Below are 144,179 nucleotides of genomic sequence, written 5' to 3' on the forward strand. Positions count from 1 at the left end.
ATGATAATGATTCATTTTTGCAACCATGAATTTGATATAATAATGAGTCATTTCATAGGGGCACAGCCTCAACAGCGGTCAACCAATAATGGTTATGCAGTGCTGATACTGATATCAGTTATTTGTAATTAAAGACACCAATGACTGATATTAGGAACCACTTTGTATTACTTATGGTGTACAAAATGTACCTAATGTGGCAAAATCACACTGCATGATAAAAAAATGAAGAATAATAAACGACTTAGCCGTAGTTCTGTCAGCATGAGAAACTGCACAGAACAACACAGTAGCAGCAAGAAAACAGGAAGTGCTTCTATGCACTCACTGTGTCAGTGGCACTCCAGCATAAGTGCTGATTGGTAGGTACACATGTGACATGATCTCTTTTCTTGTGTTGGTTGCAAAGTTCAATAATGTGTGGTTAATTTAATGCCAGAAGTGACACACTGTTTTCAACAACTCAGGGAAATAAATCACTAGAATGACACAAGTGACGGAATGTAACACCAGTCCAATTTTCCTTATTCTTTACCTGTTTACCACAAAAGTCTAAATCTCACAAATGAAAAAAATCAAACATCTGAACTGACACCAAGTGAAAGCACCAGCTAAAAGTTCATTCAGACAGATTAAAAACACATTCTAACTACATTAAAAATAACTACATTCCACATTACACTCTGTTTGTACAGGTGCTGCTTCTCAGCTGCACTCAGTTTTGCAAAACTTGAAGTTTGTTGGTGATATCACATGTGCTGGTGGCACATTCACTTCATTTACCCTGGGCTTTTTCGCCCTCTAGTGGTCAAAGTAAGTACTGCGCTTTAAATTAGCAGCTATATTAATATAATGTACAAGGTAACGCTGTCCTGCTTGGTTAGTTTTGGGCAAGGAAAACATATTTGATTCAGTTGAAATAATTAGCCTAAAGTCTACCTTTTTCATTCTAGACTAAACCCTATAAGTCTGGTTTTTAGTTGAAGGGGTACAGTCTGGACTTTTGATGGCCTTATTCCTGCATAAAATAAGAGAGAGGTACACCAGTTTTCTCATATTAGCATCTCTTACTGGTATTATTCTGACCTAAAAACATTACAGTACTGGAATGAGGTCCATCATCTTCTTCACCAACAAACAAAGAGAAGAATTGATTGAAACTTTTACTTTTTTTTTTTTTTTTTTGAAACATTCAGGACTTTTTCCCAAAGAGTATATTAATATGTTTAGACCTTAAAGAAGGGAGGTTTTAGTCATTTGAAGGCCCCAAGACCAATAAGTGGACCTTTCCCATTGGTCTGAAGACAATCACAGCAGGTCAGGCAAATATTTTGAAGCATCATGTTTCAGGTGACAAAGTTCATTCCCAAATGTGATAGCAAATAGCCAACAGTACTTCATTAGGTCTTATAAGAGCACTGTAACTCGAATTCAGCACATTTTAATATTTTAACAAGTCTCTTGGCAAGGTGGATCTCATAAAATTAAATATACATATACTCTCTATTGGTTTAATATCTGCCCTTTCATAATCATGCATTTGTTGTAATCATTGTTTCAAAAAATGTCTAAAGCCGTATTTCACACATCAAATTTCCAACTCAGGCTCTCTGAGAGTGTAATTTTCCTTGCTTGAGTATGAAAGCAAAAGACCTGTTTACTGCAAGTTTTCCATTGACAGCTCCGCATACAAGCGTCAAACTCATCAGTGGACAACATCACAACCCTAGAAATATGTCGCCCCCTTGTGGCTGACTGCGGTATAAGTGAGTGGGACTGTTCTCTGTGTTAAGGGCTAAAACAGTGGGTTGAAACTGTTTTTTTGCCCAAGGCACACCTAAGGTTAAGCCAAAATCTCAAGGCCCACCATATTTAAATCGATACAAAATAGACGTTTTAAGTAGTTACAGTCAAGGTGGACTATAAGGGGAGATAAAGAGGAGAGCTTTCTAGGGCCTACCATACTGGGGGATGATGGAGATGGCAAAAGTGGGCAAAAGGTGGCAAAACAAAGCCAGAAATGGGAAAAAATTGGTACAAAAAAAAAAAAGTCTCCAAACAATGGGTTGAATTTGGCAACAACTTTTTGAAAGTGTCAAAATAGTAGCAAAATTGGGTTACAAGTGGTCTGAAAGGGTTAAATGTTGTTAAAAGGTGGTAAAATTGGTTAAAAATAATTTTAAAAAAGGCAATACTGGGCAAATAAGTGGTCAAACAAAGGAAAAAGTGGATAATAATTGGCAATAAAAATGGCTTGAAAGTGTCATAAAGGTGGCAAAATAGATCACAAGTGGCAGAAAAGTGGCAAAAAAAAAGGTAGTAAAATGGGGTTTAAAAGCATTGGGGAAAATGGCCAGTGACACTTTATTTGAAGTGTTATTCACTGGACTGACATTATGCTGTCATAATCATAACATGACACTTGTCATTAACATGATTAGGGCTTCATGAATGTTGCCATCAAGTGTCAGTAAGTGTCGCTAAATTATGACAGCTTTACCGCGCAAATGTCATGTTATCATGGTTATGCCTTCCAAAAAATGTATGGTAAAGGTGTCATAATTTAACGAATGGCACTTAATGACACTTAATGGCAACATTCATGAAGCCCTATTCATGTTAGTGACAGGTGCCGTATCATGATTATGACAGCACAATGTCATTCTTATGAATAAAACTTCAAATAAAGTGTTACCAAATGGCCAAACAATAAAAAAACACAAAAGATGGACAATGCCATGAATACTAAAAAACATGCAATTTTGACCTCGTGCTCATACTTCTGGATATCTCAGCAGCCTTTGACATAGTGGACCACATAATTTTAGTTAACAGCTGAGAACACAAAATCACTGCTCATTTTAGTTTCATAAAGAATTTTGCTGTTATGAATAGCAGTTTAACTCAAATAACACCAACTGTGTTACTTTGTGTATGAAATGTGCTACATGAATAAGGTTTGACTTGACTTCTCACACTGCATTAAAAGAGGGGAAAAACTTGTGATAAATATTTTAATTTGACATGATCTGACAAAAAAACGGCATACAACTTTGTAAAAAAAATCTTTGAATATTTACATCTTCTTGCAATGTGTACAAATAAATATAACCAAAAACAAGTACAAATAAATTCAGAGCACCTCACACACACTTTTTTAAAGATTTATATTTTCTTATTAAAACATTTTGACATGTATTCACTCTCACACTAGATGGAGTCATTTCACATTTATGAAAAAGCAGCTCAGTTTGATATCGTTGTCCTGAGTAAGATGACTAATTAAATGCACATGTTGCAGGATTAATTCTGCGATGCTTTCATCCATAAGGAAATTGTTTTGTAGACAGTCACCCTAATGGGGTTGTTTTTGCATGACTTCTTGTCAGGTGGAGTAGAAGGAACAGATATGTTTCCTGTAGAGATAAGAAGCAGTTTATTGCAGTGCAGAGTCATTACAGGCTGACTTTTGCCACACCATGCAGAAAGCACGTGGACAAAACTTAATAGATGCAATGCAGAGATATTGTTGCATGCAAGTCTGTGCAAAATACCAAATGGCATATCATTCTTAATTAATTGCATGAAATTTAAGCTTGAGTATTGTGTTTTCACATTAATTCCATTATATTTTTAGTTATAGAAATTAGGGATTAAAGTAGTTTATTGTGAAGACGTCTCCATACCTGCAGTATTTTGTGCCACACTCTGAATGGTCCTTACAGCTGGAGCCCACAGGCTTCATGCTGTTCCATCTCCACAGAAGAGAGCGTTTGGTGCGCTGGATCAAACCTCTCCAGTCTTCAGTTACAGGCCTTGCACTGATCTACAGAGGCAAATTTAACATCCTGTAGTAATTCTCTCAAACCTCATGTTGCATGGTAATAAAATAATATCAAAGCTGCATAATCAAAGATGTTTTACTCACCTGAACCGCACAGATCAGAGAAAGAACAACACAAAAGACTATAATTTTTTCCTGAAGAGTCTTCATACTGTTCAGCTCAAAAGGGGAGCAGCTCTGCGTCAAGGCTGCTCCGTCGTCCCATGCCGCTTATATTAAACGCTACAATTGGGTTGGGGAGGAGCTACCTTTCCACAGATATGAAAGATTAATTCCCTAATTTTCTATGTTAATGACAGAGGCAGAGGCTTGGCAGAGAGGCTGATTTCCAGTTAAAGATCTGAGTCTCTTTTAACAGCGTTACTTATCAGCTTTATAAGGACAACAGGAGCAAAGGTCAACTGCAGGGAGCCAAGGTACACTTTAACCTGCAAATCCAGGACAAGACCATGTCAGAGGCAGAACCTTTATATGTCATACTGAAAGAAAATCATTCACCATATTTAAGAGACTCAAATTCATCTGCAAATTCAGAAACTAACTTTGATTTCTCTGAGGAGCCTTCTTGGATCTCTAATAACCGAGTAGAGGCTGTGATGATAGCCTCAAACTAGAGAGAATCCAATGGAAGGGCCAGAGCTCAGTTCTCTGTAGCAGGTGGATGAAAGCTATTACTCACAATTTTTTTGTTGCTGCTGTTATTCATAGACGAGGACAGTGGATAGAGTCAGAAACAGGGATAAGAGAGACTGGGGGAGATATGTGCAGGAAAGGAGCTGTAAGATGGGCTTAAACCCAGGGCCGTCCACTGAGACACAACCATAACTGCTAGTCCATCAGCACCCCAGAATACTATTTCTTACAATTCTGACTCTTTTTTGTCAGAATCTGACTTTTCCCACAGAATTCTGAGTTTTTGTCCAAAATTTTTTCTCAGAATCTAAATAAAATTTGTGTCAAAAAAATGGTCAGAATTTCTGACTTTTATCTCAGAATTGTGACTTTATTCCCCTCAGGATTCTGTCGTTTACCTTAGCTTTTTGACTTGTTCTCAGATTTCTTAAGGTTTTCTTTTTTTTCTTGGTATCTGTAAAAAAAAAAAAGTTGTGCTTTTTTAATGGACTTTTTTCCTCATAATTCTGACTGTTCTACTAATTTTAAAAAAATGTCCCAAGAGCATTAGTCAGTGGATGAGTTCTGACTTTGGTAACTGAATTACCACCCTGAGTTTTTCTTAGAATTATACCTTTTAATTCAGAATTTTTAGAAAAGTTGTCTGAAAAATGAGCACAAGAAAAAAGAAAGAAAGAAAAAAATCACTGCCTCCTCTACTCTTCCGTACATATCAGCCAGCCCTGGCTAAATGTTAAAACCAGAAAAGACTGTGGGGCAGATCCACTAAAGAATAGCAAAGATGACAGCATCTGATCCTTACATTTCTATGGGTGTCTTTTGACAGAAATCTGAAATTTTGATCCAAATTCTGAAGAGTTTCACATTAATCTCAGGATTATGATCCCACTCCCAGAATTTCTCAGAATTCTGACATTAATCAGACACTTTTGACCTTTTCCTCACAATTCTGATGTTATTTTGGTCAGAAATCAAACACATGACAAAGCCTACATGTTGTATCATTTTTCTCCTTTATTGGAGAGGGAGGAGTCAACTTACACACAGAGAAAATAAAAATGCACACAACAGAACGCCAGCTACATTTTTGTCAGAATATTCAGTTTTTCTCAGAAACTGGACTTTTGTTTCCACCGAGTTCTGATTTTTTTTTTCAGAATTTTTTAAAAGTTTGAGTTTGGTAACTAAATTATGAGTAAGAATTTTGACTTCCAGAATCTGAAATAAAGTCCAAAAAAATATTTTAGTTTGAATTATGACTTTAGTAACTGAATAATGAAAGAATTTTTCCTCAGGACTCCTCAGAAAAATGTTGACTCATGAAACATTTATGGTCTGAATTCTGAGTTTAAAAAACTGAATTCTGGGATTTTTTTCTTTGAATCAATCTAAGAATTCAGACTTTTTTCAGATTTATAGTAACGATAATAATAATAATAATAATAATAATAAAAATAATAATAATAATAATAATAATAAAATGAAAAAAAAAACTACTACTACTACTACTTATAATAATAATATTTAATTCTAATGTATTAATTTACCTTACTCATTGCAATTAAATAGCATCGTGGCTAATCAGTTGAAGCTTCTTACAATCACAGGGAAAGCACTAAATCTAAAAATATACTGGTTTGATGGCTTAAATTGTCATTATTTTAAAGAAAAAAAAACAGTCAGAGATTGTATTTTGAAAATTTGAGGGAAATATTCTAAAATGCAGCTTCCTTTCTAACTGGCTGCATAGTTTGGGTGCTTTATCATACTGCAAAACTGTGTATGACTCATCCATTGAAATCAAGATGGGTGTGTGTTTAGGGAGGCTAAAATAAGAAAAGTTCAGAGCACCAGCTCTAAAAAATTGCCACAAGTGAGTCATCAATATGTGGTTAAAAACAGCTGATACCTGTACAGTACAAACCGAAAGAGTGATGTATGGCATGATTTATGATGCTCTTGATGATATAACTTTGCAATCCACAAAGAAGGAAACTGACACAGATGTGAAGCAGGTTTATTGGAGTTGTAGTAAATGACACGGGTATGTGGAAAAGGTTAACTATGGGACCTGTTTAGTGCTAACACTTATTTTACCTTATAGGTAAAACAGAAATGTAAACAGTGTTTTCTTTGTAGTAAAAAACGGACCATGACAAAATGATCACTAGTAAAGCTGTCAAGTGGTTTTCAAAAAAACGAACACATTTGAGCAGACGCTGTGTAATGCTGAACACGGCTATTGGCTTAAAAACATTAGAAGTTGATGAAATGTGTTAAACTTGGCGACTTGAACCATCTAAGTCAGAGAGAACCACTAGTAGTTTACAGGAAAAACACAAGTTTCTATTGGTTACATGGATTTGTCAGTAGTTTCACAAGCATGAAGCGGTTTACATGATTTAAGCAGAGTATTGACAGAAATTCAAGATCGCAAACCCATGGTATTATTCTGAAATAGTTCCATACCATCATGAGATGAGACCAACGTTTCCTCTTTATACTGCTTTGGTTGAAGTAATACTACAAGGATGTTAGTCCATATTATTATAACTATAAACATGATTCCTGTGAATTCCACTGAATGAAACAATAGATGCATTCGAAATGAACCAGGAAGAACAACCCCAGCCAGCAGTTCTTTTACACAACTTGACTTTGTTTTGTCTGTTTCCTCTTTACTCACACGGTTAGAAAATAAAAAAACTTTAAAGTTAAGGTTATAAAAATGAAACCAGAAGGATAATTTTCTTTCTTTGAATCAGCAGTTAAACTTTCCTCCTATAATCTTTGAAAAACATACATCAACAGGGTACCTTTTAGATAATTCATTCATTAATTTCATTCACACTCTCACACTGCTATGCATACACACTGAAAGGCAGCAACTTTGCACAAAAATATGGGTTTTGTCTAAATAATTATACTTTTAGTGAAATTCCTGTAGGATTCAATCCTCTCTCCTGATGATTTTTATGAAAATTTGTAGGTTAAAAAAAAATCAGAAGTATTTAAATTCACATGGCTTTTGTTTCCAATTTAAAAAGGAAAATACACTCAATTTTACATAAAAAAAGGACTTCATCATAATAACAAATATGGTGAAAGAAGCCCAGCCCAGTAACAAACAACACAGAGAACAACCTTCCTTCACCTTTTTTCTAAAAACCAGTCAATTAAAAATAAACAGTGGTATTAAAAGCGGTATTATGAAAACGGTCATTTGAAGGTTAAAGTACAAATTATGGAGTCACCGATCTCTCGAAATGCAGAATGATTTTGAATCCGTGGTTTTCCTCGTCCTTTTATGTTGTGTTTGGTGCTACGATGACAGGAGGGGCTGACGTTCGGCTTCAGTGCTCTGAAATATTCAATCACAAATGCAAATGTTACTTGTGAAAATATGGGTTTATCTGAGCAGACAATTTCTCTTTTTATCAATTTGAGTAACCTGTATTTTAGAATTTATCTGTCAATTAACCAGAAGTTAACCAAGTTAACCAGTTAAGAACAACACTGTTGAGAGAAGCTTGTTTCTTTATGGTGACTTATCAAACCCTTTTCCCACCTTCTAACACAGTCCTCTGAGGTCTAAATGAAACAACTGTCATGCTTTGGCCAAATTCTAAAACAGATCCGTCATCAGAGGAGGCTTGTGACCCTGTATAAACCTGCTCTTTAAGACCTTTCTCACAGCCGTTGGTTTTGGTGTGTGTTTCTTTAAATGAAGCCCCTCTTACCTTGCCCTTCTCTTCCACGGGGCAGATTCATAACAAACCATTAGATTTTGTGTTTTCAGACATCAGAGGAACTCAAACAAAGGAATGCTTATTCCTGTTTATTTCACATTTTGTGGGTTGGTGGACACTCTAGGTACCAAAAATACAAAATATGTGTTTCCTTACACGTGGAAAAAATACAAAGAGTGCTTTTTATATGTTCCCTTGAATTGAAAAAAAAATCTTTCCTATTTTTAATTGGTTTAAAAGTTAATATCTATTTGAATTTGCAAGGTTAGTCAGACCAAATGAGCTGCTAGAAGGCATTTTGACATCATTAACTTTGTAGAATTGCATAGATTAAACCATTATAGCTTTAAGAATAAAATATAACCTATAGATTACTGCAACGATGACATACTGTAGAGGCCAAGCTAGCAATGTGAGGTTTCCATCAACGAAATGCCCACGTTTTTGTCCGATGGCTTTTTAGATTATTAATTAAAATAAGCTCCTGTGGAAACTTGCAAGTTGTCTTGAACAAGATAATCTTCAGAAATAAATAAGGCTGCTAGCCTCAATGCTTAAGATACATGAACTTCAGATCCAATTAGTTCACTAAAGTTAAGTGCTAATAAATAGTTGGTGATATCTAATGACCAAATTCTGAAGCCACTAGTTAGTAACCAACTTTGTAAGATGTGGAAAACCTTTAAATTCAGAAGTGGGACACTTCCAGGTGTATTTTATGTTGAACATAAAATGTTAAAATTTCTAAAACGTGTTCACCACAGTGTATTTCGGGCATTCAAAAATCCCATCAACTTTGACACGATAGAACCAAAGGTGCCATAATGCAAACATGCTTCCATGCTTTAAGATTCATTACTGCAACACAATTAACAGTTTAAAGATCATCCTTGAACACTCACCTCAGGGATTTTCTGCCGACACATCAAGAACATGAAGATCACACCCAAAATGATTCCTACGGCAATCAGCATGAACGGAATGTTGTCAACGACGTTCTCTTTAGTAACAACCAGCTTCAGCGTCACAGCAGACTGGTCATCGATGAGTACGCTCTGAAACACATGTGGGAGAGACTGTTACAGACTTGTTACCGACCATAACATTTCATATTTCACGAGAAACTCAAGAGCAGAACCCCTGCAAAGTCCTTCTAGGGCCCTCCCACTGGAATGACAACATTTCCACTTTCTGCATTAAACCACGCCCACTTCAAATTCTGACTAACCACATAGTAGATGTTGGACACCACACAAGAAGAAAGTAAAAAGAAAAAAAAGTTCTGCGCAATGAATGAATAGAAACAATTCTGCAAAGACGAGTGGGCCAAAATTCCTCCACAGCTATGTGAAAGACTCATTGCCTGATGGGATATTCTTTTTATTTGAGTTGGAACAAGTGTTCAGTATATGCACAATAATATAACAGAGTGTGTATGTGTATTTTTACCTCATTAAGATAGAGCACTGGGAAAACCACCGTCCTCACATTTCTCGTTTGAGCACTGGGAAAAAATGAGAAGAAAAAACCATTAAATAAAAAAAAAAAATTAGAGAAAGAAAAAATAAGAAAAATAATGGGAATCTTGAAACCATGACACATCACTACTCAATGGTCACTAACAAACAAGTAACCCACAAAGTTTATTGGTTAAATAGTATATTGCTGTTTCCTTTAAAAGCATGATAGTGACAAAATTAAGGAGAGTAGAAGTTAATGAGGCACTTTTATTCTCTTAGCTTGTGGCTAAATCACCCGATTTACTTGTATCACCAGTGGTTTCACCACACATAGCATGCAGCAATAACAAGCCATGAGCTAGAGGGACATAAATCAATAAGCTTTGGAGTCATGGAAATGATGTGTGGTTGACTGACAGAGAGACAGATACTTTTATTATTTTATTTTATTAATCCCAGAGGAACTTCAAGCATCCAGTAGCAGCTTTCAAAACATACGACATGAAACATCTTATGCATGTAGAGACAACCCTATGCCAGGCTTTTTCAAGGGCAACTTTTAAACCAGTGTAGTTTGTCTTTGCGTTCATGCTCTGTCTGGACTCAAGATTATATTGCGGTTTGCTCCTTTAGATGCCAAGTACACTCATAACAAGCAAGGCAGCTCTGTTCAAAAGTCCATTTATACTGATGATGGTGGCACAGGTGTGGTGCAGTATCTTACAGGCAGCGCTTCCTGGATTAAGGTAGTCATACAGTCATTACAACCTCAACAGAGCCAACATGGCTAAAGTGGAGTCAATGACAACACCTGCAGCCTCTGAAATGCAAGGAGTAAGAGTACCTGAAGGTGGACAGCTTCTCTATGTGGACATTGATCTGGATACGCTTTGCCGCTTGCAGGATCATTCCTGTTAGCTGGATAAAACATATTAAAACTCTAGTCAACACTAGAAAACTTTTCAAGAAAATATTTACAGAGCTTATGTTACGGACAATTGAACCTAACATTTTTTTCTGAAGGCAACACAAAATCCAATTTTTTCCACCTGTTAGAGTTGGAATTTTCTAACTAGTATGCACAGGATCAAACATGCAGTTGTTGAAATTTCCTATGAACAACTCAGCTCCTGGAAGTGTTTTTTTTTAAGTCTCCTTATCATTGATTTGTAACACTGTCTGCCATGTAATGACAGCAAACACATGATAAGAGCTGGTGGAGCCTATCTTTAGTGACAGCTCCATTGCATATACTTCTGATTTAATTTTTAACTTCTTTCAAAAATAAGAGCCTCTAGAGTGCCAGCTGCTTTGTGGTTATGTCTGCTTCATGTACAAAGGCTAACGTCCTAACAGCTTGCAGCCTGAGTACAAATCTGGCCTGTGGCTCCTTTCCCCCTCTCCCTCTCTCCCCAGTTTCCAGCTCTATCCACTGCCCAAAGCCCAAAAATAAATTAAAAAGTGAGAGCCTTTGCTTCCTGTCTACTTGAAGCAGAGACTCATTGCCATCTAGTGGCAAACATGAATCAGTATCTTTGTGTTGACATTTGTTTCGAAAGTTTTTAAGTGAGCTTCCTAAGGGTTTTAATTGGAAAATAAATAATAAATTACAAACTTTATCGTAAAGTTTATTAAAGCATACACAAATGCTCACATTTTGAGTGCAGAAGTAGATTTCTGAAGGCATCTCCTGTCTAGAAGTTACCCTTCAGATGTCAAATACGCGGTGTTTCAGAGGGATAATATGATTTAAGAAAATGGAGCAACTTATCTAATCTAATTTACAAGAATAAACACATGTCTGAGGATCTAAAGGTGAAGATTTTACCGGATTGACGTCAATTAATGTCTCATGCAGCTCCTTCTTAGGATTCATGCCAAAAACATCCTCCACAAATTTCTCATCTGCCTGATAGAAGTGTGGTGATGACATGATGATCGGCGCTCCTAAAAACACAGTATCAGAATAGCAAAATTAAATAAACTCAGCAGCACAGATAAACAAAAAAGACAAGCCTTGTGAAATACTGTAACTGCATTCAACATAAAACTGCTTTTAAAAACAACATCATGCAAAACTTTTCACCTTGTTTACACACGCTGACATTCAGCACCCCAGAGCCGAGGCAGTTCCCAGCAGGGACGCAGAAGCCTGCGTTTGCCGGGTTCACGGTGAGATTGGCAAACACTTCATAAGGAGGACTGAAGCGATATCCAGGGATCCCCTTCACTGACACATCCTCCTCAAATGTCGCGTACAGAGACCTTCACAACAGAATCAAAGCTGGTTAAACTTTGCATGCACAAAAAATGCAAAACCATCATGTTCATCATTGTCAGTAAAATATATAGAAAGGAAGATAAACAATTATACAATATAAACATGTGTCAGCACAAAGCTTTAGTCAGTGTTACACAGACAAATGTGACTCCTTGTATCTTCAGTCCAGCTACTGTATACCGATAAATGTGATAGGGAAATCTTGTTTTGGACGGCTTTAAATGACAATAAATACTTGATAAAAGTAGAGTTTTCCTTGGATAAAACCATACTTGACTTTTGGAAATGATCACATCCACCTTTTTTTAAAATCAGCTTTTCACATGAAAACATCAGCCTGATAAACATCTGTCCCTTCCATCAACTGTGCATTTAGGCAGGACACACAACACAATACTAACATGACAAATTCAAACCTGTAGTAGTAGATTTCTTAGTTATAATATCAATGAGCTAGCAAAGCATTTTGGTGTCAATATGTGCGGTGAATTTACACTGCCACGCTACAATGGTGATGACAAGAAACATGCAAGATCTTTATATTGTCAGTAAATGTGCAATATTGTCCCGTCTTGTAAAGACAGATTTATTGCACAGTAAGCAGATTTAAATTGAGTGACTGTGAGACTCACTGCTATGTAAAAAATGCATCATCTCCCCTAGTTGCAGTGGTGTGATCTGGCAGACTTTGGAATGTTGCAGAGCGACCCTTTACAAGCAGCTACACATTTCTTCATGTCTCTCGTAAATCTGGACTGGCCTTTCTTGTAGTTGTGCTCTTTTCCTGTTAATTATTTTCATCGGGCCTGAACGATTTGCAAAAATAATCAAATTGTGATTTTTTTTCCCCAATACTGCGATTGTGATTTAATATGGGATTAATATTAGGTTCCTCATCTTATGTATTTTTCAACAAAATCAGCAATAAATTATTCTATATTATAACCTACATTCAGTCAGGAACACTCTTATCATACATTTAACCATTTCATTGCAAAATGCATACACTCTTTTACTTGCTGGAGAAGGCTCTCTTCAAAAGAAGCCTCCTGGGTTGATCAAGCAGATACATTTATGACAATGGAAAGTGAAAACAATTAAATTATTTTTGAAGCATTTAATCCACAGTAGCACGAATCTGAATATCAGGGTGCAACAAGCTTTAAGCAATAAAGGACGCAGCTGGGGTGGAGGAGGTGAAGCTTTGCCAGCAGCAGCGGGATGCATCAGCATCAATGCAAGCAGGGATTAGCGAGAAGTATGTCATATTTAGATACACCACTGTGTTGAGAGAAAGAGCTTTGATTGGCTGTGGGTGCTGGGAAGCTATAATTGGGATCCACTGGCCATCAGCTGATTGTGGCGGGAGTTATGATTTCTGTGAACTAATGCTAAGCTTCATCAATACTAGATAGAATTAACTAGGCCAGAATGATTGAAAAATATCTGATTGCAGTTATTTTTGCTCACCTTGCAAATTTGTTATCAATTGCTTATTGAATGGGATAATAATTTTTATGTCTTTTATGTATACATAAAACACAAAAAGGAGGAGTTTTGTAAACCATTCTAAAACACTGACATTTAAATATTTTCATAATGTGCATAAAATCTCTGCTGCTACAAAAAATGAATATTAAACTGCATAAACTTGGCAGCTTCTCACAAAACTTAAAATACCTATTCATTTTTTTAAAATAATATTCCATAAATGTGTTAACTTTCATGTCCTATTGGAGGTCTAAACAGCAGGAGTGCTGTTTTTTGTCAGTTGCTTGATTATTTCTGGTCCATTTCTTTCTTTGTCATGCAAACATTACTAAAGAGACATAGATGGTGCAGAGTAGGGCTGGGCAATTAATCGCAAATTAGATTAAATCACGATATGGCCTGCTGCAATTTTGAAATGACAGAAGGTGCAATATTTCTTTAACCTGGGATCTGTGTCAAAATACCAGTTTAGAACATTTTTTTGCAGCAGAGATGTTATGCATTACATATCATGCAATCATTCCACTGCCATATTATTTTTTAGCATATTTTACAAAAAAAAATCCTATCTTCTTCATTTTTGTATGATTTTCTTATTACATATGATAATAATATAAAAATATAATTCCTTTTAATACAACAGCTCATATCCATTTTGCAAAATGAGTCAAAATCATCACAATGACATTTTTTTAATTGTTCAGGCCTAGTCAAACTAATATTGTGTTGGTCATAGAATTAATTATTGCTTGTTTTTGTAAGAAAATGCATGAGATGAGGAACTTAGTAAATAATTGTATATTAAAACACAACTGCAATATTAGGTAAAAAAAAAATTGCACTTCAGCCCTTGTGCAGAGCAAGTTAAACAGCAGGAGTTAATCAATTTTAAGGTGTTCTAAGAAATTGTGTACATAAATCATTTGCCAACGTGATGTCAAAAGACATGAAATCATCTTGGTCCTAACTGACATTGGATACCAGACTGTTTGATACACGCTGATAATATGGAGGCTATGGTATAGATGAAGTCTAAACTTAGTTGAGTTTTCCATATGGTGGACTTCAATTATGAATTTTTATTGTGTTTTTGGGTATATATATTGTGCACTCTTTCTTTTTGTTATGTTGTTTTTTTATCTGGACCTTGAGTCTGTGATAAAGTTGATACTGCATTGAACTGAATTAAATTGTTTTACGTACCAAAAATAAACTCAATGTATTTGATAAATTGCTTGGCCTACTTGTTTCTGTCTGCAGCAAAAGAGTCAGGTTTTTCATACATTTGCACATGAAGAGTTTTAAAGCTTCTTAAACTGCTGTTCTGGTCTTTCACATGTTACTGCCTCATAAACCCTTGTCTGCCTTTTTCATGACCTCAGTCTGCACTGACTGACACACTGTAAATATGTAGCTCTGAGTTATGAACATTTAAAGGGAGCAGAAACTTGCTGTTTTTAACAGCTTGACATGGGTGATAAACTTACTGTGACGTATCAAAGGCCCAGACTCAGACTGAAAAACCAGGATTATGGTAATCTCTATTTACTGATTCTATACAGAGATGCCGAGTCTGTACACATGGCTTGTGAACTTAAGCGCCCTAGAATTCATTTACACTCAGCAGTGTTTGGTGTGTTGGGTAAAATGTTCAGTGTTGACAACAAACAAACAGAATCTTGTCTGTGCTGATGACAAACCAGCTCTCATCAGCTGTATTCTTATGATTTATTCCTCTTCAGAAATAGATATCTGCATTAAAGTACAGCTAATGATTAACTGTGGATCAAATATTCAAACTTTAGCTACCAATCTGCTTGACACTGTATATAAAACCAAACCTGAATACCTGATTTCCTGAATACCTAAAACATATCAGAAAGGATTGAGCCAAACTCCACACAAAAACACAACACATTCAAAATTTGTTTTCTTCTCCTTATAAGGACTGACCTGACAAAGCTTGACTTTCAGAATCAGACTACTCAGAATCAGCTTCATTAACCAAATATGCAGGCATTTTACCGCAGTGATTTAAGTTACACTTAATAGATCAAGTGTTACAAATGCGCATATGAGGTGAGGCTTTTAGCACAGTAAGCTTTGTTACATTATTGTAGTACAGCACAGCAATAAGAGAACGTGCAGGATATTTTACATTAAGCAGGGCTACCTGTTCGCTGAAGTTCTATTCCCTTACACTCTGTGACTTTTAAGTGTCCATCAGACTTTTTACTCTTTATAAATTTGCATCAGGGTAGTGTTATTTTATCAAACTTGATAACTGTTATTTTAAAATACAACAAACAAATGTGTTTCTTTTTCTGGTTATACCACAGAAGTGAGTGAGAGTAAAGCTGAGGTATCTTACATACAGTCTACTGTGAAAATAAGACTTATAAATGTCCAGTGCTACTCAATTAATAAGAGAATAAACAGCATTTAAATGATGGATAAACACCATATGTAAAAGAAAATCTTGCCTGGAAGTCATTTCACACTAATCACAGGCATTGCTGAAACTGGAGAAAATGTACCTTTGTTCCTAGGCATCTATAAGGCGAGATAATTGCAGATAGGTTCTGAGATGGCTTATAAGGTGTCCATATTGTCACTTACAAAACATCAGCAGAAACGGAGATCTTGAGATTTGGGAATAAAACTCAATATAGGAACTTTGGTAACTTTGGCTGGAAATTTACATAAACATAGATGCATGTTTTGATGCATGTCCAGTAATGTGCAGATATATTAAGTCTTCCAGCAGCATTGCCAAAGTTGTATATACATCACTTTCCAGATCACTCACCTGCAGAGGTCAGAGGAGAACATGTAGAGAGTCTCATCTTTGGTGATGACAGGATGGAAAGAAGCTCCGTTGGTTCCATTGATCATGTTGCATTCATCAGATGTCCACCAACTCAGTGTGCTGCACAAACAAAACATTAATATTACTGTTTGCTCTGGGAAAAAGATGGGAGTTTTTAACAGGTTATAAAAGCTTAATTTTCTACTGGTGCCTCTTCGGGAGCTACAAAAGCAAATCAGACCATCAGCAAGAGGCTTGGCTGTTTACTTAATATTAATAAATGGGTCCATGTTTACAATTTTTCTGTAAGTATCTAATTGAAAATGTGTGCCATATATTAATCAGATATTAAGGGGACACTTTGGGTGTGTAACTCAGTTGATTGAGGGTTGTCATAATACTAAAATGTAAACTTTTCTAGGCTCGCCATTTCTTCTATTTATCAAAAACATCTCTAGATGTGGCTGTGTTCCGTCAATTTAAAAATCTAAGTTTTTCAAAGCAGCTTTAACTAACAACCAATTATTAATAATAATATAGTAATTCACCATAACATAGAGAAGCACCGGGATAGAGCTAACTGTGTTAACTGCGATTTAACAACTGATTTGGTAATGAAAAGTTAGAGTACTCAACAGTTTTACTGTGGGATATGGGATTCCTTGAAGTTATCAAACAAGACCAAACAAGTCTTGTTTACTTTCCTGTCTGGTACTGATAGAAACATATGACCAATCAACAATTTACATATGATCAATAACTACCATTGTCCATGTCTTTCATTATTATTTCGTGTCAAAGGTGATTACCTTTCACCATTCCATGTATCCACTCTGGCAAAGTCCTTGTAGTTTTCCTCACCAGTGAAGAACACATAGTCACCATCATTGGTAGCATTGGCCTGAGAGGAAAAAAGACATTTTCAACAAACAGCTCTCAACATTAAAAAGACTTAAAAGTAACATCATATGTTTCATTATTACCTTATAAAAAAGTCCAAAAAAGTCATCCAGATCAGGCTCGAATGCTTTGAGGGCTTTAAGCAGACTGTCTTCATATCCCCACAGCAGCTGTCCCACTGTGCGGGTAGTGAACAGGCCCGTGTCTGTAGCTCTCATGTAGGAGGCGATCAGATTGGATACGATAGTGTCATCTTTAAATCTGTCCATTACCGTCTACAAAAAGACACCAGAGAGAGAACTATGTTAAAAAACAATATGTGACATTATGCACTGAACTGCAGAATTAAGGAAAGACATACAAGTCTGCAGAGTTGATACTTCTTCATTTGTTACATGTAGGACATACTGATCCATTTTCTCTTAAATTTTCAAAACTACTGTCTTTTTTCTTTTAATTTTAATTTGTATGTAAAGCATTTTGTGCTTCATTGTTTTGTATGAAAACTGCTAAGCAAATTAAATTTGATTGATTGATAAAATAAATTCCCCATAATGCGTTGCCAATCATTATCAGTAATAAATGCTATTCTGTGACTTACCACTGCAGGGATGTTGATGGTCCTAAAGACGTCACTCTCTGGACCTCGGGACATGTTTCGCTGGAAAACGTACGTCTTAGTGTTGACTGCTGCAACTTTAGAGCCGTTACTTTGGAAGTTCACCTGCTCCATGGGCCGATACTCTCTGTGTGGGAATATAATTTCATAGTTACTATGCATGTAGTACATGAACATGAGACTGCATAGAAAATGCTATCATTGAATAATTTTAAAGATGTGAGACATATAACGTCAATCTATTCAGATTAACTACCTAATTCATTCAAGCCTATATCTACTCTCAAAGGCTACGTTCACACTGCAGTTAAAAGAGACCTGAATCTGATTTTTTTACCGACATGTGACTCTTGTCTGATTTTTCTCTGACAGTTCAAATCACATTGAATCTGACCTTTTCGAATCAGAATCAGGCCACATTCGAATGTTGTTCTAAATCAGATACGTATCTGATCTTTTGGAAGTTGACTGCAGTGTGAACAGGCAAACAAAAAAATCAGATCTGTGAAAAGATCAGAATTGAGCATTAAGGCCTGCAGTGTGAACGTAGCCAAAAGGACATTGAGATTTCCCTTATTTCCAAAGCCGTTGAAGTAATAAGGAAAGAGGAAAAGGTATCCTATTAGGATTTAAATTCATCTGAGGTGTTGGTAGCCTTTTGAAATGTCTAGATGGCCCATGTTCAGAGGGTGCTGTTCTCAAAGCGGATGGCTCTGGTTCAAATCCAACCTGTCCTGTCTCTCAAATAAAGGCACAACTGTTACAAAAAAACAACCTTAAAAGGATTTATATTCACGTGACTATGATTCACAAGCATCCACATCTTTTTAGTAGTAGCGCAATGGTTGCAGCTGCTGTGATATATTCAGTGACGATTAGGGAGTGTGAAACTCTTCATCAAAGCCTGCACTTGGTGCCTGAAACTGCTCCAACTATACAGAGCAGGGATTTAGAACAGATCTTGGAGTGCTTTAAGTATGACCATACATGCACCAGAAATAAAAGGAAACACCAATCTAAGGTGTGAGCAATTTAACCAACCCAAACTAGGTTTATAGGCCCATGAAACTTCAACATCCTTGTCAGTAAGATCACAGCAATATAATCAAAGTGAATTAAACTTTACAGTCTTGTGAAATAGATGTCTTTTGGCACAGAAAATTGTTTTTGGGAAAGAAGGAAGGACAAATATACATACCCAGGGGATGCAATTCTTATTTCTAAATGTGACAAATATTGTGCAAAGCTAGTATGTCATAAGTTGTGAATTGGGGAAGCAAACTGCTTCAAACTAGCTCAACAAAGGACCACAGCATCCATTTATGGATAGAGCTTTTTACAAAGTAAGCAAAATCAAATCTTTAAGACTGCTTTGAAGAATCTGTGAGGCAGTTTTGGAGTGTTTGATCCGGAGGATGCTTCCCCAAAAGGGTGAACTATGTTCATACATTTACCCAACTAATGACGTCATTTTGGCAGTTATTCTTCACAGTCGAAATATGATTCATCACGTACAACAATCTGCTTTAAGAGTCCTTAATAGATAGCTGACAGATTCAAGGAAGTTTTAAGTCTCTTTGATGTTAACATTGAGTACTATAGTACTATAGTACTGTAATCATTCACTTTCCCTGTTATCTTTGTATCTTTCTACCCTCTTTGTGTTTCAGTTGATCAAGTCATCATCTTTCAGGAACCCCTCCACCTTGAGGAATGACAGCTTTTGTTTCCAACATCAAAGTGTTAAAGGTTCTTATCTTATTATAGATTAGAAAACACTTGAATGTTGTTTCTGTATGGACCTGTTCCAGAACTGTGGTCCTGTTTTCTGCTTCATTTACCATATTTTCATGGTGTTTCAGTTCTGCTCTCACCTGTACGTATACGGTCCAACCTCCACCACAGCAGGCCTGTCCCCATCCAGCACTTCCATGGGATTGGTCACATTAAAGAAGTAAAACTGCATGTAAATAGGGGCTGGTGGATTCTCCCAGGCCTTGTAAGCCTCTGTGCCATTCTTCAACACTACTTCCTGCATGGGGACAAAGAGCAGTGGGTTACCTTATTCTGCACAGTAAAGAAAAAAAGGCATGACTTTAGACGAATAATCTGCTGCTGACTTGGCTTTCCTCCCATCATATGACAAAAGCCACTGCTGCATGGGGAAATCTCCATGTGGGTTAGCTGTCTTTATGGCCATTTACGTTACCTAAAGCCAACCAAATAATATGTGAACGGAGTATATTGCAATGCAGGGAAAGTCTAAAAAAACTGTAATAACAGTTTATGGTATTTAGATAGTAATACAATCACTAAGTATTTACATATCATGATAATGCTAGAAAAACAGCATCAGGTGGTCAATTTAGCATTACAATACCTGAAATTTACAGCTTAAATGTTGTGTACAAGGAAATATTTGTACTCGATGGAGGTAGCAGAGGCTGTCACAACATGTTTAACTTATGAAGCCATTTCGTTTTACTATTATTCTCTTGTAAATGAGGTATAAATACAGCATTGTCCTCATTAGCGGACGGGAGTGGCGCATTCATGAAAGAGCTGTCTTTGATCTTTTCGTCTTAAAAAAGCTAACATTGTCTCTATCTAAGACGTCAAGAGAAGTGTTATTTGTACTAAACATTCATCTGATTGTGTTATCAAACGTTAGCATGATGCAGGGCTTACCTTTTCAACCACCGACTGTAGAAAGTGAGGAAACACGTTAGACAATACCAAAGAAATACCCAGGATCAAAAATAAAATAGAAAAAATTCCGGTGCTGTAAATGCAGCATGATTTCAGTGGCATGATGATACAGCAGAGTGCTATTCAAGGTGAAATGGGTGTTTCTTTCACGGATATAAGCTAAAGTGCGTGTTTGTTTTGATGGCAAGGGAACTTACTCGGCATTGCAAAGATACGCATCCGGTACCAAGCACTTAACTGTTACCACTTCCGGTTTCGTTGACTGTTCAACGGCTAGTCAAAGCAGATGCCTCTCAGTCAAAGTACTGAGCCGTGACAAGTATCTTACATTGATTTTATTAGTATACTTAATTAAATATATGGTCCTATGTATATTTACTAAATTTATTTATTATTTAAAAGAGGACAAAATAATGTTGTCCACTTTAGCAAACCGTTGAAAGCAAAATGTAGGGCAAGGAAAACTATCTTGACCACTGTCACTCTTTGGACCCTATCACATGTTTGTAACGTCATCCAGGAACCGCAGTCGTTTTTTTTCAGATGCTTTTAAATGTAGGTTATCTAAAATGTTGACTAATACTGTCTTGTAAGATAAACAAGCTTTGAAATTCCCTAAAATGCGCACAAAAACATCAAAAAGGGGTTTCAAATGAGCAAAAATGAACCATATTTTTTGCTGGTTTTGAATAAATCAAAGACTCCCTCTGTATGGGCCTAGCTAAACCACAACAGCGCAGTGCTTAAACAAGGCTGGTCACTTAACATGTATCCGCAAACATTTGACAGTTATGATATAACAGAATTACATAAAACCAGATTGTTTATCAGTGACAATTCAGTCCAGTTGAACTGATGAATGATAGAATAACCATGTCGAAACTCAGCTTAAACTTGCGTTATCTGAGTGCAAACAAAACCAGGGATTTCATTGCAACAATGTTTTTGCAGGTGAAAATAGAACAGCTCCCTCTTCTTTTGCACTATGACACTGGTTCAATGCTGCATTATGATCCCAAAGGCCCCCTCTCATTTTTGACAGCTACTTTCCGGTCATTTATTAATCTGCATTGATTTATTATTTCCCCAACATGTTATTAAGCTTAACATAATAAAATATTTAGGATATTTGCTCTAAAAGTAAAACAGTAAGGTGTGTCTTCATACAATGTAAACAAGCATACAAATGTTGGTCATTTATAATCAGTTAATTTGCACAAAAACATATTTTGCCTTTATTTCTACAGTGTCATGACATATTGACGTGGAGGCTAATTTTAGCTTTTAAAAAATAAGAGTATTTTCAATATTCTAATATTCATTTTGCAGAACTCTTTAGTAAACAGTTTGTCCACAAGATGTCCCTGTGTTCACTGTTTGAAGACTTTATATCTGGCCTACATTCTTTGTTTGCCCATAAAGTGGAGTCATAACACTTGTTGAGTCAATATTTCTCTTAAAACGGGCCCCACCTTGGTGATGCAGACATACCAATGAGCCGGAGTCTGCCTTTTCACTCTCCCACTTCTTCTTTTAAATGTTTACATAGAGACTCTCATGTTACATAATGCAAGTCTCATTTATGTGGGGTTATTTTTGAACAGCAGAAGTCCTGAAGACTTCAGGTCTTCAGGACTTCATTTTTGAGACTGATCTGAAATTGACTGTATAACAAATAGAAGCTAAAAAAAGTTTACATTTTTGTTTTTGGTTTATGACAAAGAAACAAGCAATGAGGTAGCCTAACATGATCTCGTCTTACCAAATAGTATCGACATGACAGACTGACAATTCAGACATGTTCTTACCTGCATTAATGGGTTTTATTGTGGAGCAGTTGCATCATAGATTCATCACCAACATGACACGTCTGACTGGTGGAGTTTCTTTATCTTAGAGATAAAATACACTGACTTTTAACACATTAAAATCATGTTATTAACAATTTTGAGAAAATTTGAATGTAATTTGTTAATTTTATTGTTTCAACATGTTTACAATTATAGACGTGTATCTATTTTGGTTTATTTACCTTTTACTTGTTTAGTGCTAAATCATATATTTACCAGGCAATAAGCCCTATGATTATCATTTTGAGTCAGAGAAGTCTTAAAAATCATCTAAATTGCTGTCTTAGATTTCAAAATGTTTGATAATTTTTGAGGTGAATCAAGAAAATAAATGATATTGCTCTAAGTAGCCTCATTAGGACCTAATTGAATATATCTTTTGATTTAAATCTTTTGATCAGAGCATATTTAACTCAATTGCCATGGTGTTATATTTAATACTTTCTGAGTTTATAATTCTCACAGATTCTGAGTTAAATTTACACTTCTGAAAGTGCTATAATTTAAACTATCCTATATTGCTAGTTTTTAACACTTACAGTGTTGTTTTTTATGCACTAAAGTGTACTTTTAACCCAATATTGTGCTATTTCCTTTGGTGATGGCGAGCAGGTATAAAGAGCCAGTTTTTTTATGTGAATGATAAGTTCGGGACCCTGTTTGAGAGCAGTTTTCATCATCTTCTTCTTCTTCCTCTTCTTCCTTTGCTCCTTCTCATTATTATTATTATTATTATTATTATTATTATTACATATTTTGAGTATGCCTGTGTGTATTTGATCGATTAGTGGGGACCATCTTTTTCCAACATTGCTCTACAGGAAAACCGTGCAATGGGGCAGGAGCTTGATGGTGTAACATTGTTTTATCAGGTGTGCCTTACAGCCCACAGTACACAATACAGCCCCCAGATTTCATCTGACCCACAACGTATTTATAGGAGACAGTATATTTTGAAAAATTAGCATAACTGGAGTTAAATATCTTTTCAAATATCAATCATATGTCATGAAAATATTCAATTTGACAGGCCAAATAAGCCAAACTAGTACCCAAATGAATAGCTGTTTCTGTCCTTTTGGTGGGCTGAGCCAGTTGACCATAATCACTAAAAATAGCAAGAATTCCTATCATTATTTCCTTGCACTTTGAGTGTAAATCTGAATTGTTCACAATGTTAAACTTTGACAGGTATCAAAGATTGTCACCTTGTACTGAACACCTTTGGCAAGATCATGCTTTCTGGCAAGGATAGAGGAAGAATCAAATGCAGAGCCAGAAACCACCCTTTGCAGTAAATCAACACATCACCCCCTACCAAATACCATCCCATGCCACAGATGGAACGTGACTAACTGAGTGGAAAACTTCACTCAGGGTGCAAGAGTGTCTTACATCAAAAACAACAACAATCCACCAGAAACACAAGCAAAGGAATCACAGCAGGGACCACTGTACAACTTGCAACATCTATATATTTTGAAAATATAAATACATCTTGAAATGGCAGTGGATGGAGCTTAAATCAGGGCTTTTTACAGAATTGAATCAATTACACTTTGGGAGTTAAAATCAACTCTAAAATGTTTAACACTGAGATATCAACACTCTAGTGTTTGTTGTGCACACAAAAACCCACACAAATTACAGGAATTTGAGTAAATGTATTAAGTGACTTTCCACCCCTGCTGTTTACTGACACCACGTTTGAACTGTTTGTCTTTAATGTCACTGCATGAAAAGCAAGTGAAAAACAAGTTCTAAAAACCTCCGTGTTGTAATTCCCCCTATTTATGGGGGTGCAATTGGCTACTAATTTTTTTATTGTCATAGAAACGCCTACTAGTCGGTATATTTGAAAATAAAGACAGATTTCAATATGTGATAGTTAATATTGGAGCTCTACATGGAAGTAGGGCAGCCCAGCCATGTTTTGGGGAGGGGGTCGTGAGTTCAAAGGACCGATTAAAAACATAAACATAGCAGTAAAATCAGAAGATGAAATATTCATAAAAGAGAAAGTATGATTTTGTTCTACAATAATTTCTCGTAATCGGGACGTGTAAGCGTGGTTTTGTGCGAAATGCCCCTTTAATCAGTGCATGAATGGGGCACAAAGGAGAACAGAAGAGGGCTCGCTCACCGCGGTCACGAGAGCACTTGGGGAGTGACGTCACTTTCCTAAACCGGGCAACAGCCGCTGAGTTGAGTTGAGTCGCGAGCGAGGAACAGGCAGGAGTCCGTGAACGGCTCAACTTTTAATGTATGCTGGCCGAGGTGGGACAGTGTTTGTAGGAGCTCCGCTTCTTTTACTCTGCTTTATGCATCCTCTTGCTAGGCTCAGCCAAACAACAGCGCGCTGTTTCCTCACCGGGTCGGTAGCTAATCTGGTTTTGGCACAAAAAGCGGTTGTGTGTCTTTTATGTGTCCAGCTCTCCTGCGACTCCAGCACATTACAGGGTAAGTGTGTCCACTTAGTTCATATCATGTAAGTAATTGTTGGTCGACACACTGCTTCGCAATTTGTACACAAAGCCTGTTAAAGTAAATGTTAGCGATAATTCAAAGAACTCGCGTGCATGTACCAAGCGTCCAATTGATATTTAAATGATTAGTGTGCATGGTACGTCGCGCGCATTTGATACTTTTGGTGCTAAGGCAATGCTACCCGTGTTTGTGCATGAATTCATGCATGACTTCTATTGTTAGGTATGCAGATATTCACAGGTAGCTGCCTGATAAGCTGATCTGTTAATTTTTAGTATTGCATACAGTTATTAAGGCAAAGTTTGCCCCCTGACTATTAGACAGCAGACTGCTGTCTGCTGCTGTCAGAATGTTATAAATATCAAATCAGTTTTCTAATATAAACGATGTTCAAAATACACTACCTCCGTTTTCCGTTTTTAAATCCTCTGCCATAGAAATAGGGGTATTATAAACAGCAGTAGCTACACTGACAACTGCTACACATATTGAATTTGTTATTCAAATATGGACTAATGTGAAAGGCTTGAATGCTGCCAGAGGAGCTCAGACATGGCTGTCCTTGATGCACCCACATACAATACACCCCCTCTGGCACATCACTATCTGCCCACACAGAGGCTCTTAGAAATATGAATTATTCGTTGTAACTTTTGCTTTGTGCCTGCAAATATTTATGAATGCATAAATTGTAGGATATTTTTCCTCCAGGACATAATCATTGCAAGAAGGCTCAAATTGCTAAAGTGGAGTGCTCAGTTTAAATACTAACAGACACAGAGGAAGCTGGAAATCATATTAATGAAGGAAGTTGACTGGAATGCTCACAAGAGAGTTTTGGGAGTAAATCATTCACAGGGTCATTTCAGGCATGAAATTTTGGAAATTGCTCAAGGCTGTTTAGGCACACAAGTACAGTCACCAGACATCCTCCAGGGGTTTCTGGTAAATTTAAAACATCCTTAAAGGAAACAATAGAAAGCTGGATGCCAGCGACAGGTTTAAATTAGAATAACTTGGGTGTTCAAACTCATTGTGAAAACTTTTACACTTAAAGCTTTCTCTTTCACCCACTCGGACTGAATATTAAGGCTTAAAAAAACTTTTTTAAAACACAAACACATTTACAGACTGCTGCTCTGGACACGTACATCCGTACACATAATGCACTTTCATGCATTTGGCAGCATGAAGTGATTTGTATGTATAGTAGTTTAGTCTTCAATAGAAGTTACAGAAGTCGTAATAGTGAGTTTAAACGTCTGTGTTTGCTACTCCACAGCCCTGACGGAGTGATTGAGTGAGCGACTGCATGGACCGGATTGAACATGAAGAGCCTTAAAGCCAAGTTCAGAAAAACTGATGTAAGTGCTGTAACACGTGTTCAGTGATGTTAAGTGTGTGCACATGTGTGCGTTTGAATGGCTGAGTCAGTGTCTGTGTATGTATGGCTATAGCAGATGATTTACGCCATTTATTTCCTCCATGGGGTCGACTCAACAGCACCCGATGATTGCTAATTTTTTTCTACTAAACTAAGAGTAAATAGATTTGAATCATGATGTTGCAGTAACCGGCCCTATAAGCTTCCCTTTTGCGCATTTAAACAAACAAAGTGTGCTATTTTTCTAAATTTTTCACACCAGCTGTGAATGATTGTGTCATGAGAACTTGAAAAAATAAAAACTGGGTCATTGGGTTTCAGAACTCTGAATTATGTTTCAACTTAACACAGACATGCTGAGTCACCTTTTAAGGAGACTGTTTAGTGTGATGTGGATTCTTCTGAACAATTACAAAGACCACAAATACCTCCAGATATTCTCTCTGGATTGCTCCATGTGAGATTTTAAACCTTCTGGCAGTGACTCAGTCTTCAGGGAAGATTTTTTTTCATTTGGTTCAGTCATACGTTTGGTCTATGATACTTTAAACTCACAGGAAGTGAGGCGTCTCCACAGCGCCTGACTCAACAGTTGTCACAGTGACAGGAATGACACAGAGCCAAAAGTCAGACAGTTAAAGTCTGCTGGGTTTCTGGATGAATGGGAGAAGTTTTAGAGGATAGAGGGAGTAGAGAAGTGGGTGTTTGGAGAGATGAATGCCAAATATATTAGACGCTTGGTTCATGTAGACAGTTTTCATGTGCGTAGTAGGGCAGGATGGTGATCTACGGTTAAATGTCAGCCTCTGCTGAGAAAGAGACAGTCCTACAAAGGAAGAATTAGGTGGAGTACATCCCTGCTTTAACTTAATTACAGCCACAATATACTGTGAGGCATGAATGCATAGGTTGTAGAGAGTACAAATAAATCCTTAGAGATCTAATAGATCATCTTGAAGTGCACATAAATGTACTAAAACAGATTAGAAGAAGAGCTACTCTTACTTGGGAAAATTGGGGAAAAACCTAAGTGGTACCCTCTGGTGTTGATGTATAAGCTAAATAGGAAGTGCTCAACTGCAGTCCCTCCATTGTCCTATAGAGGTTGGCTGTTAAAGCCTAAGAACACTAAAGAAGTAGTGAACCCTTTAACAGTTTTTCTCAGCTGTGGGGTTCACTTACACTTTAATTAAAGCAGAAATAAACAGGATTATAGCTCAATTCAAAAATACATTTTTGCTCTTCATAGTTAATTTCCTTAATTATTAAAATTGTTTTGGATGATTTTTTTAAACCTGTTGGAGATAATTTTATTAAGGCTATGAGTTATGAGTACAATAATAAAGTTCCTGATTGGCTGACGGGCAGGTACATTGTAGCTGTTTTTCAGGACGCTGGTCTTCACTTAAACTTAATCCAGTTACTGACCGTCATCAGTTGGCTTTGCTTAGATGGTTTTCAGCATTTTGGATGTTAGTCAGATGACAAACTGGACAAGATAGATGGGCGTTTCTCAGTAACTAAGGTATTCCTTTGCCTACATCAACTCTGTTAAACCCATTTTTAGACGAGGCATGTGAGACTTGTGTCCTTACTGCAACATGGCTTGTTTTGTATTTGGTTTGAATGTTATCAAGTCTGAGCTTTCAAACTGCCTTGTGAGTCCCCGTCCCCCCCGCTCGATGTGCACGTCTCTTGTGCAGAAAATCTAGAGAATAGAGGGCCTGCTTACTTTTTTCCCTTGGCCACACACATCTCTGAGCCAAAATAGATAATGAAAGGATAAACTGAGAATCACATTTAACATGTTTAGGCAGGTATGTATGCATATGTTTGTAGAATATGTTTTTAGTGTGTTTCTTGGTGACCCTGTTGAAGCCGATATGTGCAAACAGTCTAATCAACTAATCAGCTGTTTCTCTGAAATTCAACTACTGATGAAGCTTTCTGTTTCCACATCTGTAGAATTTGCCACAGCAAGATAAACTCAGTATCAGTACACCTCCAGTTTGTGATTTTTCAAGTGAAAGCCTGCCTTAGCTTCTCCTCAGATAAAATCCTCTCATTTGTATAGAATATTTGTATTCATATATTTATTCATATATTTTTTCACTTAATTTGACCCATCAGTAGGTTTTTTTTTAATGTTTGTTAGAGTGCTGCTTCTTGTGTGTATTTGACTCTAAACAAATGGCTGAAAATAACTTCTGCTGACTGCCACTGACCCTCAAACACTGCCAAAAATGTAAGAAACAAGTAACAGGTGTTTACCAAAAATGCAGTTTTGTTTGCATTTTTTTAAAGCTTTGGTACTTTTCAGTACTATCAATCATCAAAATATATAGTTTTGACTGTTTTGTTTTAAAACACATGATACTGTAAAGTTTCAAGGTTTTTATTTTTTTTAAACCTGACAACCTTTGGGTGGTTTCACATGAGGGTCCCAGGCCTTAATCAGAGAACACAGGCATCAAGCCACAGTCTACTAGAAGAGGTTGCCTCAAGCTTGGTTCATGTATGCTCAGGCATGACATGCAAATTTTGTGAACACAACTGTGCTTAAGCACAGCTTACTCGTTGGCAAGCATTCGTCTGCTGAGCTGCACGATGGATGTGAAGGTAGCTAGAGGGTAGTTGGTGGCATCTTAAAAATACGAACATCCATAGTTGCCTGCAGGATGGGCTTCATTGTCTGCACAGAACATAACCAAATGTTGACACGAGTGGTTGCGATGGCTGCCTCTGCTTGATTCTTCTTGGTGAATTTAGAAGCCTATATTGCCACCTACTATAGCAGACAGAACAGATAAGGAAGTGTGCTCAGGCCTGGAATGACGCCACTAATGTGAAAGCAGACCAGCGGGGGAGGGGGTGGAGCATGTTTGTATATTGATCAGCCTTTAAAACCAGGCACTGCCATCATAGGGCTTTATAACACCTCTCTCCAAACTGCTGACTGACATCACTGTGTCTACATCCGTGTAAAAGTCTATGGGGGAAAAAAGCATTCATCCAGGTGTTTGATTTCATCTTTAATAGCCTGCAATTTTGCATGCTCTACAGCCTAATATAAGTGAATTATTGCTAACTCAGTTAGCTACGTGGGGGAGCACAATAGTGTCCATTGTTCTAAGAAACGTGGAGCATAGCGTTAAACCAAAGATCCCAAAAAGTTCCTCCTTAAATGGATGGTGGCTGTTTTACCTTTACTGTGTGTTTTCCAGTTGAACCTTCAGCATTATGGGGAGAGTTGTAAATAGTTTGAGACTGATGCTTTTGGAGAGATGCCTGTCCTTGCTGAAATAGCCAGTCGTAGGCGGTGGGAGAGAAGAAAGGAAAAAAAGCAGTGTGTGGATGTGAATGTTGCTTAGAAACACCACTGAAGCCATTTGCAGTCATGCATGCCTTTGCAGACCTCACACCCACGTACACTGTCACTTTTGATCGCTTGGATGTCTAATAAATATCCAGTTTGTCTCTTTAACTGTAATGAATGCTTTTTTTTTGTATGAAACCGGAAATGACTGAGGGATAGTGCTGCAAAAGTCAGAGACAGACATTTAAAACTGGGCAGCAGTTTTGATTGATGTTCAGATCCTCGTGTAGCCGAAGTGCAAACACACTCATTACATAATAAAGTGTCATTAGTGAGTCATTACTGCTGTTTGATAACTGATCTAACAGCAAAAGCAGGTTTATCTCCATGCATGTTCTGTTCGATGAAAACTTCAGCCAAAAGTCAATATTACTCCCCATGTGCATTTATGTCAGAATGTGTTTATTGATCCTGTGCTGTGTGAATGGATCGGCTGCAAACTAAAGCATATTTAACTATATTTTAGATTACATATGTAACTTAATTGGGAAATACAGATAAATACTTCTCTGAATGTGAGATGACAGGCATACACACTTAGAGAAACTTTTAGCAAAGTTCTCTTCCATCTCTTCACGCAGAGGCATTCTGGGTAAAACATGCCAGCCCTCTTGTGCACACACAGTGATTAAAATTAATGACCACCATTAAGATATGCAGAAAAAATGTTTCACAGACCAGCATGTTTATCCCTTCAGCCAAAAGTCATTCCATTGCTTTTTATAGAAAACCCTGAACAACCTCAGTAGAAAGAAAATATCTCCTGGTTCTATTTTTGGCTCTCTGTGTGGTGACAGATTACACAGGAATGTTTCTCCCCAAAACAGCCTTTCATTAAAAAAAAACAAAAAAATACAACGATGTCTTCATAAATAACTTTCATATGAAGTCAAGATATTCCTAGATAATGGCGTCTGTCCTGGTGTTGAATCTTTCCTGATTTTTTTGCCTGTAGGATCCTCCTCTAGCCAAGTGAGCTGAGCCAAAGCTTTACTCAAACACCTCGACAATGAGAGGACTAAATAAGGTAGAAATGTAAGAAATTGAACTGGAGATGACAACAAGATGTAATCATTGTTATATGACACAGGATGTAAAATAGCTAAATGTTGAACTAAGTTATGTGGCCTGATGCTAACACTTGTAGTGTACATTCTTAGACTGTCTGTATGGACCATTGTTTTAAGATTGTTATACATTATTTTGTTTTTCTCTCCTATAGCTATATGGACCACAACATAATTTGTATCAGGGCTGGATTTTATTGTAAATAACATGACTGTTTAACTATGTTACTGAAAGCAGCAAAAGTACTAAATGAAATAGTTTCATGTAAAAGTGCATGTCTTTTCAGGAGGGATGCACAAATGCATCGGTTTAATGTTAGTATTGGCCAAAAATGACCAACCGAATGGAAGCTGTTGGCCCTTTTTTTGTTTCATTTCAGTGACATTCAGCACATCTAACAGCTGATTTAAAGAAGAGAGTTATTATTAGGCATAAGTGCTGACCTGTTTGACAAACTGATCTTTTTTGTGGTCACAGATAAGAAGAAAATGCTTGCATTTTGGGAGTGTCACATCAAAAGAAGTAATGAAAAATAACTTCGGCACCAGTATCAGCAGTAAGCTAGATTTTTATTTTAAACATTGGTATTGGCATTTGCTCTTATTTTACAATCTACTTTTTAAGTGACTGTCCTATTGGCTTTCAGGAGATGTTGGCTGCATGCAGGTAAATGTCCTGTGTGGATAGGAAAAAAAGAAAATACATATCAATCCAGTGTAATACAGGAACCCATTGGCAGTTATCTAACAGTAATCTAGCTTTAATTTATGGAGTTAAATATCTTAATGCAGGCAGAGCCAATATTTTACTCCAAAGGGCCACGGTTTTGCTCTTACCAAATTTGAACGACCTTGCATATTGAAAGTGTGTGTCTATGGTGCTATGCAACAAAGCGCACCCCTGATCAGCTTGAGTCAAGAGGGCAGAGATCACGGGAGAACTGCGACTTCACGCTGGAATAGCATGTCTGCAGCAGTTTATTCAGCCTTTTTTGGGGTTGATTTGTCATTCGTTCCATCATGATTCCATGATTTTATCGCTTCAGCCATGAGTGAGTTCATTAAGAAGTTAAAAGGTTAATGTTTACTCAAAAGGATGTGCCATTTCATGCAAAATTCTGTTTTTTTTTTTTTTTTTACCTCAGAAGAAAACTTTTCCTCATGAATGCTGCCGTTGTAGCTCTGTAACACCACTGACCTCCCGTTGACCTATTGCTTTTGCTGCAAGATGAGACGTAACCTTTATAAAGTGATGATTTTTTGTTTAGGAGTCTGTGCAATGTGTTACATTTTGAAGTTGCAGGATACTTTGCATGCTTTTTTTTGGCTCTCATTCCTGTTTCTGATGCTATCCACTATCCTCCGCTATCAATCAAGGCATAAAAAAGCCCAAAAGACTTTAGGCACTAAGACTTTAACTTCCCTTCATTTAAATTAAGTATTCCATTAATCCCCTATAGTCAGAGCCATTATTGTTTAACTTGCTGTGACCAGTAAAGGTCTTTATTATGTGGAAATATGTTAAGAAGTGAATTTATCACATAAGCAGCCTTGCAACAGTACAGCTGGGCAGACTCAGCAGAATGTGTCACCAGGTTAAGAAGATCAGCGTCTCTGAAATGCTGCACTGTGAATTCACTGCAAGGCCAAGTGGTGTGAAAATGCTGCCTACACTTAAGGTGTTCATGCATTTCAAATCTCAAGAAAAATCAGCTTTACTGAGATTTTCTCACAGATAATACAACACTATACAACATCAGCATTCCTTTCTGCTGGGCTCATTGTAGCTGTTCTGCTGCGACTTTATTCACATTAAATTTGTCCACTTAAGTCCTGTGCAGCCTGTACCCGAAGGGGGAGGACAGCAGCAATGTGCTGCTTTATCAGACTCTGTGGGCAGGTGCGCAGTTATGCAAGGTCAGAGTGAATCAGAGGAATTTTTCCTCTGTGTGTTATGAAATGTTTGCATGTCTGTCTGTTGGATTTCTGGGCTTCGTTTGAGCTTTGTTTCTGTTTGTTGAAGTCTGCCAGAATTATGTATTTGGTATATGTCATTGACCTTTGGTGATCCCTCTGTGGATCATTTTGAGTAAGCTCATACAGCTGATCAGTATTATGATGGCGGTTTCATTTCTGTTTATATGAGCAGTGTTTAAGACGAGCAGACTTTGTAAGCTGGTTTCTGAGAATGGGTTTGGCAAACAGCCACAGACAGACTTAAAGGCATTCTTCTGCAGTTTGGAGGAACAATCAGCTGTCAGAAATGGTTTTTCAGTGATCTGCACTGATTTTATGTGTAAGAATGGCTGGTCCAATTAAAAGTTGGTTGTGTTTTTAGTCCAGTCAGTCAGGCTCACTTTATTTACATTCATATAGAGAAGAAAATGTGTTTTTGCAAGGATGTTGTTAGATTTTGTGACTGACAAGACTTTTTATGGCTATCAATTGATAAACTACTGTTTTTACTTTGTTTTTGTTTATTGCTCTTTATACAATGGCACAAGAGTTTTGGTATTGACCAGAGCTGGACTCGATTTCGCTCTGGCTTTTTTGTCAAACAAAGCTGAGAACTAAATGCCACTGACAAATTAAGTTATGTTTATTCTCGCTGTTTTCACTGACTCTTGTTGTCAGAGGTGAACCAAGTGCTTACTTACTCCTTACTCTGGTAGAAGTACATTGAAAAAAAGCAAGTCTTAATAAAAAGATAAAATCATACCAGCCCCAAAGTTTAGGGAAAAATGCCCCAAAGCCAGTTCAGCCCTGGTATTGTCATTTCTACAAATTTTGATACTTAAAGAGAGATCAAGCTCTAAAATGATAAGCTTAAGGTTTTCTGTAAAAATTTGCCTTTAGCTAAACTTTATATGAAGAATACAGTCTATTCTTGCAGTGATTAAGGTTATAAAGAAGTATTAAAGCACTGAAAACATCCGTCCATCCATGATTACAACTTAATGCTTCATTGAGGCTACTAACTCAAAGAAAGCATGTTGAACTTGCTTCATGGTACAACCGAGAGATGCTCCATAATTGACTTTTAATTGCGATCACATAATTGGCCTTCCCACAATCACTGACTTCTGACAATTATTTCAGTTTATAATACATGCTCTGCCTATTGAAATCTCCATGCAGTCCTCTAGACTTGAGATCACAAAAAAACTATGATTTCATGCAGTGAGAGTATGTAAACAGCAGATTATGTTGCTTTTCTTGGGTTGATTTTTCATTTATTTCAACATCTTATGCTTCCACCGAGGTGGTTACATTGGGAAGTTAAAGGTTTATTTTTTCATCAAAAGATGTATAGTTTCATGTAAAATTCTGTGATTGTGTATGATTTTCCTGTAGCTTTCCTTTCCTTTCCTCTAGCTTTGTTGATAAAGTGATGATCTGCCACAAGGGACCCGTGCATTGTGTTGTATTTTAAAGCTGACCAGATGCTTTCTATGTTTTTTAATGGCTGTTTAGGTTGATCTGCTCTATGTGGGGCCTCTTAGTTTGCTGAGTGAAGTGAAGTAATGGGAATGCACATCTCAGGGACTAAAATAAAGATCCAGGCATTTGGGGATGACTTGGTTGCTGCCTTTGAATCTGTGTCTGTGAATGGTCAGAGCAGGGAAGTTGTAGAGCCGTTCATCTACCTTGACAGTGTAATACATCGATCTGCTGACTGTGAGGCTGAGATCAACCACAGATTTGGACTCGCACATGAGCAATGGGTTTGCGGAGCAAGACAGTGTGGTGTTCCCAGTATCTGAGCATGTGGACAAAAGTTAGAGTCTTTTGGTCTTGGGTCCTTCTGGTCTTACTATACTGCTGTGAGGCCTGGACATTGACTGATGGCCAGAGGCACTAGCCTGACTCCTTCGTGACAGCTTCTCTTCAGTGCAACTTTGACTGTTATTGGCAAGATCACGTGTCTAATGCTGACGTGCTCAGGAGAGTGGGGATGGGAATAGTCAGCCTGATATAGGAGCTGTGCTTTTATGGGCTCCTGGTGCACTTTGCTGGGCCTGATCCAGCTCACCACATACTAGGTGTACCAGACCCGGTGTGCGCTGTGTAGGGGGCAGCTTGAGGATACCTGAAGAGATGGGGCATGGGCCTGGAGCAAGCCTGTAGAATGGACATCAGGAGGCCAGAGAAGTACAAGACCAAGGTTGGCTCAGTGACGTGACGACTTGGATTGCTGCAGTTTGGCCGTGGCCAGCACTGGGAAAAGACCTGGCAGGTATCTTGAGCAGAGCAGAGGGGTGGTTCAGAGACTTGCCATAGATGGACTGGAGCACAGGCAGTGGAACTGCAAAGTCTGGCTATAGAGGGAGTGATCTGCTGTGCTGTGCACCTTAAAAGCAGATAGCATACACACAGAGTATGTGGAATTTGGGGGTTAGGCAGGATCAATGAACCCACATTAGCTGATTTTTATTTCTTTGTCCATCCTTATTCCATAAATTTTAGAGTGTTTTAAGGACTGAAGATTTAGGTCTGATTTTTCTCAGACTTCTATAATTTACTCAAAGTGATTATGGTAAAAAAAAAATGTATGTGATTGTGATATTGACAATAAAATCCTCATTGCAGTTTAGCTTAAGCTGTGCAGCTGAAGCTCCAGATCAGCTAAATGAAAACTTTTCCTATCTATCTAAAGGTTGCAAAAAGAAATAAATATATAAATCAACACCTGATCATTGACCGTGTAAACAAACAGCAAATATAAACATACATGCAGTATAATTTACTAAGTTTGTTGAAGAACAGAAGTCATACAGGTAGGATTCCCAGTAGTAAATAGTTTCTAAATACCTTAATCACAGTCAAACAATGTTTACAACATCCAGAAAGTTCAACACTTTTTTCCTCTCGGTTTTTCAAACATTAATGTCAGAAAAACAGTGAGATGGTGTAATTACTCTTAGAAATGTTAATTAAAAGTTGTGTTGTGTGTTGACCCTGTGAGAGCACATTTACGACTCTGTCCCTGCTGTTAGAGCCGAGCTGCTCTAAATTGGTTAATTTGCCTGGACTATTACCTGGCTCTCAGCTCTTTACCACCTAAAGCAGTTAACTCACTGACTGTGCTGCTGTGCACAAACATACACAATCTCAGCTCATTCTTCAGCGTGTATTTGCTAGTTTACAGTGGTTTTAGCACTAAAACCCTTAGCCAGACTACATACTGTAACACTACTCAAAACTGCTCCCCCAGCTGCTAGACTAAGCTGGATTACTCAAGGCTGTTTTCCATCCATATCCATAGACTAAGTATCCCACAGCATACACACAGACCCCCCCCGCCCCCCTTATCATCCAGACTGTGTGTCTAATTGATGTGTGGATTATGCTGTCTCCTCTCACTCCTCACAGCTGTCTCATGGCTTCTATTCATGCGAGGTTACATGACCCTGGAGACTAAAAACATTTAATGTTAATGCCTGGTTAAAATGAAACAATCTAAATTTAGAAAAGTGTAAAATGTATAAACAAGGCTGATTTTATCAGAAAGTGTTTCTACTTTGCTAAGTGGAGCAGCCCTGCAGAGAAACACCACAAGCTGATCACTTGAAAACATTTCTAAATAATGCAACGTGCACTGGTGGTTTAAAACATTAAACTGTGATATTTCTCCACATCAAAGAGACTTTAGCCATTAGAGAGAAATGTAACGTTCTACTTGTTTCACAACAGCTGCAGTAGCAAAATCATCTTATTGTAACAATAATGAAGCACTGCTGGATTTTATATGGAAGGTTTTTTCTTGAAGCCCGAAGTATTTCCACTTGGCTCTATTTGATTTGGCCCAGTCCGACTCGGTTTGGCATGGCATGGTTTATTCTGGCGTGGTCTAGTGAAAGGGTATTAGCACTGTGGGAGACAGTAAAACCTCAGGGATGGCCCTACATTAATCTGGCAGAGGAGGAGGAAGGGTGTGTGTTGGTGTGTGCGCTGTCTTCATTGTCAGCAGTAGAAAGTGTTAAAAATGATGATGCGGAGCTGTTCACAGTAACAATAGTGGGGTTTTCCTAGTTAATAAATTTAAAAAGCATAGCAGACACAAAGCAGCAAATCATTTTTCATCATTACAGTGATATGGAAATGTGCAATAATCATGTTGCAAAAACTGCTAGTCACTGTGAATATGAAAACAAATGATATGAACATTTGATTTGATGTTGATTTTCAAATGTTTTGCGTGCAAACATTTTACCAACTATTTGCACAATTGTGTTCAGCAGTCAGCTTTATTAAAATTAAAAGGTGAGATGTTGAAGCAGTCCCATTCAGCAGCATTATAAATTCATTATAATGATGATGAATAATAATTATAACAGAAATGCTGCTAATGTGCAATTGACATTGTGTACAGAAGTTTGCCTGCAATTTTGGTGATTAAGAATAAGAATTGACCCAGTATTGGGTATCTAGGTCTTACGTTTTTGTTGCTGTGGTATCGACAAAGGTACCAATATCATTGATATTTACTTTCCTTATCTTTATTACATTTCAGTTGTCCAGTTTAAAAAAGTTTGGCATCTTACTTTGAAAGAAAAAAAATCTGGCAAACAGTAAAGTAGCTTTGTGTCACAGATTTATTTTAAATGTAAATTAACCTGAAAAGTGCTGCATAGTGGTTCATCCTTTCAACCTGTTGTTATCTTTGCTATGCATTATTTCATTATTACTGGTTAAAAATATGGTCTTGATTTATGTGTACAATAAGTCGGTCTTGACAGAGGGTGTGAGCACAAAGTAGTTAGTCAGATTTAGTTTTTCTGTCCATTGTGAAAGTGTTGCAATAGTCTCATGATGAAGAGTCTCTGTGTTTGTCATCCAGATAGAGAAGTTTAAAGATATCCAGTAAAACTTTATAACAGCCATTTTTAGCTGCTGATTGCACAAACAGCTGTGCCCTTATCCTAAAGTTTCCCCCTTAAAACCAGAGCTTCTGAAAGAAAGGTTTTAAAATCTGGGAAAAAACGAAATCCCGACTTGAACTAGTTTAAAATAATCCAAGGAAAGCCTGAGGAGAAAGGCTTAGAGCCTGTTTAAACAGGGATCCAATTAAAGCAGGAAATGCCCGTGGGATCTCTTTATTTCTTATCGTATGTGTACATAAACTAGAGAAATTCAGCCAGGAAACCTGCTTGTCAGCAGATACATGAGGTGGCAAGCGTGGTGAAGGCAGGCGGATATGATCCTTGTGTCTGTGCATGTGTTTGCATGCTCATTTATGTGTGGGTGCATGTTTGTGTATAGGCTTGTTTCTAGTCTGGTGTGGGTGTGAGGGCATCAGTGATGATGCAAGCTGCTGTCTGCTGCTGTATGGTAATGATTATGTATTTATCCTTAAGAGGATGTTTGAGTGAGGAGATATGTCAGTAATAATTTAGAAAACTGCGGCCATGGATCCAGTTTAGTATGACTCACATTGCTAATGTATTTGATAAAATGAGAGATGCTAGATGTAACTTATCACCGATAAAGACAAAGGCATCAGAAAGATAGGTGAAGAAGACAATGAGAGGAGTTCAGTTGAAGGGTTTAGGCCAAAGCTGCAAAGACTGAGGAAAAAAGGAGACTTACATAAAGGAATAATGAGGAGAGAGTCTGAATGATGAGAGCAACCATGAGGAGGAGAGACTCCCTGTGCAGTGAGCTCCCCACCCTCAGCCGGGTTGTTTGGTTTGGCCCTCTCTGAACAACTGGAACAATATTCATCTAAGAAGATGGATGGTGGAGGGTTAGAAACAGTTCACCTGAAAAAATCTGTGAGAACTTTCCTTCATGAGACACTTTTGGCATTACGTGGCTTTTTTCAGTGCACTTCCGAGAACTGTTTTTGCACACAAAAAACAAATGTGATTAAGTACGTAGATAAAAGTACAAAGAACAGTTCCATGGATTAAACTTGCAAGTAGGAAACTACATCCTGTACTGAGATTTTGCTCCAAACTTAAAATGATCCATTAAAAGTGTTACTTTTTATTGCTTCCTTTTTGACCTATGGGACCCTATCTGTGTGCACTAGTATCCTAGCATGTGTAAACTGCCCTATCCTTACTAAATAAAAGGATACCGCAGAGTATTTTTGCCCTACTCAGCTGCCTTTATGAGCACTTCTTGGTGTAATGAGCGTGCTTGCTTTCCAAGTCCAGCAGTATTTATTTATAGTTCAGGAAGGCTATTTGTGTCAGAAGGAAATGTTGCACGAGTGCTATTTTTTGCCAGAGGTCCGTTTGCACCCATAAATGTCCAGGGCTAGACCTTAGCATCAGTCCTCAAGGTTTAAAATAAGGGCATTGAATAAAAGAGTTGTGCTTTAAGAAGAGGTTTCGAGTTGTAGTTATGAGATCATGTTGATGTAGTAGGGTAGTTTTCCTTTGTGTGATAATGGTGATATTTATGCTCTAGAGTCAGTAGCAGTACTACTGCATTTATAGACTCTTTTTAGTTATCTCCTCCTATTTTGTGCATTATGCACCAAATAAAACAATATTTTGTGTTGTTTCTGTATGACTGTACATGCTGGTACATCTAGATGTTTAAAGAAGCGTATAAAATGATTCGATATTGTATGTAAGGGGCAGGATTAGACAAGCTTTGCTTCATTCTGCTCCTTTTCAAACACATCATGTAGCTTATGTTTTCTAGATGTCACCTGTTTGATGCATCATCTATGTAGAGTCTTTTGGACTTTTTTTTTTTAATGTATGAACTATTCTTTTCTCTTTTTTTTTGGTCATGTTCAAGATAAATAAAGATCAAATAAAAAAATGTAAGCCAGACTTTCATATTTGCATGCAAAATTTGGCCGACCACGTTACAAAGTAAAAAGAACAGTTTGGCAAACGGAAATGTAATCTTATAACTAACAATTACAAATCAGTATTTGTTTATTTAATGCATTATTAGGAGAAAATGTTGCACCAGTGGCACTTTTTATGTACCATAGGTCTATTTGCAGCCATAAATGTCCAGTGCTGAAGCCTGGAGATATACTGAAAGTTTACTACATGCACTCATAGCTATTATGGCAGCTATGCATCCCCCCCTGCATATGTGATGTGTCACCTGTGCAAGTCCTTGAAAATTAATGTCACACGAATAGGAGATGCAGAATACACATGTCTGGTAGAGGCAGTGTGGAGGTGGAGGTGTGAGTCAACTAGAGCTGGGCAGTATGGCCTAAAATTGATATCCCGATATATTTTTGCTATACCCCGATACATGATATAAATTGAGATACTTTGAAATGTCCTCTAAGTGGCTGTATAATGTTTAATCCAGCTCCAAATGACACTAGTTTGGTGATTAAAATAGACTGTTCTACTGGATTTTAAATTAAAAAATCTCGGCTCGTTTGAAGGCTTAAACATTTTAACTCTGTGTTGTTGGTGTTTTGAGCTGTTGCGCTGAGATAAGGCTCCATGTTGTGGAGAAGTGGATCACATTTGTCCACTGCTGGGCCGTCTTCTCTCTGACATGTTCGACTCTGGCAGGGAGTTTTTAGCACAATGCTCATGCTCAGGCAAATCACGTATTCTGGGTGGAGTGTCTTTATGAGGTTTTTAAATCCTGGCTTTTCAACAACACTGGGCTCATGTCTGATGTTGCTATAAAGTGAGTTCTGATCTCAGAATTGACCTGATAATAACATCCGTGAGTGCCTCCGCTTTAGTTTACATCCCACACAGTGGGTAGTTGCTCTCATATACCCTCTTGGTGTCTTCCAGTAATCAAGGTCACATATAGGCAAGTAGTTTTACAAGAATCCTCAAGATGCAAGTGAACTGCAAGTATATATCCAGCCTTAAAATGTATATTGAAGAGATAATGCTTATGTAATGTGGCTGTTTCTTATTGTGTCTTGTATAAAGATTGCAGTCCACAATGAAGTTTGAACAAGACAAAAATGTATCAGTGCCTTAAATCACATTTTAACCTTGGCCTTATTTTGACAAGTTTAAGTGATGATGTCACAACAGCTGTGAATGAACACATGGATAAAAGGGCTCTTGAAGTCATGGTGGTCTGAAACTACTCAGGTTGTTTATGACAGGAGTGCTAAAGCAGTAAAATAAGAAGCAATTAGGGAGGTCAAAGGGATACGTTGACTTATGTAAGTTTTTAGAGAATAGAAGAAAAGAGAAAATGTTGAAATGGCAGCATGAAGCTCCATTTTAATGAGAGACTGTTGGTGCATTTACTGGAGGGATTTGCTAGTGGATTTCTCTTGCATGCGCAGATGCTGACTAATTAAAAAATGAAACAAAAAACCCTGTAAACTGGGTGGTCCATTTAACTATTGTTGATGAGAAAGAAACATTGCAATAGATAAATACCTAAACAATATAACATTCATGACTTCACGCAGCATTTTTGTGTGGTTTTGGTCTAATATGGTTCTGTTACACTCTGCCACTGATTAAAATAAGTGTCAGGAGGAACCATCATCATGATCATGGGTTGTGAGTGCCAGATCTACTCAGCCCTTCTTTGGGTCCTGCACCTGCTGGTGATGCTACATGTTGGGATGATGTGTATGATTACCTGATTGGCTGTCTGTAAGACTTTAAGGAAGTAGGCTGCAGAACCTTAAATTAGAAAAGTTTGATTAAAAAAAAAAGCCAGTAACATTTATACACTCAACGGCCACTTTATTAGATACACCTTGCTAGAACCGGGTTGGACCCTCTTTTGTCTTAAGAGCTGCCTTAATTCTTTGTGGCATAGTTTCAACGAGGTGTTGGAAACATTCCTCAGGGATTTTGGTCTATATTAGCTGCAGATTTGTCGGCTGGTCATCCATGATGTGAATCTCCTGTTCCACCACATCCCAAAGGTGCTCTGTTGGGTTGAGATCTGGTGACTGTGGAGGCCACTGGAGTACAGTGAGCTCATTGTCATGTTCAAGAAACCAGTTTGAGATGATTTGAGCTTTGTGACACAGTGCGTTATCCTGCTGGAAGTAACCATCAAAAAATGGGTACACTGTGGTCATAGAGGGATGGACATGGTCAGCAACAGAACTCAAGTAGGCTGTGGTGTTTAAAAAATGCTCAAATGGTACAAAGGGGCCCAGAGTGTGCCAAGAAAAGATCTCCCACATGATGATACCATCAGCAGCCTGAAACGTTGATTCGAGGCAGGGTGGATCCGTGTTTTCATGTTTAATTCTGACCCATCTATCTTAAGGTCGCAGCTGTGAGCTGCTGCTCACTGGATATTTTCTCTTTTTGTACCATTCTCTGTAAAACCAAGAGATGGTGGTGCAAGAAATCCCGGTAGATCAGCAATTTCTAAAATACCCAGCCCAGCCTGTCACCAACTGGCACCAACCATGCCAATTTTTAAAGTCACCTAAATCCCTTTTCTTCTCCATTCTGATGCTCATTTTGAACTTCAGCAAGACATCTGAACCACGTCTACAAGCCTAAATGCATTGAGTTGCTACCATGTGATTGGCTGATTAGCTGTTTTTGTTAACAAGCATTTGAACAGGTGTACCTAAAAGAGTGGCCAGTGAGCTTATATTTCTGTGGTGTCTCTGTGTTTTTTAAACTAGAGTTAGCATTATTGGCCAGCTGCTTAAAAATACAAAGAATCTGTCTTTGAGAAACATTGTTTGTTGTACTAACTATTCACATTACATACTGAATAATTAACAAACCTCAGATGCACAAGCTTAGATAAGACTGTCCGAACAAATTGGACTTTGGGGCTCAGGTGCACTAAGGCATGGTGCAGATTGCCTAAAGTGTGTGATTCATATGTACTGCCTCTGATCTTTGTAAATTTGCTGCAAAGGCACAGACTTTGAGTCTTATAGTAGAGCCACTCAGCTTGCTTTTCTTCATTGTTTGTAAAAGTGAACTGCATTGATTTTACACATTAAAGTCTGTTTACAGTGCCTGAATACTCATGCTGTACATGAAACCAGTTAACAAGTTATTTACATTAAAGTCTTTTGTGGCTCCAGAGCTACATAAAGTCTTATAAATTACTGCAAGTGATGTGCCTTAAGTGCTGTTTGGGGTAAAAAAGTCAGCAAATGGGTTTTTTCTTTACATTGTCCAATGATGTTATGAATGTGTCGTGCTGCACAGAGAGTCCTTGTGTGCTCCAGGTTGTGCGTTATGTTAAACCACACGGCAGCATCTTTCATTATGAGAGTAACCATCTGGCCTTTGTTTAACAGTTCTGTCTACTAACTCTCTTATTCTGGGTTTGAGTTTCAGAGTCTAGTAAACTATTGTGTGAGAGCTCATGTTGATGTGTTTGTGCTACAGCGGAGCAGTAAGTGGTTTCAGCTGTGGCCCAGGAGAAAGGAAGTATTGTTTGAGGACATCTGAGCATCTGCTTTGTTGCCGATAAGGAGTTTGAAGTTAACAGCCACTGCTGATCAAAGGGCAGAGATATTGTAAATGTGCCAATCTCTGTCCTTCACTGTGTCTTTTCCTTTTTTGTTCACTGCATTGTTCCCTCTTCCATCCTCTCATTCAGTTCCTGGCTGTCGTGTCTTCCTCTGTCTCTCGAACAAAGAAGAGTTTAACATGTAATGAGGTTATTCCCCTCTGGAGTTCAGTCTGTGTTGCTTGTGTGTTGAACCACCCAACTAACCTACTTTTTTTTCTTTATTTATTCAGTTTTATCTTTGATCTGTGTGTTAAATCCCTGGAAACATTCTCTCTTTAAAACAAAAGTGGGAGAATGTTACAGTGGATATGTTGATCTTATCTTTTCAGAGGCATAAATAGTCTCCAGGAAAGTGCTTGATAATTTCAGGTGGATTGCCCCTTATCTCTTCCTTAGTTGATTGCACCCACGTGCACCCCTTAGCCAGAGACTTTCCCTGATGGCTGAAACATAATGGTGTGTCAGACAGCAAGACATGACGCTAACAAAACTACACAGAAGTCATGAACCAAGCAACAGAGTCTGCAGTACAATGATATAATGCGAATATTTGTGTTCATATCAATGCTGTGTGTTGCTCAATGCAACAGATATTAGGGGTGGGAGACAAAAATCGATACAGCATAGTATCGCGATATTTTGTCTGGTGATGTATCATATCATCTCATCCACCAAGTATCGATTTTTTCAAAGTAATTGTTAATATGAACTGAAGTCTAAGATAATGGATAAATAAAATCAATTGTTTGGACAATTGTTTTTCCAGTGAGGTCAGCAGAGGTGACGGTCTTACAGCAGGAGAACGTTAGTACAACCAATATGGCAGCGCAGGGGAAGGACATTAGGAATGCAAGCAGGGCATGAATGAGATGGGCATGACACATGAGGTTTGCAAGAAGTGCTACATGAAAATAAAATACTGCAAAAATACGACAAACATGAGGGCAAGACGAATGCTAAATCAGATAAACAGTGTAAAAAAAAATGGTGTAGATCGCAATATATCGCAATATATAGTATTGCAATACTCACTGTATTGCAAAATGTTTAAAATCACAATAATATCAAATCTTGACCCAGAGCAGACAGGAACATACTGAACAAAGGACATGCACCATTCACTTTCATACAGTCTATGGTCCTGCACTGTTTGCTGGATATAAACACCAACAACCCCTTCTGCTTGCATCAGCTCACCCTGACTTGGGCAGTAAAGGCTGTGATTAAGTTTGAGTGAAAATTCAACTGTTACAAAGCAAGCACCTCAAAAACTTTAGGCAGTTTTTTGGCATTTTAACCTTGCAAAGCCGATGGATAGCCTGATTCCATGTCTGTCAGATCAGTGATGAGAAATGATGAAGCTGATGGCCAGCTGATCCTAAATATTAACTCCCAGCTCCCACAGCCAATCACAGCTCTTTCTGTCAACACAGTGGTTTATTTAAATATGCTGCTGCTGGCAAAGCTTAACCTCCTCCACCCCAGCCTCCTCCTTTATCAGATAAAGCTTGTTGCACCCTCGTAGTCAGAATCATGCAACTATGGATTAATTGCTCTGGAACAAATTTTTTTAGTTATTTATGGTATTCAGTATGAATTGTCATATATGTATCTATACATATAAGGGTTTCTAGCCATGCACTCCCTAGAAAGTCAAAGCATGCTGCTTGACTAACCCAGGGAGCATCTTTTTAGCAGAATCTTCTCCACCAAATAAAACTGTATATCCATTTAGCAAAAAAAAAAAAAAAAAAAAAAAATGGTGAAATGTATGATAAGTGTGCCCCTGACTGAAGTGTTTATATTAATAAATCTCATCTGGAGAGGGTCAAGTAAATACATTCTGTAAAACGACTTCACACTGTAACAATGAGAAGTTAGTTTACAGAATGCCCCTAACGTTAGCAGTGCTAGCACTGCTCGCCTCTGATCCTCTTTGCTGGTTAAAGTCCACATTCCTGTGCTGAATATCTTCACTCATTGCTTTGGTTATATGTGAGTATAACCTGACACAGATCGTAGACAACTTTAACTGTTCAGCTGGCTACTGATAGTGAAGAATCGTGGATTGACTCAATGCTTTGTCACTCTGATTTCCTGTAATAGTGGCAGACAGAACATTCATCCAGTCACCATCCAAGTTTTTTTTTTCTTTTTTTTTTTCTTTGGAAAGTTTTTGGCTTTTTCAAACACCGAATATGGGCTGTGGCCTAGAAGGTTTCGAAATATATCCCATACCATTGATATTTGATTCAGTTACAGGAGTATGAAAGCAATAACCAGTCTTTTCCCTTTTTAGTCATGCTTTCTGGACCAAATCTGATTTTTTTCTTTTGGCTTTTTCATGTGCTTAGTCTATCTTTCCCTGTATTTTTCCTACCTGTCTCTACTTTATTCATGTTTTTTTAGGTAGCAGAAAATCATACTAATCAGCACACAATAATGTTTATAATTCTTTATAATCTGAGCAGACATGCTGCTGCTATGCCCAGATGAAAAGGCACTGAAGGACTTTTTGTGCGCTGACTGATCCGTCCTCCTTCAAGTATTTTAGTAGTTGTGCACCTGAAGAATTTTTTTCCTACCATTTTTAAGTAGTACAGTCTGGTTAGTTGCTCTGTTTGTCTAAGATAGTGTTTCCCAACCATTTTTCTTTGCCCCATGTACTTAAGAAAAGCTGAGCCCCCCTAGGACCCTAGAAAGAAGAAAAAGTGACATATGTCATCCACAATCAACATAGATTTTGATTGTTTCACTGATAAAATCCTAAAACAGGCCTGTGCATGCTTTTCTTGTCAAAAGACCTTTAAACAACTTAATAGCTGCTTTATAATGGTTTTAATCAATATTTGGTAATCTATTTTTAGCAGCCTCAGAACAGACAAAGTCACCCCTGGGGGGTCCGGGACCCCAGGCTGGGAACCAGTGGTCTAACATGTCATTCCAGAGTAAGGTTTCCAGAAGATTTTTGCAGAGCACCATGAAATTTGTTAAGGATACTTTCATCCCCTGAGCATGAGCACCAATAATTTTGGAGGCGCCAGCAGCAGGTCCGGTTTCCCTTAAACAAAGCTTAATTTCATTACATAGCATATGGAAAAGCAATACTTGGAGTATCGATAGACCTAGTGTTGCTTTTCACAATGTATTTTAATCTCTTTGATTTCCTGGGAAAGGTTTTCTTGACAAATGTTCCTTTTTTAGCACTACCTGAGTTTAAGAAGTGCACAGATGCTCATTAAAAGAGAAATTAGCCTAAAGGTGTCCTGTGCTCTTTGCTTATCAGGTTAAGATTATTTTAAAATATTATATAAGAGCCTGCACAGCTGCTTCAGAGAGTCACAGTCACCCCTGCTTTAGCTAAAAGCACATAGTCAAAGCTCCACTAAACACCTTTTATCAACAGTTAAACAAAGATGTGATTTGTCTGTTTTGGACAGAGATATGAAAGGCTTTCTAAAGTAAATGTTTTTCACTTCAATCCTGACACTCTTAGTGGTTAAACCCTACAAACATATGAGTGTGATGCAGGAATTACTGTTTCCCTATCAGAGTTTATTTTTCCTTCAGAGAACTGAGGAAGTTCAGAGTAGCAGAGAAAACACGGTGAGCGGGCCTGTTTATGCAGAAACTGTTAGGCTAACAAACAGTCACTCAAACTTGATGAGAGGCTGTTTACTTTGTGTATAACTGTGAAACTGTAGTAATTACTGCATGTTTGAAGTTGTGATTTCATGATCCGTATACGACTTCAGAAATAGAGCAACACCTGTGAGACATCCCAGTAGAGGAGGGAGGATTAATGGAAAGAAACTCACAGAACAGAAAGAGAAAAGTTAAACAATGTAACATTGTCTCTCCAGCATGTCTCTGCAAAGTGATTTATTCACTTCTCTTTTCCCTGCCTCTTTTACCTCTCTTGCTCCTTGTCCTCAGGCCTGGACAAACAGGAAACACTTAACATTATCAGCTCACTCTTTGTGTGTCTTAATGAGTGTCGGGCCAAAGCAGAGGGGGAATAAACACTACTGTCCACACCCTGATCCCACGGTAAACACACTTATCAAAGAACGAGACTCGAAGAGAGGGAAACCTGAAGAAGAGAGGCATGGGGAAGGCCGAGCAGGAGGGGAATTACTACTGAACGTAAGACAGGAAGTGTGCTCCGTCTCACTTCCTGGTGGCACACACAAACAAGGGTCTTTCCTCAACAGACCTCTGCACTCTTTCCTAACACATTTGAATTTCTCTGGATAGTTTGCCACAAACCATTTTTGAGTAGAGGAAGTTATTACTTGGAAAATGGGCTGTACAAGTAGTTTGTTATCACAATACAAGCTTTGCAAATCTCATAAACCCACATTTTATTCACAACGTATCCAAAACATAAATGGCATATCAGATGCTAAACCTGGGAAATTTTACTAATTTGTGAAAAATTAGCTCATTTTGACCTCATTCATCCAGGCCATGGTTATCCAAATCTTCATGAAGAGATCAACTGGACCTGATTTAGGTTCTTAAAGATGTTTTAGCTCTTCCCCAAAAAGGCTTTTTCAGTTCTGAACTAGAGATTTGGATTAGCTGATTTTGAATTTGATGGCAGCAACAGATCTCATAAAAGTAGAGACAGGGAAACAAAAGGCTGGAAAAGTAAATGGTACTAATGAAGAGCTCGAAGAGCATTTGCAACTAATTAGGTAAATTGGCAAGAGGTCAGTCACATGACTGGGTATTAAAGGGGCATTTCAGATAGGCAGAGTTTTGGAAATAAAGATGAGCAAAGGTTCCCTAATCTGCAAAAAGGCCAAGAGACAAGGTCGGAGGTCAATACTGGATGCTTGTGATGTTCAGGCTCTCAGGCAGTACTGCATTAAAAACAGGCATGATGCTGTTCTGGAAATCACTGTATGAACTCAGGAACACTTCCAGAAATTATTGTCTATCAACACAGCTTGCTGTGCCATCCACAAATGCAAGTCAAAGGTTAAAAATGTCTGTTTCAACATTCGGTATTCGGTACATTATTGATTTTATATTGTGAATGAAATTTATTTACAATTTACACAGCGCCCCAACTGTTTTTGTAACATGGGTTGTATTTAACTAAATTTTTAGAGTGTCCTGGTTAAGATAGGCAGCAGCATAGTTAACAAGGGTTACAGACATAAAATATAAACTACTACAAAGACAGATTAAGCAGTCCTGGTCACAGAACACAGAGTCATTGGTTATCACTTAATATGTTTACAACCTGATGCATCTTCCTCCAACACCTTTAATCTTCTTCTTAAACAATTTAAAGAGACCAGTTTTCATAGACACAGATTTTACATCCGCAGATTCCAGGCTGCAGGAGCAGCATACTAGAAGTTTTGGGTCAAAGATGGTAGTATGAAATGAAACAAAGACGGTCATAATAACCGGAATATGATGTTTAATTTTTCATCAAATTCACCCCTAACTGTACTAGCCTTGACCTTTAAAATCCATGATTACTTGGGCAACAAAAACATTTGTTTTTAAATCATCAAAAATATTTTTCAAACACTTTGAAAACAGAATTAAAAGAAATCCTCCTAAGAAGCTGGGGAACTTGTGGTTTGCAATGCCACATCCCCGATGTAACCTTTATAGCCCATAAATAATGCTGTGACAATGAAACTTAAAAGCATTTATAATATTTCCTGTTTTGGCCAGGGAGACAGCAATAATGCTTCAAGTTTGCAGCTGTCTTTGTAAATCTCTATCACGGATGCTCTATTGTGCTACAAAAGTTGCTGCTCTCTCTGGGACAGTGAGAGTGGGGAGTTTAAGAAAACTTCAGCTGGGGTTCTGCTGGTTCAGTATCTCAGGGTTAGTGACCTGTGCAGCTAATGTGGGCTAAACCCATGTTGTCCAGTGCAGGCCAATGTAGGCTAAGCCCTCAGAAATTTAAATACAAGCAGAATCAGATATTGTCTGGAGTCAGAGTGCACGTGTAGAGCTGTTTTTGAGGAGCAGTGGTTGGGGAGTATGTCCGCCTGCCTGACTCCACTGTTTGAATGCCAGAGCGAAACATGTTGAAGACCATGGGACTCAATCAGAGCTGCTGCCGTCACACATCAGTTAAACACTTCTGTGACTTACCCACAACTGTTGCTGGTTGATTGAACCATTAAGGTGGCCTTGTGTACGCACCACAGCTAACTGTGTATGTTTGAACAAGTAATGATGTTATTGCAAAAAGCCACTCCTTGGCTGATAAATACTGGTTTACTGCTATTCTGTTTGTGACCTGTCTCCTTACCTGGTATCCAATCACCAAAAACAAAATAACCAAACACATTCAGGTCCCTGAAGATTTTTGACAGTCTACCTTTAACTACTATTATCTATCCTGCTGAACTAATAAACTTTTGTTGCACTGTTTGCTTTTTCTCAGAACTACTTCTTCATTATGCCTCTTCCATGCTTGGCAAACTTTCAAACACACTTTGCTCAGAAACTTCTATCAGAATTAGGGTCTTTGCTGATTCTACAGCACGATTACTTCATCAGCCTCCTGCGTTGACACTATGTGGGTGTGCGTCTGAAAGTGGAGCAGTGCATTCCGCTCCACTTAAACCTGTCCATTACAATGTCATCTGATGCTATCGGTGTCATGCTGCTCGATTGTGACGGCCCTTCACTTTTTGTTGAGCCTATTAAAATCACAGAGGCCATCAGGCATGACCGCCCTCAACACTACTTCAGCGCTTCCTCTCTTAACCTGGTGCTGGTTTTGGTTTTTAATTGGCAGGTTTTTTGGTAATCCATTAACATTACTGTAAATTTTAAGGCAAAATTGCCAAAATATAAAGGATATATCCTTTCAAATGTAAACCCTTTTTGCCTCTTTTAGTGTATTTTTAATCTGCCAAGGTTTTGGAAGTTTTTTTCATCTTTGGTGTATTTGTCTTTAGTCCAGATAATTAAACTCAATTAAACTATTCGTCACATGCAACTGCAGTCAAATATGAACAGCATGACGTTTTAGTGCACAAAGAGAAGCTCCTGCTCAATATAAAGAATGTGTTATTATTCAGGACATAATGCAGCTCATACAGACTTTCTCTTGCCTATAAACCCCTCTTAGGTCATAAAAATGGGCTGTAACAAATAGAATTGCTACATATTCATGTTTTGTAGTAGGAAAGTAGGAGTCGGCTTTACTCTGTGCTCACGGTGGAAGGTTAGACAGTAACTCGGCTAAATCTTTTGTAGAGCTGCAGAGTATTAGAGTGAAACGTCTCTGTTAAACAAACACAAGTCGGGGGCATTTATGTGTCATAAATGCTCTGCAGTTTCTTGATCGAACATAACTGACAAGCAGCACAGCATGAATGAATCTTTACTGGAGCGAGTATGCAGACAACTGGTTCATTTGTTTGACCCGAAGTGTTTTAATTCAAGTTAAAACTTTGAACCAAGGAAAAAGAACAGGGTTAATATTCTTGGATCTTAGCTTTAAATGCTGCAAAAGCTGAAACTTTGTTTTTGGTTTTCAGTCTCCAGAACCACACTCTCTCTTTCTCTCTAATTGCCAGGTTTCTCCTCTCAGTGCCCTCTTAGGTCGGACAGAGTGGTTGGTTCGTGTGGTTAACCATCCTTCGTGGTAACTCTGCTGTCTCCTCTGCTGTCTCTCCTGAAGTCTACTTCTCTCTGTGAAACATTTTCACTGCTCAGATTTGAAGCTTTTATAAACTGATTTTTATTGTCTTTTTGTCTTTACTTTATTTCTTTTTATTCCTAGCGCACTCCTATAATTTAAGCACATCTCAAGATCTTCTCATACCAGGAGTCAAATATTTGCTACTTGAGTGAAATCTCTGAGCCTGGGTGTCCAGTATCATTAGAGGAGATTATTCCTCTCCTGATGCTTCTGGTGCCTGAGAAGACTACCCTAGGAAATGCTCATTCAGTGACTTGAACATGCCTTTAAAGTGTAGTGCATGTATTTATCATATAATATAGTTTACTAACATTCAGCCAGGGATAAGACAGATTACATTTTATTATAATACATTAATACATTACACTGTTAAAAAGTACCTCTGATTTTAGCTAAAAACCAACATACTTCAATTAAACTGCTCTATTTTAAGATTAAGGCATCCCTGAACAAGCAGTTTCATCAAAATCATCTTTCTGTTTTATATATTTTAAATCCACAACTTACACTACTAACCATAAAAAATGAAATCACAGATTCCTAAACCATGCGAAGGACACCCCCCCCCCCCCAAAAAAAAAAAATATCTTTAATACCTTAGACATTACAGTGGCAAATATGGAAAATTTAACATACTTCTTATGTCCTTATGCTCGGCCATAGACTTCTAATATTGGCTTGAACCGATGTCAGGAGCAGATGTTTATTTGGGTGTCATATTGGTTTACTTTTGGATTTTCACTTTGCTGTTTTCTTTCCTCTTTTTAATCAGTCCTATTGTCCTTCAAAGTTTTTTTCTCAAAGGGATGTTATTAAAAAAATACAGCACAAGCTTCAAACTTTTGAGAGCATAGCTGTTATTAAATGAAGAACACAGATGTGAAGAACCTGAAGAATTAATGAAGAACCTGTAGAAGAGTTTTAAGGTTCTTTAAGGAAATGAGAAGAGCAAAGCCTGGTGCAAGCCCAAGGTTTTCCAAATCTCAGTCGACTCAGAAAATGTGAGTGACTCAGTAAAAACCATAAAGGCAAATTTAACAGTTTTGTTCTTATAGTTTTTGTGTGCAACAAGATGACTAACACAACTCAGCTTTTCAGTGTCCCCCCTCACGCAACAAGATTTCTGGTTGTAAATACTGACCATGTTTAAATGTCTATGATTTCAAACTGGAGTGATCCTGATGGCCTTCAGAGCAGATCATGAAGGTTAAATTGCTCTTAGCACACCTCACACAACAGGAAAATGTGGCACAATCTTTACAACCATCACATCATCGGGCCTTTGCTGACTTTGAGCCAAAATCATCAAAAACATCGTTTGTCCGTTATGTTTACTGTAAAGCCTTCAGGAGACCTTCAGGTGCTGACTATAAAACTTTGGTTTAATTTAAAATGCTGTGGCTTGATCTAAGTAAACTTAAGGTACACCTCAGGTTCTGCATGATGTGATTGTTCCTTTATTAAATCTGACCCGGCAATCTGTAGCCGGCAGTAGCTCTGGTGTTGGGCAGATGTTTCCGGATCACAAAGGCCCTCAATTACAGCAGTGAGGTCCACCCTTCCTGATGTCCACAAAACATGATAAGAGGATTACTGAATACCACGTTTCATCATGTAAACAAACCACTCTCCATTCTCTTTGAAGATTTTACTTAAACTTTCAAGAGGATAGCCATAGATACATATTTGATTTTGCATTCAGTAATGCCTCAGTTGTGTATGTCCATCCCTTCCTTTTCAGTTCCTTCAGCGTCTCTCAAGTGAGCCTATTTTTAGTGTTTGACTGCCTCAGTGCCCTGCTCGCTGGCTGAACACATGACTGCCTGGTTGTATAAAACATCATGAGACTTTTCATTCCAGCACACTGGGAGGGAAACTCAGCCATGCTTGGTGAAAACAAGCCAAACTAACCTCCACACCATATGGATATGTAGGTGTCATTAATAGCTCCAGCTCTCTGCTGCTGTGTCGTGTTTCGCTGCACACCGATCATAGTGACGAACAGATGCACGTTCTCTGACTGATCTACTTTCACCTCCACAGCCCCCCACTTCACCTTTATGGATGCTGATCGTGCTGTGAAGTATGTCATCTTACACTTACCCTGCAGCAGCAGAGGGAGAACTTTACACAAATGATCAAATTTCTTGTTAGTTGTCTTGCTTTCTTCATTAGACCATAAAGAGGCATCAGTGTTGAGTTCATAGCATTTCATAACCTGCTAAAAAACTGTTTACTGTTATTTTAAGAGACAGAATCAAAGGGGCTGAGAACTCTTAACATGCCACATTTGTAGCAGACACAAGATACTTGGATCCCTAAGCCCAGTCAAAGCCTAACATTGCCTCCATTGAGTCAAACTGGCAGACTGATAGACAAGAAGAAGGCAGTTCTTCAACAGGGTTGTCAAGTGGGAACCCCCTTTTGCCGGTATTTGTTCAGTTTTTTCTCACAACATCACCATAGCGCTGAGCAATGATCTCAGGTGTCCCAGAACTGGCCTCCCTGCCACATGGACATCATACATGCAAGCTCCAGGTCGTGACGATGTTGATACTATTACCAACCCTAGCACCTGACTCTAGCCATCACAAAAAGACACCCATTCCTGGTACCGACATGGACATGAAAAAGAAACGTAAAGATGAAACTTAAGAAGAGAAATTCAGAAGATGGAGCTTAGCAAGAGGCAAGGGGAAGCAGAGACAGGATGAGGTGCCCTGGGGTCTACCTCCCTGTACTCCCTTATTTTCATCAGGGAAGGGAGACAGACTGCAGGAATGGTTGTCATCTGCCTTTATTTTTGCCCCAAACTAGCATTACTCATCCTCATTCAGATCCACTATACAAGGAAATGAAAATCAAGTACTGTCTTCTAAGTGAGCAGAAAGTAGTCAGGCATTCAACCGTCATTTAATCATGAGAAGTCGTCATACCTATCAGTCTTTACCTCGATAATACACTGCATGTATCATATGCTTTTATAAGATTGCAATTCTGCAACAGAACTGAAACGAAGCTCTGCTGTTGCAATCAACAAAGAAATGTGCACATTGGACACAGTCCTCCCAGACCTTTCCTTTTATTTGCTTAAACACAAGTCTGACTTAAAAGCCACTTTGTCTTCACTTTCCTTATCAGACTTCATTTCTGCTGCTCTTTCCTCATACATCTTTTCCACTCATGTAGCTGTTGTTTGCTGTAAAAGTGGCTTGTACCAAGGCTTGACAAATGCCATTGGATTGTTGAGGCCTTCTCCCCCCACAAGACTTAATGGGAGCATATCTCTAGATGCAGACATAACTTTCCCTGGTCACGTTTCTTAAATAATGAAGTTAATGACAAACATTGACATCCATCCCTGGCTGCCAGTATCTTCAGTAATCTAAGAGTTTTGCAGATAAAAAGGTAAAACTCAAACTGATTTTTTAAGTAAAGTAGTTGGATTATTATATCCCAGTGTGTTATTCAGTTCTCATGATAAATACATTGAAATTCTTTTTGTTGTTTGTGCATTGCAAAGAAAGGTTTTTTTCCTTATTCACATTCTACTCTGTAGTCCTTCTGCACTTGTCTTGTGTCTTTGCGGAAGTACTCGCTGAAGTGTGATCATTAGTGCTCATAATAGACCTAAAAGAGCACCTGGTGGATTCATATATCTCTATTTCATGTGTCCATGTCAGTGCTCAGCTCAGAGTTTTTATATCCAATCTGTTATTTCCAGCCTGTTAGAAAACGTTCTCATCTTACGCTTCCTAAATAGTATCTCACCTCCTGCTTCAGTGCTTTGAAGCCTGGATCACAAGGAGTATGCATGGGCTGTTTCTTTTACAACTCTTTCCCAGAACTTTTTGCCAGAAAACCAAGAATATTAGACTCCATTTTTCAGTTTCAAAACCCTAACAATTTAGTACTTCTCATTTCCCCACAGCTCCACATTAATGCCTCTGTGTCTTTTAGGCTGCAGAGCTCAGTGGTCATCCAAGCTGTCCCAGTGACAGAGGAGATTTTTATAGCTCTGCGTTTTTCCACCAGCTGTGCAAAATGTACGGGAGTGATTGCATGTGGATGTTTGCCCTGTATCGCTATGTTGACTTATTGCCTTCTTAAAATAGGCTACAGTATGCCTCCACATGAGTCTGGGAGTTCCCCCGTTATCATGTGTAGGTCAGTAGGCTATCAGGTCAAATCTAATACTGCGCTACATTTGAACATGCACAGGTGGCTGCTGGGAGAGCTGACGAAGGAGTCGTACTGATGATATGTTTGGGTGTATGAGTTCAAGTCTTCAAAGTAAGAAAATTAATTTACAAAGTCAAGTCAGGTCAGGTATGGGAGCATATGCCGATTTGGCACTTTGTTGTGTCAGCTTTGGTCCTGTACTGCTCTGGCCTCCTGATGGCCATCTTCCAGGCCCATGCCCCATCTCCCCAGGTATCCTCCCAGCTGAAACCTCCATGATGCACACGGTCGCCCCCATAGTCTGGACCAACCTGTCGGGTCCTGGGCATCCAGTATGCAGTGAGTTGGAGCAGGCCTGGGAAAGCAAGCCAGGTGCCTGTAAAAGTGCAGCTGCTGTTCCTGTATCAAGCAGCTGACCCTTCCCATCTTTGCTCTCCTGAGCAGGTCTGCATTAGACACGGTCTTGCCAACGATACCCAACGATGCACTGAAAAGAAGTTGCGTAGACGCTTCTGGCCATCAGTCAATGTCCAGGCCTCACAAGAGCATAGTAAGGCTGGAAGGACCAAGGACTGCATTTACAAAGTGCTTCTTTAAAACTATTTTTGAGTATAATCTAAACTGCATGTAAGCAGGCTGCTTTCATAGTTTTTAATCCTATTTTTGCTTTAATTATAGAGAGTTATGCCTTTTAGGGTTGTCACATTACCAAAAACTAGAACTTCCATATGATGCTAGTAAACACCTGACTAACACCTGTTTTTGTACCTTGGTAACAGATATATAAGTCTTAAGCACCCATTGTTATGTAGTATCTAGGATTCAACAGGCTCTAGTTTTTCACATGGATTCTGATGCATCAGTTTAACAGCAGTTTTAGCTAATATCACCCCTTTTCATAGACGTACGTCTACCATTGGCAAAAAATTTGGGCATGAACAGATGTCAGTAGCAGATGTTTATCTGTTTTTGATTTCTTTGATGCCCACATTCAGCACACCTAACAGCTGATTCAGAGGAGAGTCATTCTTGTGCAGGAAAAGTTGCATGTATGACAAAATTTTGATTTGTTTTTGTAGTCAAGTGCAAAAAAAAAAATTGCAGGCATTGTTGGAGCATTCCATTGCCATCTGTGGCGATATTACCAAGTGGCTAACTAGTTATTTTAAACATCTTCATCCGCATTGGTCCTGATTTTTACAAGCAGTGCATCTTTACTTTTTCAGGGCAGATTTTAATACCAGTTATTTGTTATTACGCTACTGATAACAATATCTGGAAGTGATATGCATTTATTATGACAAACAAATGTATTTATGTTTTTAACTGCAGAAAAAGGTAGAAAAACTCCTTAACTCTGTCTGTATTGCACAAAACAGATATAAACAGAGATAAACTCTTACTTTGCTGGACTGGTAAACAGGACTAAGCAGCTGAAGTTTTATCAGACTGTAGGCTGTAGCAGACTCTCTATATGAGATCATGTATTAGCTTTCCAATTGCTGACTGCTCTTTATCTGAGCAGCCTGTCACTGATATAAATGTGGGGCCATTTGGGTTGTGTATGTGTGTTGGATGTTGCCTCAGTGTGTGTGTGTTATGTTCCCACATAGACACTTGTGTTTTGTGGCCCACAGCAGAGCCAGAAAATCCTTCTCTCCTGCTGAGCACCATTACTCACATTAAGAGCATCTCAGCCGCTTTGGCTGTGCAGTAAGATTTGCTAATGTGTCAATGTCTAATATGCAAGTCATTGTTCAGAAAGTTTACACTATTAGATAAGCTTAATGGTTGATGTAACATACTTTCCTATGCATACGTGACGAAGATGACAAAAGTAATACCTTTAGAAGATTAGATTTCACATTGTATTGTCCTCCATTTCCTGTATCCTCATTCCCCACTGATGATACTTCATATCAGTTTGTTCTAAACTCATCTTCCTATATTTTTTCCCTCTTTTCCTTCTTAATCTTATAGACCAATGAGTGGAACAAAAATGACGAGCGCCTTCTTGCTGCGGTGGAGCATGGCGAAGTGGAGAAGGTGGCGTCACTCCTTGCCAAGAAAGGGGCCAGTGCTGTAAAACTAGACAGTGAGGGGAAATCAGCGTAAGTATCACATCTATTATAAACATGAATATAATAATAAAAAACAGCTCTCATAAGGAATTGGCAACCAGAGGTGTTGCCTTTATTGTGCTGTATATATTGATCTCTCTATTGTTAGTGCATGACTCCCAAAGGAGCCAATTATCTTTAAAGAACAGTAAAGAACATCTGAAGCAAACCATGCCTTCTGCAGAAAGGCTCCTGCAGAGGTATTAATTGGTGGAGATGGAGACAAAAGTCTCCTGTGGCTTCTATAGGATGTGTACCGTATGAGCCCCAGGAAGCATCAGAAAAATTGAGCTCCAGATCTGATTCAAACCTCAAACCAGAGGAGAAAAAAATGTGATAGTCTAGAGTTTGCTTCCTTGTATCTATTAACAGATACATGTGAAGCTATAAATCTGGGATTTGGCTCATATTTGGCCCATTTATTGGAAATCGGATGTTTCAGAATTTTAAATCATTATCTTGTCTTTGTGTTTTAGGGTTGTCTTTGTCAGTTAAATGTACAATGTAGAACTAATGTCTATACTACTTAACGATGGGTACTCCTATGTTATATATTTCAACTGAGGTCTTACATTATCTCAAATATTTCCAACAAAGCCTCAGAAATTCTTTATATTTATAGCTCTAATGGGATGTGTCTTATCATGGCATCTGCTACAACAGAGCTGCTGGAACAAACAGGAACTCTGGGTGTTACATGAAAGACTATAATGTAACGGCGTGTATGGAAGCTGCGTCTTGGCAGCGTAACAGCTTGATTTTTATTTCTGCATGCTTGTTAACAAGTCAGGGCTTTGAAACTGCCTGCATGAGCACTGTGTCTCATGAGTGAGGAATCTAACAAAAACAGAGATGCACAATATTGAAATTTTTGCAGATATCCTATATGCTGATGTTTACAGATTCATTTTAGCTAATACCGATATCAATAGAATATGTATTTCAGACCTTAAGCTTCAGTCCTTTGTACACACTTTAATGTATACAGATGGACACAGAAACAAGCTTGAGTACTTAAAATACACTTTTAGGTTTAAAGAATGAGAAAGGACAAAGAAAAAGACCTCAACTGGCGTAGGTCTGTTGCTTCAGCCTAAAACTACACAAACCAATTAGTACATATTACACAACTTTACAGTTGATAAATGCCTAACCCTTACCCAAATATTAGTTGTAAATATCTGCAGAAAGTTTGACATCTATACTTATAGCTGCCTTTTTTTCAGCTAAAGTCACTGTCAATATGGATGTCAGGCTGATAGAATTGTGCATCCCTAAGTGAATAGAAGGCTTCCCTTTTTTTCCCCATGAACAGTGAGCTTTTCTCAGCCAAAACAGACAGGAAAATGATGAATAGAATTTCTTGGTATGTAGGTTTCAAAGTAAAAGCCTGTTTTTCTCTGGGAGAAAACTCGCCTTGTTTGCACAGAAGGCATTCATTCTGTTATCTTTCCAGCTCTGGATGTTTGGGGAATCAAGTCACTTGTAGGGAGATTTATTGAGTTAAAAGAAAGACACAGCTGTGACAGAAGGAAGATGCAGCCTATAGCAGTTTACATGTGCCTGGAATGAAAACGATGACACTGCAAGCCAAAACAGGCATGTGCTACAGCCCCACTTAGCAAACACGCACCCTGTCTGAAATTGGTGTCGAAAGTTTAAATTGCAACTGGAATCTGTCATTGTTTTATCTCACTATGTTTTGTCCTGCTTACTCACGACAGACGAAGATTATTCACTGCCATTGGCTACAAGTTCACATGCCAAGCTTACTCCTGTATTGCAGAACTCCCTGAATCCCCTGTAACACAGTGGCCCCACTTTGCATTTCCAGTTCAAGTTGAAACAAGACACACTGCTCATCTCCACCCACGATGAAATCAAAACCACTGTTTCTGTTTCAAGGATGAATTTCACATGATGAGGGAGAAAAGCTGTTGAAAGTGGCCTTCTTGATTTGCACTGCAAGTTGCTTGCAAAGCATTCTGGGATTTCTTGCAATGCAAACTAGGAAGGCCACTTCTAACACTTCATTATGTAACTTACATCACTTATTGTTGGGCAGTTTTTATGATGTAGACTCCTCGATTTAACATGAGAAAGATGCAGCAGAGGTAAGCAGAGCTGAGCAGAGCATCCTCTGTTATTGTTTTGATTTAGAGCCCCCTGGCAGTGTAATTTAAATACTGTGCATTTAAGGCTTATTCACAGATTGTCTTGAGGTTATAAAACTACTGTCATGCTCCACAGCACAATGTTAAAAATGAATGGCTGGTCTAAAAATACAGCTGTTTTTCTTGGTTCCTGAAAGGCTGACTGTCCCTACCATTCTTGAGTCCTCCTTACTCTTAGTGTTTTAGAGCCTGTTTGTGTCTGCAGAGCCAGTGGAGCTTGCAGTCTCACCGGTTGAGATTGTTGATAACACAGAGGCTCAGTGTTAATATTTGACCTCTTTCTTTCTCTGAAACACAACACCCGCTGACCTCAATGTGCTAAGCAGCTCACGCAGCGCCAGGAACATCAAAACATAAGAACAAAATGCAGGGAGAGAAGAAATGTGCAGATTCGCACATGCCGACACAAAGACACTGGCTTTTTGTTCCCCTGCGAGTTCACATCCTTGACCTTCTCTCAGTGTGCAACTGGAACACAGACTCACTCACATGCAGATGCATACTTGCAGGCTTTTTTAAATTGCCATGAATGTGAATGTGGTTTGGGATCTCAATGCTCCAATCTTTTCACTATGCACAAAGGAGGAGTCTACAGTATCGCTATGGTGATAAAACCTGATTGAAAGGCATGTAGGGATAGTTGTGTGTAAGAATGTGTGAGTGTGGATCCTGCTCACACACCAGGAGAAAACTGGGCATGTGCAGTGTTTTTTTTTTCTCTGCTTGCTGAACTCGAAAAGGGTCGTATTGATTGGCTGCACATACACATGCATGCCTGTACACATATGCACTAACAGATAATTAGCTGTAAAAAGTACGAATTGTTTTTTCACAAAGTCATGCACTTTACTATTTCACAGCCAGGAGCAGTGATTTCCTTTAGTCATGGCCAAAATGATTTACAAAATTAAGATACAGCTTGTTAATGACAGGTTTTGGAAGGTATGTTTTGTTAAGCTTGCTGTTTCCAGTGTTGATACTGAGGCTAAAGGAGAACTGAATGAAATGTTAAAAGTGTTCCTTATAATGTAAAGCTCCTGTGAGTAGTTTTCAGTTTGTCTTGATTTTGGAGCCCCCTGTGGACAAAGTAGAACCTGTTTTATCTTTTCTGATTCTATCCTGGAGTGCTCTACAGTACAAGAGACATGCCTGTACTCCTGTAGACATCACTCAGAGACTTGCAGGTGCTAACCAGAGCTTGCAGTGTTTGTTGTTTTGATCAATAGTTGCATTTTGAGGAGGTGCACGTCCGGCTACATATACAGCTTTCTGTGTAGGTTCCTGCTAATTTTTTAAAAGAAAAGATTTAATACTTTCTAAGACCCATTTTACTAGGATAAAGTAATACAATTTTTGCACACTCTTGGTTATTATCATGTTTCTGACAGGATTGTAAATAGATCTGACTCCCATTTTTCCAATTTTACCTTTATTTAAGACTTTGCATATCTTATGAGTCTTTTAAATATCTTTGTTTTTCCTCCCCTCTTCTTCCTTTAGGTAGTCTTAGCTGCTAATCATATGTCACAGTCAAGGAGCCATGTTAGATTTGAAACCACTCACAAGTAAAAAAAAAAAAAAAAAAAAGATTTCCTATGACAGTGCAAGGGTGTGTGATCTTTGTTTGTTGATACTTAATGCACAGCCGCATTTTAGTGTACAAGGCCACAGCTGGGGGTTTCCAAAGCATCACTTTTCAAGGTTAAAGTTTTCATATCATATGATCTTAAAACTCACAAAATAAGGACATAGCTATCATGTGACTGAACAACAGCTGATTTTTATATAACTTCTAATGTATTATTTTCATTTTGTGCTCAGTCTTCATGTGGCGGCTGCTCGCGGTCTGACAGACTGCCTGTCTGTCATCCTGGCTCATGGAGTTGACCTGTCTATCACTGATGGTTCAGGTACGTGCTGTTGCTATAGATACAAGGGACAGAATATAGGGGCTGTGATTATAACTGTCATTTTTCCTCTGTTTAAATGTAAATTTGAGTTTGATTGAGTGTTGGAAGTTGATATGTCATTGTGACGCAGATATGAAATGCTAATGGGCAGATTATATATTTTTACATTACACATTGTTTCTGAGATACTTTTCATTTTGGCTTGATTTTTATTTAATACAATTTGTCAAAGAATGTTTTTTTTAGCCTATGAGGATTTTAACCCCAACCTTTCTTGATTTATGTTCAGGTTTGAATCCATTACACCTGGCTGCCAAAAACAATCACATCGAGTGCTGCAAAAAGCTCATTCAGGTGAGGTGAAGGGAGACTCTTTAAATGTAATGAATAAAACATTTTTGTACTCTACGTAAATGACCCACAGTGTCACTTTTATTTACCATCAGTGCTGGACAGTATTAACAGTAAAGCAAAATGTTTTAAGGATATTTTGAGCATCAAAGTATTGACGTCAGAAGGTGTCAGTGGCAGAGCATCTCGTCACCCAGCAGGACTTCTTATCGGACACATTGGCAGAGGAAAACTGTGAAAGCAGAAGCATAAACAGTATGAAACTGGTTCTTAAATAGTCCTATATTATAAATAGTTGTTCTGTTGAGTAAAGCAGGCAGCTTTTTTGCTTCATTTCTTCTCTCCGCTGAGTGTATGTGTACGTTAGTGCAGATCAGCAGTGAAACCTACTTCTTCTCATGGTTCTTCTTGCCCTGACCTGCTGACTTCACTGTCCCGTGATAGTCTGCAGCATCAAAATAAACACCTGGCCAGTAAACATCCATGCAAGTCTCGTCAAAGTGCCTGCAGCGACATTTGTACCACAACCACTCTGGTTTTCTGCTAGAATGCGCTGGCAAACCTATGTGTTGTTAAAAGACATTAAATTGCCTCATATAATTCTCTTACCAATACTGGAAAAAAACATAACTATCAACATTCCTGATACTTAGAATTAAAAAAAACTGCTGAAAGAAAAAGAAAACTTGGTTTTTGAAATAATCTAATAAGATCTTTGGAAAAAATTATGAAAATGTAAGATTTCACCATGTTAGCAGTGGATATGGACTTTGAATGTACAGTGGTAGCTAAATGTAGTGCCTTCAGTTCATGTCATTTCAAGCACTGTAGTTAATTAGATGCTTCTGACTAGAGTGTTTAACAAATTGATTTTCTGTTCATAATCCATGTGTGAAATAGATTTGAACATTTAATACATCCTTGTTTATCCTCCAGAGTAAAAGTCCTGTAGACGCTGTCGACAGCTCCGGGAAATCTGCTCTGCATCACGCTGGTAAGTGTCTCCTTGTCCTCAGAGCTAATTAAACTGTGGCGCTTTTATTGAAGATTAAGACGAAGACGTGGGAAAATATCTTGTGAGATTATGTTTGAGCTCTTCTTGTATTTGTTTAAAATCATCCACCATGTTGGGAATTAAGGGATTAAATGTTATTTCAGCTGGTTTTGTTTCAGTCAAAAGTTCACATAAAGTTTTTCACTAAACAATTGTCTATCTCTGAGTTTTGAGGAAGTTCTCACAGACTAATTTTCTGTTATTTTCTCATGAAAAGTCTTCTTGGGGCTCAGAACTGCTTTTCAAGTTCTTCCTTCTGTGCCCTGAACAGTTTCTTTTGACTTCCTTTAATTTATTTTCACAGTGAAGTCAGGACAGACGTTTTAGTTATTTAAAAAGCTCTTTTTCAGTGTTGCATTTATAAACCGAGTTCCTGCAGAGCCTTGAAAGACTTGAAAAGTCTAGAGCAATTTTTAAAAATTCAAGGCCATAAAATTTCTCAATGTTGTATTATTGTTATAAACTAAATGTTTTTAGTTTGCCTCAGATGTGTGGATACTTTATAAAACTTACACTGTCTCCATGGCCTTGTAATTATTTAATCATTCTTATAGGTAGATTTGCTTGTTTATTTGACAGTACACAGAGTTTATGGCAGGGTAGTACACTGGAAAAAAGGAAGTTTAGGAAACAAAAGTTCAGTGAAATTTGGCTTCAAGAAGAAAAATACAGGAAATGGAAGAAAGGGGGCAAACTAGACATAATAAGCAACTTGAAAGATGCAAAAACAATATTTAGGTAAGAACAATGGGAATGAAAACCCGAGTCCCACATGACATTTATGAAGAACCATACTATACAAGAATTTTGATAAATTTGCCTTAAATTGGTAATCACAAGTCTAATTTCAAAATAGTGTGCAGCAACCCCGTTTAGGGACAAATGTTCTGAACTATACTGTGACACAAAGCTGCAGCTATGGCTGTCAAATCATACAAAATTTTAATCATTATTGATCATTATTATTGATGAGAATTTCTAGAGTTCATCAGCACTAATCTTCTTTGTTTTCCTTTCTCAAACTAAGAGTAACTGACCTCCTGTTTGGATACAGAAATGCTTTTATTTAGAGAAAATAAAAAATAAGAAACTAAGGTAGATTGTAGATTATGGCATGAACCGAAACACAGAAATAAGAGCTGAGGGAACAGCAAAAAGGTAAATGTTTGATATTGCAGAGTGCAGATGAGTTTTGACTTGTCCACTGAGCTGTCTGTGTGTTTTTAAAGTGAAGCACGATATTAAGGATCAGTGGTGGATTTATATCAAATCACTGTGGCTGCAGGGAGATGCTGAAGTGGCTCGACCAAAATGTACTGAAAGGAATAACAAAGCATCTGATTAATAATGCACTTATTTTGGACTGTAATTGCATTGTGCTCTATGTATTAATGCAGACAGCCCTACTTATATTTAATAAAATATAAACTAGTAACTACATAAATTCAAAAACTAATAGCTGTTAAACACATTTTAAAGAAGGCTTGGTAATTATTCTTATTTATGTCTGACTTTAAAAGGTTATTATTTTTTCATGTTTTCTTTCTCTCCATATGTATCATATTTATAGAACATGCACTCACCAACTACTTCATTAGGTATACCTGTTCATTACATGGTGGCAAGCATTGCATTTAGGTGCTTAAACATGTCCAAGATGATGTGTTGAAGTTCAAATCGAGCATCAAAATGGGGAAGGAAGGTCATTGAAGAGACTTTAAACATGCAGTGGTTGTTTGTGCCGTATATATCAACTGGCTTCAACCAAGGTATGTAGAAGAGCATCTCTGAAGGCAGAACGTGTCAAACCTTGAAGCAGAGTGACTGCAGAAGCATAAGAACATACTTGGTGCCACTCATGTCAGCTAAGAACAGAGAACTGAGGTACAGTTCACACCGGCACACCAAAATAGGGAAATAGAAGAATGAAAAACATTGCCTGGTCTGATAAGTTTTCATTTCTGCTACAACATTCAAATAGAAGGGTCAGAATTTGAAAGCCTTCCAACAACCACGGTTCATTCAGAGTCACTTAAATCCCCTTTCTCATTCTGATGCTCTGTTTGAACTTCAGCATATTGTCTTGACCATGTCTACACACCTAAATGCATCCACTGCTGCCATGTGATGTTCGCTTATACGGTAGAAGGAACTCCAAAGACTGCACAATAGACCTAAGGATACATCTCTTTCAGACTTTAATCCTGGTCCAAACAAGCTTACAAAGTTTCTTACTGTTGTTTTATTCTATTTTCCAGCTGCCAGCGGGAACATTCAAGCCGTCCAGCTGCTTTGTGAACTCAAAAGTCCCGTCAACCTCAAAGATGCAGTGAGTACTTTTCTTTTTTCCAACACTTTTCTCTCTGACTTATTTTTCTTGGCAGGATAGCAGGGGGCCTTTGGATCCGACCAAAAACCAAAGAAACACGCTCTTCAGTCGCGCTCCTATCTGCCTTCTGCTGTGGGTGTTATTTGAGGAATTTGTTCAAGTACGGTTTACCACGGTTTGTTTGCTGTGGATTTCCTTTAAGACTTACCTGTCTGCTGCCTCCTGTGTTTGCAAGAGGATAATTGTTGTATTTAAAAGCAGTCAAATATCTCATTTTGTAATAATAGTTTTCCCTGTATCCTAGCTGTGTTATGAGAGCAGAGGTAAATTACCTGCTGTCTCTCACAGCTGTAGCGCTACGATATCACTGACTCCCTTTGGCGCTCTGTTTAAACTGTAATTAATATTGTACAGTGACTGTGAGTCTGCTTTATTATGTGTGAGAGGGTCAGTTTACTGTGGGAACTCTGCTCCCAAGCCGCAGACATGTGGTCTCCACTGCAGCGGCGCTCCGTGCCTGTGGTTTTTTACCCAACTGTGGGTGAGCATGATATTCTGTGTGTGTGAGTGTGAAACAGAGAAATACAGGGCAAGTGACAGGAAAAGAAATGGCGAAGGGAAAGTGGGCCAATTTATTTCCCTTTAATTGTCACATGACATCTGGCCTGTTAGAGATAAACACTGACACATCCAGGGGTCTTATTGCTTGAATATAAAGAATATTTGCTATTTCTTGTTTGGATTGACCCCCTCTTTGTGCTTGAAGAAGACTGCAAAACTGAGAAATTATCTGGTCCTATCAGACGATAATAGACTGAGCAAACTGTAACCATCATAGACAGATGTTCAACTTACTGTCAGATGCGTAAAAACTTTGATTTGCCAGCATCTTTTTTCAATTTGGGTTTTCAATGTTAGAAGAAAAGCCATGTTTCTGTATTAGAGTGACATTTCTTTAGTGCTGTTTTCTGGTAACATGAACAGAAAACTTCACTGAACATTATTTTCTCTCCCAGTCTTAATCATCTGCAAATGTCTGTGAGAGCCTTGAGCAGCTCTGTTAGCTGTTAGTGGACATGTAGACGGAGAACCACTCAGAGATCTGGAACGTATTTGTGAGCAGAGCATGCCAGCTTGTTAGCCTCGGGCACACACACTGTCATGGCTGGTACAAATATCTAAACATGATCTATATTTGACTAAAATAAACACACAGATATGGAAAGAATCAGCCAAACATCTGCCAGATCTTACATGTGACAAAGAATCAAGGGAATGTAAACTGAAACTCTGCTTAGAGACACGGACACTATGCAGCATTAAATAATCACAAAATCTTTTCTCAAGAACTTTAAATAGAACTCAAACACATCCATACATTTGGTTTAAGTGAGGCAAAGAGTCTAGGAAGACTTCAGTAAAGGGCAATTTGGGATAAAGATAATCTGACTTTCTTTACTGGAGAGCTAAGTCTTAAACTGATAAAAATATTAAAGATGGCATGAAGCCTTTCTGAGGCTGGATCTTTCAAGTGGAAACTGCTATAAATCAAGTTTTTGGCACTGAAGAAAAACCATTATATTCATTTGTTAAGTGTGGGCACCATTGAAATATGCCAGAGATAAATAAAAATGAGCAGTGAAAGCTGCTGGAAAAATTATCCAGTATTATTTAAGCTCATTTTTCAAATAATTTTTCAAATCAAAATATAGGCAGTAACTTTAGCTGATCAAATATTGCACTCAGATCAAAATCCAAGAGAAACTTTTGCTTTCTGGGATTTTTGATCAGAGCGCCTACACTGTGTAAATACAAATAATCTTCCTAGTGTTTTTTTTTTTTGGTCATTTCTTCATCTATATAGGAGCTGACTGGTTTCCTCTTTAGCAGTGAGGTTTTTGTTTGAAAAAACAAAACAAAACATTTTTTATCTTCAGGGGATTTTACTCTTATGAAATCTACCTTTGAATCTATCATGCTATTAGAACACCTAAATCTTACTGACTGCCTCTTTCAGTAGTTATCTGTGGCTTACTGTTAAGTGCAGTTTGATCTCTGGCTTTTGTCACCTGCATGTTAAGAAATGAGTTATATTTGACTGGAAATGTGCCAGCTGCCACAAAGAATCATTAGACTTTAAGGTCTAGTCAAACTTTATTTCTAAAGCACATTTCATACACAAGGCAACACAATGTGCTTCACAATCACAGGCAAATTAAGAAAATTAAGCAAAGTACAGAGAAGAAAGAGTTTTTAAAGTTGTAACGGTTTATCACGGCAGCCAGGCAGACATGACATGTTTAATGTTGTTGGGAAAATACTAGATGCTTTCTATAATTCTCTGGCATCAGCTGTGCGTTCTGCTGCTCAGGATCCCCCGTAACGTGACATCATGAACCCTTATCACCCCTACCTTCAACCTCTTTAATGAATGCAAATAGAGATGAATTCACCATTTTTTTGGTACAAAATCTGCTCCAACTTTATGATTTTCTAAACAGTGAGCCACCATTTTCATTTTATTGATCCCACATAACGAGGGAGAAATGGCACTAACTTCCTTCTTTGGCCTGTCAAGTATCCCAGAGAGTTTGTGAGCTGCTCATGGCAACACTTTTAACAGTTTTTCTCCTACATTATGTGAAACTCATCCATGAAATGAAAACAGTGGTTTACTGTTTAGTAAATGCATCTAATAAAAGTGGAGTTTTATTAAAAAGTCCTCAATTAAAAACAAGTAAACAACCAAAGTGGGCAGAGCTAAGCACCTCTGTCTTTTGTTATTGTTTTGATTGAGAGCCCGCTGGTGGAGGAGCTCACATACTGTGCTACTTATGTGCAGGAAATATAAAATGTTACTGAGGACTAAAAGTTGCAATGACAGTTTAGTCTTTTAATTTCAGTCATACATACATAAAGCTATTTTAGTTATTTTTTTACAGTTTACAGCTCAGTCACACATGCATCAAGTGATGAGGGACCACATAATGAGATTGCTACTTTAACGACTCATGCTTTAAAGGTTGAGATACCATCGCTAATGTTATCCTTCACCTTTATCTTTGTTCAGCAGCAGATGGAGCGGCTCTCGACTGAGCACAACAGCAGCTTCAGTCATTTGTCTTATGTTTAACACGTCTTCTAAATAGCCTGTCACACATGTGCTGTTTCACACGCACACACCTTTATGTGCTGCTTCTGTGTTTACATAATGTCACAGCCACCACAGCTGAGACGTTATGAGAAATAGGCATCAGGTTTTCTCTGGTTATTACCGTTTGGTTGACAAATGGTTGACAGATTGGTGCTTATTTACTTCTAAATAAGCATTTAGTGTGAGTCTGTTCAAATTTGGTGTTCAGGCTTTAAACCGTGGAGATGGCAGCAAATGGAAACACCACTGAAAATAATAATCTCAGAATAACAAGCATACACCTGATCTCTGTCGTTCTCACACAGATCTGGATCTGAAAGCCTGAGAAAAAGAGATTATTTTCTGTCTTGCAGAGTTGAAACTGTTTGGTATGAGCAGAGCAGACATGAATGAGTCTGTTAAAGTCTTCAACAGAGCTCAGAGGAACCCACAACATAGTTTTGTTCTCTGTGGTGTGTGGAAGCAGAAGCCTTGTAATATAAAACACAAAGTTATGCTGACACTCTTCACTGTTGCTTGCCAATCTACTGCTTCCACTTGGATGGTACTCTTCTTTTTTCCCCTTGAATGTTCATTTACTTTAGGGAACATAACCTACCTGTGAAAATGTCTGTTCATACGTATAAAACTGCATTTCTTAACATTGCCTTTTTTGTTGTTTATTTGGTGATTTAAGGAGAAACATTTACTCTTAACACTCACATTTTTATGACAGTTTGTAGATGTATTTCATTTCCTAATGTTGTCGAGCTTTCATGGCTGCTGCTCATTTCAGGCTGAGAACCACCCTGCAGAGGCTCAGCCAATCAAATGTCTTGGTTAGATTTAGGTCATAGATGGTTAAGGTTAGGTTAAATGTCATATTTGGGGTCAGGATCTGTCAATCCGGTTGAAAATATGGGATGCTTAGCTGTCTAGAATACTGCCCCAGTTGCTTAATCCAGGCCAATAAATTCTAGTGAGCCTGCCCATTTAGTTTGAACCCTAAATATATAATTTTAGGGATTTTCCCAACATCCATGTGAAGGAGACATTTGCTTTCCTGCTTATTTTCTGTGAAGCATCCACTCCTTTTTCGCATGGATGTGAGATTTCTCTCAGCACACAGACACTTTACATACTGCACGTCCAGGCCCACGTCCTGATGTCATACAGGATGAATTATGTGTGCTATGTTTGTTTAAGGTCTCTATATAGGATGATTTCAGACATGTCTAACGTTTTAGAATCTTTGTTTTTCCCAAAGGACGGTCTCACCCCTCTGCTGCTGTCAGCCAAACTCGCTCATGCTGAAGTGTGCAGCGCTTTGCTGGACTGTGGTGCTGAAATCAACACTTCTGACAACAGCGGCAGGTACACAAAGAACTTATAAATTACATGTCTAACAGCAGTGATAAATAAGGCTTAGTCCCAATACACCCCTTGCTCCTACCTCCAAGCCCTACCCCTGCATGGCCCTTCAGAAATTTTCCCTGGGGCACACTCACACCAAGAATGCAAGATTTAAAAACTATGACAACAATCTAATATCATGATTTAGTGTTGTTTCAATCCATTATAGGCCTTTTGTTTTCAAACAAAATTTAAAAATTTGCTCAAAGTAGAAATGCCTGGTGTTGTTTTCACATCTGTTTATGTAAAGCTTTTGATGACTACTAATGGTGTATCAGGAACTGGAGGGGTTGTGGCCTTTGGTTGAGGTGATTTCACCACTACGGCTTGTAATGGTTTCAAGGACTCGGGGGCAATTGAAATCAAGGGTTAGGGGTAACTTAATTTTACTTTTCGTATTTCATATATTATATGGATTAAAAAGAAAACATGTTTTCATTTTAATGGTTTTTAAGCCTGGGAAATTGATTTGGTTTTAATTTCAAGAACAACTTTTGTCTCCCACGGTAACGAAAACAGGACCAGGATTAAATTATTTCCGTGCTGCATGCCATGTCATGCTTGTCTTGTCTTTATTTGTTATTTTCATGTCTTAATAAGTTTACGTGTTTATTTTCCATGTATTTCTTTTCATTTATTGATTTTTTTTTAGTGCTCAGCATGTTAAACTGTCAAGATTGTTCAAGTTCAATAGATGCATGTGATGCAGATGTTGTATAGTCAATGCATAATTATGTTAAATAATCATAATCTGATATTGATCAGGACAGTTATTCAGATTGTTTCTAAGATAGTAAAAAAAAAAAACAAAAATGCATCACAGGTAAAAAACTAGTCATGCAAGAAAGAATCTAGAATTCATCAAGAAAGAATCATGTCTAAAATGCACAGATACATTGGCAATACTTTGGTACCAAATTCTTTTTCTCAAAACAATATTATGTGAAATATACCAAAATTTTTACTCTAGTTTATTCAACAGACCAGTCTAAACAGCATCTGCCAGGACAAAAGCTGGCCCTTGTACAAATGTAGGAGACAACCCCTGCTCTACAGGGGAAAGGAAATTAAGTGGCCGTATACCTGCGTATAACCTGTACTAACTAAACCACTGACTTTAGAATTTTGTTGAAACTGGAGTTTCTTGCACTTTGGCTCCTCCTCAGATGGAGGTCAGAAGGACCAGACCTTTAAAAAGATGTTTCAATGGACCTCCTCTCACAGACAAATTGAAAAAAGAAACTGGAGCAACAAGTCACTTTTTGCAATTCATGAGGTACAAAGGACACATGGTTTGACACATGCTGCATTTCACTGGACAGATGAAGGCAGTGCGCATCCAAACATTAGATCTTTGCACCTTAATAAACAGCACAAAGTGATTTTTGTGCTCCACTTTCTTTAGATTTGCCTGAGAGAAGTCCATAGAATCATCTTTCTAAATTTTGGTATTATGGCAACTCCAGTGATGACTGATCAGATTCATTCATGTTCTTGAATATTAATGTGATTGATATTAGTATTTCTCTTTTATAGGACAGCGTTGATGCTTTCCTGTGAGTCCAGCGCTGTATCCGTTCTTGAAGTTTTGATTCAGCAAGGAGCAGACCTGTCAGCTGTGGATTCACAAGGCCATGATGTCGCACACTATACCAAACAGTCGGGTAACTCTGAAGTCAAAGCGGTGCTCACCGCCGCCCTGAACAGACACGTCTCAGGTAAGAGTCATTAAAAAAGGAAAATTCCTGAGAAATTCTATTTGTATATCAAAAGGATAATATTGGTGGAATATATGAAGCATAATTTCTGAAGCTCTGTAGACTGAGTGGAGCTGCAAGTTCATCCAGCTTCTATAAATCCTAATGAACCTCTGACTGAACTCCCAAACAGGATCTATCAAATAAAATGTGTTAATTTTTATGACACTTTGATTTTTAACTATGCTCAAACATTGACTGTATTGGTATACTCTTACCCTAACTCACTCAATAAGACAAAAATATATTTTTCAAAAGAATAAAGACACAGAAGAGTAGAGAGAAGGCATTGTCCTAATACAGTGTGATCAATTAAAACATGCAGGAATGTGTCGCCTCCTTGTGCTAGAGATATGCATTACTCCAAGTTTTATGCAAAGTCCATGCTGCCATCTGCAGGAGTTCCTCTGTTAGTGAAAGGTTTTTTCTCTACATGTATGATACAGCAAGTCCTTACTTGACCTGTTAGAGACCTTTTCATGGGCGGGAATAAAAACAGGAACAGCCTCACAAGCCATTAATTAGAGGTGGATTTGTAAATGTGTGAATATTCTCTATGTATTGATTTATATTGTAGGATTTTTTTTAGTTTTTTAGAGTCACAAACTCACAAGTCACTCTTCCCCATGAGAATTTCTATATTGTTTCTTGGATTAAAAAACATACTAATGAGGGGCACCAAGAGCCTAGAGGTTGTCTCTGCATATCCTTCAAACAGAGGCTGTTGTCCTCAAAAGTGGGCTGCCAGGGTCTAAACCTGGTCTCTGGCTCCTTTCCTGCATATCAGTACCCACTTCTATTCACTCCCCTGTCCTCTAAATAAAAGCCCCAAAATATATCCTTAAAATGTACAAATTAGACACTATATATATTTTCTAATCCAACTTTTGGCATTTTCACTTGTAGTTTTTATGTGCCTAAATGTTTATGTGTTCTTGGTTGGATGTAGTGTTTTATACATGACTTCTTTGAAATCATGTGGTTGCCTTTATGGATGCTGCTCACTCTGAGAGTTTTGCTTCTGTAGAAAAATAGAAAATATTTAGTTTTAATCGAAGTGATGGCTTCAGTGAGATTTTTTGATTTACTTCTTGTCTTTTTTGACAGATATAAAGTCTCCTAAAAGTCCTCAGGTAAGACATGAGTGTAGTTTTTTAACAACCAGGCTGTCAGAGATGCCTCATATCAGCTGTTCAAGTTGCAATAAAGCCTAAATTAAAAACGTGCCTGAAATGCTATTCATGCTTAGGATGAGCTAAAATGAACTAATTTCTGTTGTGTAGCTTCACTCGATTGAACATAGTTTAGCATCAGCTTCTCTTATTGAACTGTAATATTTCTCAGCTTGTGTAAAATCTTGTAGTTAAAGTCAAAACAGAAGTCTTACTGTAACACTCATTGATTGCTTCCTTTTTACTAACCGACACTAAATCCCACCTCTTTTTCTCTCTTTGTTTCCTTTTCTCTCTTTTTCTCCTGCTGGCTCCTCAGCATGATCAAGTAGCTAAGCTAAGTGATGAACGGATCACAACTCCCAAAAAACGAAAAGCACCTCCACCTCCTATAAGCCCACTGCAGGTAAATGCATGTCCCTCTGTGTATGAATCTGCTTGTTTTTGAAAGCATCACTCATGATTTGATTGCATGTCTGCAGTATATTCAGAAAAAAAGAGTATTCAGACCAATATATGCCTAGGCTGTAACTTTTTTATATATTATTCTGCTTTTTTTCCTGTCCCTTTCAGGGTAATACAATAGGACAAATAAAATCAATCATGTAGGCTGCTTTAGATGTTGTTTCAATCTCTTTTTACAGTCAAGGGTTTGATTTTTACAAAATGCTTTACATAGACATCTAGGGCAGTAGTAACTCATTTGTCACTCGTATGTCGCTTGGCAGTTGTTTTGGTTCTGCACCATTATTTTTGTTATTTACCATTTAGTTTTTAACATTGCAAACAAAATCATTTTCAAAGCTCAGGAACAAAGTTTTTCCGATTAAACTTTTTAGGACAATCCATCAAGAGGAAAAATAAACTTTTAAAACTTAGACTAATGTACGAAATCTTTCTTCAGAGTTCTGGACCCTCCTCTCCCTCGTTCATTGGCTCCTCTGGGACCCCTGGATCCAACAAAAGTGACACTCCTAAAAGATTCAACTACAAGGTGAAACTTTCATCAATACACACGGAAGAATTTCAAGATTGCCATTCTTTAAACACAAGCTAGACCTGCATTCAAAACATCTATATGGCAATATATATCTTAACATGCGTCTTGCTGGCACATGCATCAATACAGATGTTATGGAGTCAATATGGTTGCAAATACAGTGACGGCAGTTCAAAAAATACATATGTTCTATGGCGCAGGTATCACAAATGACAATAGGTAACAGTAGATGCTGAACTGCACGATGCAGCACATGTTTCAGATCAAAACAAACCACGGGTGTTATGGATGAGAAAGTCTATCCACAGCCACCAAGACTGAAAGTAAAGATACTGGATTATTTTCGGTTTTCTTCAAACTTTAGCAATATGCAAGATATGTAAAAACCAGGGGTTAAGACTTTGAAAAAGTATCTAATTGCAATTGTTCTGATTCTTACTGCAAATGCAATATGAAGTGTTGTTTGATTGTTTTATGTCATTCTCATAACTATCAAGAAAAAAAATATAAATTAAGGATTTTTTGCAACTTTTCTTTAAAAATGGCATTTGAATGTTTGCATCATGTATGGAGCATTACAACTCAGGTGCAAAAAAATAAATGTCTTATACTATATTTTAAAACACATCTCAGGTTAAAAACATAATGCACCTTATCAACGTGAAAACTTCAGTAGACCATAGTGTGATTCAACCTTAATTTCAATTAATCCCTAAGCCTTAGTAAAAACAAGGTAAAATACTGCATAAACACTTAACTTCAATACGTAACACCATGCTAATTAGCAGTTAGCAATGGCAGGTAGGCTAACTACACTGGGCCGGTTTGTGCCGTCAGGGTTTAAGGAACGCTCTATAATCCCAACTCTTTAGTTGTTCATGGACACTTTTGTGCCTATGTTTTTATGCTTATAGCTTATAGTAAAGTGAAGCCAGACTGTATGAAAGCAACAGCAGTAGAGACAACAGAGAAGGTCATTCAAGTTTTAAAAGTTATATATATAGTGCTTAACAAATTTATTAGACCATCTGTCATATTTGTCTCAAAGACCATCCAGCATCATGAAGTGCTTTAATGCGGACTCTTTAGTTTTCGGTGAGCTCTCCATGTTTTACCATTTTGAACAGGAATGAGGAATTTCAAACGGAATTCACCCAAATTTAAGCCGGCTCACTGGGCTTTTCTGAGAAGTCTAAAATTAATCAAGCATAACATTCAACCAAACATATTAATCAAGAAATAACAATAGGCTTTACTATTTTTTCAGTTTTTTGGTAAATCAGTAAATTTGAAAATTCATGGATAACAATAATAATTATATTTTAGCATTAAAAATATCATTTGGGTTAAAGAGCTTCTACATATTGGTGTATTCACCATTGCAGAAACATAAAAGATGATCTTGGTAATTCCTGTTAATTTAGGGCAGCTGTGGTGTAAACCTTACTTTGGTTATGGTTAGGGTGGCCTAATAAATTTGTTAAGCACTATGTATATTTTTAATGTTTTGATAGGTAGTGATTTTTTTTGTAGGACATTTTTATTATCCAGCTTTATATCAAGGCGTCTTTCGTGGTAAATATCCTAATGGGAAGCTGTTGTAAATACCCAGCTTTAACATAGGCTGTTGTCAATTATCTGCCTTCTTCAGGAATTTAAGTTATCTTATTAATTACTGGAGAGATATAAGCTTATATAGTTCTTTTAATAGAAACAAAAAAACTGAATAAGTCCTTCATTATGCATTGTCAGGAAGTTCAATAACCTCCAAAAACATAACACCTTCTTTCCATTCTCCTCCCTCTTTTACCTTTTATTATCATCACTTTGTTCATCTTCCGCTCTCCTCCCCGCCCACTCCTCCTCCCCTCTGACAAAAGGAGGATGAGGTTCGAGGATCACCGCTGAAAGAAGAAGTTGAGAAACTCCACGAAGAGAGAAACATGTTGCTGGAGACAATTGAAGACCTGAAGCAGTCGGTGGAGCAGTCTGTGACTTTTCCTGAAATGGATACAAAAGTGAGTATAGGTTTTAGTGACGTGATTGTGTTACATATGAGCAGATCAGAAATCAGACGTGGTGACTCATAGAGAAGATGAGGTCTGTGTACATGACGTCAGGCTTTTAGTTTGAAAGAAGGGGATTAAATAACATTGGAAAAATAACATGGTTTAAACACATTTATATTAATGTAATGTAGCTCTAATCAAATCTACCTTAAAAGCTTTTAGGGTAGATGTAGGTTTGTATATTAGAAGATGAACTCTGATTAATGTTTAACTTTTCTATGTATGTAAAATTAGCTGAAGTCTTTGTAGTTGTTAATACCTTACATCAACGTGGTTTTTCAGAGTTAAACACTAAACTCTACTAAACACGAAGTTGTGTACAAGTGAACTTTTTCACCTTGGGCATTCTTGAAGGAGGTCTAACCTAAGCTTGAGACATGTCATGACTCGTTTTGTTTTTCAGGAGGAAGCTAGTGGTCTCACGCTGCTTTTATGCCTTTGTGTGCCTCTGCATGTCAACCTATGTGTGTTGTATGTGTTGACAGGTAGAGCACAGTTTTACAGCGTCTGCTGCCCTGGTTTCTGCTCTGCAAGCAAAAATTAATGCTCTTACTTTGGAGAACCAGCAACTTGCTAGCAAACTCAAGGTATGTAATTGATACGTTCATTTCAGAGGAAGAAACAAACAAACAAAAAGGTTAAATCGGGAACCATTATGAAAGGACTTAAAATACAAGTTATGAGGTATTTAAAAAGTCACACATTCCATTCGACCTGTTGGAACAGTTTAAAATACTGTTTTCAATTATTTCATTATAATACAAAATTGTTATTTGGATTTAATTGTGTAAAGCCCAAAATAACTCACAGTGCTCTTTTATTCCTCAGATTAAAAAAAATACCACAGTTTTTGTTGTAAAAAAAAATTTCACTGTGTAGATATGATACAGGGGTTTGAATTATCAGGTTTCTCTGTGCACATGTAAACACAGCATCCCAAATATGATAAAAACAAGGATATGACTCATAACTGGGATACTCAAGTCCATGAAACACAGTCAGTGATCTGAGGATTGTTAAGACTAACCATCTGTGGCCTGTCAAAAAAAAGTGATACATAAACATATGTACATTTGGGCTGTCAAAGATTGTTTTTCAAATTGCTGTTAATCTCAGAATATTATTAATTACAATTAACCCTTTTTGTTTTTTTGTTTTTTTTAACCAGTCATCTTTCAAAATTAACTATTCTACATTAGAAGTCCCTGTAAAATGTAAAAAAAAATATTTATTTTAGGTTTGTTGTATGACAGGCCACTGTGTTATGAAGCACCAGGCCAAATTTAAGTAAGGAAAAACATCTCTAAAGTTATAAAATTAAACTTCAAATTATGAAAAAGGAGGCACTAAAATCTGCTCTAGGATGGTGTGGGCATGTCTGTTGAATGAGCCGAAGCCACACCCACTCATGAGAAATACAATCAAATTTAAAAAAAAACTTCTGATCAGAGCGCAACTTCCTGGCTCTGTGCCAGCGCAGTGACAGAAGTTATTGATCAAATTTACTGTTTTCTGGTACAAACCTCTCTGTTATGATACTTTCAATGACCATTATGCCATAGAAAGATGGCTGATAGATTTGGGGAAATTTATCTCACAATGAACAAAGACACAGCATGTAACTGGCTGTCAGCGTTCAATGGAGGCAGTGACATGAGCTAACTACAGACTGTATTGAGCTGAACTGCTCTGTGATTTTACATCATTGTTGCGTTGGGGGTGGGGGTAATTCCCCATGGGCTCAGATATTTGCCCTGTTCAAATAAAGCCAAGCCAGGAAAGACGTGAACAACTTTCTAATGGTCTTAATCCAAAATTAGTCACATGTAGATCTCAGTGTTTTCACATGTTTACAGCAACAATAATCCAACATATTTAGTGTGTTAAGACACAAAGTTTGGATTTCACTTTACAGGAACTTTAAAAAAAGAACACACTAATAATAGACCTTAATCATATCTCAATTAATGCATTAATGATGACAACCCAGTATACATTTCTCACAGCCTAAATTAATGAACCTGGATGTTTGTTTTGTTTTTTTGTTTGTTTGTTTGTTTGTTTGTTTGTTTTTTAATTTGACCTAATCTAAAGATATCACTTATTTTATGCAGTATTTTGAAAAATACAAAAGGGTATCTGCTGTCAACTTTTTTCAATGTAAATTGCACAGAAGTTTATAATAGAAAAGAATATTTATAGCCATTTGCACAGGTTCAGGCAGTACAGGTAATTGGAATTTTTGTGCATTGCTCCTAGTGGGTCCTAAAAAGAATGCTATCTGGAAAAAAACAAAACTATAAAACTTTAACTAACTAAAATTAAACAAAAATAGAGACAAAATACCCTTAGTTTTATTCTTTGAACTAAGCATATTGACTGGCATGTACACCCAAGTCTTGGGGGTGTAAAATTACCTGAAATGATTGGTTTAAAACTAAACAAGAAAAAACTAAACAAAAACGATGCATTTTTGCAAAATAAAAACTAAACTAAATTAACAAACTAGCAGTAAAAACTAATAAACTAAACTGAAATTAAAAACAGAAAGTGAAACAAAATAAAAACCGATGAAAAACCCAAAACTACTCTAACCTTGCATACTTCTACTGTTATCAACTATCAGATCTACTTGAATACACCTTGGATAATACAGACAAAGAAATTACAGTATTTGTGTTTCAGATAAACACCACATGGAAAAGGAAGTCTTGTTGGGAAGTCTCATTTTCCTTTTTTCCTGGAGCTAGCTGGCTCCCTTTTCCCTGTGTCCCTTTCAGTTGATAAAATTATCTCTCTAACATTTTGTCTTTCCCCTCTGCACCCTTACCTCTTAGAAACAGCTGCCCCTCCAAGGAAACGAGGATCTGAGAGAGGACAGTCGCCCAGACAGCATGGCCTCCAACTCCTCCTTCCACTCCACCCGGGAAGAGTTTGAATCCCCTCCACACATGGAAAAAGAAGTAAGGTCAGATGGTGTTTCTGTCAGACGAGAGGACGAAGAGAGCGAAGGAGGGAGCAAAGAGGAGATTCGGCTTCTGAGACAGGCTCTAGAGGGAGTTCAGATGAAACTCGTAGAAACCAGGAAGGAGAACCGCTCGCTTCAGGCCCAGCTGAGACCCGAGAGAGACCGAGAGGAGTGTGAAGACGTGAGGGAGAAAGGACGAGAGGCGGAGCTGATGGAGAGCCTGGCAGAGCTTCAGGCTAAACTGACTGACACTCAGGAGAAATACCACCAGGCTGTGGAGGAGGTGGAGGAGTTGAGGGTGCTGATGGGAGGTGAGATGATGGAGAAACACTCGTCATCTACACTTGAACAGGAAGTGAAACAGCTGAAGGTTCAGCTCATCCAATCAGGATCTGAGCAAGAGAAAGCTGCACAGAGAATCAGACAGCTGGAAGAGGTGCTCAGGAGGAGGGAGGAGGAGAGACAGGATGGGGAGACTGCACAGATTGAAGAGCTTTACAAGGAGGCACAGGAGGAGATAAGGATGCTCCAGGTAAACATGACCCTTTAACCTCTTTAAAATCTGTATGGCTTAAAGGGTGATTCTGTTAATTTTTAGTTATCAATGGCAATATTGAATAAATCAGATGTCAGAGCATCTGTATAGCATGCAAGGCTACATGAGTTGCTCATAGAAAACAGCATTTAAACAGCTATTGAATTGTTTTGTTTTTATACATTCACAAATACATTCTGAATTTAATGCTGAGAACATCCCTAGAAAGTTGGGATGGGAGCATGTTTACCACAGCATTACATCACATTTTCTTTCAACAACACCGTAAGTAATCATAATTTTCCATAGATTTTTTTTGGGCTGCATGCAGTTCAGTCTAGTAACTGCCCTCGTTTATTGTGAAGCCAAATTGTTGTATCTCATGCAGAATGTGGCTGTTGACTGGATAAGCAGGGACATCCCTGGAAGAGATGTGGTCTGTAGAGAAGCATACAGTATGCTGCTCAATAACCTGTATGCACATGTACATTTTCCAAAGAACTATACATTTTGTCAGTTTTAACATCTTATATCTAGTCTTGGTGCTGTTTTCAAATGCATATAAGGTTTGCAAATCACTGTTCTGTTTTACTCACATTTTACGCTATGTCCCAACTTTTATTGTAATTGGTGTTTGTAGAAGTGGACAGATAACTAACTTGGGCCTTTTTGACACAATTACCTTTCTTCAATAAAAATCTCAAAGTTCTTGAATGATGCTTTCTTCTATTTCATTGAGTAATGTTTTGACTTTTGTCCCATTGTCTAGGAGGCTCTGAGAGGCACGGTGCCTGTTGAAGCTGCAGCCAAAGACTTTGAAGAAATGAAGTCTGAGCTCAACGAGGTTATCAGTGGGCTGCAGCGCCGCCTGCTGGAACTCTCACACTCCTACAGCGAAACTAAGAGCCAGCTATGTACAGCACAAAAACAGCTGGTTGAGGCTCAATCTGAGAGCAGTACGGCGTCTTCTCCGTCCTCGGAAGAACAACTGGTACAGGGGCTTCACAGCAAGGTGGAGGAGCTGCAGACATTACTAGCAGAGGCAGAGAGGAAAAACTCAGCTGCTCAGGAGGAGATCTCACAGCTGAGGCAGGAAGCAGAAGCTCAGGCACAGAGCTCCGTCGCCCTCGCTGACCACACGCATGTGATGTCATCACTGGGAAATGCAATCAAAGAACTGGAGAGCCAATTAGAGGCTGTGAAGGAGGAGTTACAACAGAAAGCCCAGCAGGTGGAGGCTCTTCAGAACAGGTGAGAAAAAAACTGACTACACATTCTGTGGATGGATGTTTTCCGTGTTTTAGAGGGGACAACACTGATGAAATGGTTAATGGGTTTTTAGAATCTATGATACTCATACCTATAGATTGTCATCATACAAGTATTAGAGTAAGTAAGTAAGGGCCTGTGGCCATTTTTTCTATTGAATTAAAGACCGCTGTAGCGACAAGGCAGTAGTAGTTAAACATTTAACTGTCGAATCGTTTGCATCCCTAAATACTACCATATGAATGTTCAGGTCCAGATCTTCATGTAAAGTTTCGGTTAGAATGGACCATATACAGCTGATCTATAAACAACTTTCTGTTTCTTCAAAGACATGCCAGTTTGAGGGCTTGCCATGGCCATGACCTTTGAGTACCAAAGACAGGCCAAATAACTTCATTAGTAAGGTCTCATCCCAATTTAAGCTGAATTGTATGAACCCCCTAAGACACATTAATCCTTGAAGGATCCCTGGAAATGGTCAAAAATAACCCAATTTTAGCTGATTTATTCAGAATTGTCGATTTCATGTTAAAATTAGGGTATTGCTGCAAGAGGCTTTTGTAGATCTTGTCAAGCTGCATCTACCCAATAAATTTCATTATTCTCGGACAAAATTGGGGGTGGGGGGTCCTAACTTAAGAAAATATTGGGGGTGCTATTGAGGCATCCTGGAGCATGTGTATGAAACCCACATATCTGATGCATCTGCAGAATTTCATGTCTTCTTGAGCATGCTGAGGCCTTCATAAGTCCAACAAAAGACAAGTGAAAGAAGAGTAATAACTTTCTAGACTTTGGAATTACAGTTAAGACCTCACACTGATTCAGTGCTCAGGGCATTATGCTAGGGATCTGGTGTTAGCTGCAGCTTCAGACCTGGAAAGGCTACCATCAAAAAGAGAAGTCGCGGGGGGGGGGCTTACCGGTTAGGTTAGAGCCTTGTACAGGGCGCCCTGGGTTCAAGTCTGACCTGTGGCTATTTTTCCTCTCTCTTATCCCTGTACCGGACTCAGACCCTGTCGGATGTTTTTTTTAATTAAGGCATAAAAAGCCCCAAAATAAATCTCTTAACAAAACAAAACTAAAGACGAATTAGATGGATTTCTTTTTGCCACTGAAGTTGACAAGGTTACCTCATTAGTAAGATGTTGGGTGATTAAAATGCTGGACTAAATTGTTACTGTGTTGTAAAAAGGTGCTCCATACACAAAAAAAAGACAGCTGTGGACATAAGGCCTTATACTTTGTTAGACTACCATCCAGTTATTTGGAAAAAATGTTTACTGTTGTGACAGACTGATTAAGCCATGTGTCAAACTTCTTAATGAGCTTTATGAGTTTTAAGGTCCATCAAAGATGTACACCAGAGCGAGTTGTTATTGTGTGTTTTTGTGTATTCTTCATATAAAGCTTGAAGATGCAAAAAGATGTCAATCAAGAGGATTCAGTGAACCGTGCAGAGCATGAAGCCACTCGAGAGCGACTGGAGGGTGAAGTGAACCATCTGACACAGCTCCTCCAGGGGGCCCTCAGAAAGCAGGATGAGATGGCTTTGGAGGCTGCTGATGCTTGGCAGAAGGTGAGAAGACAGAGGCAGATGAAAATAAAATCCAGTTAATGGTCTCGTCTTATATTGTTCAAAAGATGAGTGTCTAAAATTCTCCTTTCCATGCACCACTGAACAGGCGCGAGAGAACCGTGCAGAGCGGGAAGCCCTACAGGAGCTAGTAATGTCAAGAGAGAAGGAGAACCAGACTCTGACGTCGAGGCTAGCAGAGTCTCAAGATGCCGTGTGTCAGCTCAAACAGCTGGTGGAGAATCACGTCGCCTCAGAGAGAGAAAAGAACAAGAGGGTCAGTTAATACTCTGCACAAGTACTGTCACTAATGTGGGACTTAAGTCTCTTAAAGTTAACGTGTTATATTTCCACCTCTTAGATAGATGACCTGTCACGGGAGGTGGGGAAGCTGAAGGACGCCTTAAACAGCCTATCACAGCTCTCCTACAGCTCAGGTTCTCCCTCCAAGAGGCAGCAGCAGAATCAGCAGCTGGAGACCATGCAGCAGCAAATCAAACAGCTTCAGTACCAGCTTGCTGTAAGATCCACATCTCCATCATATTCTCACGGAAGAACAATACTTAATGCTGAGTTAAAGAATTTCTACTTGTTTTCTCTTTGCAGGAGTCAAAGAAGCAGCACCACGAGATAGTGTCAGTCTACAGGATGCATCTCCTCTATGCTGTCCAGGTAAATCTGACAAGTAGTTTGCAGGTTAAGTTTACGACTTCAGAACTCAAGCTCGGCTGTTTTAAATGTTCGAAACATCTTTTACTCTTATAGATCCTAGAGGCATTTTGTGCCATGCAGTTTTTTTAATTGTCAAGCCATTTTGGCTGTGTTGAAAGAATAAGGCTCAAATTTGCCAGAGGATATTCATTTTTAGAATTGTCGTCTCAGTTCCTTAAATTAGCCTAAAATGGCTAAGCTACAGAAAAACTGACACATCTGTTCCTAAAGACAAAAAATGTCCTGTTTAAAATGCCATTTCCCCAATATTTTCTTAACATAAACAAATGCATTCCTTTCTGTCAATATTTCATTTTGGACTACTAGCTTTTAATTTTAAATTTTTACATTTGTCCACCAGATGGTGCGACTTTTCCAGATTCAAAGCATGTCACAAATTTCTGCAAATTACACTTGTTTACTTGTTTACACTGTTTTCTGCAAGGGTGCCTTGCTACTGAAATGAAAAGTGTTCATTGCTACTGATGTGGGGTACTGGTGTGTGTGTAAAAAGAAGAGCTTTTTTTTTTTTTAGGTGTTTTTTTTTTTTTTTTTAGGTTTTGTGATTTTATTCTATTGAAAACAGTGGAGTTGTGTAAACATACTGGCCTTTAAATGATTAATTCCCCGAAACTATAATTAATAAAAATTAAAAACTAAAAATAACAATGTTGCTGCCAATTATTAGCCCATCTCAGGCCCTGATAATAATAATAATAATAATAATAATAATCAAATACTCCTTGCAATATGGAAATTATTATTATTATTGTTTTTATATAAAAACCAGTGGAGTCTTGTAAACATAATGGCCTTTAAAAGGTTAAAACACCAAAAGAATTTATATCTGATAGGTGTATTTTGGGTTGAAGTTGTTTTGAAAGACTAGTCTTAAAAGACTGACTCGTTTAAACTGGAAAATATACTTATATTATTTTCACAGCAGTTTTTGGGAAGCTGACTTTTTTGTCCTTAGGGACAAATGCATTAGGATATTAAAGGAACTCTTAAGGGTTATATGTCTGCCTTTGCTCTGGTACAATGAAAGTGCAGGAAAAAAAAGGTAGAGGCAAGAAATAAACTGTACAGCAAAGATATACTTGCTGCCTAGCCTTGCGTTCACCCAAGCATCCAGCTGTGTTTTGAGAGTTCTTGGAAGTACACTTGCTGACACATGATACCTCTAGGGGGCACATGTGAGATTAGGCAGTGTGCTGTACAGTATTTTTTAATGAAATGAAGGAACTTTAGGTAGATACATGGAAAGAGGAACTTTTTATGGACTATAAAGGAAACAAGGGGACGCTGCAGCGGGCTTAACCAAAGAGTGTTAAAAGGGACAAAGTATTGCGATTAATGTAATTCAAAAAAATAAATTATTGATTTTTTTGTGACCTTAATCGCATTGCAATTAATGCATTAATGCTAACAACCCTATCAGTTTATTTAAGTCTATTAACTAATCTGCTACTACTTTTCAGGGTCAGATGGATGAGGATGTCCAGAAAGCCTTGAAACAGATCCTGATGATGTGCAAGATGCCAACTCAAGCCAAGGAGGCCTGCTGAGACTCATTGGGGTTTTCTGTTGAGAACTAAAACGCTAAAACGGACTGCTGCTGTCAGCTGCTGACACATGTCCACAGGTCCGAATCCACACGTGCTGATTACAAGCAGGGCCAACAACACATGGTGCCTCTGGATTAACCTTGAGTATTTGATAACCAGGAATAGGTTTACAATCATATGTTCACGCCTTTGTTTTGTGTCATTATAATTGGTTGGATCAACAGTTTTTTTTTACTGTTAATCAGCTGCCTAACTGTTACATGATTGGTTAAAGGAGGTGGTTATTTTTCTGTGTACCAGCCAAACTTCACGTTAGTTTGTGCACATAAACACTACACTGTCCACCTTAAAGCACACGTGGCTGAAAATGCAAAGATATTTCTGTGTACTTAGACATCTGTACATGTTTGAAAAATTCGTTTGATGTGGTTTGTTTCTGTTACAACGTGCGCTTAAAAAAAGCCTCAGTTAGCACTGCTGTTGATAATATCTATTTTATGATACAACAGTGTTGTAGTTCTGATGTTTTGTGGTTGTTAACATTTTCCTAATAATCTAAATTATTTTGCCCTTTTAACAATGCATGTGATTTTGCTCAAAGCCAGAAATTATTTTGGCTGCACTTCCATGAAGAATAAGCATGATACTGTTTGTTTTGAAATTTTCCTATCAGTGCAAAAAAACTATCAAAAAATGTACTTTTATGGACTGTACCATTAAGTCATGTTTTTCAAGTTACTGTACTCCTTAAAGAACTTTGCTAGCTGTATTTTGATGCCTTTATGTGTTTGTTTTGTGTGAATAAGATGTGCTTTTCAGTCTGCAACACCAGAAACAGTTCATTTTAGACATATGTCACATCTAAGAAGTCCAATAGAATTCTTTAATGTTTTCTCCTTTAAAAGCATGAAAAAAATGTCTTATTATATTAACCTTTTTCTGTTAGATATTAATAATTTATTTACATTTATCCTGAAGTTTTTTCTCTACAAGTTCTTTGTAGGTACGGATATAAACGTTTCAAAAGCATTTCATTGAACGTGTCACTGTTCTCCTTTGCCTTAGTGTTGTACTCAAAGCCATAAACCCTAACACATCCCTTTTCTGAACACTAGCCTAACCTGTTTGATTCTATGAATTTCAACCTGACTAACGCTCCCATCCTCTCCTATTTCTCAGGTACATTTTATACTGATGTGATTTACACCTGACTAAGATTTGCCGGACCCTGAGTAGAGCTTTTACATGTTTCAAAGGTTGTAGAAAATCGTACATACGTCATCTCTTTTCCTCTCTGCCTTGACTGAATTTTATTGTATCTAGAAAGGGAAAAGGCAAACAACAGAACTGTTGTTTGTTCAATGACAGTTTTGTAGTTTTGAAAAATGCTTTTTGCCAACTGTTATTTTTGCCTGCATTAATAAATTTTCAAGATACTGTCCCATTGTCGATGACTTTAATTCCTGCTCTTCATCTTAAAAACAATACCTTTGCTAGAGCCACAATCCAAACCTGGGAGGTTTGAACCCAGTAATTACAAAGATTATATATTCATTAATCAAAAGGCTTGGTTTCAGCTTTAATTTCCATCATTTTGCTTTATCTATAGTCAATTAGATAACTCTAAAGTTAATTATACTTGGCTATGTGGCTGTTCTGGGATCCCCCTGCCCTACCACGAGCCTACGAGGAAAGCATCAAGCAGGAACAGCAAACATTCCTGCTCTTTCTGCCTAAAAGGAAAGCCTGATGCAGGAAGAGTGGCACCAATAAACCCAGAGAAGAGCAGGCATCAATGACTACAGAATGACACTGAGTCAGATATTGCAAAAAGAAGGGGCTGGGGTGGAGGAAGGTTGCAAGAGCAGCTTGCAGAGGGATCAGTAAAGTTTAGCCAGGGTAAAGCTGTTTAAATATGGAAGCATGAGTGCAATTAGACAATAGCATGCTAAGAGCAAATCAGTTAGAAATAAACAGAAAATAAAGGTTGACTATTAAATTTGACATTTAAAGCCTACTGTATACATCTGGGAAACAGAGTGATTGGTGTGACTCATAAAGGATCATTTCTGAGGTCAAAATTGCCCTTTTTAAAGGTTTTCTGTAGAAATAATTTTTTCAAGTAAGACTTTAAAGAGCCACCGTTGAGTACCAATGCTCTAGCAGCTCAAACTGCACTGTAATAGTTGAAAGGAATGGTCCAGATTGAACAAGCTATAAATGAACACTAGATGGCAGCATTTGCCATAACTAAACCTTTCAGTGATGCCATGGTGGCCCTGCTTGGACATCTTAAGGTGGACAGTATATGAGGTGATCTCTGAACACCAAATCTTCTTTTTATACCCTGTAATGTATAACCAGTCTTCTTTTGATAGTCCTGAACTACACTCTACACTTTTGAAGAAGAGTCAACAGCTTAAATTCAGTCTACTTTTGTTCAATGAAAACCTGAAAAGCTGTTTTTAGTCATTTCTTTGTATTTATCTATTTTTATCATAAAAGAAAAATAGTAAGAAAGAAGGTAAAAGTAAAAACAGAGAATTTTTATGTTGCCAAGCCCTTGCTTTGCCCACGCTTTTACACTCATTCCCTTCCTAAACAATGTTATGTAACTTTACAAAAGAAACAGATGTTTTTTGCCTTCTTTTGAAGGCAGAAGTGAAAATTGCTCACCGTTAACATATTGAACTGTATAGTTCCAGAATGATGAGGATTGTTTGAGAATCATATTAAGCATATATTAAAAATAATTTGGGGTCCACTGGAAAATATGTGAAACTATTCGCCTACATGATTTAGGTTTTCTGTCATTTAAGCATAGAATGCATAGAACCACTTAAAGGAGCATGTCCCTGTCTCTTACGTTCAGATGTTAGCCCCTTTTTACTCTTTACCTGGTAATACAATCAATTAAAATGTACTATCAAGTACAATGAAGACTCGCTCTTTTTGTTAGGTGTCTTAGGACAACATAACACGTTATAAAAAGACTCAAGCTAAATAAAGACTGACTGATTTCATAAAATTAATCAGTCAGTCTGCACATACATGTCAGTCAAGGTAAATATATTTATGCATTTTAAACAGTGCTCTCCCTCTTTCACTATGCTGTTGGTTGAAAATAACGGCTGGGAATTGTCTGATAAAAACATGATGTGGCTACCTGGTGCTCTCTGTTTTTTTCCTAAGCATCTTCCACGCTCAGACTTTTACAGTGAGATTTGTACAGTAAGTTTGGGAGAAGTGGGTGAATAAAAATAATTAGATGAATTGTTTACCTTCCTGTTGGTTAAGCGCGTCACCCTCCATGTCAACACTCTGTCCACCCTCAGTGTCCACTCAGCTCAGGCCTTCAGAAGTTCTGCCAGCCCAACTCGGGGTAATTTATCTGCCGTTCTGTTTCCTCTAACCGGTGGCACAACCACTTAGTTTCCTGGCCTGGCCCTGTTTTCTGCCCGCTGGTCAAACACACATACACACACACACCTCTGCCTTTACACGACAACTTCCTGTCAATCTTGCTTTCCCACACGTTCTGCCCTCAGGCCTCGGGGGTTAGTGGGGAGAGATCCAGTGCTGTGATCCTAATCCAGGAAGGGCCCGTGTTTGTCAGGCGTCCCAGTCTGCGGTGAAATGTTAAACTCTCGAGTCTGAATGGCAGGATGAACTCTGCTTGACTAAACTCAAATATTTAAATCGATGATATTTGATGAGGAAGTTCAAACATGGGGCGTTTTAACAGTGCTTTCTGTATTACTGTTGGTTATTCAACTCAAATGATGTTAAGGGTTGGTTCAAGTCTCACTCCTTCTGGTGGCACTGAAGTTAAAGTTTATAAAACAGACTGAGTAATACTGATTTCTCTGTTGTAGCCACAAAATTAAACTGCCTCTGTACAGTAGCTGTGCAATCAATCCAATGTAAACAACAGGCAACTGTCAGCACTAATAGTATCTCATAGGAACAGTATATTTTAGCACTATTTAGATCTAGAGAATGGGGATACTTTGTAGCGTTAGGGACTACAGTACCCACAATGCCTGTATGACACAACTTCAGGGTTGTTCGGTAAAAGCTACACTGTCCACAGACACCATAGCATCCCGTCTCATTCATTAGACACAGTTCTATACAAGTGGAGTCAGCTTATGCTCTCAGATAAGTGAAGCAATGAGTAATGTTTTTCAGCACAGGATGCAGGAGTATCAAAAGCAGGTGGTGTTAGCACTGCTAATGTTAGCCTGAGATTGCATAGCAACTTTCCACTCTTTACTTACTGCAACAGTGGTGCCTAAAATAAAAAGTGTGGTTTTGACACTTCTATAGTTTTTATTTAATAAGATGAGAAACCCTTGCCTAGAAACATCACTAGCCAAAATTTACACAGTTTCTCGTTAGGCGATTTTCTCCTCCCTGATCAGAGCTGCTCCAAACATTTTCCACTGAGGGTCACATATGGAAAAAAATGAATATAGTTAGTAGAACCAATCTGATGTGGGTTAAGAATATACTAAGTGATTGGGTATGTTTAGATGGCTAGTTAATGGCTGACAAGGCAAACAGCCAATCATTGTACAGACTCTAGGGAGGTCAATCAGGTTTTAGGGGCCCTGGTTGGCCAGGGCTATGACTGGCTCCACCACTGGAACGCTATTGGTGCTGCTATTTTTTGCTGTAAGTTGTCAGGACATAATAAAACAGGATGCTGTTATTGTTTTGGTTGCCAGTATGTTTACCATTTATACTGTTGTCTAAGTTTAATCATAAAAAAACATTACATCAGTAAATTCTTCTTGTCAAAATGTTTGTTTGCAGAACTAACATGGTAGCACTGCTTTGTGCTTTAACTAAAAAGTACAGAATTTGCAGAAGGCCGATCAAAAAAGGCCCATGGACCGCATTTGGCCCCTGGGCCATAGTTTTGACTGCCTGACTTAACATGTTCAGTATTTACAATCAAAAATCCTGTTGTGCAGGAAAGAAACTGAGGACAGTTGAGCACAAACTATGGGATTTCTAAAGAGGAACAGGAAGATCGCCAATCAGGAAGCAAGCTGACTGACCGAGGAAGCACAACAAACACAGCCATAGCACCGATAGTAAACACAAAGCCACCAAAGCACCAACCTGATGATTTGTGAAGTGTTTATACAGCTTGACCTGTAAAACTTAAAACATTAAGCTTGTTTACTCTAAAGTCATGTTCTACCATGTGAGAGTTGGAGTTTTGGAAGTGGGGACTTTGGTTGTTGGTGAATGAATCTGTTAGTGTGTGATGTGCTGCGTTGGTCATCTTGTTGTTCACCACACACCACACTATCGGAACAAAACAAATTACTTGTCGTCATGAGTGGGGTCTCTCAATTTCTTAGAACTGGTTAAAAATTTTTTTTTTTTTTTGGGCATTTTTGTGCCTTTATTAGATAGAGGACAGTGGACAGAACCAGAAACAGGGTCAAGAATGGGGGAGAGACACGCGGCAAAGGACCCCAGGCCAGACTCAAACCCGGGCCGCCTGCGTACATGGGGAGTGCCTTTAACCTCTAGGCCACCAGCTCCCCAGAACTGGTTAAAATTTTTTTTATATTTTCAGGATTTAGACAGAAAAAAATTTGTTCATTTGTCTATTCTGAGAGCAGTCAAGCTCAGAGAATTAGATCCGTAATCAAGCTATTTATACTGCTATACAGACCATGTAGCATTTAACTATGATAAATTACGTGTTAAGCATGTTTTTGGTGGTGGGAGGAAGTCGCAGTACCCGGAGAGAACCCACACATGCACGGGGAGAACATGCAAACTCAAAAAGGCCCTGACCGGGAAGCAAACCAGGGACTTTCTTGTTGTGAGGCAACAGCGCTAACCCCTGCGCCGCCGTGCAGCCCCCGGGTTATTTATCAGAATATTAAATCAGTAAGAATAAATTATTGTGAATAACAGTAGTGTTTAATTTACATGGTTGTTATTTGTTTTTTTTTCTAAGTTTGGGATCTTGGTTCAGAAAATAATGACTTTTCTAATGACGTGCTTAAATGGTGTACTTCCTGGCAATCGAGGTTGGTATGCTTGGTAAATATTGTTGAACGGCTTCTCATAAATGTGCGTCAAATGCTGTTTGTTCTCTGGGAGCAGGCCTGCTTTATCTGCTCTGGTAACTCATACATGTCGGTGTTTAATGAAGAATTAAAGGATATCTCTGACTGCTTCTAAAACACTCTGGACTGTTAATCTTCCATTTAAGGGTAAAATATATAGAACGTTTGTATTAAAATGTCTACTATGACATATTTTTATTCTAGCTGAGTAATTACATTACCTCAAATATATTTCCAGCAGATTTTAGTTGAAATGGTACATTATTGCCATGGCAGAACCACTGTGGAAATGCTACTACTGGAAGCTGCTGTTCTGCTGTTTTATCTACAGTTTATCTAAAGTTTTGAGGAATAATTATTGGTGACTGTTATAACTTGTGACATAGAACGAGCAGCTCAGACCTATACCTCATACCTTCAAAGCTGAGAGCTTTTTGTGACATATCTGTGCCACAGCTGAACTCTGCCCTGTGTCTGATAAAGCTGTGGTTAGTTGTACTCACAATAAAATCTGGTATCAAAAGGACTATCAAAGGGAATCAGTCTACTGTGGTTTAGATTTTCCACCCACCACAGGAAGTAAACACATTGACATCTGTGCGTAAAATCATGCACGCACACCAACACATGTCTCAGCGCAGGTTTTATGTGATTTCAGAGTTTTCCTCTGATGGGAAGGTTAATCACCAAGACTTTAAGTTTAAGTGTGTGTAGAAGATCGATTCTGTCATGGACAAAGTCAACATAAAACACTTCAGATTCTACAAAATATGCTTGCTCAGTAACCCTCTCACACTATGGCCATACTTTTGACGTTTATAGCCCCATTTAGACAAAGATATTAGACAATAGAAAAAAGTGAAACTTTGTTAAGTAATCCCAACCGTGTCCTACAGGAAAGACAAGTTGATTTGTTCTATAACTATGTTTCTTCCTTGACAAGAGTTGACCCCTTCACCCCAATGAAGTCGGGATGATAATAAGAGGTAAAGATGGATGATAAAAGAGCAAAGGTGGAGTGGGAAAAAATAGATTAAAAAAGAATAACTTGAGAGGCTGATACAGTAAATGTGCCAAACTTAATGAGAAAGATGACACAGTGATACAGGAACGATAAAATGACATAGTCATAACTATGAGAAAAAGACACATTTCTCTCTCATATGACTTACAATCTCCTAATAATTACTTTGATTTCATTTAGATTTTTTTATGAAGTGTAAATTTTCATATATTTTTTCAGTGTTGGAAATGGACGCATAGACTTAACTATTTCATAGAAAATACTAATAACTATTATAAAACCTGATTTTTGTGTTAGAAGCAGAACCAAGACCTTATAATTTAAGTAATTCCTGCTCATTTACACCTCTGAAAGCTGAGCTCATCCCCTGTTGCTTGTGCACCTTTTCTTACCACTCTTCCTGTTCAGTCTTTCCAAACTTTCCAAAAATATGCTTTGATACAGCACTCTGAGAACATCGCCCCTCAGCAGTGACCTTCTGTGGATCGTAGTGCCTCTTATGGAGTACCCACAACAACCAATGAGAGCGAGCAGACGAGACAGCGTCACTATGATAATACCGTAATACATAGGCCTACTGTCACTGCTCACAACCATAAACAAAACTGTAGCTTCATTCCAGCCAGGATTTCATCCTGACTCTTTCCCTTGCTTTATGATTTTTGCACATGTAACACATGCCAGGGCAATCTGTTTTGGAGGGACAGTTTTTTCTGAAGTCACGTGATCAGACAAGATTGTTGGCAGGTCTGAAGGTGTGATCCCCAGTGATCTGACAGTCTGGCTGAGTTGTCTAGTGTATGTGTTCAGAGGATTAAAGATGAAAAATCTTTTGAAATTTTCCTCATGTTCGTGCTCTCCCACGTTTTTTAAATCTTTTCAGATTTAAAAGTCGTCTAGTGTGTGGCCGGCCATACCCTCTTTGTGGAGGGTGTCAAAGATTGTCCTCTTCAATAACTGTCAAGTCAGCAGTCTTCCTCATGATTTTGGTTGTGTGAACTAGGGCCGGGCAATTAATCACAAATTAGATTAAATCGCAGTATGGCCTGCTGCAATTTTCAAATCACAAAAGTTGTAATATTTCTTTAACTTGAAATGTGTCAAAATACCAGTTTAATAAATCACATTTTTGCAGTGGCAGAGATTTTATGCACAATATACAAAAATCTAAGTGGCAATTTTTTTTCATAATGGTTTACAAAAATCCTCTTTTTTGTGTTTTATGTATGTTTTTCTTAATCAAACTGACTGACATAAAAATGATAATCCCCTTAAACAAAGCAAATGACATCACATTTACAATACATGCAAAAATAGTAAGCTCATTCTATCTAAAACTGATGAAGCCTTGTGTTACTTCACGAAAGTCATACCCCAGCTGTGATCAGCTAGTAGTCAGCCTCACCTCCCCCACCCAGCCACCTCCTTTATAGCTTAAAACTTGTTGCACCCTCAAATTCAGATTCATGCTACTATGGATTAATTGCTTCAAAAATCATTTCATTGTTTTCAAAACACATGGTCTTATTTATGGAATTATTTGTTGCAAAATACATAAGATTAGCCCAAGAATAATTGCATATAAACTGCAATCACAATATATGGGAAAAAATCGCAATTAGACCATTTTTGCAAATCGTTCAGCTCAAGTGTGAACTTAACCAAAGTGAAAGAAATAACTGACAGGAAACTGGACATTTCCACGATATTATATATATTTTTTTAATAGTGGATTTTTTTGAGCTGTAAGCCGTAACCATCAGGATTAAAACAAACAAACAAAAAAAAGCGTCTTGAAATATTTCACTATGTATGAGATGAATTTAGAATATATGGAATATAGGCACTGATGGCCTAGTGATGGGTGTTGAAAGTGGGAAGCCTGGATTCATCGGGCCCGTTTCTACTTTCCTGCACATCACCCCCAACTCTCTTCCTGACTTCTTCCATTGTAACTTATAACTACTAGTGCTCTGATCAGCCATTCATTGAATAAATTGGCACCCAGAAGAGCCACCTTGGTGTCCTAATCCCACAAAAAAATCCGACAACCAGCAAAACTACATGATTCCTTGCTGGAAGAATTGGGACTTCCAGCTGAAATATTAGCTCACTAAAGAGAACATTTTTCTTCCTGTACTCTCCATTCATGTTGAAATGCAAAAAAATGTGAGCTGATAATTTCACTTGTTTTGGGTGTCACTTGTCTTTTTCTGCATCTATCTGCCCTGTGACAGAACTTTATTTGACTAAAAACGTCTTTCTGAGGTGGAAATCTACTTCTAATGTCAAACCTTCCCTCTTTTAATTTTGTGTATTAGGAAAAAAAAAAACAATACCATGCTTCTCATTATAGTAGGCATCAGCCTTACATAAAGCGCTGACCTCACTTACACTCTCTGCAGCTGATCAAATTCTTGCAGCAAAGTCACAGAACCTCAGCATAGTTCATGGTGAATCAATGAGAGCAGAGAGCGAGCCAAAGCATTCTCAGTCCACCCATTGTCTCCATAAACAACACTCATGTGAGTCTGAATCTACAATGGATTATTTGTTTGTTGTTTATCCCTCTAACTACACTTAAAATAATTACATTGTGACATTCAGCTGTGATTAGTGCTGGCTTTTGGCATCCTTCTGGTACGACCATAAACTCTGCTTGCACGGTTAGGCGTGTTGTCATTGGGGAACTCGATGGCAGAAAAAGAGAGTGATTGTCAGTGATCCGTGGTTCTCTGCTTGGCAGAACTTTGAGACCACAGGGGTGTTTACATGTGTATCATGATGGAAGAACTGATGGTAACGAGCTCTGGCAAAGTGAAGGAATGAAACACGTTTTACACAATTCCAGATTAGAATTTTCTTCTTGTTCCTGTCATAACATCAGTTTTTACATAGCTTTGTTTTACATTTTCATCCATTGTTATCTTTCCCCTCCTCCTAGCACTCTTTCTTTCATCTCTCCTTTCTGTTGCACATCTCTTTGGCTTGCCAACATTGTTGTCATGCCTTTGTTCCATCTAATATGACCACATTTTACGGTGGAGTAATTAACTGATGTGTGCAACATGTTGTTGCTGTGTTCAACCGCTAAGCCGTCAAATGTTCTCAGTTTGTCTAACACAGGCCGGCCTTGAAACAAGACCCCGCAGTAGACGAATGGAAGGGCGTAAGAGACGCATGCAGCTTAATTGCTGCAAGATGTAACCTCGCCTGCAGCCTACTGTGGCCCACAAACACACTCACACACATTCATGCACATGAAGGCATGCGCATTTAAAAAAAAAACAGCATGCAAACACATAATCAAACTTGTGTACACATAGTATACGCTGAAAAGAAAACAAACTGATGTAGCGTGTTACTAAATTACAAAATATTGTCAAATCTGCGTCACGGCTTGGACTCAAACTACATAGCCATGTTTTTTTTTTTTTTGTTTGCTTGCTTGTGAAAAACAAGGTTTTAATTCCACTACAAGGCCGCCCTTTGATAAAGAATACTCAAAAAGTTCTGAAATCGTCCAAATCAAAAAGGATTCACAACCTACGGGCTTTGTTTCCTCCAGGGATCTTAAGATGGTCTTTGAACCAAAGTCTAATGGATAAAAGATGATATTAATGCAAAGATGCTCTTGAGTAATCTACATTTGGCTCTGTGTCGACTGGCATGAAGCTCAGCTGAACAGAAATGATGAGAGGGATCAGAGGGACAGAAGGGGGACTCCAGCCTGGGTTCATCTTTTGCATGCGGAGGGATACTGAAGCCACAAGGGGAGCTCCTCTAAAACCCATCAGAACAATATCATATGTCTCTCATTGTTAAATCCAAATCCTTATATTGTGTGGAAACATTTGATTCAACTTCTCTCAGTCAGAGACGATAAAGAAATCCAGGACCAAGAGCAGAGGTCCATAGAGAATCAATTGGAAGAAGCTAGAAACGGGGACTGAAACAGTAAGCTGGAATATTCCCTCTGGGAAACACAAACTTTGACATTTAACATCAACCTGGAATCGAATAAATAAACAAAAATGTGCAAAATTTGGTCTTATCTTGATTGTTTCTCTGGGGGGGGGGGTGCACCAGGATAACATCTCAGATACAGCTCGGCTAACAGGCTTCTTGTTCTGGGAGAAAAGCTATCAGAGTCTGGTTGTACAGTCACACTTTTATGATCGGGTTGGCCCAGCTGTGGTAGTGACTCAATTCTGGCACACAGTAAAACATTTTTAATCTTAACCATAATTTAAAATGTGTTTTTCTAAGATCCCTTCGGGATCTTTACAGAGCATGTTTTTCAAACACAATCATGTTATCCCCTAACTTTGCAAAGCTGATGAACTGGCCTGACTCCATCTCTGTCATCAGGCAAATCCATCTTGACAGGCTCCAGTCCACAACGTTTGTGTTAAACTGAACACGGTCGGGACCAATCGTTGTTAAGGAGAATGAGGTGGTGGCTATGGGTGGACTTTTGTTGTACTGTGAGCTGAGAGCAATGGCTCCGCTTAATGAAGCAATTACCTGGATGTAGCTTTAGTATACAGCCAGTTTATCGGAACTGGACCAAATTTCTTTATATAACAAAGAGCAAAATACAGCACTGAAAGCTATTCATGATGGAAAAGATGTTTTTTTTTCTTTTTCTTTTTTTGCAAGTTTGTAATTGTTACTGGGAAGGGGGAGTTGTAAAGTGGGTCTCTATACCCTGGCAGCTGACAGGGAGATTTGCTTGGATGTAGCTTAGTATAGCAGCAGTTTTATCAGAACTGGACCACATTTCTTTATCAAAACAAGAGCAAAGAGACACACTGTAAGCTCCTCCTGGTGGAGGAGACGTTTTTGCTTGTCTCTCGATCAGACTACGTTTTATTGTTTAATCCTCATCATGCTCCATTGTTCACTGAGATAACGTTGTTTGTCCAGTTCACTGTTTCCCTTCAGTGCGCATACGTACAACCTTATTTTGTCTTCACACTCTGGTTGGCCTGTCATGATGAATGTGACAGACAGAACATTCGTCCAGTCATCTTCTAAAAATTTTTTGAATACTCCTGCCCCTCCTTAAAGCTCTCTATGGGAGGTTTCCAAAATGAATGTGATATATATCCATGCAATGGATGTATGAAACAGTCTATCTTGCGTGTCAGGTTAGTCACCAAAAATGATCCACACCAGTGATGCCTCTCTTTGCTCTAGCTGCATACCGTTGGCGCCTCTTCTTCTACCCTGGGTTTAATGCCTGGTTGGATACTGCCTTGCCACCTGTTGTTTCTGAATGTTTAGTCTCATGAGGAAATGAAGAACACCTTTATGATTAGTGGATTTTATCATTAAATATTCTATCATCAGAATAAAAAAAATCTGTAAAGTAGTTCCTGCTTACAATATTGTGCATCCCTAATAAATGACATTCATTTACCCTGTCTTATTTCACTTAACACACCTAATTCAACACCAGAAACTAAAATAGTCTACAAATGTTTAATTCCTGTGTGTAGACGCTATATTTCTTTAGCTTTAAAAAGTAACACAACAGAATGACAACATATACTCAAAGTCCTCTGAGCTTCATTTTTAACGGAACTCTGCATGATCAGACAAATTCAACATGTTGGATACACATGTGCATCTCTGATATGTGTGTCAAACAAAAAACTTCACAAATAATCTGCATTTTGCGAAAGTTTTAAATAAGAATTTGAATTAACTCACCAGGACACTGCCATGTTTTAGTCCGCACTGCACTCTGGGTAGTTTGACGTCATAGTAATTCAGTGGTCCTCTGCTGTACCATTTCTATGCATTAGTCGCCCATCAAATCAGGATATTATGAACATGATCCCACTGTTAATGAAGAGAAAATCATAAGGACCTTATAATCAGTGTAAATCAAAGTGAATATAGTCATAGAAGCAAAGTGGAGCTGATTTTATAGTGTCTGTGTCAGTGCCTGCCAGAGAGAGAGAGCGCCTACCTGGGTAAGCCGTACCAGCCGTTGATGCCAGTACAGCCCTAGTACCGCTTTTCACGCCGTATAGTGATATATAGTGCAGTATAAAAATTTGATTGGCAACTAATACAAACAGAAAAGACAGAGGACCACTGAAGCCTTATGATGTCATGCTACCCAGCAGAATTAAACATGGCAGCCTCCTGGTGAGTTTGTAATTTCAAATTTTCTCAAAATAAAGATATCTAGTGAGATTTTTCCCCCAATACAAGATAAAGAAGATGTTACCCTCAAATTCCACATACTCTGTCCTTGCACTGTGATGCAGATTGCCCCATTTTACTGACTTTTGCAATTCTTCAACATAAACTCTACCAAGTCTCCAGGGTGTTCCAGAAACCAAACTTCACTCGGCTCCACTTGAGATATGTACTGAGTCTATTATTCAGTAGAGGCTGCAGCCAAAATGCTTTAGGGGCAGGTTGTGCCAACCAGGGACAAGAACGCACAAAGCATCCTGTCAACTTCAAATGCAGCACAAATTTGGCCCTGAATTTTAAGTCTCATCACTGTATCCACATTACATCTTTAATGGTGGCACATGGCACAGGTCATCATCAGTCAGACAGAGGGTCATAAAGGTAACATGACACCATGGACAAAGAAAAGTTAATTTTGGAGGTGGAAAAACAGACTTTTATTGACACAACACATTCTCTCTGGAAACCAGGTCAGAATCTTCTATTTCAAGTACTAACAAAAGAAAAAGTGCCATGCAAAGAACATAGCAACATAGCCCCAAAAAATGATTTATGTGTAATCTGGCCTCTAACAACGCAACAACCAATCATAATTTGGAATCATAAGTTTGTCACTAGGATGGCCAATGGATTTCAAAGGTGGTCATGTACATGCCCTTTCAGGGTTCCCTTAAAAAATATTTGACAGAGCAGCGTTGTGATGATAGCAGGCATGATTTCTTTAATCCAATGGTATTCCCCTAAAACCACTGTACCATCTGTGGGCAGGCTGAGGCTCTGCCTGACATCACTGAGCTGACTGCAGATCTACTGGCAGCAGTAACCCGGGTCACTGAGATACAGTTACACCCGCGGCAGGGTGAGACCACTACACAGCAGACCACAGAGAGGATCAGCTGCACGAAGACACTGGGAGAGACATGGTGTGAGAAGACCCATGTTGTGATCACTTACAGTCAGAGTCTTATGAAGGAAAGTGTCTGGAACTTTTTAATAATAATTCATTGACAAGTGCTTAAGAAGTGTCCATTTTTTATTTCAAGTTAACAAACCTCTATTTTTTCCACATCATCTTGTTTTAATTCAACATGTAATCATTAATTTGTACATTATCATCTCCATGTGCTCCATCCCAGATCATAAGTGCTTTTCTCCCATGTTTTGTGGGATTTCTGGACCAGATCCCCGATCTCAGCGAGTTTTGGCTACAGATTCAAACCCCTGAGATGTTTATTTCTGCATCTGATTTAGCCCAGAATGATTGCAGCGATGCTGTCTGGAGGTGGGGTTACAGCAGGCAGAACAGAGCCTTTGATCAGGCCATTCTCTTGTTTGTGTTTTACATTATGGCATCTTACAAATATGTTAATAGTCATGTCAACTTACTCGTGTCCCAGGGCGGCTGCACTCCACTTTGTAAACCAATCATTTAAGACAATATAATTAAATGATCACTTGTAAATGGGGAAAAATACGTGCATGTAAACATTTGGCTGGGATCCATGAAACTAGAGAATCTGGAGGAGAAAATGTTTTGTACTGTGTGTCAACGAAGCCTGGAAAAACAACTTTATTTTGCTATTTAATGTTCAAGCAACTTTCTCCAGGTCACACCCTCTTCTTCTTATTCTGAACAGATTTTGTGAGTTTTCATACATGACTGAAGTGTATACCTGCACAATGAGAGCTGAGACCCTGTGATTTAATTACCTCGCCTTGTGCCGCTGTTCCCACTCCAGGCCAGGCTTCCCAGTCGCAGTCCCTCTTGCTCACTCCGGCCTCCCCACATCAGGTTCTGATGAGCCTAACTGGAAACACGTGCTCCATGCTGGCTCCCCCGACAGATGGGACAATATCATATTATTAATGACAGAAAGAGAGAGACGGAGGGAGAGAGAGAATCAGGAGAAGGAAAATCCTCCTTCCTCAAAGGGCTTGCTGGTCTTAAATAGCTCAACACTGAGCCGCTGTCGCTTCTGAGGAAGTTATTATAAGAAGGCAGCACGTCTGTGTTTGCATATGGAATATCCTCTCAATCTGACTCAATGCTCTGCAGGCTTAGCCTGTGTCACTCCTGTTAAAGCTGCTGAACGCTGGACCTTCATGGCCACTGATGGAAAGATTTTATAGCACCTTTGACCCAAAAAAAACAAACTATCAGAAAGAGGACTGATTATTTTATACAGCTATTTTGTTGGCTTCATCGTAGGGTAGCTGTCAGACAAGGAAAACAGCAAGCTGCAGAAATATCTGTTTCTAAGACCAGGTTTACATATCGACTTCTTCCAAAATCGGTAACCTTTAAAACGATAACCTTTTGATTAGTTTGACTGTTCGATTACATGAAAACTGAGCTTTCTGTTTTTACATGAAAATAAAAAGTTTTTACAATTTTGGAAACTGTGACCACTTTAATGATCACGTACCGCGTTTTCCACAGGATTTCAGGAGACTATGGTGCAAGGGACTCTAAACTGTCCGAGGCTCTTCTGTCACCATGACACTGTGGTATTTACTACACTGTTACATCATGATAATAGTAGGATAAGTAGATGTTAAAAGTCCTCAGTGCCTTGTTCCTGTTGAACTTTTATGATCTTTTCTGCTCCTGTTGATGTGGTTTGTCTTTATGTTCTTGCTTGTTATGATGATGCTCTGTTTTATTGTGTTTCTACTTATTGTCAAAGCACTTTGCAAACCTCTGTTTTTAAAGGTGCAATACAAATAAAGTTATTATTATTATTATTTGTATTTTGTTTAAATAATAATCATAATAATATAATAAATAAATTCGCTAAGAATTCATAGCTAATAAGCTGTGCTTATGGAGGCCAACAAAGCAGCCTGTGCACTGCATTCAATTAGATTTCACTTAATTAGTTTTAGCTCAGCCAAAGTCAAAGTTATCTTAAAGGGGACATATTATGCAAAAATCACTTTTCAGGCTTTTCTAACAAAAATATGTGCCCCTGGCCTGTCCATGATCCCCTCAAATACCAGAAAAATCAACCCTCTCTTTCTCAACCTTGCAGAAAATCTGTGCTAAAACAAGCCGTTCCCAGATTTTACCCTCATGATGTCAGATGGGGAGTAAGCTCAGTGGGTTACCCTGCTGACTTTGATCTGGCTTTCTGACTTTGATTGATGGTTCAAATCCCAGTCAGGTCCTTAACTTTGGATTAAAGTGTCTGTAACATTGTAAGATCAGGAATGCCGGATTCATTTCCTGAGAGGGGAGTGGGCGGAGTCAGACAGCTAATTACCATTTAAAGCCACAAACACAGAAACGACTTGTTCTGAGTAGGGCTGAGACAGAGGGGTTTTAAGACATGCAAAAATCTAATACTGGATTGCTTTTCAGCAACAAACTTCACAGGCATGTTTTGGGGACCTCTGAGGCCAATATAAACTTGTCTTAAAAGGGTAAAATATGTCCCCTTTAACAACAACAACAAGACAACCTCCAAACATCAGTGCTCAGCCTCACTAACACTTCTGGGGCTGAACATGAGTAAATGTTTTGACTAATTCAATACAACAGGATTGGAGTTCCAGGCCCAGCATTTTATTATTTTGGACACATCATCGACTAGTCACAAATTTATCTCCTACAAGAGACCAAAATGAGGCTAAGTAGCAGGGCAATTCCATTATTATTTCAATATGCCTCCTGTTATCGGCTTTTCTCATCAGCACCCGGCACTGGAGGGTCTAACAACAGGCTGAGTCACAAAGACCAGATTCACCTGCACAGAATTACTTAAGGAGCCTCAGGCTGCAGGTCCAGCCAGCAACACGGCAGATACTGAGCATGTTCAGGTCCAGGAGAAGATGCTACATCTATGGCTGGACAGGAAGGTATCCTGAAGAAAGAGTGGAGTCATTTAGCGGCATAATTGTAATTGTTGGTTGAAGATGCACATACATTTTGATGCAAAAAGCAGATAAGAGATTTGTCTTGCAGAGATATTGTGCAAAAAAAAAAAAAAAAAAAAAAAAAAAAAAGGCCACACGCTGAGCAACAATTAGGCGGTCTGCTGATTTAACGGCTTTTCTGCCCCAGTCACCACTGATTCACTTCGAATCAAAGTACCGGAAACTGCATTCACACTGAGTCAAAACAGCAGAAACCACCTCTGTCTCTCTCTTTCATTTGCCCTCCCTCTGCCAAACACACAAACACTCACACGTACAGTGCACAGGAAGGGGTCTCTGAGTTTGCAGCCAAGTGACAAAGAATTTACAGGCGTGTTGTAAGAACCTGTAGATCTAAGTGTGTATGTGACAGAGTGTGAGTGAGAGAAAGAAAGAGAAAAGGTCTGACACTTGTCTATGAGCGCCTTATTAAAAAGGTGAGAAGTGAGTGCAGTGTCTGGAGGACGGGGTTAATTGTGCTCTTAAAAGAGGACTTCAAAGGGAGCCTGGTGTCAGGGCTGAAGGGCATGGGAGCAAGAGAGGATGGAGAGGAAGAGGAGGAGGGACAAAAAGATACTGTAACTGATGTGGCCGGCTCAGGGAGAGAGCTGGGAAAGTTCCAGAGAAGGTTGAATTGATAGTACACCAACAATTTAGCAGTAATTTTAAGATGTTCCAATAAAAAATGGATTTTTTTTCAAATAAAACAGAAAAGAAAGAATACTAAGTATCAAGCAAAGCAAGATACCAAGATATTGTATACTGAGGTAAAACCGATTTAATGGGTTTTTAAAAAAGGGTCTTTTCACAACTTTTCCCCCAAATGTTCACTGTAGAAAGCCATCTTTATTTGATACCAGGTTTATTCATGTAGACATCGTAGTTTAAGAGATATATGGTACTTTATTAGGTCAGGGCATGTTATTTTTTCAGCTTGAGTCTTAGTAAGTGTCCTAGTGAATAATTATTACCTCCGCCAAGGAGGTTATGCGATTGGCAGGGTTTGTTAGTTAGTTTGTTAGTTAGTTAGTTTGTTAGCAACATAACTCAAAAAGTTAAAGATGGATTTTGATGAAATTTTCAGGAAATGTCAGAAATGGCATAAGGAAGAACTGATTAGATTTTGGGAATGATGCGGATCACCGTCTGGATCCAGGAATTTTTTAAAGGATTCTTTACTATTGGGACATAGGGCTAATGGCAGAGGTCTGCGCTCTCCGGGTGCTTTTCTAGTTCAGTTTTATTTTTAATGATTTGGAGACAGTAATTGTTGTGATATTTATTTCAGCATTTCTTCATTTCAATCAGTTTGTTGCTTTTGGGAGAACATTTCAACCCTTGTGTTAGTTTAAGACTGTGGTGTAGTGGTGCCTGCCAAAGTGGGTATGCTCTTAATCTATGTATCATATCTTTGTAGTGAGTGTAGTGATCCAGAGAAGGATAAACCGTTTGTGTTGACTGCTCTTGCAACTTCTGCTGCTTGACTTTAAGAAGGGTCAATGCGAAATTCTGATGGGGGAAACAAGCTGACAGAATGTAGGACAGCCAGCTCTGTTTGCATTGCTATATATCCCATGGGACTACAATGTGTGATACACTTTATTTGACTGAGCTACCCTTAAATTATCACCAGAACAACCAAGGAGAGTAGTTAACAACTAGTGAAGCAGAGTGAAGTAAGGAGAGTCATGCCTAGGCCATCCTAGGAATAAAATGTAGCACAAATCTGCATGATGGCATCAGAAGGGATTGAGAAGTGGGAGTACTAGAGACTTAAAAATAATTAATGGGTTTACTCCATATACCTGTGTGTACCCTGCACCACACCTAGGGTTTAAGGCAATAAACAAGACACAGCTGTCAAAGTTTGTCTGAGACTCCCGTCTTCAATTGTCACAATAGTACATTATGCACAAAATGTGCCACGCTCTGCCCTGTGCCATGCTCTCTTATACTAGGTTGGTATTTGGGGATTGAAAAAAAGAAAAATGAATAAATAAACAGCTGTATGCGCTGGCACACTCAAAAAATTAAAAGCTCTGCGCATGCAGTTATCTCTCTAAAATCTCACTCCCAACTTTTCTGGAAAGTTGGCAGCCCTGTACTAACTTAAAAATACATAATAAACCAAGTACTAAACCAAGTAATAAACCAAGATGTGTACTCTAAATCAAAAATGTTTTATGAAGTAATTTAAAAAATCAATTTATTTATTGAAGGTGAGGGTCTGTATTCTTAGAATTTCTGAAAAATAAATGATAAGGAGTTGTATGGAGGAAGTGTTGTGACAAATGAATAATACAACAAAGTACTTCAGCAATGCTGAATCACAGCCTGTGGTGTGTCATGAGTATGTAGTACAGCCCATCATTTTGACATTTATTATCAAATACTCCTGTTGTAAAAAACAAAAGCAGGACTTTTTCTCCCAGTTATTAAGTCAGCATTAGTAACCCAAATGTTTTAAACCTTAATCTCTCAATCCCAGTCCTTAAGCTCATGATTTGCTGCATTAGGTGTAAGCTTAATGTAGCAGAGATGATTGGACATTGTTGTGGTCCTAATGAAAGCCTCTGACAGGCAGCTGTGGAGCAGATGGGGAGAGCAACTCTCAGACTAAACACAGAGACAGAGGAGACACATTCACATTCACTGATATCACCGCTGTCCACTGAAAACCTCAAAAATACAGCACCTGAACTTTAAGTAACAAAGAAAACAGCTTTGAGTTTACCCTTAAATTATGACTGACATATCTCTGTTTCACAAACAAGTTTTAAACAGACAATATCAAACATTATCTTTATTTTAGTAAGACATTTGAGGTATCTAGGATGGAGAGGATTCCTCTGTGGAGAGTTGATAATAATGCCTTAAAAATCACTGCTGTAGATAAGGAGATATCATGTTATCATATATACTATTTAGCATTTTCTAAGTATTCCTTTGTTTGAATTTCTAGAAGTCCTTGGCAAACTTCCTCTCTTAGATATAAAATTTAAAAATAATGACTAGACTTCTTAGAAAAATAACTGCATGAGATAAAACTAGCAGAAGAAAAGCAGATGCAAATACAAGACATTCTCTAAGTGTTAGATAAAAGCTAATGTTAGCAAAATGTTTGGATTGACAAAGCATAAAAATGGTGGACCATGTCTTCCTAGTCAGGGTTACATTAAATCTTTTAATGCTCTTTTATGTGCTACTAGACAGAAAAAGATCCTTCAAACTATCAAAAAGGGGTATGGCAGGGGCACACCTGATCAAATGAGATTCTATAAAATCTCGTGTATGGGGAATCTTCTCTGTGAGGTTGTTGGCAGGTCGACAGTTGTGTGTGGTCTCACAATCTTGCTGAGTTAATTAATGTGAGTGCTCAGAAGATTTAAGATGAAAAATCATGGGAAGTTGTCCTCATGTCTGTAGTCTCCCACATTTTAAAATCGTCTAGTGTGTAGAACTTTTTATTGATCTTCAAATTACGGAGCAGTATGAAGGTAAATGTTTGATAACACAAGGTACAGATGACTTCTGATTTTTCCACTGAGCTGTCTGAAAGATTGTTTTTAATGAAATGTGATATTAAGGTGCAGGGGTGGACTAATTTAACATCAGTGTGGCTGCAGGGAGACGCTGCAGTGGCTTAGCCAGAGTGTGCCAAACGCATTAATGCTGAAAGACCTTTTGTTAAAGCAATTATATCTCCATCCTACAGCTCTCATGTACAGTGCATCTCTCTCAGCATGGCTTTAAAGTTCTAACACAGATTTTTAATGAACATGAGGGCTTTTCTAGTGATTCATGGCCCATTGGAGTTATTTCTTTTGACACTGATGACTCTCCTCTTGGAAAGATGGAATGCAATGCTGAGGAAAAATGAAAATATGTGTAGCTGAATCAGCTTGGATCAATAAGTATGTGTCTTTCTGTGAAAAGTACTTTTGTGGTTTTCCAACCCATTTTTTGGAGCATCTACATAGAGACATTCATGAGGAGTAGACCATAATATGATTAAAAAATAGTTTCTTTAAACCTAAAAGTACATACATTTCCTTAAACATAAATGTTACTCAAAGCTGAATGACATTAAAATGTGTAACCTGAGTTATTCCCTTGGAGCAGTGGCCTGACAATAATTACAATGATTCATTTAGTTTTATTATACAACAGACTTCCCTCTCTTGGTGTGCGTCTTGGCCTGGGGAGACCTAAGAGTCTCAAAGTGACGGGTCTTTAATTACAAGCACAAACAAACGACACCACGTACATATGTTCTGGTTTATTGTAATGGTGGAAAGCACCAGCAGGAAAATGATTTTGCCATCACACTCAGGATTACAGTAAGAGAGAAAGATATCAAATTCTTTTTTTAAATTCTGCCCTGTATATCACTGTTAAAGGCAATAATCATTACTGTTAGTTTGGTAATGCAATCTGCTGATATTGCTTTGATCCACTGATGTTGTTAAAACAATGTATCTACACGTACTTAGAGTAATGAATTAGATCAGGAGTATCTGGCTCTTAGTTTTGCTTCTCATCAAGGCCAGTTTAGCCATGTGTTTCTGATCACTATTATTAATCACCATTTATTTGGCTAGGGCTAATTTCTCACTGGGAAAAAAAAAAGCAAAACAAAAACACCAGATTTTCATCAGTGTTATGCGCTCTGTCTCTGTCACCTGCTGGAGCTTTCCTTGTCAAATGTTCAGATGAGAGAGGGTTTCAATTACAAAGCAAACTCATTCTGCAGGCTGCAGTCAGGTATCAGGCCAAAAGAGCCTGAGAGCGGTATGCACACATGTACAAACCCCTAATAGTGTTTATGTGAATGGTTCGATGCATGTTTTTCTGCAGGACGTGTGTGCAGGCCTGTGAGTGCAACACCAGGCGGTGTGAGTAATGCCTTAGCCTTTGGATGTCTCTCACATGAAGCAACGTCAGAGCTTGTTAGTAAATGATTAATCAAAGCCGTTATTTGGGCTAATGCTGTCTGATAGCATTTTTCCTGGAAGCTCTGGAATTCGTCTTCACAGCTGGACTTTTACAAGATCTCTCGGCTCTGCAAGGGGAAGAAATGCAAGAGCGCTACAGTGTTGCAACAGTTCACAAACCTCTTGGACGGGAGAAGAAAAGGGAGATAAATAACTGCTCCTTTGAAGACATTGTTTAGTGTCAGCTCACAAACGTTGCAGAACACAAGACAGAGACGACACTCTCATTAATGACGACAAAAAATGTTCAAAGATGAAGTAAACACATTTAGGGTTGTCTGTTACAACATCAAACCTGGTTAAAAGCTCAAGGCATTTAAAAGGATTAAAAGGTACAACATGTAGAATTTCTGCACAGAAATTTTTGTACCTGTGTTATTGACTCAAATAATTCCAACCATTTTCAAAGCCAGACAACTTCTTCATTTTCATCACAATAATGGGGCATTTCTTTCACGTATACACGACTGCTAAACAAGGAGGCTAGTGCTCTGCTGCTGCATTGCATTCATTTTTTAAGCTGTTTACTTGTGATGGACCACATTTATTCGCTATGATTGCTTGCAAGTTAAATCACTCAGTCTCCCCCCACAATTAAGGAAGGGTATGGAAATCTGATACCCACATGGTTCCGGTACAAACACATTTGATACCTAACTTAATGAATTACATCCCAGATTACAGTACCTTATTTTGGTATCCCAGCTAACCTAGTGCAAGATAAGATAAGATATTCCTGTATTAGTCCCACAAGGGACCTCCTGCCACTCTAATGAAACATGTGAACATGTTTTATTTCAGCAGAGCTTGCCTCTGACGCAACACTTTAATGAATTTTGTTCAAGCCTTTTACATAAAGAAGTTATTCATCCACCAAATTATCCCACTTTTTTTCCTCTTATAAGTCCTGATTCAGGCACCGGCACCATTTAAGAAATGCATCAATTTAGTACTGCTATCAGAAAATAAACAAAAGATATCCAACCCTAACCATATAGTGCAGTGGATAATTGCATATTTCACAAGAATCGTTCAAATAGTGATACAACCATGAAATTTGGTACATGTACTCTTCAAGGTCTACTCTTTTTAAAAATAATGCTGGCCATGCAAAAATCCAAGATGGCGGTCATTTTTCAAGATGGCAGCCTTGCCTGACCATATTTTGCTTTATTCCTTTTTTAAAATTGTTTCCTAATGGATTTTTTAAGATAAAAATGTTTCTTGATAACCAGCTTCACGAGATTTGTTTGAATTATTGTCATAACATAAAATTTGATTAAAAAGATGGCATCCAAGATGGCCACCATTAATTTTAAGTATTCATACCTAAGCAACGACTGAACATATATACATGATTTTTTGGTGTGCACATACATTTTTTGGGTTGTAGAATCCAATGGAGCCATTTTCACACTTGTAAGTACAGAATTGAGGCAATGATGAGAGCTTACAAATGAAATAGAATGAATGTCAGCACACAACCAGGGCACACTGGTGACATGACTGCTGTGTAACTCAACATGGGGTTCAGTGTCAGCTGATCTAGCTTTACTAATACTGTAGTATTAGACTAGTAGTTGTAGTATAGTTTAGTGTCTCAAATGCTGTCTAACAGCCCCATATCGATTAGCTAGTAAACAGTTGGTAGTTATTAGATATAGTTAGATATCCGCACTTGAATTGACAGGGCGTGCCAACGCGGGAGAGTCGAGCCAAGGGTAAGGAGGCTCTGCATGACTTGCTCATGTAGTTACCCAGATGGTGTACAGATCACACGGGACTTAAGTGACACTGTGTCAGCCTTCCACAATAAGGGCAAGAAAACTGCCTGGCAAACATGGACATTTGTCCAGAGGCCTCCCCTGTCTTCTCCAAGCTGAGCCAGTACCCTCTCACAGTGGAAGATGGCGACCTGGAGATACTGGAGAAGTTTGTCATACTAATCCAGCACTGCTGCCACTGTGGACGAGGCCAGACTTGACATGTTTGCCAGCAAGCAGAGACCTTACGAGGCAATTCAACCAACCAGAGCAGGTCTGCTCCAGCACACCAGACGTGCTGCCTACCAGGCTGGCCGTGTTTGGGCCCAGGCAACCAAGTGTCAGCCAGAAGCAGAGAATCCTGCTGACTGGAAAAGGCAGAAGGTTGGTGAAGAATGGCAGGTCTTCTGGACAGCCAACTCCCCGATAGCCAAGAGTTGCAAACAGCTGACCAAAACCGGCTGCAAATATGGCTGTGGTGGCAGGTGAAAGTGCTACAGGCTGGGTCTCACCTGTACAGCTCTGTGTACTTGCAAATTTGAGGTGTGACTCTTTACTCCACTGGCATTTTTTAAAATTTCTTTATGTTTATTTCCAACAATGGTGCTTATTTGTACTAACATAAGTGTATATATACATGTGTGTTGATTCCTATCCGCCATCAATAAGATCTTTTTTCACTTTGAGAAGTTTTGGTATTTACAGTATGACCTTGGTGGGTTAGTGTTACATGAAAATAATGTGTCAGTTGAATTCATTCTCTTCGTATTACTTGTTTATTTATTTATCTTTTTTTTTTTTTAATGCCATGGTGTAATAGTCCTTATTGTCAGCGTACATTGGGTACCAAAAAGTACCTTTGAGTTTTGACCCTGGTGGTTATTTATGATGGTGAAAACAAAAATAAAAATCATTATTATATGGCTGTGTTATTATTTTTTCCTTGGCACCTGCACTATTCGATTCATGTGAAAATTATTTCTTCACCCTAAAGGGTTACATTAACCTATAAATCGATGCAATGCAACATTCTTGACTACAAAGGTCATTGTGGGTTCTTACCAAAGCATTCTTGATTACTTTTGACAGACATGACAAGTACGATAAAAAATGAGAATTATTATCGGGCTCTGTTATTATTTTTTTTTCTTAGGACCTATGCTATTCGTAAAGCCAGCAAGTTCATTTTGTCTTCTTATTCTGAATAATCTACTTGGGTTTCTTTTTTTCAGACAATTTATTGTAGGAGATGTTTTTACCTTGACATGTTTCGACTGTCATCTGCAGTCTTCCTCAGAAGCGTCAGCTGCCGCTGTGACGTTTCCTTATATGCTGTTCTTCCGAGGCGTGGTCAGCCCAACGGACCTGACAGGTCTATCAGGCTGACCATGCCCCCCGCTGCCCAATGGTCTATGGAGAAGAGAGTCCCAGGTGTGGGAGAGCATGAATGCTCCCTCATCCCGGTGGTGTGTTGTTTCCCTGTTTCCTGATTTCAATTGCCTCCATAATCCAGCGTTTGCGTTTGTTGTTCTCTGACCCCATTATTGTTGCGTTGTCCCAGTCCATGACGTGATTTTGTCTTTTACAGTGGTCTGATATTGCTGATTTGAGATTTTCCTGTTCTACCTTCTCTTTTTCTGTCCTTGTGAGTCGTCCTGCTGTCTGCTTTTCACACTCCTTCTGATGTTCCTTCTTCCTTGTATTGAACATTCTCCCTGTTTCTCCTATGTATGTATTGGCATGATTTGCATGGTATTTCGTAGATGACGTTGCATTTTTTGTCCGGTTCTATTTTATCTTTGGGATGAACTAGCAGCTGCCTGAGTTTGATGTGTGGTTTTATGGCCATGTTTATTTTGTGTTTTTTCATTGCTCATTGTATTGGTTCTGTTATGCCCCTGATGTATGGTATTGTCACCACATCTTTGTAGTTATTTTCTGCTTTTTGTGCGTGTTTTGATTTTCTTTCTTTCAGTTTGTTTTCTTTGTTTTTCACCTGTTGTTTCCCCTTATTTATGGTCCATGTTGAATACTGACAGCGCCGTAGTGCTTGTTTGATGTGTTTTTCCTCCTCCTGTCTGTCCTCCTCTGTGATGATGCTGGCCCGTTCATTAAGTGTCCTGACTACTGACATTTTGGTGCAGTGGGGTGTTCAGATGTCCAAAGTAAATATTGATCGGTGTGTGTAGGTTTTCTGTAAACTGTTATTTTGATGCTGCCGCCGCCTCGGAAGAACAGCATATAAGGACATGTCACAGCGGCAGCTGACGCTTCTGAGGAAGACTGCAGATGACAGTCGAAACATGTCAAGGTAAAAACATCTCCTACAATAAATTGTCTGAAAAAAAGAAACCCAAGTAGGCTATTCGTAAAAGGTTACATTAACCAATAAATTGATGCCACATTCTTGACTACAAAGATCATTGCTGGTTCTGACTGAAACATTCTTGATTACTTTGATATCCATAAGAAGTACGATGAAACGAACAGTGTACCATTGCTGAACTTTGGCCTTCTAGTGGAACTAACATCGCAGCTGACAAAATCTTTGAATGAATGTAAAACTTTAAGTTTTTCCTCTGCATCACCTAACCTTGAAAACATGGGTTTTAAGCCAGGATATGCACAGATCTGTGTATTTTTTCTATGTTGGATAAATAACTTTGGAAGGCAGGATCAAACAAAATAGGCAATATTTTTAAATGAAAATATAAGTTTCATGGCAGACATCCTTAATGCCATTTTTGATGCAGCAGTTCAGGTAGCCTTTATGGTTATTGGAACAAGTCCATTCGATTCTCTGACCTGGAAAAGGTGGATTAGACACAAAAATCATTTGTCTATCTCTATTAGTAGCTGAGATATGGCGAAATTTGTCTTTTGTGGCAGCCACCTTGGTTAAAGTCTAATATGCAACTGCCATGGACAAAATTACCTTCACTTGCTATTTTAGTGTCCAAAAACCTAGACTTGGACAATAATTGTGTTTTTGTTTTTCTTCAATTGTTTAACCCACTACAATGGGCACTCAGTGTGATGTGGCGGCCATCTTGGAAAATGGCCACCATCTTGGATTTTTGTGTGGCCAGCGTTTATTTATTTATTTTAAGTAGGCTTTGAAGAGTACATGTACCAAATTTCATGCTATCACCATTTGAGTGATTATTTCACTTATCTGCTCCACTAATAACACAGAACTCCATCTAACCTGCAGCATTGTGTCCTTTGTAGGCATTTCCAGGTTTGGTGTAGACATGACTTGCTGCTCTGCTCTGTCCACCTTTGTGCCTCACTTCCTGTTTGGATTGAAGACTCTGTTCAGCAAATAATGCCACACATAATGTGTATTTACTAAAACCACGGTTTTGGTTTCATTAATGCATTTTACATAATGAGGGAGAAAAGCTGTTAAAAGTGGCCCTCCTGGTACACTTCCTGGCATGATCTAATAAGGATGGAGATTAAAATCTGGTTCTATAAGGACCTGGCTCTACATTTTTCAAAACCTGAAAATCAATAGCATTCCAGCTTATTGATACTACTGTTGAATCTTCAAGCAATAAGTCTTTATTTGTATAGCGCCACATCATAAATGAAGTTACCTTAAGACACTTTAAAAGAGGGCAGGTGTAGACTGTACTCTCTGTTGTGGTCTATTATAATAGACCAGTGTAAATCATTAATATTATAATAAAGACTATACCCTATTATAATAAAGACCAGCGTTCACCATGAGCACAGCACTAGCAGTATCAAGCCTTGTCACAGTGGTGACATATACCTCTAATTATAGGACAGGACTGTGGAGTAGACCAGGCTCATGTTGACAGCTCTCTGCCAAAGCTGTACAGCAGTTGGAAGGAGCTAGAAAGAGGGGTAGGGGTGGAGAAAAGTAGGAGGAGGAGATGGACAAGAGAAACAACAAAACAGACACATTTATGGCAGTTGTGACCATAAACATATCTCCAATTTTGTAGGAAACTGCTCTAACTTTATTGATGACGGTAACAATATGTGAAATAGCAGTAATAGCTATTTTGTGGGTTTTGTGATGCAATACAATTTCAACACATCACTGGTGCAAAAACATGCATCAGTTCTTGTAAGGGGAAACATAAACTCAAAGCCCATCAGCATTGTCAAATCAAAGTAAACCAGAATGCAGTACCTTCGACTTTTGGCAGCTACGCTGGGAGTAGCATGCACTATTAACCAGACGTGGGAGAAAGTCATTGTTTTGCAAGTCTCAAGTAAGTCTCAAGTCTTTAATCCCAACTCTCGAGTCAAGTCTCAAGTAAAGACGTGCAAGTCCAAGTCAAGTCTCAAGTAAAGACAAGTCGAGTCAAGTCTGAAGTCATAGGCCTGAAATTTTCGAGTCCTTACAAGTCATAAGCACTGTTTACCAAATAAAATGCCATTTTAACAATGTAACAATCTATTAAATTTGACAAATACAATGAATGCATTTTGAATTGTTTTACTTTTTAAAATAAAATAAGACCAGTGTGACAGAACTTAATCACACAGAAAAAGAGTGCTGACATAGCATTCAGGATATAATCAGTGCTAAGCGGTGCAACAACAAATGAACTTCTGAAGACGTTGTACAGTCATTTTAACTCATCTAATGTGAGTGTGTGTGTGTCTGTGTGGTGAGTGTGTGTATACGTATAGGTGTGTGAGTGGATATATAGGGCTTGTGTGTGTTTGCAAGTAAACATGTTTGACTGGTCAACATTAGGTTTAAGGTGTTATAACCAGTTCTTAACCTCAAGTTATGTGTTATGTGTTAAGTTATAAGACCTCAAGTTATGTGAACACAATGACTGTCTCCTAGTGAATAAACAAAACAAAAGAGCTGATGAATCATGGGTGTCTGTGTGGGTATTTATATTTAATGTGTTTACATTTACTGTAGTTCTGTGACTCTGTTAACTTAAAGTTATGCTTTCTATGTTTTTTCCTCTCAATATTATTGTTTATAGTTAAAGGGGAAGGGTCCCCATATTGCATCATTGTATCACATATCATTCTGTCCTGCCAGTTTGTTGCTTTCATTTTTCTGTTTCTGCCCTTAATAATGGGCATCATAAAAATCATCATCAAATACGAGTATGGGAGAGCATCGGCAGGGATTGACTGAAGAAATGTGTTAAAACGAGGGCATCGGAAGCTCCACTTTGAACACAAGACAGCACACCTGTGAATTAACTTAATGAAGACAGGCGCCACCAGCAGACTTCCTCTGCGCTCTTTTACGCACATCCCTCCGTCCAGTGCGCATCCAACGGTAACAATATACAAGATTTTATTTTAATTTGGAAGGTAAAGTCTGTCATCTTTGTGTGGACTTATATTTATAGAGGATTTTTTAAAGTAAGCTTTAAAAGAGCCGCAACTGGTCATTAAAGAGCCACATGCGGCTTGAGAGCCGCAGGTTGAGTATCACTGCGTTAGTTAAATACTTTGAATGGGGGCACATTTTACTCAACACACTCACTGAAAATCTATTTTCAGTGAGTGTGTTGAGTATTTTCAAGTCATCGGACTAAAGTCCGAGTCAGGTCCCGAGTCACTGATGTCAAAGTCCAAGTTGAGTCCAAAGTTATCAAAATTGTGACTCGAGTCCACACCTCTGCTATTAACACTGACTCCAGCTGCTGCAGGAAGGCTGCCTTCCCCATTTGGATGAATAGTGCTCTCAAACTTTTACTGTCAGTAAAAAATGTTAATTCAATGCTGAAATCTGCCTTGAGTGCAGAATAAAACACAATAAGCTCACTTAACAAACCGATAGATTATGATGTGCTTAAGGTCATATCAGAAAAATGACTATTTAGTGAATGTTAGGAAAGAGAAAAGAGAAAGAAAGAGAAGATTAAGTCTTTGAGGGGAAATAAATAAAAACGCTTGTCAGCTCAAGAAATGTTTGTTTTATCAGTAATATAACAGGATAATAAACTTTTTACATTTTAACTAAGGGTCTTACCTTGCATCACTTCTGTTTGTAATGCATTCTCATTTCATCTTTCCACCAAATGAAAAGTATTAATGGTAGCATTGATAAGGACTCAGATTGAAAATAATGGTATTGATATCAATAAAAATGAACAACCATCCCCCTACTTTTAACAGCTTTTCTCCCTCATTATGTAATCCTTATCCATAAAACCAAAATGAGGGTTGTCAATCTTTTTTTTTTCAATTCTGAATAAGAAATGAGCTACAGAGATGGGTGAGCAGCTGGTCTCTATTTGTCATCTTTTGCTATTGTTTTGATTGATAGCCAGCTGGCGGAAGTTATAGTATGTACTGTTCAGGTAAAGGCTGCTGTAATGTAAAATCAGGCTGAAGGTTGTATTTTTCTTAATCCTGATAGTGATAGTCTTTGTTATATTTACCTTCTCTCTCTTTCCATTTCTCCACCCTTTCTCAGATAACAACTTCACCACTTGTCTTTATCTTACAGACAAATAGTTCTCATGACATCATTGCTTGTTGCATAAATCACAGCCCACCCACTACTTTTCCAAGACTCCCCCTCCTCACATACATCGCTAAAAGCTTCAGCTCAGTGCTTCATTTATCATTAGCCATTACCCCGCTATTCTCTGGAATAGTTCTTATTTCTATGAGGTAAAGTATTTCAACATATAAAAACACTGAGAGAACAGGGTTGAAAATGTAAAGTCTCAGAATTTTGCTCTGGACAAAGTCTATTTAAGGTTGAGAAAAGTGGGAATTTATAAAAGAGTTTGTGTAGTGAAGCGATTCTGTGACAAAACAACAGAGCTGTCTAGCTTTTGGCATTAGCCAAGTCTTTTGTCTCCCCAGCAGCTTTTTTCCACCTCCCAACATCAAGCAGACTCCTCCTGATTTCACGCTAGTGGCTAGATATGCTAGATATGCTCTAGAAGTGAGGGACAGACGTATATAACATCAGACATATTGACAGATTTACCACCGTGTGGATCACTTCAGCTGCTGGGTTCACAGCTGAATAGATGAGGATGCTGGGTACTTGAGTTTTGGCTCGATTTTGATCTGTAAAGCAACAGCAGCACAGCATTGCTGTTACCCTGTGGGAAAATGCCAAAAATGTAGCAACTTTGTTGTGAGATGTTTAACAGACTAATGTGGGCTGACAAAGATAACCTGCTGGAACAAATTTGAAACAGAAACTAAGGTAATTATGGATTCTATTAACCCGTTTTAAAACTTATCCCATATTTGTATCGATAACAGAAACATCAACAGATGATAAACTACACTAGTGTATTAGATACAGTCTGTTTGGGGGTCTTCCAGAGGGTCAAAAAGTTTAACATTTAAAACTGTATGATTTTTAACATGTTCAGCAATGTCCACAGGATGCAGTATCTGTGAATCTGTTTAGCTCTCTCTTTTTTTCCTTATGTGGCGTTATCCAGTTAGCTACTGAAGTTATAGCTAAGCTCTACTAGGATACATTTATGTTGTAAGGCAGGGAAGGGCAACTTTAGTTGCATTTTTCAAGGGACACTTGCATTTTTCCTCTCTGCCAGAGGGCAAAAATTTAACAAATTGCAGAAGACTCTCAATTTAACAGATAGAATTACCTTGAATTCTACATAAAGAACAAATATAAAGCTTTCATCAAATTTTTGGAGGTTTTAAACTCAAATGCAAATAGAAGTAACTAATTTGATTTGCTAAACACTGACCCAAAGCCAATTTATACTGCTTTTGAATGCATTTAACGTAATACTGGTTAATTTAGTATATTTTGCACATATTATGCCTTTTTTCTCTATTTAATGGTACATAAAAAAAAAAAAAATCATAGCAACAGTTACAGCCAATTGTATCTCTAATTTCCTAAAAGGACCCTCACATATACAGATGATGAAAGGTCATCATACAAATGTTTCTATTTATCACATTTCTTCATTTTTACAATTTCTTGATTGAGTGAGGAGGAGGGCTGCACGTGGCCCCCCGGGCCAGGGCAACCAGCTGGATTTAAGCAAGGACTGCTTTACGGCAGCTACAGTAACTCAAGAAACAGATTGCTCTGAAGACAAAAACACATTTCGCCCTGCTAGCACTGGTTGGCACATGTCGTTTGTGATGACACCAGAGCAGAGAAGATGAGCCTGCTCATAACAAAAATAAAGACTGGAGTAAAGGCAACCTTACTGGCTAACAGCTTCTACAGTGGAACAGATGTATGAGGAAAAAGCAGCAGAGCTGAGAGCTAACAGTGTGTCAATAAAGGTACTGATACAGATTTGGGGACAGATCTCTCATGAAGTCATACATTAGCTGATTTATCGTAGAGTAGTCTTTCTGTTCTGTGATGGCCAAATAAAGTTTGGACCATTTCATTCATACTATGAAGCTCTATGTTGTTTTATTTATGTTTGTAGTAATAACAATGATTTACTTTATCATCTCTTATTTCATTCTGATCTTAGTGAGTATTTGATCACTCTTTGGTAATGTCAAATGCGTACTTGTGTGGAAACTACTGTAAAGTCTCATACCTATCTTACTACTATAACTGGCGGCTTGCCTATTTGGCAATTTTATATTTGTCTTGGTTTGCACACCACACCGCTGCTCCAATTGTCCTTGGTACCTCCCAGAAGCCTTTTTGGGTGTACTGGTTTGAAACTGGCGACGTAAAAAAATCCTAAATGTTTATGACAGATTAAAACAGATTTTCAAAAAAATCCCAACTTGTTGCACTTTTCGCTTCAGTTTGCCCCCTCCCTGTCCCCCATAAAGCACCACACATCACTTCCCCTGTATAACACATATGCTCACTTTTATGATGCACAAACTTTCCAGAGATCAATTCCATTTCTGTATGACTTAAAAATAAATGATGATAAACGATGTGTACATAAAGGACAGTAATATTACTTTGACATTTCTATTACTAAGCCATAGTTAGGACTTAAATCAGTCTGAGGCTCTCAGCTGCTCTTTTATCCGTGTGTGGCACCATTACACATGATGATGATGATGTGAGTGTTGTGGTTGACTTTTCCTTTATACAAGAAGGACACTTTGTCAAGGTGGGGCCAAAGTGAACATATTAATATTGTCATTCCTTTAATTAAATGCACTGTCAGTAATTCTGGATATTTCACATGGATTGTCAGAATCTGTGCAGGATGTGGGCGGGACTGGACACACTTGTTGTGAGTATGGGTGGGAGTGGATGGCACATGCTGCAGGAGTCAGTGGTAATGGTTAGAAATCCAGTGGAGTCTGGCACAGGACTCTAGGTGTCTTTAACAAAAGTAGTCTGAATTAAAGCAGTGCAGTACGAAGTGTATACTCTTTAAAATGTACCAGCATTTCCTTTAAATGAATAATTATGATCCCTCTGTGCTGTGAAGGAGCAGCTCCAGATGCAAAATGAATGTGGGTTAAATTCTAATCATGTCAGGTTGCACATTTAATGAATAATGCTGAATGTCTCAGCATTTTATACCTGTGTATTGGTTGCACAGTTGTAGGGTGCAACCCACTTTTGAGATGAAAAATGCTATGAAAATTGCATCTTGAGCACCAAATTTTAAGGTCCTTATTCCCTAGGACAGACCATTTTCCAGGAACAAGTGTAATGAAAAAGACTGATCAAATTATGCAGATGATTGTTTAATGTTAAGCTGCATTTAAACTTCTCACTCAGCCCCTCTGAGTGTGTCATTTCTGTCATACAAAAATCCATCTGAAAGTACTTCAAGAATTCATGCAGGCAATGGGAAAGACAGACTGACTAAATGTGGGTCAGCGTTTCCCACTGAGCTCACTGGGCTGGCATGACCTGCAGCTGGAGGTCCCGACATACTGAACAGACTGTTCGATGGCTTTAATAGGCTCCACACAGGCCAAACAAAACTGTTATGTTACCATTAATTCAAATCATCATGAAGAGAAATCTTTCCCATTGGACCTGTCGGGACGGTCATTTGGCATCTGCTCTGAAGAATTCAAGTTTTTTTTAAAAAAGCTAACAGCACATTTTTCAAATTGAAAGGAGCCAAACCTGTAAAGAGGTTTTTTTTTTTTTAGATCTGGTTGAGCTTTTCAACCCATTTCAGACAAAAGATGTTAGAAAGTCAAAACCATGCATGAAATTAAATTTAACTGCTGCCAGAGGTTGCACCAAGACTGACAGCTATGACTGACAGACAGCTGCTGAAAATATGAAAAAGGGAAATTTCCCTCTTTATGAGACTTGGGTTGTCAGACTACAATCACCTCCTCTGTTATTGAAATCATGTGTAGCTTGAAGCAGGGATTTTTTCAGCCCAGGACATAAAATATCTACAAGTGCAGTGGTATTTATATTCATACTGAACCGTTACAGTTCAGACAAAGTTTGGTTGAAGCACTCAAAGGACGGATAAGTATGGGAAGAGGAAAAAGGTACTGTTGTATGCACATCTAATCAAGGTGACTGTTTGCTAACTGCTAGTAAATCACAAAAAAGAAGAAAAGGACACACTAAATATCCTCGGAGTGATCATAATAAACCTTTAAGAGGTGTAAAATAACATCACAGACTCATGCATTGCTCCTACAGCCACATTTTCAATTTTTTCTTAAATTTTACTTTGTATTTATTTTATATTTACATATCAGAAGGTATTATTCCACAATCACAGGAAGTTCTAAATAAAAGTAGACGAAACAAACTTTAAGTTAAGCCATGTCGGTTCGAATTACATTACAGCAGTGGTTTTCAACCATTTTTTGTCAAGCACACCTGAGACCAAGAAAATCTCAAGAAACACATTCTCCATGTCCATACAAAAGAGCCTTTTTCAGTCATGTTACAGTAACTTAAGTTCTGTAGTTTTAGTAATAATTTACAGTTGCACAAATTCCCAAGGCACACCAAGACTTGCTTTTCCACACTACTTGAGAAACACTGAATTAGAGAAATCTCAGCTATTTGAATTGTGGTTGTCCTTTTCTTCCATTGCACCAAAATCATTTCAAACTCACCTCAAAACTGCGGTCGGAGGCCAAACCAGGACCTCCATAAGCAGTTACACCCCAACAAAAATCTTATTTCACCACAGCAACAATGACAGTCCTTAACTTTTAGATGGTTCAATAAATCATCTGCAGCAACTTTTTCAAACTTTGACAACTGTTTTAAACTAGTGCTGCTGCAATAAAACAGCTTTCCAACCTGACACTAGTATAATAACCATTTGTTGGGGTTTCTTTGCAAAGCTCCTTGGTTTGGTTCTGGGAAAGTTCTCCAAAATCATGGTAAGGGTTGAATTAAGTGTTTGGTTGTAGTTTAAGTTGAGGGAAGTTCAATATCATGGTTCTGAGATAAAACGGGGGGTTAATAAAGGGAATAATTTTGGTCATGGTGACAAAAAATGAAATGCTGACTGATAGAGGGGCCAATTGTTTCTTTGTTGTGACCTGTAGTATACTTTTATGTAGACTAAAATCAGACAGATCAGCTCCATCTGTGGACTTTATGATGATTGTGTTATTTTCTCCAGCCTCTGAAGATATCTCATAATTCCAGTGTCTATTAAACCACTTACTATTCAATTTCAACAGATGCTGTTTCGGGTCTGAAATGACTGTTTTCTTGATTTTCAGGACAGACTCACATTCCTTGATGACAGCTAGTCCCAGACAGTATGATGACAAGTGCTATGTAGAAGAATCACACAATATTGTCTGTGAAAATTAAAGAGAGGAATTTTTTTTTCAGCACAAATACTGAACAAAAGGTCTAACCTCGAGCATCTTCTGCTCTGCTTTAAAGCCCCTCCATGAAAGCTTCCTTTACGAATGACTGACTCTAGCCTCATCTCTTCAACCTCTTTCAGAGTACATTTTTTGCACAGGTGTAATATGTTTGATTTGAACATGAAAAAATGTATCATCTTGAAGATTTTTTTTCTGACCATGTGCGTTAACGTTGAATTTGATCGATCATATTGCTGTCACCTTGACGAATTAAAGCTAAATCTCACCACTCAGCTGAAGACAAAGTCTCTGTGGACCACGGTCCTAGTCCCTCCTGTTGAGTAAGCGGATGTCACGTCTCGGTCCAGTGGAGCCATCAATGTCAGGTTCAGGAATAAATCTACAAGCAGACACGATATAATGAGGTTTCAAAGTACTGTAATCCCCACCAGTGAAAGCCTGAGTAGGCACTGAATCATGCGTGTTTGTTTTAGGCTCAGCAGGAAATGGTGGAGGGTTCCAATAATGTTTTTTCAGATTAGTTTGTTTCCTCTGAACAAGGAAATGTAATCTGTCAAGATTAGTTAGAATCTAATTTAAAGACTAGCAGTAAATAAAACAATCAGATTTGTCCTCTTGGGTAAATATTGTTTTAAAAACTAGATGTCTTAGAGTGTTTGAAAAATGTTTTCAAAGATTTAATGGTGTGAAGTATGGAGTGAAGGCATTTTTAGATTCTTTATGTCTGCCTGTATTTCAATAAATACTCCTCCTTCTAGAAAGGAAAGAGGAAAGCTAAAGTATGTAATTGAATGGTTGTTCTTTAAGTACAACGCAAGAGAATCCTTAGAACCCATGATTAACAATTTCACAGGGCCAATGCACAAAAGTTTTGTCTATTCGTAAACGGACCAATTCTAAGTACAAATCTAACAAATAAACAAGATTTGGGTGCGCGATCTTAGATCATGAAGAAATAGAAGGAATCAGCGATCTGCCAAAGCTGAGAGATCAGGAGAATCACATTCTACTTGACTAGATCTAAGTTCACTCACTCCTTCCCTTTCTGCAGAGCGGGGATTTATGGCTGAAAAAGGAACTGAAATTTAAGATTACGGCCTTAAAAAGAGCTCTAACTGGCCCATGTGGAACTGCTTTGGGTTTTTCTAAACAGTCGGGGTATAAAGAACAGTTATTTGGACAAAGTTTGCAAACTTTTTTGATGATCTGAAGCGATTGCATACTCAGAGGCAAAAGGTGAGAGATAGAGACACACCTCCGTTGGCACCAGTCTTCACTACATGACCCCTGCCTCAGCTTGACTGCTTTAAAGTCCTCTGAAACAGTGGTTCTCAGATGCTGGATCATCAGCACAATGTGGATCTGTGAGCTGTGTTCAGAGGATTGTGAATAAAAATGTGGCATAAAGTCTATGACATATGAAGGCTTTAAACAGACTAACATAATGTACATACTGTACATCGTATTTGGCTCAGTTATGCTGTGATAACAAGGACAGATTGGTTGTTTTCTCAGGATCTATACTCACTTTTCTTGCTTTCTTTGGGTCAAAACAGTTTTTTGCATGATACGTTGCTCATTTCTTGAGTTCGCTATAAAAATCACCGAAATGTACATGTAAACATGGGAAATGATTAAAATAAAAAATATGCACGAATGTCCACCCAAGGTTCTGTAATGATGCACTTTTTAACAAGTTTGTTCTCACCTGTCTTTAATCGTATTTTCGTTTCTTTTACAAAGCTCATTTGGACCAAAGATTTGCCAGACCGTTTTAGACAATTGTGCAGTTGCCACTGTGTGAACTGAGCTTTCTCTGCTAGATTTAGGCCGGCTGATGGTGTTGTCTGTAAATTAGTTTGACAAATAGTCAGTAGCTGGATTTTGGATTGTTACAAGCAGTTCAGTAGGAAATGGAAGACCCGTTTTAAAAATAATAATGCCATTATTTTTTTCTTTTTTTTTTTCAACCTTTAAAATAGAAAGCCTGATGCCCAGTCCTGCCCCTTCCATCAGCTGGGCCTGCAGTCAGAATACACAGTACTACTACCTAACACATCGGAAATTAAAAGCTATACTAGCTAAATGTAAACTGGCACACCAGATGGATTTGCTTCACACATCCATCTGGAAAACCACTCATAGACAGCGTTTGGAAAAGGGCAGTGCCGTTGAAAAAAACTTGGAGGGTGATTGGATGAATGTTCTGTCTGTCACATCCTTACAGGCCAATCAGAGCAACAAAACATGTGATGTAGCCGCTACCGGAGGAGTAAACGCCGCGAACCATGGCAACTGTAGACATGTCAGTACATGACTTTTGTTGTTTTTGAAAAGAAAACAACTTAGTGCTGTTCTTCGTTCTTCTTTTAACGAAGAAATGTCGCCAAGTTCTGACAAGCTGGTGCTTTAGTAGCATCCACGCTAATCTCTTCTGCCATAATTGCACCGGTCTCTTGTTGCTGCTTGCTTACGTCACGCTGATTGGTCCTGTCACTTTCTAACCGGGCCCAAACGGTTCAGAGAGGAGCTTTGCAAGATGGATTCGCCAGCGAGAAACACGGAAACGGGCAAATCCACCTGCTTTGCAAGGTTAAGCTAAATGTATCCATGGAAAACTATTGTTTCAGCAGACATCTTACTAATAACAAAACTGAGCTAGCAAAGCATTTTTGTAGTTCTATGATGGTGATGGCGATGATAAGACACATGCATGCAGCATCTTTATAAAGGGGAATCTATAAATAATCTTCATGCAGGGATCGTGATGTCTATTGTAGGGAAAGATTTATTACACAGTAAGATAAAAAAAATCTTTTAAAATTGAGGGACTAAAGAGTCATTACTATCGTCTTCCCTAGTTGCAGTGGAGTTAACAGGTATGCCTTTAAATTATTGTAAAGTGCCCATCACAAGCATTTGCAAGTTTCAGCTTGTCTTTACTCATCAAAGAGGAGGTAATGGTTGAGAGCCACTCTTCTAGATGAGCTTCGTTTTTTATAAAAAAGGAAAATACATGAAAGTCTAAAAACTGTATACGAATTTTATAAATGTTGCAATGTATAAGGCTAGTGTTTGAAAGGCTTATCCATCCTTAACCCCATAAAAATCCACTCTACTTCCTGGTTTCCAGATTTATTTTTAAACTATAAGCAAAAAACTAACTAACTAACTAAATAAAAGAGGAATTATCAAACCATTAGTATGTGAACAATAACGTAAAATTGCTGTTCTAAAAACATCCCTTCCCACCAATAAAAAGTCTTCACCTTTAACAGAAATTCTGCCCTCACTTAAGGCCTTCTTGGTGTGAAAATTTGGAGCCCCTTTGCTCACAGCTCCGATTGATTTAACTGAGCTTCTCGGAAATTGTAGAACCAACATTGGCACAGAAAAAGAAACATCCTCTCCGGCTTGTGTTGAATAAAAAGACCCACAGGTGGTTAATGTGTCTCTGGTGACAGAGTTTAATTTTGCAGCATGCTCAGCTGTCCCAGCCTGTCAGTCCACATGGCTCACAAACATGCTAAGCTAACGCTGGCTTGTTAGTCAACACGCTTCACTGGGGCCAGATGCTGGAGAGATCGCATCAAAGATACACTGCCGACTGTGTCTAATCTGTGCTGTTTGATTGTCATCCTGCCACATGTTAAGAAGAATGTTTGGAGCTGATGTAGGGGGTACGAATGAGGAATTTCTTCATTTTCAGTGCAAAAGGCTGCTTTTTATGAGGTCTAGACAATACAATATACTTGGCTGCTCTCATGTAATAATCATTATAATCATTATACACAAACAACAGCACAGCACAAACCAGTCTTAGCAGAGAAGAGACACACTGAGTTTAGTAGAATGAAAGATAAGAGTAAAAAAGGTGAATTTTAAATGAACTCTGCTAATATCTGCCATTTTTCTAGACATTGTTTCTAAGAATATCAGGTTGACTTGCATAATCAATGAGCCTAATAGGTTTTAGGTCCCAACACGTTAAAAACGTTGACCACAGCAGGGCTCTGCGTCATTTAAAGGAACTCTTGCATAAATGTGTGAATGCATTTGCCTTGAGTAGCCTTTCCCAAATACCTAGGTAGAGAAAAAGAAGACAAGTCATCTGAGTTTGTGCAAAAGGTCTTACAGGTCCTACATTAAAAATGTCTTAGCAGGCAAAGAATAAGGTATAAATAGTGAAACGTAAGATTTGACTGTTGAAAAGAGGAGGCCAGAGTCCCAATAAAGAGGCCAGCTTTGTTGGACTGATCTAACACAGACATGTGAGCCGAACACCCTCAGATTTTCCTCTCTGGAAGCTCCCATGTTTTCACATCATTCAGCGACATCTCAGACAAGGCCAACAATTAAAATGGCTGTGCAAACAAATGTGATGTGACTTGTTAGTTTGTTTTGTATAAAGTTCATGACCTGTATTTTGTGGCTATGATTATTAATCCTCCTCTGTCCTATTAGCCATTAGTCATCTCCTGGGGAAACATGTGGACACAGTTGGGTCTGCATCCAAAACATCAAAGATATTTTTGTGTTGCTGCTTCCATATGAGGGAGTTGGCCTCAGCCGACACTTCTGTCACACACTGCTAGAGGATTCTGCTGGATCTTATCTGTGTGTGTGAGAGAGGGAGAATGTGTGTCAACCCCAGACACAAGAACAATTAGTTAATGTATGTTGCCACCATATGAGTAACTTATGGCATGATATGATAAATGATATTGACAAAAAAGTTTTGGCAGATGCACTGTCCACCAGATGAAAATACTCTTTGAAAGTCACAAAGATATGCCACAGCTCCAAACACTGTATGTCACTGTCATTTCCTTAAGATAACGTAGATCTGAAACACCACGCTGTCCTGAAATCACCCACAAAGCTTGCTATGAATCATTTAAGGATTTAAGACTGTTTTCTTGTATGTTAACCATGGCTGGACTCTGAATAAATTGGCTTTTGTCAATTAAAACAACTACAACACCAATGACTAGTGTGGCTCTGTTTGGTTGGAAATGTATGTTTCTTGCCTCTTAAATAGCTGGAGGTATTAAAACCTTTCACAGATTATCACACCTGCTAAAGACCCAAGCAATTTGGTTCAAATCATCGACTGTATAAAACATGGACAGTGTGAGGTGTCACACCCTAGTAGGGCAGTTGCCACATTAAAAAATATTTTCTCCAAGGAGCGTTACTTTAATCTGGAAGCATACTTGTCAGTTACATCAACCCTGTCCCTAATTATGCAAATTTTAATTTTCTTATCTTTAACACAATCAAATCAGACATTACCCCCCAAAAAATTATAGGTATACACAATATTGGATTATTGCTGGTATTCGACATGCCTGTATTCACAAATTTATTTCAGCCAGTACAGATATTGATACCAATACCATATATATACCAATATTTAAATAAAGTTCAGACCAAAAACTTCTGTCCTTAAAACACACTTTAAAGCAGTGGTTCTCAACTGGTTCGTCAGGACCCAAAAGTGGGTCACGGAGCAGTTTTCAGTGAGTCCCAACTAGGTGTCTGAAAAAAATGATGGCAAAAGTCCTGAAGTCCATATTGGACATACATCAATACCTTTTATTTTACCCTGTTTTACTGTGAAATTGAGTAAATTTAAATGCTTGATCAATATTTCAACTAATTTATCTCCTCTTCCTGCAATACATGGCCACTTTTCCCATGATAATGAAATAATTTCACAAGTTTTTTTAAAAATTGGCAAAAATTGACACATAATGATGGGGAAAGAGGGTACCAAATTTGTCAGTGTTGTCCCTTTTCTTGTTGAAAATCTTTTGGAAACTTGGCCCACGATCTGTCATAAGACAGACAGACCAGTTAAGAACCACTGCTTTAAAGCACAGGTGCATCTCAATAAATTAGAATATCATCAAAAGGTTGATTTATTTCAGTCATTCAATTAAAAAAGTGACACTCATATATCATATAGATTCACTACACACAGACTGATCAATTTCAATTATATATTTTGTATATTTTAATGTTGCTGATTATGGCTTACAGCTAATGAAAACAAATCTGTATGCCAGAAAATTAAAATATTTCCTAAAAAACAATTTAAAAAAGGATTTTGAACACAGAAATGTTGGACTAGTGAAAAGTATGACCATGTACAGCACTCAATACAGTAGGGACAAAAGAACTATGAGTTTCCTAAATTTCCTTAATTTTCTCTTTCTATATCAGATGCATTAGAGGATATTTCGTGGTGGTGTTTCTTGACTATTCAAACAGGTTAATACCATTTCTTTTGTATCCAAGTATTTCCGGCTTCTTAGAAGAAAAAGTCTCCTAAATGAGCATTACGCCCCATCAGTGTTATGTTTTTTATAATGTCTCGTAAACTAAGAGAAAACTTTGATAAAACTATGATATCTGTTTAAGTTAGAGAGCAGAGGAGAGAGATATCAATATCCCACAGTCCCTAAGGGTTTTACATCCCTACCTGTGGACTTTTTTTTTAGTTCACTTTGGTAAGAAACCCGACGCTGTATGCTGTTGTGACAATATTTATGTTGGGAAACTTAGTGAGTCTTGTTAATTGTTATTGCTTTGGAATAAACCAAAACAAAAAGACTGAGGTAGAGATAACAGTGGTTTTGCAAATCCCACCCTCCTGTGTTTTGATTTGCTGGGGCTAAGGTGCTTGGTTAGCTAGGACACAGGACCTGCAGTCAGGGTATTGCTAAGCCCCTGTTAAACAATAAAATAAAATCTATCATCTCGTCTCAAATTAATTGAAATGAATTTGTCTAAAATTATCCAGCATGGACTTTTTTCCTCAGGAGTTTGAATTGGAAATAGAAAAATAAAATATCTGCGATAACCTGTAACAGGATTGACCTTCAGTCAGGACATATGAGGGACGACCACTGTGAGAGGCCATGAGTCAAGACTTAAGCATGTAGACAAGGGGAAGCCCCCTAACTGTCCTCATTATAAGCAACAGAGCATAGTGATGATGACTGCTTTTATGTGAGACCAAGTCTGATGTCTAATGGCCCCCTCATTACTGCAGTGTGAGCAGGAGAAAACACTTGATTCAGACATGGGATTAGTCCTGGCCTGAGTGTTTGTTGTGGTTTTAAAAAAACACAGGATCACATGTGTTTGTTTAATGAGAGTCTGTGGAAGTGTGCGTTATCTCTGCTAGCAGTTCTTCTTCTGACGCTGTAAATACATTTGTTGTTGTAAGCTCCGCTGTGAGTTAGAGCACACAATCACAGGTGTTCACTCAGTCCTTGTAAAAACTTGCAACATAGTTATTACAGACAAATGACAACTTATTTCATCAACCGACCATGACAGAACAAAATTAGACTAGAAGGAGAAAGCATCACAGGTGTTAAAAACTACACGGGAATACAGCATGTCCCGACAAAAAGACAGACTGCATGCTATTATGGATATACAGAGATTTACACTCATGCTGCATTAGTACAGCAGGACTTTTGAATGATTATTAGCAGGCAGTATTTATATTCCAACGCTACACAGTGAAGAGTCAAACAAGTGAGTCTTGTTGTTAATTATGTGAAGTTATTTTGTGTATAATTCTTAATAGTTGCTATGCTGTAATCACTGAAATCATAGGAATATAGGCAGGTATGCTAGTCTGCTGTGAGTCAGTTATTTCAGTATTAAATAATTAGGTAGAATAAAAAATTCAAACTTCAACTAGCTGCTCATGTTTATTTTTCCAAAATAATATGCAAGTTTGTCTTTGGTTGACTGCAGCTCTGTTTTTTATTTTATTTTTTTTACATTAATTAAATTTTCAATCAATTTTTTTGGTCTTTAAAGACCCTGTAAAGTGACGATAAATCTGTATTTAAGTTTGTTGTATGACAGGTTACTGAGTTATGAACCCCTAAATTAAATTTTAGTCAACTGAAACATTGCTAAGTTACTAGAATTAACCTTCAAAATCATGAAAAATGAGGCTGTAAAATCTGCTCCAGGATAGTGTGGGTGTGTCTGTTGAATGGGCTGAAAACATAGACTGTAGAAAGAATTGGAAAAACCCTGTGTGACGTCAGTCGTCTGCTTACAATAGGCGGACTCGAATGGCTTTTGAAGCCAATCCGTGGAGGCTTCCATATCAAAATCGTGGTCTCAACCTAACTTTGAATCAACCTAAAGGCCCGCCCACTAAGCGTGACTTCCTGTCAGCCTGCTAGCTAGCATTCTGGTTGACAGAAACGGAGCCTCTGCCTGCCGAGCTATCTGTCAATCAAATGAGATGTGCCAATCAGCTTTCATCCTAAATATAATCCAAACGATCGTGGTACAAAAAAATTCGACCCCCATACAGTGGGAGCACAATAAGACACTAGCTAATGAGACATGTTTGGGGTTTTGAACCAGGCTGTAAACCAGTTTATTTCTAGTGTCAAAACTGGCTGTTTAACATGTGTCCAGACGGGAATTCCGGTGTTCCTGCAGCCAGCCTCAAGTTGACACTTGCAGTATAGCAATTTCTTGCACTTCCGCATTGGCTTCATTTTTCCGGACCGGAGGTTGCCGCTTGGCCGAAATACATTCCTCTCAGATTTAAAAAATGCTACAATCTGAATGTTGACCTTATGATCAGAGTGCGGCTGCCTGGCTCTGTGCTGGAGAAGAGACAAAATTCAGTCACATGCAGATTTCAGTGTTTTCACATGTTTACAGCAACCATATCCCAACATATCTAGTGTGTTAAGACAAAAACTTTGGGATTCACTTTACAGGGTCTTTAATTCATTTAGGGATTTTGAATAATCACTCCCTCCTCTTAAAAATGAATTCAGTGCATGTTTTTGTGTTACTTAACTTCATTAACAATTTCTGGCAATATTCATAGTTAGATTTAGTCTTCATCAGTGGTGTCCAAACTTTTTCCTCTGAGGGCCACATACAGAAAAAATTATGGATTGTGATTGGTGAAGTGCTAGGGCTACATGGCCCTTCCAAAAGAGATTCTACAGAGGCACACTCCTGTCTGAGTATTATGGGAAGGTCCCACAATGCCCTGTGAATCATCGGCAAATCTGGGAACTATGACAACAACCGTTTCTCAAAATTAAATATTGTTTTAATGCATTATGGTCCTTTGGATTTTGAGCGTTTAAAAATATAACTCTTAGTAGACTTGTCCAGTGGAGTCTAGCATTAGTTCATGCAGGACACGCTAGTCATACGCCCATCTGTGATCAGCTGATGGCCAGCTGATCCCAATTATTGCATCCCAGCTCCCACAGCCAATCACACCTTTTGTCTCAACACAGCAGTGTATTTAAATTTGATGCACTTCTTACTGATCCCTGCTTGCATTAATGCTAATGCACCATGCTGCTGCTGGCAAAGCTTAACTTCCTCCACCCCAGCCTCCTCCTTTATAGCATAAAGCTTGTTGCACCCTCATTCAGAGTCATGCTACTATGGAATAATTGCTTTTGAACTCAATTTATTATATTCAGTACACATTGTCAAAAATATATCTATCCGTACCGGGTTTCTAGCCATACACTCCATGAAATGACAAAGCTTGCTGCTTGACTACTGCAAGGAGCTTCTTTTGAGTAGAGCCTTCTCTGCCAAGTAAAACTGTATATCCATGTGTTCCTGACTGAAACACTGTCGTATCTGTTAATGCAATGATGTCAGCAAGAACTGATGAAGAATCAGGAACTTGAAGGGTCATCCTATTTCAAGGGGGGTAAGATTTCACCACTGCCTCTTGTAACACTGCTTCAAAGAGCAAGAGGGCACTCAGAATCAAAGGGTAGGGGTAAAGGTTTGAAATGGGGTGGAGCCACAGACTAGCATGCAGTGTTCAGTTCTTTTACTTTATAGTGACATCAGACTAACTTTTTATTGTAGATTAATCATAGAAACAATTGAATTCAAAATCAAACAACACAGAGGCAGCAACATGTCCTGCTTCAAACCCTGTGACTAACTTCCCATCTTTCTTTTCCCATTACTATTTGTGCCTGTGAGGTGATTGTTGCGCATGCAAACATAAACATGACTAAAAAACCATATACATCATGCAGCCCTAGACAAGAGTATCAATATGACACCTGCATCCAATAAGTGACATGTCTCTTCTGGCATCCAGCCTAAGTCTGGACAGACATTTTGAGGTTAAATGCAAACGTCAACATCTGAAGTGCAATTTACATCCTCAGAATAAGGACACAATCCAAAGAAGATAAAAGACTACTTGACTCATAGACATTCATTTGACTTCTAACACTGATTCCTCTTTGCTACAGGCCATGCTCCAGAAAACATCTCCAAACATCAAGAGCCCTTTGAAACCTTCTATCATGATTGATCTTTAAAGTGGAGGGCCCACTCCTGAGAAAAGTGCTATACACGTTAAATCAAGTGCATTTCAAATGCTTCAAAGTACTTGCTCTGCTCCTGTCCCACCTACAGTACTAATGAATGTCTTCATCTTCTCTGTTTGGACTATTTTTGCTTTGGTTTGTTCGCGTGTCTAGACAGAATGCATTTCGTGGGGCTTTTGACTTGGCTGTCTATTGTCTACCTGTGTACCCGGGGATGGTTGGATGGCTTCACCACATCACAGGGCTTTGTCTGCCTCAGTTTGTTCTCTCATCACAGACCAGACATAATTGCCTTTCAACTCCTGCGGGCCTCTCTTCTGCTCACTAGGGTTTGGAACGGGGGCTCTTGGATGTATGTGGAGGATAAAGCTGCAGGTTCTCTGTTCACCTGCTGACTGTGCGTGTGCAGGAGAAGAGGGAGGGAGTGCAAACCTGATACCTGAAATTCAACCTCAGTGCATGGAACAGGGCAGGTGTCTGGTTCCAACTACGGCCAAAGTAATGTATCTGAGTGGTGGCAGGGGTCAGGTTAATGTGTACCTTTTGTGTTCATGCCTGTGTGTGTATGAGAGAGAGAGAGAGTATGTATTAAGGTAGGTGCAGGAGGTTACAAAGCCTTGGTGACATTAATACCTCCAATCTCTCACCTCTACCCTCTACCTGACCTTCATGCAAATGTGTATGTGTCCATGATGGAGTCAGCATGTTTGTGTGTGTATAGGCGTGAGATTTTTTGTTTTCCTTTTTGGCCTCATTCAGGTAAAGAAAGCACTGACAGAAAACTATCCTTAAACAGTATGCTAGACTGCAATGTCTAAAGCAGGATGTTTTGTTGAGCTTGAAAGGGCTGGCAGCATTTTGGCCAAATAACTCCAGAGCCTCTGCTCAAACACCTGGCCTCCATTTTACTTCCTGTCTGGAGCAATCCTGCACGTCATGGCAGCTGTGCCAAGAGCCTAACCTGAAGAAATGAATGCCATAGCAAGGATACCAAACATATTCCATTTTAGGTGCTTCTCAAAAACAAGGATATGATGCCTTTTTTTCTGAATGGTTGTGGTGCTGTTAAGGTGACAAGGTCAGAAAAAACCTAATCACCAGGACTGTGAGGAATTATAACAGCAAGTTTTCATATATAGTATCAGCATGCTGCTAAGGACAATGCTACCAATCCCCAATGTTAGGCAGGAGTAATACTTACAGTGTTCACGCTATCAGATTAACATGCTAACAATTTCTTATCAAAAAACATAAAGTACAGCTGAAGCTGATGGACACCATCATTAGTTTTGTAGGCATTTGGGCAATAAACCACAGCATTGGACTGACAGAACGTAGCTTGATAATGGCGCAGGAGGGGTCTGACTGCAGACCCTACTTCTCTGCAGTAACTCTCACCAGCCAGTCATCTGTGGCATGGTATATTTCAGAAAGGAAGTGCTGTAATTTGCAGGTATAACAAATTTTAGATTTTTTTTAAAAATTCAACTTTATTCATGAAAAAGTATTGCAGTTACATTCAGGAAATATTTACACTGCAAACATTATGAAACATTTCATGAACAAAATAGAGAAAAATGTCAGAGGGCTAATCGGTGATTAGTTTATGTATAATCCCGTTTTAGCAGGGGGATCAGTTACTACATTAGCCAGTGTAGCCAAGTTAGCAACCGTTAGCAACATGAGCTTTAAGAATGTAGCTACAGCTAAAGAAGCTATGTAAATAATGTAGCTACATAGTTTACATACATTACATAGTTTGTGATCTTAGCTTTAGCTACAATTAGGGGTGCATCGATTGCAATTTTCTGGCTGATCACCGATCTTTAAAAAGCTTGACCTGCCGATTCCGATTTCGGCCGATACTGATTTTTTTATAACTGACAGCATACACCTTCGATGTTCCAATCTTATTTTATTGAATAACATTGAACAATACCCGTGAAACAATACAAACTTGTTGTTTAACTGCACATGAGGTAGTTCTCTCAAATATAAATAAAAAGTTTAGAGCACTGCTGTCCAAACTACAAAATTATATCAGTTCCTTTAGTCTTTCATTTTTCACATTTTAGTGGGTAGCGGTATATGAAACCGATCTTATCCACCGATCTTATTTACAAGGATCAGCCGATCGGCGATCTCCTAAAATTAAGGAAATCGGTGCCTATACCGATTCTGGCCGATCGATCGGTGCACCCCTAGCTACAATGCTTTATTATCTATAGCTAAATTAGTTTTAGCAACAGGACCTTTAGCAACATGAACTTTGGCAAATGTAGCTATAGCTAATGAAGCTATGTAGATAATTAAACTACATAGATAAAGTTGCTATATAGCTTACATAGCTCCTTGGTGAGCTTAGCTTTAGCTAAATAGCTATGTAGCTTTATTATCTATAGCTAAATTAGCTTTAGCAACATGAGCTTTAGCAACGTGAGCTTTAGCAAATGTAGCTAAAGCTAATGAAGCTATGTAGATAATGAAACTATGTAGATAACGTAGCAATATAGCTTGCATTGCTCCTTTGTGAGCTTAGCTTTAGCTATATGACCTATGTAGCTGCATTAGCAACACAGCTACATTAGTTACATAGCTACATTATCTATAGCTAAGCTTGCTTTACCAACGTGAGCTTAAGCTACATAGCAAAAAATAACTTTGATATGTAGATAACACAGCTAACCTAGCTTACATAGCTGCTATTTGAGCCTACCTTTAGTTAACTAAGTAGTTTACACAGCTAACAGAGCCACATAAGCTACGCTTGCTGCATTAGAATGTTTTCATAGAGGACTAGCTTTTGTCCTGTAAGCAGACTATTAATTTGTCTATTGATTTATTAAACATTTTTTAATTAGGTTTTGCATATTAGAATACATTTTGTATACTAACTGTTAACTTAACCCTTACCGTAATCTTAAACAGAAGTTTAATCCAATATGAAAAGTTTTGGCATGTATTTCTGTTTTGAGATATAGTATGTCTCAGATGGGCAGTTTGTGAGAGTGGCTGTCGGAGATGATTGGTCTGCAGCCAGACCATCTTGTGATTTTCAGAGACTACTGAATTTATTCAATTCAGTCTTGAGGTTCAAGGTAATCCAAACTAAAAGCTATCAGGACTTTTAATCCAGTGTTTGCTTTACATACACAATATTTGGGCAAGCTATCCCGATATATTTACAGCTACTCAGGTATTTTCTACCATCGAAAACATGACTTTAATTGCCATCTGTATGCATTAAATAGACATCCACTAATATTCTCCTCCTGCATCAATCAAGGTGCAACAACTCACATAAAAATTAAGCAGTGTTTGCTGTCATTTTAATATTTGTCATTAGCTTCTTGCTGCTATCATCCGATTCTCTGACTTTTGAGGATAAAGGTTGCAACATGCCACCTCAACAACAATATGCCTCCAAACATGTAGCTCATCTGCTACAATTAAGGACTATCAAGTGAAACATCTATGTGATGAGGCATGAGACATGTGATGTTATCTGAATATCTTTATACAATGAACTGATGATGAATACTGTCAAAATGGCAGAAACTAGCTGCAGTAGAATGAAGCAGGTAGGGTTGGCCATCCCAAAGTACAGTGGCATTCTGTGGTTAGCACTGCAGTCTTCACCAAAGTGACAAACAACATTAGTCTCATTGAGCCTTGTTGCTGGTATGGATATAAACATCTTGGAACCCATCAGCATATTAGACCATGACTGTGCCTGGGAATGGATGCTGATTTCTCAGTAATTCTGGGGAAACCAGCAGTTGGTGCTGAATAAATTCCAGCCAAGACATTTACATCTGCAATGTAAACGCCATAATTTCTTGGTCCAAAACAGCCATCAGATCTGCATCTGTTCTTGATTTTTTTTTTTTTTTGTGAATTTCAGTTCAACAGCAGAATGTGAGCTATACCCCAGTGTCCCTCGAGGTCACTTCAGTGGTAGGAGCACAATAAAGAAACCAGTATTCTTGAGATTTACTTGCAAGTAACAGGAATTAGCTGATTTCTGACCATTACTGCCTACATCCACGCAAATTCTGACCATTCCTGTTCAGAATTACAAATTGCTTTCAGCTGAAGAAATTCTAAAAATGTATGCGTTCACACAGGTGTAGCACCACATATGACAAACTAGAAAAGCACTCAGAGAGTGCAGACCTCCGCCATGAGCCCTATCTCCCAAGAGTGAAGAATCCTTTAAAAAATTCCTGGATCCATCCCCATGTGCCCCCCATCATAGCATTTGCTGACTACTCCCTCCCCGGTGGGGTGGAAACACAGTGAAGCAAAGCAATGGCTTTGCTACGGGTGGACTGTCATGGTGGAAGCATTGCCTGCTGGTGCCAACAGATGCACTGACAGTCTCACCCATGGTCTCACTGGACGACTGGAAGTCATGGCAGAGGATGAATATTCCTCTATTCCTCCCAGCATTGTTGGTATTCTTGCTACAATTCACTGTCTTTCTCTCCGTTATGCTCAGACTCGTCTCCTCAACCGGGCGTATGTCTGTCAAACTCTATAAACTCCAAAACTTTGAATAGAAACACATCCAAAACGCTGCTGGGATTGAAGTTACTCATGTCCTCCATCTAGTGTAAAGTGGTAACAGCAGCGACCTCCACCATTAGCCCTATCTCCCAATAGTAAAGAATCCTTAAAAAAATTCCTGAATCCAGACGGTGATCCAGATCACTCCCAAATCTAATCAGTTCTTCCTTATGCCATTTCTGACATTTCCTGAAAATGTCATCAAAATCCATCCACAACTTTTTGAGTTATGTTGCTAACAAACAAACTTATTTTTGAGTCATACAGAGGTGCAGCTGTTTTCTTGATCACTTACAGCCACCAACTCTCATTTCAACAAACTTTCATTTTAGGTGGTTAGGGGATCTGTACACTAACTGGCTTTTTCAACACAGCATTAAATGTAAGCTTTACTTAAGCATACTCCTTTTCGCTTTTGTCTGATGAAAAAAAAAAAAGCAAACCAAACAAATAATTAATAAACCAAGACAATTACGCCCTGCACCCTTTTCCCCCCAAACACCTCCCTCTTCTCTCATTCTTTATTTTATTCTGCTCCTCTTTTACCATGTCTGGACTGTGACAGATGTGGTAGTTTATGCTGAATGTCAAACTTCATTATGGCCCTGTTAAAGGTGCTTTGTTAAGTCTGTGAAATGCCAAGTAGATTATTGCTGTAACTGAGACTATAACAAACCAAAATGTGTATTTTAGACGCTTACTCATGTTTGCATAATATCCTGGGCGTCATGCTGGCTTTATGCACCTTTTTTAAAAAATAAAAACAAACTCTTTGAATGACTCAGATTATTTTAGCTCCACAAAACCATTCAGAAGTAAATTTTTTTTCTTCCATTGTTTCAGCATGGAAGAAGTGATGATCATTAATTTATCCATCTGCTCGCTTTCTCTGAAACTAGAACTAATCCACCTGTTGCATTATTCATCCGGAGCCAACACTCCCAGCCCCCACATCAATATTTCAGTGACGACCTTGCACCTCCACTGGACAGTTTGATGACATGGAAGTGAATGTCAGTTTGGTTCGTGGGGGAAAACACAAAACATCAGAGCACCTGCTATTTTCCCTTCAAAATAATGAGGAAAAAAGTGGATGTATGTTTTTCATTTAACTCCCTATTTTCCTCACCCAAGAAAAGCAAAAAACAAAACAAACAAACAGAAAAAAGATCACAGCATAATATCAAAGGAAACAGTACATCAACCCCAGAAGGGCAAAGTAATCTGCTGTTTACATGAGAGGCAACTGGCTGCAGACCTCTATGATGGGGCGTTTTGGGCTTATCTTTTGCAGACCTCTACAATGCGGCATCCTAGACCATGGGGTGGGAAATGACGTACTTATCCTTGCTGGGTTTTTCCTTGGTTTGTGGCGTGTTATTTTTAATTTTATTCATCTCCTCTTTAATCTAGCCCTAACCTTGATGCCTTACCCTAACCCTCTTTGGGGTTTCCTTAGTTTTAGTTTCCTTAAATCTAAATCTAACCTGTTCAGTAAATTTTCGGTTTTTCATCAAATTCTTCTGTTGTGAAAAATAGCCACTTACCATATCCTCTGACAGTGAGCAGAAAATATATGTCATTCTGGCTTGGGTAATGTATGTCACTTCCCGCCCCACAGTTGAGGTGCTCCACTGTAGAGGTCTGCAGCTGAACGGCCCACCATAGAGGTCTGCAGCCAGATCCTTTGTGGTTTACATACCATTTCTTTCTGGTCTTGTAGTCCTCCCATAGTCTCCCAGAATCTTCTGTTCCCACTGTGCTGTGCTCCAGGAATGGATCCAGTGGAAAAGGATGCACGATGATGGTCTGACCCAAACTGCTGCGCATGAGATCGCGGTGCAAAAAGTATGTGGAAATTCGGTTGAGGGTGACAAATGGAGAACAGGAGAATATTTCAGAGATCATGAAGGATTTCTTCAGGTCAGAGAGTGAATTGTAATTTACTTAACTTTACATTATTTAACTCTGAAAGCTATTAACGTTAGCAGAGGCACATTCAGAGCAAGCTTGAAATGGTTCATTGGGTAACATTCCAAACTTTGGGTTTATATTTCAAAATATAAACACTGTTGTACAAGCAGAGCCATCTGATGTCCGGAATCCCAGTGTGTAATTTCATCCTGTATTTAATACATTCATCACAAAACTAAATGCAGACAGAGCAGATTAAGTTAGTGAAGTCCTGTTCTGAACTTTAGTCCAAAGAGGAATCATGATTTTTGCTTAAAAATAACGTTTACAGCACCATAAAGGTCAAACCAGAGCCAGTTCAATGTGTATATATTTTCAGACTGCCATGCTGGCTTTGTGTTTCCACTGACAGTAACTGGCTCTCCTAAACCACATCCATCATTAATGATGTTAGTTTATGCAGACTTTACTGAGCCAACACACAAAAGAAGCAATGAATGCTTCCGATCGATTCCACAGCCGTTAATAAACTCAACACCTGTCGCACACACTTCCTATGTGCTCTGTGAAGTTAAACTCTCTGAGTGTTGTTTGTTTGACTACATGGCTCATTAAGGCATCACTGCTGTTGCTGTATGGATAGATCTGTAAGGCAGATGGACTGCAGATGCAAAGTTTGGTGTTTAAAAACCAAAATATGGCAGCACTTTCCTTGAGATGTATAATTACATCTGTTATGACTTCATATTGAGTCATAATTTTTAGCACAGCTCTAAGAAATAAACTCTCGCCTCTAACTGTTGCTTGTAGACAACAGTTGTGAATGAAGAAGAACAGCAGCCCAGCTCTGTGGTGTTTGTTTCCAATGGTAATGACCTTTTAGTCCTCTGAACTTTAATCTGATCCGTCAGTCTATTTCAAGAACTCCCTTAACGAGGGCTTGTTGTCATTGTGTTACCCAATAATCATCTGATCTTGCTTTAAGATAATTAGACCACACATGAAAACTTATGTGCCTCATATAATGCAGCATTATCTAATCTATAAACAAAAACATAATATGCCAAACCTGATTTTCAAGACTTTTATATGCAAAATTGTGGGGCTTGATCTGAAAACGAGACATATTCCTAGATAAATCATTTCACGTTTCATTAAATACAAATTCTGATTGCATTTAGTTGACCTGGTGACAGTCATGAAATTACAAAGTCAAAATCATGCCCTATGGATTTGAGTTGAGATCATAGTTACATGTAAGGATGTTTCCAAGCGTCAATTTCCGTATTTGGCTAACGCTCACTAAAATTTTGTTAAACTGACTAAAGAGGAGAAAATCCTTAGAAAGCAGGCAAATTACTCACAGGGTCATAGTGTCAGCGGGTGTGATACTAGCCTGATAAACTCTCTACAGCAAGGCTAGCATTACATGCTAGCGCCGCCAGCCTTTGTTCCTCTTTGCAGATAAATATCGTGCTTTAATATGTGGTCTCTTTTCATTTTGGGTGGAAGTTATAATTTACAATTAGATAAAAGAGCACTGTGGCAGCATGGCAGTAGCTATTAAACACAGCTACAGAGGCAACTAATGGCTGGTGGCTGCTTTACAGTTTAGAAAAAGTATTTGGACGGATCTGTGGGCCTGTATAATAATACAAAAAATTGATTGATTGATTATTTATGGTTAAATAATTCTGGGGCTTACTTGCAAGGGATCTGATTTTAACTGTTTAGCTGGCTAATCGTGCACATCCCTACTGAAAAATTGAAATCAAAGGATGCAAAAGAACAACATAATTTTTAGCCAATCAGTGGAAATCAGTTGTTTGCCAAGGTAAACTGATGGTTAGGGATGAATACAAAAACCGTTACAGCCCTACTAGGTAATGACCAAAAATATAAGATTGCAGATATAAGTGGCCGAAATGAGTTTTCTCTGAATGGTGGCGGGGCTCAGCCTTAGAGACAGGGAGAGAAGTTCTGACATCCGGAGGGAACTAAGAATAGAGCCGTGGCTCCTTCGCATCAAAAGGAGCCAGCTGAGGTGGTTTGGGCATCTGATCATGATACCTCCTGGGTGCCTCCCTGTGTAGGTCTTCCAGGCACGTTGGACTGGGAGGAGACCTCGGGGAAGATCCAGAATGTGCTGGAGGGATCATATATCCTGTTTGGTCTGGGAAAGTACCAGTGGGAAGAAGGATGTCTGGGTTGACTTGCGTAGCCTGCTAACACATCAACCCAACCCAGAAAGGCAGAAGAAGATGGTGAAATATTTGTGATTTGGGTGACTTTTATAACTCTTAACCATTTTATTATACTGTGACACTGTTATAGTAAGCCAGTCATATCTTGCCCCCAAAGGAGCTCAGCATCTCAAGGCAGCCTCAGAAACTCTGATGTCCCCAAGCCTGCCATGGGACACTGCAGCCAAGATGGATAAGAGGCCATGACAGCCATAATCTATCTATCTTATTCATTGTTGTTGTTGCTCCACTTCTTTCCCTCCTCTCTTTTTTCCTGTACCTCTCAATCCATTTTTCTGCTCTTCAGTTTGCAATTTCAGCATCTTCCCATCTCTTTTTCTATTCCTTCAATCCTTTACACCTCCAACACAGCTTTAACAGATGACTGTTCAACATGAATCCGGTTCAGCTCTTGGTTTCTGCCTGGTAAAGGGAAGTATCTCCTTGTCACCCATAGTTTGTTTTTTGCTTAGTTTGAGCTCATGGTGGATTAGTATTGGGTTTATGTAATGAGTATGGTGTGGACCTATACCCTCTTTGTAAAGTGTCATTAGATAAAATTAGTTATTATTTGCCTGTATACAATCAAAGATTTATTGATTAAATTACATTTTGAATGTACAAGTGCTCCAATAAGGGCAAAGGGTTTACTGGAAGTCCACATGAGTAGTTCATTGGAAATACTGCAGCATGCTATTCATTAAACACCCTTAAAGCAAAGCAGCGTTCTTACATTTTCATGTTACCATCCCAGGACATCTTTGTTTATGTGATCAGAAGGTCATGTCTCTACTCTCTGGAGTTTGGCGTACCTTCTGAAGAGTCCTGATGGAGAGGTGTTACTCATGTTTCTCTTAGAGCTGTTGTTAACACTGATCTTGGTTTGTTTCTACTTTGAGAGCATGCACTACATTCCAATGGAATGATGAAAAAAACATCTTAGTGAGAGCAACACAAAGCTGTGCACCAAAAGCAGTCAATTTAAATAGAATCATCACTGCATTTTCATGTTTCAAACAGAACAACATGCTATGGCATGTTTATCACCTACAGTAAATTATCTATCCAGCAGCTTAGCTTGTAGTGTATCTGTAAGATAGCTTATCGTAAGACCTCCTTTTTGTCTCTAAGTGCTGTAATGTGTCCATAATTAGACTTAACTGCCAGGGTCTTTTCTGTAGAGCTGGTTTGAAGACCAAAATGCATTTAAAGCCACCAGCTCAACCGCAATGAAACAATTAGGATCACTGAGCTGAACTGCTGGTCTCTAATAGTGCTCTGAGCAATCAAGACCTATCAAGGCCTGACAAAGAGAACCAAAGGGGTCCTGAGTCAGCAGGAATCCAAAAACTGTCAAATCGACAGTGATCAAAATTCTATGTCATGTGTTGTTGAAAATTGCAGTTTTCTATGGCTTCTGACCCTCATTTTGTGACTTTGACTATGTTGGACTTTGAAGTTTGGCCTCTGAAGCAGCGACAGTAAGAGCCAAAACCGCGACACAATGAGACTGACTCATTTCTCTTCTATTTGCGGGAAAAGATTTTAAGAATTGTGGCCACATCTAAAAAAATATTTGTTCATCATTAGAGAGGCACTGATTTTGCACGATAGACTCATAATTTTACAATAAAACAGGTATTTAGCTTCTTTTCCTTCCAAATTGGAATTCATGTTATCAATTATGTAATGTATCTTTAGTAATACTCTCACATTGCAGGAATTTAAGCCATAAACATTACTGTAGAGCAAATATGAATGACTTTCCTTTCCAGAGAGGGAAGCCCCTTCAGCTTTTCTAAGTATAGTGGCAGAAGGAGGGGGGATCAAACAATTGTTTTCTGGTACGATGAAACATTTTTTTTCCCTCACCACTAATGGCTAACTTCCAACATCTGAGTCTTATTAGAACTGTTAAACACAACAAGACAGCAGGCTGAAGCAATGAAGAGATCAGTCAGTGACTGATCAGCAACTGATAATTAGTTCAATAGAGATTCATAATGAATAAAACACAGTGAGGAGACAAACAGTCCGAAAATTCCAGTGAAATTACAGAAGGGTGAGGGACATAGTCTCTGTGTTTGTCCATGTGTGTTTCTGTGCGTTGTCATTCTACACCCTAAATTCAAGCCACAGAGCCACTGACCAGATGGTTTTCCTCTTTTTCTCCTTCATTCTCTCTATCTCTCGGCAGTTTTCTCTCTTCTTCTCCTCTTTGTTCTTTGTTGTCTTCGTTTTTACTACGCACCTATTGTCCTCCCGGGTCAAACTGACCCGGTCTTGTTTGACTGCTTATAGAACATGAGGTATAAAATGGTTACCATATTTTTTTTTGTTTAATCTTTTTAGTAAACTTGTTTCCAACACATTGATATATATATTACACTTATTTTTGTTATGCATGGTATGATTTTTTTCAGAAATTATGTGGAAGAAAAACAAAGTTACGACGTTTTAAATTTACGAATTGGGTCAAATTGACCCGAGGACAACAGGAGGGTTAACATTTCCATTTTAGTATTCTACAAGTTACCAATTTATCTATTTATTTTAACATTCTTTCTTTATTCCCACAGTTAGTGCAGTCTGCTGACTGGTTAAACTGGAAACCAGTAAAACACCCACAAAAGACCATGTCTGTTACTTCTGACTGTGTGATCTTATTCACACAGTCGTTATTCACATCATTATGTCAACACAATTGTTTTACTACAGCCAACGGTGTGTGCCCATGTCCACTAGATCAGGGTGCTATCACATTAGGCCTGATTGATTCCTAACCCTCCCCTTGCTTGCTTGCTTACACAGCAACATTCATCCGTGCCTGGGCCCACTTGACCATGTACTCAGTCTGACACATGTGGTGCGTTGCACGTAGCCGGTTTACAAACCCACCAAGGAGGAGAAAGAAGTAGAAACTACCATAGGGCCCTATGAAATCTGTTCTATTTTTTTTTTTATTATCCAAATTCTACTTTAATCTTTTGGAATTCCATTTTTTTAACCTTTCCACCAATTTTACCATAAAGAGAGTGTCTTGTTTATGTAAATGAATAAAATGTTTACTAATTAAATAGAAATATCCTTAAATTTATTGAAAAAGGGCCACAGTTGGCCCAGGAGCTGTTGTTGGATAACGCTGAGATAAAATAATTATAACCTGTGTAACAGTCAGATATTTCCAACATTTTGAGACACATCCACATATATAATCACGTCCTAACTGATGTTTCTAATATAAATGAAGAAATCCTTCTGTTCTCTCAAACAGAGAGTGATAGTAACATAATAAGAAAGTAACATTAAAGTTAAATGGTTAAAAGTAAACCTGTTACCTAAACTTTCTTTACTCTCACAGTCTGTAACAGTCCATGCGGTTTGATGCTGCATTGTGTTTTACTCCTGACTGTAATGGCTCTCTCCTCATCTCCCTCCATCCTCACTGTCTATCAGTCTGGCTCATATCAGACTAGTATGTTAAATGCAGACACGTACTGGCTCGTTAAGCAACCAAAAGGAACTACAGTATCTACGGGAGGAATTATTAAGCTAATTGGTACTCAAATGTAACATCATTTAGACTGTGGGACTTCGTAAAATCTTGAATCCGTCTGACTCGAGTTTGAAGCCTCCGAGGGGTGAGCAGGTCTTCAAGTTGTGACTTCAGCTATGAGCCTTGCGCACAGACACACCTCTCTCTCTCCTTGACTCTCCGGTGTGGTGAGGTAAAATCACTTGAAGCACAGATGAGTTTTCTTGTAGGTGCAACATTATGTCGCCCTGTACTGCCCCGTGATGTTTGCCGGTGTTTCGTGCAACTGTTATTGTTTAGGAGGGGTCGGGGCCGAGTGTTTGTGAAGTGAGGCACAAGTTGTGCCACACTTTAGTGTTCCCCCAAAACATGTTCCCTAGATATACGTTCCTCTTTCTAAAAAAACAGCATTTCAGTCAAATTCATTAAATTTCCGCAATATCTGTTTGCCAATTCCGCGATTCTGTCCGCGATTACGTTATCACAGAAATCATAGGGCCCTACTACCACAGTTACCACTTGAGTCATGACCTGAGAGAAGATTGTTTATGTTTTACCCCAGCAAAAACATCCAACCTGCCAACCTTTATTTGAGAGGGGGATGTCTGGGTTGATTTGCTCAACCTGCTGCCACCTCAGAAACATGTCTGAAAACAATCACTTCAATTAAGAGTTTTTCATTGCAACAAAAGTGTGATCATCTGGCATACATCAGAGTGAACAGGAAAAGAATGTGGAAGAGAGAGCAAAAAAACCTGAACTGTTATGCAATGAGTGTTTTCTACCTGTCCCTGTGCATCAACACTTTGCTTTTTACAGAGAGAACACGTCTGGATATGTTCAGTGCATCGTAAAGTGCTGTCCGTGGTACTGAATTGTGTCTGCAGGTGTTGACATTTATTAATTCTTTATTGCACATATTTAACAAAGAAAAGGAAAAAACAATACAGAATAAAACAAGAAATGTGATACATTTTGAAGACAGATAATGAGTAAATGTGCAGGAGAAGTCAAAGAAACCCAAGCGGGATTGTTCAATGGCCCTCCTAAGGGAAAAATTAAACATTCAAATGAACATCTAATAGTATAAATTATTAAAATACAGTTCAAAAAGTGTTAAAACAAAATATAAAGAACAATATCCTGACAGGAGAAAACACAAAACAGAAGTTAGACTATGATGTCAGAGAATAATTAAGAGTTTGTTGTACTTAACTGGTCCAACAAAAAACATTTAGTTTTTTCTTGAATGAATTTAAGTTGCTGCAGTTTCTAATATGAGTAAGTAAGTTGTTCAAACAATGAGGTCCCTGAAATCGGATGGAAAATTAGGAAAAAGTTGTCCTACAAAAGGCAGGATGGAGATTACTGGCTGACCTTGTATTGTAATGATGGATTTGAGAATTGAACTTAAAAATACATTTTGAAAACAAACAGAGAGTAAGTTATGAACAGATTGGAAAATAAAAAAGAAAATTTGAAATTGGTTTATATCACATATTGGTAGGATTTGTAGAGACTGAAATAGAGGAGTGGGACGACTGAATCTGTTAGAGAAAGTGATCATTTTGATGAAACTTTTGTGCAAAGTAAGAATACATTTCAGGTTGCTTATGAAGGTGCTGGCCCAAACAATGTTGCAGTATGAGACTTAGGGATATATCATTGTGTAAAACAAATTAAGAAGGATTTTTGTATATAACAGATGCTGCACTCTT

At 38.4% G+C, this 144,179-nt stretch overlaps 3 protein-coding genes across 4 annotated transcripts; 1 reads left to right on the plus strand and 2 right to left on the minus strand.

Annotated features, from left to right (window-relative positions):
- Positions 1 to 3,047: 3,047 nt before the first annotated feature.
- LOC121525607 (liver-expressed antimicrobial peptide 2) lies at positions 3,048 to 4,161 on the minus strand. The gene is made up of 3 exons (XM_041811669.1): positions 3,929 to 4,161; positions 3,687 to 3,826; positions 3,048 to 3,416 (listed from the first exon to the last, which is right to left on the minus strand). Exons 1-3 carry the CDS (start codon positions 3,992 to 3,994, stop codon positions 3,386 to 3,388), a joined length of 237 nt encoding a protein of 78 aa, XP_041667603.1. The 5' UTR covers positions 3,995 to 4,161; the 3' UTR covers positions 3,048 to 3,385.
- Positions 4,162 to 6,478: 2,317 nt separating this feature from the next.
- scarb2c (scavenger receptor class B, member 2c) lies at positions 6,479 to 20,710 on the minus strand. Its single transcript, XM_041811586.1, has 12 exons — positions 20,475 to 20,710; positions 19,661 to 19,818; positions 17,769 to 17,913; positions 17,251 to 17,442; positions 17,077 to 17,168; positions 16,268 to 16,387; positions 11,773 to 11,951; positions 11,515 to 11,633; positions 10,531 to 10,604; positions 9,676 to 9,730; positions 9,129 to 9,281; positions 6,479 to 7,838 (listed from the first exon to the last, which is right to left on the minus strand). Exons 1-12 carry the CDS (start codon positions 20,595 to 20,597, stop codon positions 7,800 to 7,802), a joined length of 1,449 nt encoding a protein of 482 aa, XP_041667520.1. The 5' UTR covers positions 20,598 to 20,710; the 3' UTR covers positions 6,479 to 7,799.
- A 3,835-nt stretch (positions 20,711 to 24,545) lies between these two features.
- rai14 (retinoic acid induced 14) lies at positions 24,546 to 85,503 on the plus strand. Of its 2 annotated transcripts, XM_041810763.1 has the most exons (21): positions 24,546 to 24,805; positions 26,115 to 26,196; positions 56,938 to 57,068; positions 61,073 to 61,161; positions 61,451 to 61,515; positions 62,449 to 62,506; positions 64,825 to 64,895; positions 69,296 to 69,402; positions 70,978 to 71,159; positions 72,306 to 72,331; positions 72,690 to 72,776; positions 73,275 to 73,364; positions 75,251 to 75,388; positions 75,925 to 76,026; positions 78,277 to 78,939; positions 79,712 to 80,193; positions 81,622 to 81,790; positions 81,897 to 82,064; positions 82,149 to 82,307; positions 82,394 to 82,459; positions 83,980 to 85,503. In XM_041810763.1, the coding sequence occupies exons 2-21, from the start codon at positions 26,161 to 26,163 to the stop codon at positions 84,064 to 84,066; spliced, it is 2,976 nt and encodes a 991-aa protein (XP_041666697.1). In that variant the 5' UTR covers positions 24,546 to 24,805; positions 26,115 to 26,160; the 3' UTR covers positions 84,067 to 85,503. The 2 variants fall into 2 exon arrangements, with proteins under 2 accessions (XP_041666697.1, XP_041666698.1); XM_041810764.1 differs by lacking the exon at positions 72,690 to 72,776.
- The last annotated feature ends 58,676 nt before the right edge of the window (positions 85,504 to 144,179 follow it).

Source organism: Cheilinus undulatus, linkage group 17 (genome assembly GCF_018320785.1).
Source record: "Cheilinus undulatus linkage group 17, ASM1832078v1, whole genome shotgun sequence".
Lineage (NCBI taxonomy): Eukaryota > Metazoa > Chordata > Actinopteri > Labriformes > Labridae > Cheilinus > Cheilinus undulatus.

What these genes read in the sequence shown, in the direction of transcription:
- rai14 (XM_041810763.1), top strand. Translation starts at nt 26,161, where the DNA reads ATGAAGAGCCTTAAAGCCAAGTTCAGAAAAACTGAT. An exon ending in GCTGCAAAAAGCTCATTCAG is followed by an intron (nt 61,516 to 62,448) that starts GTGAGGTGAAGG and finishes TTTATCCTCCAG; the next exon opens with AGTAAAAGTCCTGTAGACGC. An exon ending in ATCTGCTCTGCATCACGCTG is followed by an intron (nt 62,507 to 64,824) that starts GTAAGTGTCTCC and finishes TCTATTTTCCAG; the next exon opens with CTGCCAGCGGGAACATTCAA.
- scarb2c (XM_041811586.1), bottom strand. Translation starts at nt 20,597, where the DNA reads ATGCCACTGAAATCATGCTGCATTTACAGCACCGGAATTTTTTCTATT. An exon ending in TGTCAGCGTGTGTAAACAAG is followed by an intron (nt 11,634 to 11,772) that starts GTGAAAAGTTTT and finishes CTGTGTTTTTAG; the next exon opens with GAGCGCCGATCATCATGTCA. An exon ending in GAGAAGCTGTCCACCTTCAG is followed by an intron (nt 9,731 to 10,530) that starts GTACTCTTACTC and finishes ATTTTTTCCCAG; the next exon opens with TGCTCAAACGAGAAATGTGA.
- LOC121525607 (XM_041811669.1), bottom strand. Translation starts at nt 3,994, where the DNA reads ATGAAGACTCTTCAGGAAAAAATTATAGTCTTTTGTGTTGTTCTTTCT. An exon ending in CTCTGATCTGTGCGGTTCAG is followed by an intron (nt 3,827 to 3,928) that starts GTGAGTAAAACA and finishes TTGCCTCTGTAG; the next exon opens with ATCAGTGCAAGGCCTGTAAC. An exon ending in TGTGGCACAAAATACTGCAG is followed by an intron (nt 3,417 to 3,686) that starts GTATGGAGACGT and finishes TTATCTCTACAG; the next exon opens with GAAACATATCTGTTCCTTCT.